The 140,464-nt window shown below is 51.1% G+C and overlaps 4 protein-coding genes across 48 annotated transcripts; 1 reads left to right on the top strand and 3 right to left on the bottom strand.

Annotated features, from left to right (window-relative positions):
- The first annotated feature begins 25,242 nt into the window (after window positions 1–25,242).
- DMBX1 (diencephalon/mesencephalon homeobox 1) lies at window positions 25,243–51,605 on the top strand. The gene is made up of 5 exons (XM_003812745.5): window positions 25,243–25,323; window positions 42,414–42,579; window positions 45,884–46,062; window positions 46,343–46,691; window positions 47,451–51,605. The coding sequence occupies exons 2-5, from the start codon at window positions 42,426–42,428 to the stop codon at window positions 47,900–47,902; spliced, it is 1,134 nt and encodes a 377-aa protein (XP_003812793.1). The 5' UTR covers window positions 25,243–25,323; window positions 42,414–42,425; the 3' UTR covers window positions 47,903–51,605.
- A 15,903-nt stretch (window positions 51,606–67,508) lies between these two features.
- On the bottom strand, window positions 67,509–79,771 carry TMEM275 (transmembrane protein 275). 2 transcript variants are annotated; one of them, XM_034964261.3, is made up of 3 exons: window positions 79,536–79,771; window positions 69,352–69,454; window positions 67,509–69,063 (listed from the first exon to the last, which is right to left on the bottom strand). In XM_034964261.3, the coding sequence occupies exon 3, from the start codon at window positions 68,974–68,976 to the stop codon at window positions 68,443–68,445; it is 534 nt and encodes a 177-aa protein (XP_034820152.3). In that variant the 5' UTR covers window positions 68,977–69,063; window positions 69,352–69,454; window positions 79,536–79,771; the 3' UTR covers window positions 67,509–68,442. The 2 variants fall into 2 exon arrangements, with proteins under 2 accessions (XP_034820152.3, XP_034820147.3); XM_034964256.3 differs by lacking the exon at window positions 69,352–69,454 and adding an exon at window positions 79,029–79,273 and having other exon boundaries at window positions 67,510–69,063.
- A 2,846-nt stretch (window positions 79,772–82,617) lies between these two features.
- On the bottom strand, window positions 82,618–86,942 carry KNCN (kinocilin). 3 transcript variants are annotated; one of them, XM_024929174.5, is made up of 4 exons: window positions 86,274–86,885; window positions 85,153–85,221; window positions 84,414–84,488; window positions 82,618–83,029 (listed from the first exon to the last, which is right to left on the bottom strand). In XM_024929174.5, the coding sequence occupies exons 1-4, from the start codon at window positions 86,422–86,424 to the stop codon at window positions 82,950–82,952; spliced, it is 375 nt and encodes a 124-aa protein (XP_024784942.2). In that variant the 5' UTR covers window positions 86,425–86,885; the 3' UTR covers window positions 82,618–82,949. The 3 variants fall into 3 exon arrangements, with proteins under 3 accessions (XP_024784942.2, XP_003812792.2, XP_034820161.1); XM_034964270.3 differs by having other exon boundaries at window positions 82,810–83,029; window positions 84,414–84,461; window positions 86,274–86,942; XM_003812744.5 differs by lacking the exon at window positions 85,153–85,221 and having other exon boundaries at window positions 86,274–86,884.
- A 5,669-nt stretch (window positions 86,943–92,611) lies between these two features.
- Window positions 92,612–139,516, bottom strand: MKNK1 (MAPK interacting serine/threonine kinase 1). Of its 42 annotated transcripts, none has more exons than XM_063607768.1 (17): window positions 139,382–139,497; window positions 129,308–129,475; window positions 121,435–129,050; window positions 121,075–121,175; window positions 119,693–120,039; window positions 118,462–118,563; window positions 115,707–115,804; window positions 111,740–111,819; window positions 110,112–110,185; window positions 107,234–107,338; window positions 106,588–106,710; window positions 103,616–103,671; window positions 100,217–100,312; window positions 97,833–98,027; window positions 96,669–96,833; window positions 95,425–95,468; window positions 92,612–93,990 (listed from the first exon to the last, which is right to left on the bottom strand). In XM_063607768.1, exons 5-17 carry the CDS (start codon window positions 119,832–119,834, stop codon window positions 93,765–93,767), a joined length of 1,506 nt encoding a protein of 501 aa, XP_063463838.1. In that variant the 5' UTR covers window positions 119,835–120,039; window positions 121,075–121,175; window positions 121,435–129,050; window positions 129,308–129,475; window positions 139,382–139,497; the 3' UTR covers window positions 92,612–93,764. The 42 variants fall into 42 exon arrangements, with proteins under 42 accessions (XP_063463838.1, XP_063463848.1, XP_063463826.1 ...); XM_063607778.1 differs by having other exon boundaries at window positions 119,693–119,926; XM_063607756.1 differs by having other exon boundaries at window positions 119,693–119,824.
- Between the last annotated feature and the right edge of the window lie 948 nt (window positions 139,517–140,464).

The following is a 140,464-nucleotide window of genomic DNA, read 5'->3' as shown; positions in this document are numbered from 1 at the left end:
AGATTCTATTTTCTCTGGTTTCCTCTGTAAAAAGGAAAGTGACTTCCTCCCCTCCCTTCACTCAGGGGAGCCTCTGTGGACAGGGCCTCTAATGCCCTTCTCCCTCCCTTGCCACCACCCTGCTAGGAGAATCCTGCCCTCATCTCTCCCTGCCTCACCCCTTTGATCCTGTAAGTGGGAAAAGCCTCCAGGCTGCAAAGCCTATGTCTTCTGCTTCCCACCTTATAGAAATCCCGGTCTCCCCTCCCCTGTCCCAAATCCATCCCTCCAAAAGCTCAGTGAATTGGCATAAATTTAATTAAGGACAGCAGCAAATCTCTCGTCGTTTTAAAGACATTTAAGGTTTAAAATACATGCTGAGAGTGGAGGTCTCAAGAGAGGTGGGATGAGGGGGCCAGAACTAATTCCGGGGAGGAACAGTTGGGCCTCTGTTCTAGCCCTAGTGAGTGACCCTGGGTGCTCCCCTTGGTGTCTCTGAGCCTTGATTTCCTCATCAGCCCCCTAAAAGTTCCGCAAGGCCCAGCAGGACTACCTTGCTCTCGCCTGGAAGTGTTCTTGCTGTGCTAATTTAATTACATGGCCTAACTGGGCCCAGGCTGAGGAGACAGTTAATGGCAGCTGCAGAGACAGTGAGTAATCAAGAATTAATTAAGCGTTTCTGGGGATTCCCAAGTCTAGGCTAGGGATTCCTGGGAGCCTGGCTATGGCTGGGCAGGAGTGGGGCCCCTCTAGCTACCCCCTACCCTTTCCTGGCTCCTCAGGAGTTGGGGAAACAGCAGGCCCTAGGTGCAGGAAGGTTCTGAGTAAAGGGCTGTCCATCCACTAAGGCAACCTCAGATCAATGGGATATGGAACCACACAGTGGGGGCCAGGCACAGTGGCTCCTGCCTGTAATCCTACCACTTTGGGGGGTTGAGGCAGGAGGATTGCTTGAGCTCAGTAGTTAAGACCGGCCTGAGCAACATGTTGAGGCCTCATTTCTACAAAAAATCAAAAGCAAAAAATTACCTGGGCATGGTGGCAGCTGCCTGTACTCCCAGTTACTCAGGAGGCTGAGGTGGGAGGACTGCTTCAGCCTGGGAGGTTGAGGCTGCAGCGAGCCATGATTACACCACTACTGCACTCCAGCCTGGGTGACAGAATGAGATCCTGTCTCAAAAATAAATAAATAAATAAAATAAACCCTCACAAGGGCCAGCAGTGGGGTGGGCTGTGTGGAACTGAACAGGTGCCTGTGCCTGTGGGTCTGGGACATTTTTGTGAAGGGCTTAGCCTGTGTCGAGGCTGGGATCAGTCCACGCTGGGTGAGTGAAAAAAAAAATGTGGCATTTCAGCCTCTGGGCTTTGGAGTCAGGCAGCCCTGAGTTTCAGTCGCTGCATTACTATTTGCTAATAGTGTGCCCTTGGCTGAGGGCTCCCCCCAAAATGCTTTACCCTCTGCCCCAATGCTTGTCCTCTAGACATTCCCAGAGCAGGTTCCTTCATGCCATGCAGATTTCAGCCAAAACGCACCTCCTTAAGAAGCCATCTTTGACCACTCAGTCTCATTTACCTCCCCTTCCCCTACAGTCACTGCCACATCACCTTGCTTTATTTTCCGTTCATTTATTTCTTGTTTCCTGTGTGTCGCCTGCCTCCTTCACTAGAGTCAAGTTCCACGGAGGCAGAGACGGGGTCGGTGTGGCTCACAGGGGTATCTGCCGAACCCCAAACAGTGCTGGGCACACAGAAGGCGCTGGGAGAAGGAAGAGGCCTCTCTCAACCTGTTCCCTCACCTGGAAAGTGGGGCTAATCACATACCCTGCAGGCTCTGAGGTGGTTGTGAGGGGGATTCAGAGAGGGGACCCGGGGAGCTCTGAGCGCAGTGCCAGGCCCGGACGTGGTCACCGCTTCGTCACTTGCGCATTTCATGCTCTGGCCTCCCAGGCCGGGCGATGCGGCCGCGGGGCTGCAGCTCCCGGCCAGGCCCGCCAGGCCCCCGCCCCGCCCTCCTCGGGCCCCCCTCCTTCCCAGGCGCCCCCGCGCCGGCGGCGCTTTGAAGTCCCAATCCGGCAAATAGAGTCAATCAATTATGAAGGGAACAATCTGGCGGCCCCTCGGGGAGCGGCGGCCGAGCGATCCCGGGGGATTAGGCCGCAAATCGCGCTGAGCCTCCCTAAGTGACAGCGAGAGAATCGCGCGCGGCGGCGACGGCGGCGGCGGGAGCGGGAGGGAGCGCGGCCGCTAACCCGATTATGCAGATCCGCGGGGGGCGCGGATTAGGCCTCGGGGGCGGCTTCGCCCTAAGCGGCTCTCGGATTTGGGAAAAGTTTACTCGGGCGGAGGGGGCGGAGACTCCCCCGGGCGGGCGGCCGGGACTTCTCCCAGCCGGGTGAATGGAGGACCCGCCTGCAGGAGCAGCCGCGAAAGAGTGGAGCGGGCGCGCCTGCTGAGCCACAGCCACAGCAACACTTTGCAGGCGCGCACACTCACACGCACACCCAGGCCACAACAGCCGTGTCTGCACCAGCCCACGGGCGCACGCGCGCTGCCCACGATCACCCTCCCAAGCCACAAAACACTCGCCAACGTGCGAGGCCGCACCAGCCCACATAGCCAGACCCACGCCGGCTCACACGCGCACGCAGCACTGCCTCGTGCTCACACAAGCATGCACGTACTCACAGACACGCAATTTGATGTTCGGATACCTGCCTCCTGTGGTTCCAGCAGAATCCCTCAGTGACATAAGGTGTCCCTGCCAGCCTATGTAGACGTAGGACTGGTGCACGGCCCTGCACCTGTGCTCTCCCACGGACCTCCCTGCAGCTCCTCTCCTCTGAAGGACCTTGAGGACAAGTGTGTGTTAGTGTCTGTGAGTGTGTGTGTGTGTTTGAGTGTGGCCTGTCTCTGGAGTCTGGGCCCAGTTTTGGCTTCTGCAACTGGGGCCTTCTCAGGGTAGGTGGAAAAGACTGAGGCAGGACGCTGGGATGGAAACAGGCCGAGTCCTCTTGGTGACTCTGGCTAAGGGGTCCTCTCCGCAGGGCTGGGGATCCAAGACATTCCTCACCAGGCCCCTCAGGGCCAGCCCCTTCTCTGAGGTGCTATCAGGGAGGAGGCGGGGGAGAGGGAGAGTGGCTTCCTTTTACCCATCTAGGAAAAGGACACAGAACCCAGCTCCAAGCCTACCCAATGCAGGATGTGGGAAAGGCTCAGTCAGACTCGTTTCATTTGTAAAACGCCCATTGTGTGTGATCAGTGTGTGTCCATGGTCCATACATGTGTTCATGCTCAGTGTGTGTCCACAGTCTTCGTGTATGTCCATGGTAATATATATGTTTTTATACAGCATGTGTTTGTGGTCAGTGGAATGTGTATCTCTAGCCTCACACCCCTTGCACAAACATCACATCACACACAATGACTGTGGACACACACTGACCACAGACAGGCACTCATCATGGACACATACAATGGCGATGGACACACTGTTCTCTCTCTGACACACACACACATGCACACACACACACACACACACAAAACTCCTGATAGAGACCAATCCTTTGAATGGACAGATGGTGGACATTGAATTGTTGCCATAGTGGCACAGGGCCTTGGGTGTGGTGGCTTACACCTATAATCCCAGCATTTTGGGAGGCTGATCAGGTGGATCACTTGAGGCTAGGAATTCGAGACCAGCCTGGGCAACATAGTGTGACCCTGTCTCTATAAAAAAAAAAAAAAAAAAATTTAAAAATAAAAAACCCAGAGTGGCAGAGGGTAATTGCTGTGGCATGGAGGGCACCCCACCCCATGCCCTAGGCAGTGATGGAGTGACCCTGTGGCTGACTGGATCAATGAGGAAAGAGGGGTCAGGGTCAATAAGTCTTTAGCAAGCAGGGCACCGGCTGTTGCCTCCAGCCCCCATGCTGCGTGCATGTGTATGCCTGTGTGTCCATCACACCCACCACTCTTGTCACACACACAGAGGGTGTGTGTGTGAGTGTGTGTGTGTGTGAGTTATCTCCAGAATCTGGGATCCACCTCGAGGTGGCCTGGGCTGGCCCCTGGGATCCCAGTCATGGTGAGATGGGGTGCTCTATGGCAGGGTGAGGATGTGCGCTGGGTAGTTTAGTCTACTGGGGTCAGTGAGAGTGATGGGGGAGACAGGCATGTGCCCCTCCCTGTGTAGCCATAGCTAAGCCCTGGCCTTGTCTGGGCCTGGTTCTCTCACTGGCTTTTCCTCCTCTAGCCTTTCTGGTTCGGAGTCCCTGGGAGGAGAAGCCAGAAGAGTCAGACCCTTGAGAAGAAATCCCATCAAACCCTCTTCTCTGGGGCATCCCTGACCCACTGGACAGGACCCACCAGGCAGCCTCACCCCCCCATTAAGGTGTCTAGCCCCCTATGGGGCAATCAGGCCCAATTTCACGCTTAGGAAGGCTTCCTCTGGCCACCAATGGGGCAGATCTGATTAGGCGGCTGCAGAGAGTGCTTGGTCACAATTAATCAGCAGCCAGGGGTGGGCAGAGGCCCACCCACGCAGGAGCCCCATCCCAGGGGTGCACAAGTCAGGCCTATGGAGCTAGAGGGAGTGAGGATGGGAAAAAGCAGGCCCCCACACACCCAGGGAACCTCCAGGTGGGGGCTGGGCCATGACCTCCTTCCCCAGAGCCCTGCCCTGGTCCAGATCCTGCTGCACCCCTTAGTGGATGTATATCCTTGGGCAAGGTACTTAGCCTCTCTATGCCTCAGGCCTCATCTTTAAAATAAGGATGAAAACAATACCTTCCTCATAGGACCTATAAAAGAAAATGTAAAGCAGGTAGCAGAGTGGCTGGCACCTAGTAGGTGCTCAAGCTGTAGGAACTTCTATTATTGTTACTATAGTTTTTAGTTCAGAATAGGCAGACAGGCAGACTGCAGAAAGAATCTAACAGCCAATGAGCTCTTGAAACCCCCTCCCGCAAAGGAGGATGGCTGGGGAAAAGGGAGACTTTTGGGAACCACTGCAATTTTCCCCACCCCATTCAGGCTCATCACTTAGGAGAGCACAGAGGGGATGGGGAGCCAGTCTGGGGCAGCCTGCCCTGTGGGGAGGGGAGCCTGAACTCCCTCCTCTCCCTCCAGTCTCCAAGTGTGTGTGTAGGGGTGGGTGAGAAGAGGAGAGGCTGAATCTGAAGTGGCTCAGTGGCTCAGTTGTTTCAGGCCAGAAGCCATTACCTTCCCGGAGAGAGAAGCCCACAGCCCATCTGAGGCTGGGGCAGGGGCAAGCGGGGGTACAGATCGGAGTGAGACTCCGGGCCCGCCCTGGGGCCTCCTTGCCTTCCCCGTTCCCCTTGTCTGCCCAGGTGAAGAGGCAAAGTCCCTGCTCTTCTCCAGTTTGGGTCTGCTTGGCACTGGCCCAGGGGGTGGGGTGAGAAGGGGACCAGGAGGAGAGAGGGGTCCCTGCCTGCAGTGCCTTCTGTGATTGTCATTGATTGTGCCTACTGTGTGCTAGGGGCCAGGCATCTCCTGTTTACTTTGTACCCTTGACACAGCTGGAAACCAGCAGGGACCTTTTCAAGAAAGTCATCCGATTATCTAGCCTGGGGGCGTGACTGGACAGTGGGAATGGGAAGATTTCCATATGAGGGACGTTGGAGTGTGGACTGGAGGGATGGGGGCTTGAGACTCTGCCTGCTGGCTTTGCATAGCAAACGTGCTGTCTTATGAAGATTGCCTGCCTATTTAGGACTGCTCAGGACTGCTGGTAATTGAGGGAAGGGCTAGTGCCGCCTAAATCACCCGGACACCACTGGGGTTAAGCTCAGGGAAAGCACTGGCCTACAAAAGTCCAGGCCCAGAAGTCATTTGAGCTCAAGATTGCAGTCTGTTGGGTCATCCCAAAGGTGGGTAAAGGGCGTCAGGGATGGGCTGAACCCCCAGGCGTGGGCTGTGTGCATGTTCTTACCCAGGAGTGGGACTGTAGGTTTGTGTGCAGCCCACATGCAGGGCATCCTGGAAAGGGCTTATTTTGCCTCTTCAGCAAGCACCTCCCCCATCTCTGCTGGGTGCTTGGACCCTCTGAGTGCGACGGATGCCACTGGGTCCTCTTCTGCCTCATGCCCTCCTGGCTTCTATCCTCTTGGCCTCTCTACTTTTGGCTGCTCCATGTCCCTGTTTCTACCTCTTAGTGTCTTGTCAAAGGCCTGTGAATCTGTGTCCCTGTCTCTGTCTGGCTGTATCTCTCTCTGTCTCTGTGATGATCTCCGGCTCTTCCTTGTCTGTCTCTAAATCTTGGTGTCTCTCCATGTGTACCTCTCTGCTTCACGGCTCATCTTGCCCTCGGCAAGCCTCTGTGTGGCTCAATGTGGTCTCTGTGCTCAGGTTTTGTTTTTTGTTTTTTGTTTTTTTTGAGACAGAGTCTTGCTCTGTCACCCAGGCTGGAGTGCAGCGACATGATCTTGGCTCACTGCAACCTCTGCCTCCCAGGTTCAAGCAATTCTCGTGCCTCAGCCTCCCGAGTAGCTGGGATTACAAGCATGTGCCACCACACCTGACTGATTTTTGTATTTTTAGTAGAGATGGGGTTACACCATGTTGGCCAGGCTGGTTTTGAACTCCTGGCCTCAAGCAATCCATCCGCCTCTGCCTCTCAAAGTGCTGTGATTACAGGCATGAGCCACTGAGCCTGGCCTATGCTCAAGTTCTAAGGATGCTGTAGGTCAGGAGCTGAATGGAGAGAAGAGGCTGGGAGACAGGGTGTCCTGGATGCCTAGTGTCCCCTCTGAGGGGATTTATTCTTCAGAATCTGCACTTGGACTCAGTCTAGGTCAGTCCAGGAACACTCTGAAGGCTCCAAAGACTTAGCTTCCCACTTTATACTGTGTTTCAAGGGAAGAGCCTTGCCTCCATTCAGACAGGCAGCCAATTTCTCTGCAATTTCCTCCTTTCTCCATTTTTTTTTTCCCAAAATGAGAAGGAATAGAGAAATGATTTTTGGAGTCAAACAAACTCAAGTTCAAGTTCTGGACTTGCTAGTAGTAAGCTCTGTGATAAGGAGTACGGTATTTGATCTCTCTCAGCCAGGGACACCTCATCATCTATAAAATGGCGATAGGAACAGTCCCTATCTCTCTGGATTGTGGTGAAGTAAAATGTGTAAAGCACTTAACACAGAGCCTGACTCAAGAACTGGAAGCCATTTTTATTGCATTTCCTTGATTTTTTGTTTACAGAGCCCAACACATGCGCAGACCCATAGGAATCTTATTGAATGAATGCAGAGTTCTCTGTTGTTCGTTTCCTTATTTTCCTTCTGGCTCCCTTTCCTTCTATGGATGAATGGGCCAGGAGAACCTTTTGAGCATCCCGTATGCACCCAGCCTTGAGCCTGGTTCTGCAAATGGTGACAGGCTCTGTAAACAATAATGAGATCTATATGTGGGGTTTGGCTCTGCAAATAGGGTCTTTGTAAAGTCTAGGGTTCTGAAAATGGTAACATGTTCTGCAAATTATCATTGGATCTGTGACAGTGACAGATTCAGAAATCAGTGATGGGATGTGCTCTGCAGATGGTAGTAGGCTCTGCAAATACTGATGAGCTTTGCATATGATTTCAGGCTCTGCAAACAATGGCAGGCTGCAAACTTTAAGGCTCTGCAAACAATGATGAGCCTTATAAATAGGGAGAGACTCTGTGAAGGGTAATGGGCTTTGCAAATAGTGATGGCAAGCCGCGATAGGCTCTGCAAAAACTGAATAATCATTCTTAAAGGACAAGAGATCCCTCCTGTGGGTCCCTAAAGAATAAAGCTCTGTCTCAGTACCATGGACAGCAAGCCCCCCCCCACCCCCCGGCCCGCCTGCCCCCCGCCAACACACACACACATCCCATTCCCTTCCAGGCCTAACTAGAGCGCCTCTGTCCACTTATTCACTGATGTTGGGTATGTGTTGTGGGGTGGAGGATGTAAGTGAGAAGTAGGACAAGGAGAAGAACAAGGCCATGTTCCCACTCTCAAGGCTTTCAGTTGGTCGAGAAGACAGACTTCTAAGTAGCCAAATAGAAGGATTGTGTCTGTGTTGACAAATCTGTTCTCAGCGTAGCTATTTGTGAGGTAGAAGGTATCTTATCACATCAGAGGCTCTCAGAATGCTAAAAGGGTGTTTAAACCACATTGGGCCTCCTAGGGGCACTGAGAAGTCAGCTTTGCAAAGCATGTCTTGCAGGCTCCAGCCGACCTTAAATTCTAGCTGGCACCTGAATAGCTTTGTAGCAATTTAAATTTCTTTGCCTGTCCTTTCCAGATCTGGCCACATTAACAGCTCTGTATCACAGGGCACATGCATACCTCTCAGAGTACAGGGCCTAGGGAGGGTAAAACAAGAATCTGTTTTAGATGGGCTGTGAGTAAGGAGCAACGGTGCTGAGGGTCTGATGGTTGTTGAGAGTGGGATGGAGATGATGACATCATCGAGGTGGAGATAGTTGGATAGCCATGGAGGTGGTGGTGGTGCTAACAGGCTGATGGAGGTCGGGGAAGAGCTGGAATGTTGACAATGATGAAGGTGACAGGGAAGTGATGGATATAGTCAAAGTACTGTGGGCAAAGTAGGCCCTAATGGGAGATAGGTTGACTTCTGGTTCTGACATTAGCCGTGTGACCCCAGGCAACTTATTTAACTTTTCTCTGCCTCAGTTTCCTCTCCCATAAAATAGGGATGCTAATAATGCCTACCTCATAGAGTTCTTGTGAGGATTAAATGAGTTAATAAAATCTACACAATACTTAGACTAGTGCCTGGCCCATAATAAATACTATGTAAGTGATAGCTGCTATTACTTGTTTTTTGTTTGTTTGTTTGTTTGTTTTTGTTTTTTTTGTTTTTTTTAGATGGAGTCTCAGTTTGTCGCCCAGGCTGGCATGCAGTGGCGAGATCTCGGCTCACTGCAACCTCACCTCCTAAGTTCAAGTGATTCTCTTGCCTCAGCCTCCCTTAGTAGCTGGGATTACAGGCGCATGCCACCACACCCAGCTAATTTTTGTATTTTTAGTAGAGACAGGGTTTCATCATGTTGGCCAGGCTGGTCTCGAACTCCTGACCTCAGGTTATCCACCCACCTCCTGATCTCAGGTGATCTGCCCACCTCAGCCTCCCAAAGTGCTGGGATTACAGGCATGAGCCACTGCGCCTGGCCTGCTATTTCTGTTAAGGAGGGCAGTGGAGGTGGTGATGATGAAGGTGGGAGTGGTGGCAATGAAGTTGATAATGGTGAGAATAGGGATAATAATAATGAGGATAAGATTTATTGAGTACTAACTATGTACCCTGCACTATTCTAAGTACTTTATATGTAATAACTTGTTTAATCATGACAGCCCTCTGAGGTGGCTAATATTACCCTCATTTAAAGACTATGAAACTTAGACACCGAGGGGTTAAAATATGTGATCCAAGGCGACACAGCTAGTAAATGGAGGTGCTCCAGAGCCTGTGCTCATAACCATTGCTAAGTGGGGATGAGGATGGAGTTGGTGATAGCAGTAGTGATTATGGTGTCCTTGTGGAAGCAGGGTTGGGGGTGGAGACCCTGGTCGAGGTGGCCTGGGCAGCAGTGGCTGTGGTGATGACAGGAGGAGGCGGCAGTGAAGTGCTGATGGAGGAGGTGAAGGTGATGGGGTCTGCGGGGGCAGTGAAGGCCGGCTACAAGAACACCCACTGCCCAGCTCCCAGCAGGGCTTTGCAGCTGCTGCTATGAGGCTGTGCTCTGAGAGCAGGGAGGACAGCAAGGAGCTCACTTTCTGTTCAGCAGCTGGGGGTTGTAGGTCCCAGATAGTGAAGTGGAATGGAAACAGGCAGACTCAGGGTAGAGGGGTAGAGGGGTAGAGGGATGTGCAGGGTTTTCCATTGGCTCTCCACCCTTTCCCTGCGATTTGGCATTCTCTGACCCCATAACTACCAAGTCTGCACGCTCCATGCCAGGGCCTGATCTGCACTAATGGAGCAGACAGCAGCAGAGGTAAGCTGCCCACCCCATCTGAGAACCTCCCTGCCTCGCGCCCGCCCAGTGCCGACTCTGGCCTGCTTCTCGCTTGCTGCTGCGCTGAGGGGAAGCCTTAATAGAGAATCCGCCTCTGTGCTGCCGCCCCCCACCCACCAGCCCATCCCTATTATCAACACCATCAACGGCAGCAAATGACACTCTCAGAATCTTGACTCCAATCTGATGCCTGGTCCCCGGAGCCGCAGAGAGGCGCAGGCCAGCCAGGCTGGGGGGGCTGGGGAGGGTATGTGCAGTAATAGGATGTGGCCGAGGATGGTCTATTAGCAGCAGCGCAACTGCTGATGAGCCCCCTCCCTAGCCCCTTGGCGTCCCCATCCCCGCTCAGCCAGGCACAGCAAGAGGCCTGGGGGCTGCTGGGGTGGGGAGCAGGAAGGAAGGCAGCTGCGGGGGTGGGGCTAGGCTAAGCCATCCTCAAGTCCAGACATCAGGCTCTCTTGGGGGGACATGGGGATAGGAGGGGGAATCTGAAGAAATGAGGCCACTCAGACACTTCCTTCTGACCATGTGTCTGGGGAGGAAGAGGAGTAGGGGAGCAAGTGGTCTGTCTGAAGGTGGGTGATTTTTCCTGTTGCTCCCTGGGAGCAGCCTGGGGTTTCAGGTCTAAGGAGCCTCAAGGAACATGCCATCCAGCCTTCCTTCTCTGGCCTCACCTGGAACTCTCTCTGGCATGGGAAGCTCAGCACCTCCCTGGGCTGCCTCTCTCATTGCTAAGTGCCTCCTCATTTGGAGTACTGATTGGTCTTTCAAGACTTACTTTAGATCAAGATTTACCTTAGACCAAGACCCCTCCGAGGCCCTCACCCCACAACCAAGACAACCTTCCAGGGTTTTGGAGCCAGAAGGTAGGTCTCATTTGCTCACCTGGGCCCTCATCCCTCCTCCTGGCCACAGATCTTCTGATTGATGTATAGTATGTGTGTGGAAATGTTATAAGAGTCTGGGGGTGGATGGCTGGACCCACTACAGGGCCCTAGAGAGGCAGGGGAGATAGTGGAAGGAGCCCTGGGTGAGTGCAGGACACCCGGGTTCCAACCCAGATCATCTGCTGGTGACCATGGGTGAGTTACCCACATGGCTCACCCTAGTCTGCCTCCCCACAACAACCCCTCAACAAAGGCCTGCCAGGCATGGTGGCTCACGCCTGTAATCCTAGCACTTTGGGAGGCCGAGGTGGGTGGATCCCTTGAGGACAGGAGATCGAGATTAGCCTGGACAACACAGTGAAACCCCATCTCTACTAAAAATACAAAAATTAGGTGGGTGTGGTGGTGGATGTCTGTAATCTCAGCCACTCAGGAGGCTGAGGCAGGAGAGTTGCTTGAACTTGGGAGGCAGAGGTTGGCCACTGCACTTCAGCCTGGGCAACAGAGCGAGACTCCATCTCAAAAAAACAAAACAACAATGCAAAAAAAAAAAAAAAAAAAAAAAGGCCATGGCTGAGAAAAGGGGATGATGAAGTCAGCTTCTCTCCCTCAGGGGACTGGGTAGATCAATGCTTTAGGGGGTAAAAGTTATGAATTTGGGGCTGGACAGTCTATAAGCATAGTCTAATTAATACTCCTTCCACCCATGCATACACAGCACCACGTGGATAGAAGAAAATGAGGCAGAGTAGAAAGTGGGATTGGAGCCGGGCACAGTGGCTCATACCTGGAATCCCAACACTTTGGGAGGCCAAGGCGGGAAGATTGCTTTAGCCTAGGAGTTCGAGACCAGCCTGGGCAACATGGTGAAACCCTGTCTCTACTAAAAATACAAAAAATTAGCCAGTAGCTGGGACTATAGATGGTACACACTTACAGTCCCAGCTACTTGGGAGGCTGAGGTGGGAGAATCACTTGAGCCGGAAAAGGGTAGGTAGGTGGGGTTTGAGGCTGCCAGTGAGCTGTGGCTGATTGCACCACTGCACACCAGCCTGGGCAATAGAGGGACATCCTGTCTTAAAAAAAAAAAAAAAGAAAGAAAGAAAGAAAGAAAAGAAAAAGAAAAAAAGAAAGAGGGCTCTTGGGCCTGACTGTGTGTGCTGGGGTACACCATGGAGGGGCTGGAAGGCAGGGTTCTGTCCTGTCCTGAAGGGTGCCTGGTAGGCTAGGAGCCTCAGCACTTGGGCCAGCTGGACAAAGCTCCCTTCTGGGCTTCACAACAGGAGAGAAAGGCTGGGCCTGCCTTAGAGAGGACCTTTGGGACAGGCCAGAGAGGGAGGGAGAGGAGCCAAGCCTGGCTCACAAACCTCCCCTGACCCCTGCCAGGTCTGGGCCTCAGACCACGGCACTGAACTCAATCTGTTCTGCCCACTGCCCCCACCATGTCTCATAGTCCAGAGGCTACAGATGTCCAAGCTGTTTGCCTCTGCTGAGTGGCCACCCTCAGTGCCCCCAGCAGGGGCCTAGCCATCAGTCACAAGGCTGCCAGTCCTCAGGGCTGGACATGCAGAGCTGGATGTGGACCAGTGGATGGCAGGCAGCAGGGGGCACTGACTGCTACGCATGGGCTGCCTTGGAGGCCTCCCTATGCCTTCCCTGCCCCCTTTTCTCTCCCCCAGCCCACCTGTGCCCTCACCTGTGCCCATATCTCCATTCCCCTGTCACCTGGGTCTACTTTACCTGCCATGTCTCTGGGCCCTTCTCACCTGTGCCCCTCTGATTTGTCCCCTCTCTCTTCCTTCATCAGATCCCTCTCCCTTGCCCCTCCTCTCCAGTCTCAGGGCCACTTCACCCCAGACTGACTTCTCCTGTTTCCTGTGTCGGTCTCTCCCTCCCGCTCCGTACCTTAGGGGTGGAAAAGTCAAGATTCAGCCTTTGAAACTCCATCTTTCCAACCTTGCTGCCCTTACCTCAGCCTGGCCCTCTCCTTTTCGAGGCAGCTGCCAGTGGGGGAATTGGAACATCAAGGCAGAATGGGTTTTTTGACCCAACCACAGGCATGTGGAGGTGAGAGGTGAAGGCCTTGTGTGATTACGGGACTACATAAAGAGCCTGGGAGGGGCACCCAGGGGAGAGGGTGCAGTTCTGAGAGTCAGACAGCAGGGGGCGGCCGATCCTTGGTGACGTCTGGTTTGTTCCTGTTCTTCAACCCCCTGGCTGGAATTACCCAAAGGGGTAAGTGTTGAGTACATTGTGGGTGGAACCCTAGGGCCCTCAGAAGGGGCAAGCTTTCTCCCAGTCTGAAGTTGGTCCTGGATTGTTAGCTTTTTAAAGAAACCCTTATCTGTTACCCCAAAAACCCCTCTCTATTTGAAATCCTGCAAGGGATGAGTGAGCTTGGGGTTTAGACCCTTGGAGGAAAGGGAGGGGAAAAACGCATTTTGGTTTTCCTGGGGAGCGCTATCTCCTCTGTCCTCAATCCTCAGGGAGGCTGCCATCTTGCCTCTTAAATGGTCCTATTTTGGGTTACAGAAGGAGTAAGAGTCTCCCTCCCAGCCCCCAAAGAATCCCCCTCTCTCATCTACAGGCAGCGTCCTCGCTCCACGGAACTCTCATACCTACACCAGCTCTGGAAGGGAGCAAGCCCAGGGCGTTCCCTATAGACCTCCTGTCCTGTGCTAATTGGCACAGAGGAGGGAGAAGGGTCTGGGAGGAGTGGGCCCTCCGTATGTGACAGTGTGACAGCAGGTGCATTCACCGTGTGTGCACAGGTGTGTGTGTATGAGAGAACCACAGTCCGGTCTGTTCTGTCGGTGAGTCCTGACATGAGTGTTTCAGTGCTCCCCTACCCTACTTTTGAGGAAGGAGCTGAGCCTGAGTGTGAGGTCACAGCAACTGTGTGTGACACTGATGCCAATTAGGTGGAGTAGCCCTCTGGGGCCTGCGTCACCACCCTCTTTGTCCTCAGTGCCTGCAAACTCACTATTAAAGTTTTTATCCTCGGGAAGGAAGGCACTGCCTCAGATTTTGAATAATATAATTATTATATTACATTAATAATGTGATGGGACAGCATGAGAACCCAATGTACTGGAGGGGACCCAGGAAACTGGACACAGAGGGTGGCAAGGGAGACTTCCTGAAGAAGGCTAGACTTGATGGGGAGGGGTCTTTCAGATATCCCTGTGACTGCAGACAGGAGGAACGGCCTGGTGCAGTCATTTTAGGTCCCATAAACACCTTTCTGGGCCTCCCATGATGCTGGGAACTGGAACTGAGATCCTCAGCGTAACACGCCACCCCTCCCAAGCAAGCCATGGGAGGTTGGTAAATATTGTAATCAGATTAGTGGAGTGGAGACAGCAGAAACTATGGTGGGAAAATGCTCTGGGCTGGCCTGGCCCCCACCTCTCTCCTGGGAATCCACCCTCTTGCCCTGCCCACCTCCTCCCCTGTGGGCCCCAAGGCCATCCTGGCTCCTCAGTGACCCCTGCCAGCCTGGGTGACCCACCTGGCACCTGGCCCTCTCTGAGCCTAGTGGAGGTTTCTGCACCCTGGGTCTCCTCAGCTTAGGAGAGCGATGGGGCAGCAGAATGCCCAGCCCTGTTAACACCCTCTTCCCTAAGAAACTAGCCCTTTGGGCTGCTTTTCTCAAGCCATGGAGCCCAGGAGAGACCCCTGCCCCTTCCTCTGGCCATGATGCTGCTCACCTGTGAGACCGGCATGAAGCATCAGGAGTTCAAAGTGGTCATGGGTGGAGAGAGTGTCTGGTACACGACACAGGTTTAATCAGGGTCGAGTCAGAATCACTTCCCTCTTCCGTCTTCTCATGGCCAAACTGAGCACAGGTCTGAGTCCCTGGGGTACCGGGAAGCCTGGTCAGGTGGAATGGCATAGGGCAGAGTGAGGCAGATGCATCCCACGGAAAGGTAGGGGTGTCTGCCCAGCTCAGGAGGGGAAGGGCTGGGAGAACAGGGCTGGCATTCTGTGGAGCCTGGGGTGGGGAACTGGGGGAGAAAAGCTGAAAGGTTGTGAGATGGAGAGTTAAGGATTGTGGGCTGAGAATCAGGAGAGGTGGATATTGGGTGGCTGAGGGGCTGGGAGTCTGGGTTACTAAGGAATGGGATGATATTGGGAGGGGCTGAGGATTTTGGATATTGGGAAACTTAGGGGCTGAGAATTAAGAACTGGGGTCCTGGTGGGGGCTAGGGTGGTAGGGCCTGAGGAGACCAGGTTAAGGTGTTTGGAGGCTGAGGAACTAGCAGGCCAGTGTAGCTGACACGGGGGGAAAGGAAGTGGAGAAACATGCTCATGGACAGAGAAGGGTGTCCATGGGTGGATGGCAGGATGTGCCCAACAGTCCTAGGCCAGGCCTCCCTCAGCCCCTGTGGCCGTGCTGGGGCCATGGGGGCGGGCAGCGGGCCTCTCCTTGTCGGGCTGTCAGAGCGGGTTAGGCTCGGGGAATTGGTTCTCTGGATCATCTCCCGGGAGCCAGCCCCTCCTGGCAGCTTTGTTTGGCAAAAGCGCAGGGATTAGCAGGGCTGCCCCCACACCACCTCCCGGCTGCTAGCTCCTGGCGCTTTCATCCCTGAAGGTCGCTAAAGCCGAAGTGCTTTGAGATTAGGCCCCACAAAGGGGCCCCTTGTGCTCCAGCCAAGCCTTAGGGGCAGGGAGGGGAGGGGGTCCCGAGAGCTCAGTGCAGGCCAAGCCCCTGAGATAAATCCTTTTCTCTGTCCCTGTCGCATCCCAAAGGGTCCCCCAGGCCAAAGGCCAAAGACCCCTCTGACCCCCCTAGCCCCAGCTCAGAGACTGTGTGCCCAGTGGAACCTGGTAAGGGAGCATCCCAGGCCCAGCCAGCCTGGCCCAGAATATCAGCATCCACCTGTGGTCATTTCAGGGTGGAGGTGGATGAGGGAGTAGAGCAAGAAGGGCTGCAGGGCTCAGGGTAGCAGTTGGAGTGGGTCTAGATCACAGAGTGAGAAGGAACATCAGTCTGCACTGCTCACTGAGCAGATGGGGAGACCAACCAGGGCTCAGGATAAGAAGGGGCTTGCCTCAGGTCACACCAAGTTGCTGGCCAAGCTGAGGCAGGAATGTAGTGAGCTCCCCCTTTTCACCAGGTGTTTGAACCCAGGCTAGAGGTCAGCAGGTGTTCTTGATGGGGAAGGGGCAGTTTTGTGCTTTCTATGTAGAAGAGGATGGTGTTTCACATGTTTGCATTTCATGGGCCAGCAAAAAATGTTTTAAATATGAGTTCCAGAATAAAATTGCCAGCTATTAATTTTGCCATATAAGGGCACAGATGGAAAACTACTAACTGCTGTCAGCATCATTTTATAAAAAAGAGGATATTTTAGAATCAAAAAAGTAAAAAAGACATAATCCCGGAATAGAGAGGATAGATCTTCAAATTGAATAGATGTAGCTTTATGAAAATTTTCCTATAAAAACCTTATTTTTCTTATTTATTGGTATTTGGATGAAAATGTTTTGGGGATCCTAGACCGAGCAATCTTGGAGAGGTTCCCTGCCCCAGAGGGCTAAGGCTCCTAGGCCCTATGCACTCAGGTCTCCTAGATTAGAGCTCTGCCTACTCCTCTGTGTCAGGGGTGGAGTTGGGGAGGGGGTAGTTGTTTCAGGTCTAGTGCTGGGAAGACTGGGCTGCTGCTTTGGGGGCTCTGCTGAGAGGACAGCCTTGGCCTTGGCCCTCTCATTGGCAAGGAGACTTATGGAGAGGAGGGGGAGGGAGCAACCCTGACTGTGGGTCGATAGAGGAAAATTTCTCCCTGTCCTCTTGCTCGTAAAATGTTTGTGGCCAACATATTGCACAACATTCCCAGAGAGGCCACAAAAGGCAGTGCTGGGCTGGCAGGGTCAAATGGTGCTCACGGAGCCCAGCCCCTCTTCTTGGCCCCCTGGCTGGGTCAAACTGTGGGGCTGGTCATAGGGAGGGGTCCACAGTAATTGGGGAGGTGGTGGTGGGTATATGGGATTAGCCTGAGGAACATCAAAGGTGCTCAAGAAATCCCTTGTGAGAAAGTGTTCACAGGGAGGGGGTTGCCAATGACAGTGAAGAACTGATAGTATTAGCTGATACTTATGTGGCATTTCCCACATACCAGGCATGGTGCTAAGTGGTAACTCATTTAGCACAATCTTTATAACAAACTGAGGGGGTAAACATGATTATTTCCCCCATTTTCCAAATAAGAAAACTGAGGCACAGAGGTTGACTTGCCCAAGGTCACAGCTAGTAAGTAGCAGAGCCTGGTGAGGAAGCATCCCTCCCTCATCCCCCTGAATTTGAACCCAGGCAGTCTGGCTCCAGAGTCCATGCATTTAATTACCATGCACGCTATAATGCTGTATTGTGGTTCTAAGCAAGGGATACTTCAGAGTTCCCACCATCCCTTGGCCCTACCCTTCCAACTTCAAGATAGCTCCACGGTTTTCCTGGGATTTGGAGACATCAAGAGGTGCTCATCATCTTGCAGACACTGGGTAAAATGGTAATGTCTCCTTGCCTAGTTGTGGCAGTTTAAATAAAACACGCCCACAAATTCTTTGATAACTTCTTCCTTTGAGAGGTGGAGCTTAATTCTCTTCTCCTTGAATATGGGATGGACTTGGTGACTTGCTTATAATGAATAGAATATGACAAAGTGGCAGGATGTCACTTTTGAGATTAGCCTATAAAAGACTACAGCTTCTGTCCCCCCCGCCTCTGTCCCTCTCTCTCTCTCTCACTCTCTCTCTGTCTCTTTCTCTCTGATCCATCTCAGCCACCATATAAAGAAGTCCAGGCTATACTCCTAGAGGCCACATGCAAGAGAACTGAGGCATCCCAGCTGACAGCCAGCACCAACTGCCAGGCATGTGAGTGGACTTTCCTAGAATACGACCCTCCAGCTCCCGTCAATCAAGACTGAAGATGATATAGCCCTGGACAGCGCGGCTTGACTGCAACCTCATGAGACACCCAGAGTCAGACCACCCAGCTAAGCTGCTCCTGGATTTCTGACCCTCAGAAACTATGATACAATAAATATTTGTTGCAAGCCACTAAGTTTGGGGGTAATTTGTTATGCAGCAATGGATAACTGATAAACCTCACCAGTCTCACTATTGGGAATCTCATCATTAGAGTTTCACCCTGTGAGTGGGTTAAGTCACAATCTCCCCCATGACTCTCCCAACCCTGAGGTAAATAACAACTGGGCTAATGCAGATTATCTGAATCAGATAATGGCTAGAGGACACCTCCAATCCAGTTAGGAGATGCCATGCTGAGGATGGCATGTTGCTGCTTAATCATTCTTAATTCTTAATCTTGATCATTCTCAACTCACCCAGGGCTGGGCCAGGTGTCACAAGCAGGTGTACAAGCAGCTTTGATAGAGTCACACTTCATAGCTTTCCTATATGGCTGGTTCCTTCCAGGAAAAACCATCCCTTGCTTTAGTTGACAGTGAGAGGGGCAGGGCTGTCTTGGGGATGAGGAATTGAGGAGCACTGGGCTTTGGCCATAGTAGGGCCCAGGCTCCACAGATCCCATCTTTTGGGCTCTCTCCATTCTCTGCTTGTAGTGGCCACAGCTGCATTTGTGGGACTCCTCAGCATCTTCCAACCTCCTTTCAGAGTCCCAACCCCTGGTTGCTCAGTGACCCAGTGTTGGAAGTTAGCACAGTGTGACCGTGCACATCTCAGTGTCCCAGTGTGTATGTGTGAGTGTGTGCAGACATGGAATGGGAGGTATCTGTGTGTAGTGTGTGCTGGGGGCCTTCAAGTAGCATGCATTTGTGTGCAGGTGCATCTGATTTGTGGGTTTCTGGGTTGGAAGGAGTATGTGTGCAGCTATATTTCTATGTGTATCTGGAAGAGCGTGTACATGTATGAAATATGTGTATCTGCATGATGGCTTTATCAGGGTGGGGGCCCCATGCACTTTGTGTTTGCGTCTGTGTTTGCTGCGTTTGGGATGTGTATCTGTGTGTCCGTGTTTCCATGGCCAGGCACCAGCCTGAGGTGTGCCTGAGCTGTGGTCCTCAAAGGGTTAAGGGAAACCAGCGCCACCATAACTCTTAATCATAGCTTTGCAAGCTTAGCCAGTGCCCCTGTTGAAAAATGTTTCAAAAAGCAAAATAAATGATCTTTTAGTTACAGAAGTATTGATTTTGCCCACATCTAGTAATAAAGAGCAAGTCACCTGTAGCTAAAACTCTTGTAAAATATATTTTATACTCTAATAGTCTGCAGATAGAGTCACCCGCTGAGCACAGATGACAAATCTCCCCAGCGCGGCCTGCGCCCCCATATTTCACGTCAGGGACGTGGTGGTGGCGCAGGCAGCGATAGAGCTGGGCCTCGCCTCAGGTGAAGACGTGGCCTGGTTGGCTGGAAGAAAAGAAAAAAGCCAGACTCCTGGCACATGGTACATCCCCCTGCCTCTACCCTGGGCCCACAGCACCAACCTGGGTGGAGATTTAAGACCAGCCGCCCTGAAGATAGAGTGGGCCTCCTCTGTCTGGACCCCTCAGGAGCTCCCCCCAGGTTCTCAGAGGGCCATGCCTCTCCCCAGCACTCTGTGGAGGCTGACAGTTTGGGAATGCTGAGGCTGGATTTGAGAGAAGAGTGAACAAGGAGGTGGGGGCTCTTTCCTGGTTTGAAGGCCAGTTACCCCAGGTGTACACAGGCATGTTCACACATGTGCCACACTCAGGCCTTTCCCAGGCCTCCTTGTACACACAAGGGGCACACTTAGTCCTCAGTGCACACAAACATAAGGCAATCTCTCGGCACATGTATGTAGGGGGACACACTTGACCCCCCTACCATGTGTGAATGTACACAAACGTATGACACTTGGCTTTATGCAGTCAGACACACACTTGGGTGTTCCCCAAGTGAAGGGGTGCACATCCAGTCCCTTCACACAGACCTGTGTAGTACATCTAAAGCACCAGGCCACATCCTCTCTACCCAGAGAATTCCTTCAAAAAATTGACTTCTGTCTGAGACCATCAAATAGTCACTCTGCCTTTGGGGATGAGAATGTGTACCATACTCATATTACATATACAGATTCAGGCCGGGCACGGTGGCTCATGCCTGTAATCCCAGCACTTTGGGAGGCTGAGGCGGGTGGATCACTTGAGGTCATGAGTTCAAGACCAGCTTGGCCAATATGGTGAAACCCCATCTCTACTAAAAATACAAAAATAAATTAGCTGGGCGTGGTGGCAGACACCTGTAATCCCAGCTACTCAGGAGGCTGAGGAGGGAGAATCACTTGATCCCGGGAGGTGGAGGTTGCAGTGAGCCAAGATCGTGCCATTGCGCTCCAGCCTGGGTGACAGAGTGAGACTCCATCTCAAAAAAAGAGAGAGAGAGACAGAGATCCAGATCCAGCCAAAAGCCCTCTTACACATCTGCCTCTCCAGGTGGGAGGAGCATTGCTTAGTGGGAACTCCTTATCTCTTGGTCTCCTTTACTTCCCAGAGCAAGTGCAACCGGAGAGGAAGCCCAGGCCTTGGCCTTCCTGCAGTCAGCCTGCCTAGACGTGGGTTGGGGGGCTGGAACTATGCTCAGGAGCGCCTGAGCCATTGCCCCCTAGCTGGCACGGGGTGAGTGGGGTTGAAGGCCACCTTACCTGCCCTTCACAGTACAGTTACTTGTGGGCAAGAGTGGTCAGAAGAAACTCAGCATGCTCAAAGGCACTACAGGAGACCCCCCACTCCAAAGCTGCGAATAAATAGGGTTTTCCAATCTCTGCTGGGGGTGGCTGGCGGGAGGAGGGTGGAGAGGGCAGAAATGAGGAGGTCCTCTGGGTGTCAGCAAGTTCTCGAGGTGAGAAGGAGATGGGTCAGGTAGCATTGGGGGAAAGGCTGGGAGTATTGGGGGAAAGGCTGGGAGCACGTGGGGTATTTGAAGAACCGGGGTTGGAGGGTGGGAGTGGAGCAGGTAGCGGCTGGAGTAAGGGAAGGAAGGAACGTGCATGCAACTAACAGGGTGTGTGTGTGTGGTGGGGGCGGGGGTGACTTTTGGGTGGTCGGAGAGGGTCAGGAACAAGCGGGGGTATCTCTGAGCGGTGAGGGGGAGTAGCCGTCGGAGGGCGGGGACAGAGCGGTAGCTGCCTTGCGCTGGGATTGGGGGTGGGGGTGGGAGTGGGGAGGGCTCTTTAAGCGGCGGCCGCGCTAATAACCTGTCCAGGAGATGGCTCGTGGCAAATTGCTTTGTTAGTCTTGTCAGCGCGGCCGGGGCCGCCGTCAGCGCGCGCCATGGATCAAGATGATGAATCGCTGCGGACGGCGCAGATGCGGGCGGCCCGCGGCCGGGCCCCCGGGTAGGGGTGGGAGGTGGAGGGGGCCGCGGGGGGCCCGGCCGCCGCCATTAACTCCGGAATTAGGTCTAAGCCGCCCACCACCCAGCCACTGCCCCGGGGAGCGCCAGCCGTTGGGGCGGGAGCGGGCCCAGGATGGGGACTGAGACCCGCGTCCCCCACCCGAACCTGGACCTAGCCTCCTCTGAACGCAGAGGGCAGTGGGCCGCCCGGAAGGGGCGGGGAGGGGCCCCGGCCCTCAAGCCGCACAGCCCGGTGTTCCCGCTCTTCGAGGACATCCCCTGCCCGCCTGGAGGTTGAGAGGGCGGCCGCATGGGGCATTCGCCAACCCCTCTCACCCGCCCCAAACCCTCGCTGTGAGCTGCTAGGGAGCCTCCGTGGGGGTGGAGGGGGAAGCTAAGGAGAAACAGAGAGAGAGGGACAGACGGACAGACAGACAGAGTTGGGGTGTGAATAGGGTGGTTGGGTTTGACATTGCTACTCTAAACTGAGCTCAGAGACCAGCGATGGTGGGGCTGGAGCCTGCCCTGGGACTTCAAGGGGACCTAGGCCCCTAAAGTGGTTCCGGGCAGACAGCTGGGACCCTGTGTTCTTTGCATTTCCAGACCAGTTGGAAACGGTGAACACCTAGTTTTCCCAAGTTCCTAAATTAACTCACCCCTTACCCACTTCCCCCTTGGTCCAACTTAGAAACATCTCCCCCAAAACACACACACACCACACGCACACCTAGGAATTTACAAACTCACACAATCCACATAAGCACAGTCTACATTCACATGTAAACGTGTATACGCATATATTACACACAAATATAGGAGTATATACTTAAATGTATTCATATACTCATAGCACAGGAAAATGAATTCGAACAAATATAAAACCACATCCAGAAATGCACCACTGCCTGCACTCCTAGTCCCAGCAGCCCAGGAAAGTCTACTGGGGACAGGTCCCCAGTTCCTCAGGGGATGCCTTTCTTTTAAGCCCTTTGAAGGCGTCAGCAACAGCCCTGGGCAGGCAGGCGGGGAGACTCCAGGAGGAAGGCCCTGAACTATTTCCACTTCTTAATTCCTGTCTAGACGGTGGCACTTTCAAAATGGTTTTGTGAAATCACTAAAACCCACCCACATCGTGGCACATCAAGCTTCCCATCACTCAGGCCTCCCTAAAGGACGTGTTCCCTTTCCCTGTTCGGTCCTGTTTCCCTCCGGACTTTCCATCTCAGCAAGAGAGCTTGCTAGGGATTTTTGTTTTTCCCTCAAACTTTGTCCCCACACCCAGAAATCTACAACCAGCCCTGAATGCAGCCCTTGGGCTGCAATGTCTGTGAAAGTGTGTGGGGGTAGGAAGTGAGTGAGTGACCGCAGCTCTTTCTGTCCATGGTGTCCCCCTATATGGAGGTCTGTGTGTCTCTGTGAAGGTGGGTCTGGCCTGGTAGCGTGGGCTTCTCCAGGTATCTGGGGATCTGAGTCTGTGGAGGCCTGGTTGTATCATGAGGCTCAGGGCATACCGCCCACCCAGCCACACACCACCTCCAGACCTTGGGGACGGGGACAGCTGGCACAGGTGGGGGCCTTGGTAGCCTGGGATAGGAGGCAAGCAAGGATTCCCCCAGCTGGACTCAGAATCTGTGTGGCAGACAAGTTCCTTCCAAGAGTGGGTGCCTGGTTGAGCCTGATGCCCTGCTGCCTCAGTAGTCCTCAGCCAACGAACAGAACTTGTGCTGTTCTCAAGCCCCCTTCCCCCAGCCCGGGCAGGTCTGGCCCACTCAGGCCCGGGCTGAGTTGAGGTCATCATTCCTCCAGCCTGCCCAGCAGCTCCTGCGCTATCTGAGGTGGGGACCTAGGGAGGAGGTAAGTTGGAGTTGAGTCCCTGGGCAAAGAAACATGATGCCCCCTCCTACTGGAAGGGGAGCCCCAGTTGGGGATGGGGGGCAGAGAGGATAAGGCCTACCTGAGCAAGCCTTCTCCATTCTACCAGTCGGGATGGCAGGGAGGGACTTTGGTGCCCCCTCATTTGTTTCTCCGTATGTGACCCTTCCACATGTGCACCTGGCCCCATGTCTGTGTGTGTGACTGAATGATGCTATGTGTGTGCAGGGGGTTATAGCTTTCTCCAGAATCATCTGTGTGCCTGTTTGTGTGTGGAGGGCAGCCAGATGGGGGCGCATTGTCCTTCCCACCATCTCCTCAGCTTGTGTGGAGCTCTAGCGGCAGTCTCAATTATCTAAGCCAAAGAAACAGCCTTGGCTCCCCTTCCCTCCCCTCCTCTCCACTCCCCTCCCGCACAGGGCCAGGATCCCTGAAGAGAAATTAAAAGGTTATTTAAAGCCCCCGCCTCCGCCTTTCTTGTCCCTTTAAATCGAGCCTAAACGGTTTTGCTTTGGCAGAAGAAATCTTTTCTGGAGCTTTGGGGTGGGGGTGGGGGATCCTGGTGGGAGAGAAGGGTCTAAGCGGCCTAATCCTCTTACCGCCCCCTCCTCTCCTCTCCTCTCCCTTCTGAGGCCCACGGCTCCCCCCAACCCCCCGAGGCACCCAGCCCCTAACTCTGACTGAAGATCGACCCGGACCCTCAACTCTGCCTGTGGCCCCTTCTGCCCCACCCAGCACAAAATTCCTGACGCCCTCAACCCAGGCTGGGGCTCTAAAATCTACTGGCAGTATTGGCCAGCCAGCACCAGCTCCTCCCGGTGCCTGAGCCCCTAAGCAAGCAGCCCAGCTCCCAGGAGGTAGACCTGAGAGCTTCGCTTATAGACCAGAGGGACTGCCAGAAGCAGGGTCCTGCTGCTCTGGTCCCAAGACTCTGTGCCCATCCTGTGCGCAGCCACCTGGATTTGCAGCTACGTTTGAGCTGAAAATTGCACAAGGGCTCGCTACACACACACAAAGGAGTCACCACCATATGAAACCCCACAGCTGCACATGGATTCGTGGTCACGGGAGCACCAGTCACAAGGGCACACTCAACATGTGAGTCACAGTTGCAGCCACTGAGGCCAAAGGCTGGTTGCACAGTGTCCCCTCCCCACCTACCCCACACCCCCCGCACACACTTGGCCAAGGCCTCTCCAGCCACCTCCACACAGCCACATCCACAGAGCCTCCCAGAATCTCTATAGAGCAACTTGCCACCCCTGCATCCACTGGCAGTGTGGGCGTACACCTGCCCCCTGGCACACAGCTCAGACACACACCTTTTGGGAAGCCGAGCCTCTGCCTGATTGAGAGCCGGCCCCAGAACGTCCTCTTCCTATGAGCCGGTTCCCGCCTGGAGGGAGCAGAGCGCTGGTAAGAGCAGGACCATCTCAGGCCCAGGATTTTCCCAAAGTGGACCGGTCGTCGAGTGTGTTTGTTCCCCCAGTCCCGGCGACAGGTGCCTGTGCTGTGTGTGAAGCCGCGAGTTCCAGCCTGCGGCCTCCCGGCCCAGAGGCCAACATCCAGGTGCTAGACAGGTGAGCGGCTGCTAGGAGCGCCAACCAGCGCATCCGCGGGGTGTGTGGGCGGCGAGTTCAGAGTACTGGCTGTGGCGCTGCATGGTGGCGCGGGGGTGGCAGTGTTGTTGCAGGTGGTGTGGAACTGATGGGAAGAGGTATGTGTGCGCGCGTGTGTGTGCGCGCGCAGCTCGAGACCAACCTTGAAGGGACAGTGGGGACGGGAGTCCGTCGGGGCTCCCCCAGGTCACCTCTACGGACTCCAGGTGCCAAGCGTCGGGGTGGGACCGGCGAGGGGGAGGTTTCTCAAGACCTTTCAACACCCCAGGGATCGGCCTGCGGCTTCCGCGGACCCGAGAGAGGCAGAGATCCCTGGACCGGGAGCCAGAGCTCGAGGAGCAGAGATTCGGGAGAGGTGACGGACGCGAGCCCGGCGCACAGACCCACCGAGTGTCGGGCCACCTTGGTCGGGAGCTGGGCTGCGGCACCGGCGGGGCGGGGCAGGGAGGGGCGGGAGCGAGGCGTGATTGGCAGCCACCAGGGCCATTAGGAAGCGCCCGGGCCCGCGCCGGGCGCCCGGGAAACGCAGTTTAAAACTCCAGCCCAGGCCCCGTCGCGCGTAGATGGCAGCGGAGGCGGCGGCGCGGGCCGGGGTGACCAGGTACGAGCGGGCGGGGCTGGCGGGCCGAGCCGGGAGTGGTGCGGGACAGTCGCTGCAGGGAGGACGCGGGCCGTGAGAACCCGAGGACAGCCTCCCCTCTTGCGGTCCTGCAGTCCCGGACCCACTGGGCGGATCAGAAAGTTTGCAGGGAGCCAGGGACTAGGAGACAGACAGACAGCGCAGGGACAGAGAAAGCGGAGGGATGCCAGAAAGACCGAGTCGGGGACAGACAGAGAGACCCAGGGTGAGACAGAGGAAGAGATACCCGGGGCTGAAAACGGTGGCAGAAAGTGAGCAACTTAGGGAGACAGAAAGAGCGCAGAACTCGAAATTCCGAGGCAGAGAGAGCGGAGGGCAAGCCGTGGGTAGAAACGCGCCGAGGCGAGGAAGAAGGCCTTGGCCCGCGGAGACGCAGGCACCCGCGGAGAACGCTTCGGATCCGTCACGGTTTTGCCTCATTTGGAAGATATTACTTCGCCCCTGAAAAAAAAAATACAAAAAAGGTTTGGATATTAAGCGGAGACAAATCCTTCTCAGTTTGGAAGGGGGCGGCGCGGGGAGGGAGGTGGCCGGCGTAATGCGGACCAGATGCGGCCTGGGGAGTTGCGGAGCCCTGGGCGGGGGCTGGGGAGGGGGCGCGGCCGGCAGCCCAGTTTCCAGCCTGCGGAGCGCAGAGGCCGCCCACACCCTCCCAGCTTCCTGGTCCACGCGAACCCCGCAGTGCTCCGGGCATTGCCCGGGTCTGGCTTTGGTCTCGCCCGCGCAGATCCCGTTCAAACTCAGCTGCCACCAAGTGCGCCTTTTCTCTCTGGATTGCGATTCTGCACGAATTTTCCAGTTGAGGGTGGTTCGGCGCTCAGCCAGCCTCTGCCCTCGAAGACGCGGCCTTGGGCTAGGAACCTCCAGGTGGGTGTTTGGGGCGCAGTGGCCCTAGTTCCCTGGAATTCGTTTTGCCTCCCGCGGCCTCAGCCGGCGTGGGTCAGGCGAGCTCCGGCGAGGAACGGCAGGCTGGGGCCAGTCCCCGGAGCGGCTCTCGGGGCGCTTCTAGGGGAGCAGCCAAAGGGTTGCGAGGACTGCCAGGGTCTTTCCTCCCTAGGCTTCCCACACTGGATGGCCGTAACTCAGTCGTTGACGGCGACAGGCCAGGGGCCCTGATGGACTGTGCAGGGTCCCGGGCACCACCGGCTGAACTTTCTGGCGGTCACAAATTCCCGGAACCTGCGCAGGGGCTTCGTTGGCACTGGTGGTGCACTTAAGGAGCTTGAGGGAAACCTCCTCTTCCCCAAATTCGCACCAAATCTGGGGCCCCGACTTTTCCTGGATTCCAGCCACACTCGGTTTGGGAGGCAGTGGGCTCCTCAGGCTTGTGATTTGCGGCAGGAAGGAGTCCCGGAATGGAAGAACGGGGAGGACGAGATCCGAGGCCGTTTCACCCTCTTTGCAAGCATGCAGTTCACCAAAGCCGAGAACCCACCGGGCCTGGAGCGCAGCCTCAGCGCTGGTTCCGACCTGGGCCCCAGAAGGTCTTTTTCGTTTGAGAAAACTCCTTGGAGGCCGGGGCAGGGTGCGCCGATATTGGTTTACTAAGGGCGCCTCCAGTTTGAGGGCGTTGGGGAAAGAGGAGGGCTTTATTGACTTGATGGACCTTGGAGGAAAGGGGCTGTCTGTGCCGCAAGGGTTGTGTGCTCCACAGCCGAGGAAATTGTGCAAGTTCCTACCTGGCTGTGGCGATGGCAGGGCGACCAGAGTCCTTTCCCCTCTCTAGTGCTAGGGATTCTGTGCGCTGCAGGCGGGTCAGCTCTGTCCAACCCCTTTCTAGAAAGTTCTATGGTCTGTTAGTTTTAGGTGGGTGTAGTAGGGGTTGTTTTCAATTTTTCGGGGATTTGTGTTTCACTTACCCACATCCCTGGTTCTCCCCTCGAATGGAAAGGCACTCTGGCCTAAGGACCAATGAATTTAGTTCCTACCTCCCCTTTCTGCAAACCAGCTGTGTTTATGTGTGTCTAGGTGTTCAGAAAAAAATCGAATTTGCTGCCTAGTGAGAGCAAATTCTCTGGATAATTGGCTCAAATCTCTCACCTGTATGGCTGGGGTAGACACACTCTTGGGAAAAGAAGCAGGGCATTGCTACTCAGGAGGGGGGTAAACACCTTACCCCACCCCTGCAGTCTTTGGGGGCGCCTACTCCTGCAAGGAGGCGGGAATCTGTCAGCCCAGACCCCGAATGGAATGCAGAACAGAAAGGCAGAGGTGCAGAGGAGTGGAAACCCGCCCCAGGCGAAGACCACGGCGAAGGACAAGCACTCGGGCCTCGGGATGGGCTCTGCCAGATAGTGGGCTTACGGGTCAGCTTCACGGGCATCGGGTGAGTGTCTGGAGGATCCCTGCACCCCTGTCCTAGCCACTTTCACATGCACAACCCCAAGTGGTCAGGAAATTTGAGCTGTTTCTCTGTTCTCAAACATAACTTGCACTTGACACCCTGTGGACACACACCCACGCACACACTGTGGATTTTGAGCAGGAAATAAAGTTTCCACCCTCTCCTGGGCGTCAGTGCTCTGGGAGTGTACAGCCTAAAATGATGAGTCCACCATAGCCCTTAGTGCCAGCCTCTTGGAAGCCAGGGTTCTTCTGAGGAGCAACCAATCTGGTTTGACGATTGGAGCAAGGGGACATTGTCGGTGGTTTTTGAGGGAAAGGGAGAAGCAGACCCAGAGGCGCAGTCCCCTATGTCTGAACGAATTCTGTGTGCGCACACATATTTGCCAGCTGTCTAGATTGACGGTCACACACAGACACACATACAGAGGCTGATAGGCACACAGAGTGGGACTCCTGGGTTAGAGTCACCTGGGCTATGGGTATCACACTCAGACACACTTTGAGAAGTCACACAAGAGGCATGGGCAGATCCACTAATCACGTAAAACCCCTCTGATCGACACAGTTCCATACTCACAGGTTAAACTCACGCAGACACTCATGCTCAACACATGCAGACACCCCGTAGGACAACAGTCCCAAGTGTCACAGCCCCACCTTGCGCAGAAGCCCCAGGCAGCCCTAGGGAGGGTGCGTCTACATTTTTGCTTGGCCTCTGCGCTCCCTATTCCCGCCACTCTCTCCAGGCCTCGAAGTTACTCCTCCTCCTCCGGCCAGTCCTAGGTCCTCAAGGAGCCAGTCTTCACCTCCCCCACCCCTGCCTTCCCATTTCGCCCCCCGCCCCACCCCTTCCTCACAGTCCCGCTCGGCCGCCCCGCAGTGCCCATGTAAATGACAGCAATAAATATCTAATCAAGGCCCCGGGCGACGCCACTGCTGCCCGCCAAAGCCCATTACCGAACGAGTAGGGAGGGGCGCTGGGGTGGGTTGGTGAGCTTTCGGCGGGGTGTGTGTTCTGGTCTCCACATTCATCCTGCACTGAGTGCCTCTCCTGTCTGACCTTGAGCGAGTCTCAGTTTCCCTTTCTGTAAGAAGGGCACCGAGCTGGGCTCTCCATTGTCCAGCCCTCCCGCCGTTCAGTGGCCTCTCTTTCTATTTAGTCACCTGTCCGTTCTTCCAAGCTTATTTGACTCTGCCCCAGTGTTGCCTGATGGGTGGACATCCCAGATTGGACAGACCACAGATCCCAGCTCTGGTGGCTCTGGCCCCAACTGTTCTTCGGACTTTAGCCAGGTTTTTGCTGGCAAAGGGGAGTTCCCTGGATATGACAGTGGCAGGAGGGAGCACATTTCCCAGATGGGGTCACTCCTTCCCTCTGGTCTACAGCCACTGTGGGCGCTGCTTCCATGAGCCCCGAGGCCACTGGAGCCCACTGGGTTTCCCGGCCTGTTCCAGCCTCCACAGCTCTATCTCCAGGGTTGCTTGTGCCCCGGATGAGTTGTACATCTGTCAGTGTGCAGAGCAGGAACCGCAACCGCGCTTTCTGCGCCCGCAGGACAGACCCTCCTCCGAGTCCCTCCAGCCGTTTGGAGGCCCTAACTTGGGCCTAGAGCAGCCCTGCTCCTCAGGGGACTCTGTAGTCCCTGTTTCCCAGCCCCGGCCTGGATCTGGATGGCCAAAAGTGGACCAGGTCGTCCCTGACAGACTTTGGGCCAAGGCTAACTGAGCAGGCAGGGCCACCACTTCTGTACCCTGGAGAGGCCAGGAACATCCTGCGGTCTTAACCTATGCCCTGCTCCATCTCGGCTCCGCCCAAGTCTCCTCGATCTCCAGTGTGCTAGCTGTATCTCTGCCAGAAAGGAAGCAGAGAATCAAGCAATTACCCAGACAATTCTACTCTCAAGACTTGCAGTCAGGTCCCTTGGCCTACCCCCCCACCTGCCTGCTCTCAAAAGCTGATGGATGCTGGGCCAGATTCGAGAAAAAGCAACAAAAAAGTGGCCTCTCCCATCTTCTTTCCCTTTCCTGGCTGCATTTTGCTGCCTTAAAAGAACAAAAAATTAACTCCAGCCGCCTGATTTCTCTGCACCCCCAACATTAAGGACCTCGGAAAACTGGAGGACTGTAGGCGGAGGGGCCTCCCTCAGTCTCGGCCCATTAGCCTGCGGGGGGCTAATTACCCCAATTAGTGGCTGATTTATAATTAATGGCTCGGACCAAGGGATAATTGGATGTTAATGGATAACAGTTTGTATAGGGAACTAAGAGCCCCGACTCCTTCAAAGGGCCGCTGGCCGGTGGTTGGCCCTGAGACCCACCAGGACCCTGGAACTCTCCCAGTGGGTTCTTCTCCTATCCACTGGGCCCCCATCCCTGAGCCAAGAGGGGAGGTGAGAATCTCCTTTGAGAAATTTATGAGCTCTGTGTGCCCGTTATGAAGTCCAGCACCTCTTCCAATCTGACCCTTGCAAAGCCACATACTTCCAAGCCCACCTGCCTGCCACGCATAGCTCCAACTCCAGGTTTACTTTGGGGGCCCTCAGTGGAGATGAAAGGAGGATGAGCAGATTCTTTGACCCCCACAGCTTGTCCCCTTCCCATATGGATCAGGCAATGCGGGGTTAATGGTGGCGATGTGGGGGTCATGATACCTATGCCACTGGCTGGGGGAGGGAACATGGCCAAGGTGAGGGCAGTGACCAGGGCTCATGTAGGATGAGGTTAGAGCTTAGTCTGTGACAAGGTCAGGGTCACAGCTGTGGCCAAAAGGTGGCTTGGCTTCTGGTGAGGACATTGGATTTTCCCTGCTGGGGCAGGGCAGAGCAGGCAGGGTGAAGAGGAAACTTTGGACATTGGCCCACTCTCATCTCCCAGAGCTGGTTTCCTCTGCCCTAGGGCATGTGACCATCTGCAATTCCCCTAGAATCTGAGCCCTTCAAGCTGGAATTCATGACACTACCCCCAAAGTCTATCGCTCAACAGGCAGTGGCTCCATCTTTATTTGTGGAATGAATGTCTGATGTCCCTTGCTCTGGGCACTGGGTCCTGAGTACTAGCTGGGGAAGCAGACCCCGCCCTGGATCAAGGTTAAGAGCTCTAGTGGGCACTGATTTCACAATTTGGAGTTAGACTCCCTCGATTCCATCCCGGCTGAGCTGCTTAGCTGTGTAGCTTTGGACAAGTGATTTTACTTCTCTGGGTCTCAGCTTCCTTATCAGTCAAATGGGGATTATGAGGTTGTGAAGATTAAATGAGATGCTGCCAGTCAGGTCTCTATGAGGATAGCTGGTAATAATAGTTATTTATTATAAAACTCTGGCAAAAGGTAGGCAAATGGGCAACTACAATTTGGTAAGGATAGGAATTTAAAGAAGTCACCGGACCCAACTGGTGACTTCTGGACCGAACCACTGCTAAAATTGGATGATTTTAGAAAATTATCCAATCTTTCTCACCTTCCATTTCTGAATCTGTAAGATGGGGATGGCAGGAGAGGCTTCCTGGAGAAAGGCGTGTGCAAGCTTAATGCAAGTCAGGAGTTCTCCAGGTCATGCTGGTGGAGGGACAACATTCCCGGAGTGGGAGGCAGCCACATAGTAGCTTTGGAGAGCCATGGCTCAGTGGTGGGTGGGAGTGTACAGGAGGGAAGGAAGGGGAGATGACAGATTTGGATATGGCTCTTAAGAAATATGGCTTTGAAGGTATCAGAGAGAACTGGTCTGAGAGATGGGTTCATTTGTTTCAAATGAGGCCTGGCCCACCCCACCCTCTGGTGGAGAGCCCTTGTTGGGAAGAATCTGGCCCCTGGCAGGGGGAGGAAGAGGCTGAACCCTGGGCTTTCTGCACCTTTGAGTGCCTGATACTGACAGGAGATTTGGGGAGCATGGAGGGTTCAGCGTAACCCAGGAATGGATCTGGGGCTCTTGGAGGAGCCCCTGTAAAATAAGCAGCATCTGAGAGGTAGTAGCTGGGGATGTCCTCATGTCAAGCTTGCTCTCAAACTGTGTGCCTGCAGGGTCCTTGGTCAGGGTAGGACCGGGATCTCCACAGCCCTCACATCCTATTCTCCCACTGCAGATTCCTGGCAACTCAGAACTAAGAACAGATGTGGGAACAGGGTACTTACTGGGATGGGGGCTTAGCCTTCCCCATTCCCAAGCAGGCCAGCCAAAGGGACTCACCTTCCTCGAGCCTCAACTCCTCATCTGCAATGTGGAGAGCGCCTCCCTCATAGACTTGGGGTAAGAAATTAATGAGGTGCTGAAGTTGAGGATCTGGCATGTGCCAGGGACAAAGCTTCTTTTAAAATCTTGGACCCAAAAGCTCAGAGTTGAAGGCTTCTAGGTCATCTTGTTCAGCCAGCCCCACAACACCCACTCACTCATGCACACACACATGCATACACATGAACGAATCCCTCCTTTTCGGCCTCCTTCACACGTGGCTGGCCAGCCCTGGGTTACACACTTCTCATGACAAGGTCTCTTTCCCTCCTGGTTAGTGTCATATCAGAAGAGGTCAGAGATGGTAGGACGCTAGCCAAGGTCACAAAGCAGCCTGGAGTTGGGGCAGGAGCCCTGGCTTGCTGCTCCCGGGTTCGTGTATTCATGATCTTCTACCTGCATGAGTAAAAGTCCTTTTGGACTTCAAACTGCAAAGCAGGATGGACGGTTGCAGTGGCCTCTCCCCTCAGAGTGTCACTGGAGAACCTCCAGAGATAAAGGGGCAGCAGCCTTTCTCAGGGAAGAGAGTCCATGGCAACAGGCTACTCTCGATCTCTCCCTCTGCCATTGACACCCAGGGTTAGTCCTCACCAGGGCCTATCTCTTGGTCACACTGTGAAAATAAATACCAGATAGCTCTTCAGAGACTCAGAGACCTGGATTCCCATCCTGCCTCCACCACTTAGTAGCTGTGGGACCTTGGGCAGGAGACTTTATCTCCCTGAGTCTTAGTTTTCTCATCCATATAATGGGGATAATTATACCTATCTGGAAGGGTTGTGTTGAAGTTTATTAGGTGATATACCTAGAATGAGTGAAACAAGACTTGGCACGTGGTAGATATTCAAAGACAGGTAGCTGTTGTTATTGTTGTTGATGAGATGATGTGTCTCACCGTGCCTCACCGTGCCATTCTCTCAGAGAATGTTTGTTTCCTCTGCTTCTCCTTCTCTTTCCTTTCCTCTAAGTAAAGTTTTTCTGCCTTGTTTCCATTGTGAATGGGAATGAGAAGAAACAGAGGGAAAATTAAAAGTTCAGAGAAGGAAAGGGAGAGGCAAAGAGTGGTGGGGTAGGCCTGTGGGGTGGCTGAGCAGGGTGTGACCCAAGGAAAGGTCCACTTTCTTTTTAATCAAAGACGTCTTGCATGCATTTTCATGGCACTGCTGCTGTTAATTTATAAAAAATGCCCCCTAATAAAATTCTGCTTGATTCTTCGATTGGCTAGGCATTAGGCCGCAGCCAGCAGCGACGCGGGGACATAACGGATGCATTTGCAGATTTGGAAAATTAAAGCCATCTATATGGCGCCTGTGGCGGGAGATCCGCCGATCTGCTTGCTTAATGAAATATAAAGATTCTTTTAACCAATGTAAGCACAATTCGACAGCTTGTGAAACGCGGCCGCGCCGTGATGGATGGCTCTCCTGGCTCGCCAGGAATTGCGGGGCGACACCTTTTAAATATATAATTGATTCTGTTTGGAGTGTGCAGTGGACTGAGCCCATGCAGGGCCCGGCCTGGGGCCAGGAGTGCAGGGCCTCTGTTTAGAGGCTCCTGCAGGCCTTGTAGGGTTCCAGCCTGGGGGGGCCTCCCTATAGGGGCCACCAGGACTCAGAACTGGATGTGGAAGGGGTTCCTGCAGCTGGGCCTGGCTGAAGACCTCAGTAGTGCAGGTCCTGGCTGCCCCTATTGCTGGGAAAGGGCCCACTGGGCAGGGGTCACCCTCTTGAGGCCTACGTCCTGGGACAGAGGAGGTAGTGGGCTAGGACTCTGGGTCTCCATTTCCTCCCGTGGACCATCCTGGGCTGTGGTGGTCCTGCCTCCCTCACAATCTCTTGGTCTAAAATTCCTTCCCATTCATTCAACATTTACTATTTACTAAGCACCAACTGTATGCCAGGCTCTGTGCTAAATGTTGCAGAAACTAAAATGGCTAAGACAAATTATTTATTTTCTGTGTTGATCTCTCTCCTTGCTTTTTTTTTCTTTCTCTGTATTTTTCTCTTGTTCTCTCTCACACCTTGTTCAGGGGTGGAAGAGCCACAATACACTGACCTAGCAGCAGGGGACAGGGCCACATGACTTTCTAGGGTACCATTTAGTGTACCGTCCCCTGGTCACACACTTACAGACACATCATTTGCACACATGGGCTCACAGGCATGTACACCCACCAAGACACATAAAATAGCCAGATACACACATAAACAGAGACAGATGCACATGCAATCATGTGGCCGATCCCAGTTGGGTTGTGTACACACATGGCCGCACATGGACACTGAGGTGAGCTTCAGACCTATGGCTGTGTGGTACCACATGTGTACAGCTCAGATGGTAAGTAGCATCCACTGACAAGGGTCCCTCTATGGCCTCAGAGGAGAGCAGGGGCCTTGATGTCCAGCTGTAGTGAGGAAGAGGAGTATGAGCTGGAGGGAGAGGAGCTTAGCAGGGAAGATTTAGGCTTCCACACAGCTTCATCTCACAGCACACATACATGCACACAGTGTGCACACGAACATGCATACCAGAGGGAATGTGTTTTTTCTTTTCTTTCTTTTTTCTTTTCTTTTTTTTTTTTTTTTTTTTGAGACCGAGTCTCACTCTGTCACCCAGGCTGCAGTGGCGTGATCTCTGCTCACTGCAACCTCTGCCTCCCCGGTTCAAGTGATTCTCCTGCCTCAGCCTCCCGAGTAACTGGGATTACAGGTGCCTGCCACCACGCCTGGCTAATTTTTGTATTTTTAACAGAGTTGGGGTTTCACCATGTTGGCCAGGCTGGTCTCAAACTCTTGATCTCAGGTGATCTGCCCACTTTGGCCTCCCAAAGTGCTGGGATTACAGGCGTAAGCCCCGCGCCCAGCAGAATGTGCTTTTTCTTGCTGTCCTCCTATTGCCTTGGACCAAATCAGAGAAGATAGAAATCAGGGAATGGAATATGCTGGGGAAAGATCCTGTGCGACTGGGGTTGGGAAATACTAGCTAGTGGGAAGAACTTCACCTGTTGACACCTGTTTCACCACTCTCTACCTCCATGGCCTTTAGCAAATTATCCAATCTTTCTTGCCTTCCATTTCTGAATCTGTAAGATGGGGATAACATTTTCTACCTCCTACGGTGTTGGGAGAATTGATGGAGATGTCTGATATATCAGAGGCATTTAATAAATAGTTGTGATTATTAATTCATCATCTGATCCTTATTTCCTAATCCTGCTTCTGTGCTAGACCCTGTGATCTGGGCTGGGGGTGGGGTGGGTGTCCAGAAATGCATGATATAGTTTCTGCCCTCAAGGAGCTCAGTCTAGTCTAGTTGGGGAGATAGAAGTGTCATCACAGCACTCTGCTGCAGGCACTAGAATTAAGAAAATACATGGAAGGTGCTGAGTGTGGTGTCTGGCACAGAGTGTGTTCAGTACATTATAGCTAGTATTGTTGTTGTTGTCATCATTGTGATCATCCTCATTTCTATGATCTGAGCATGCTTATCACAGCCTGGAGTGGGGAGAGATGCCTTGTCAGAGGCGAGTTGGGGAAGGCCCCATTTCTGAAGAGGGCTCAGTTGAGCTAGGCCTTATGGAGAGGGAAGAATTTGTTAGGGGAAGGGAAAGAAGAGGAATGGTGTTTCAGGTAGAGGGCCCAGCAAGAGTAAAGGCGTGGAGATGAGAAGGAGTGGTAGGTAGTCTGGTAGTGCTTGGTGCTGGGGAGGGGGAGGGCATCAGGCCATACTGGGAAGATCTCAGAGACCTTCCGAGGGCCAGGGGGTTGGGGCAATTGTGGGGCCCAGAGAGGGATCTCTCTGGCTTCAGTTAATAAAGCTGCATTGTGCATCAAAAACTGAGATCAGCGATAATTAAGTCAATTAAAATGTCACTTACCACATCAATAGCAGTGAGTTCTAAAGCAACAAAGCCCCTGAGTTTGGTGGGGGAGGGGCATTCCAAAAGCGGGAGTTGGGATGGATGAAATTGCTTCTAAACTCTGTTCCCCCTTCCCCACCTGGAGCTTGTGACACTCCAGAGCCTGGTTTCATCCTCATATCCAGCGAAAGACGTGGATACCTCCCCCCAGCCCCTACCCCCCTCCCCCCAAAAAAGAAAGAAAGAAATAATATAAATGTGAAAATAACGTGTAATCCCATTTGCTATCTCCCAGAGATAACCTCTGTTGACATTTCAGGGTATAACCTTCCAGACTTTTTTCAATGCATATTTATACATACATTACAAAAATGGATCATATCATGCATACTGCTTTGTTACCTATTTCCCCCACTCAACAGTATATTGTGAACATCAGCACATACAGATACACATCATTGTTTTAAATTGCGGTGCTGTAGTCCACTGGGAATACCTGTCCCCTCATTTGCTAAACTAATCCTCTCTCGATGGACAGTTAGGTTTTCAATTGTTTGCCATCACAGGCAGTCCTGTGATAAATATTCGCATACACATATCTCTGCATACTTGAAGGGTACATTTCTAGAAATGGAATCATTGGGTCAAAGACGATGTACTCTCTAAAGGCTTTTGATGTAAGGAATAAATAGCTCTTCTGCCATCAAGGTAGGAGAATGACCATCTCCCACTCCCCTAGATAACCCTGTGTAATAATTTTTCTTTATATTTGCTAATCTGATTGGTAAACAATGACGTTTCTTTTCTTTTCCCTCCCCCTTCCCTCTCTCTCTCTGTCTCTTTCTTTCTGTTTCTTTCTTTCTTTCTTTTCTTTCTTTCCTTCTCTCTTTTTTCTTTCTTTCTTTCCTTCTCTCTTTTTTTCTTTCTTTCTCTCTGTTGCCAAGGCTGGAGTGCAGTAACATGATCTCAGGTCACTGCAACCTCCACCTTCCGGGTTCAAGTGATTCTCTTGCCCCAGCCTCCCGAGTAGCTGGGATTACAGGTGTGGGTCACCACACCCAGCTAATTTTTTGTATTTATTAGTAGAGGTGGGGTTTCACCATGTTGGCCAGGCTGGTCTCGAACACTGACCTTAAGTGATCCCAAAGTGCTGGGATTACAAGCGTGAGCCACCCATGCCTAGCCTTTTTCTTTCTTTGGTTATAAGTAAGGCTGAGCTTTTTGTCATGTCAGTTGGCTATTTGTATTTCTTCTTTAATGAGTTGTTTCTTCATTTACTTAGCCTATCTTTTACTAAGGTGACTATCTTTTTATTTATTTAGAGATGGGGTCTTGCTATGTTGCCCAGGCTGAATTCAAACTTCTGGGCTCAAGTGATCCCCTCACTTTAGCCTCCTGAGTAGCTGGGACTACAGGTATGTGCCACCGCACCCAGCTTTATTTTTTTATTCCTAAGTAAGAGTTCTTTGTATATCATGGATATTCCCTTTTATTTGATTTGTGCTATTTATTTTTTATGAATTCCTCTATGTCATATACAGTATATAACAGATATTTTTCCAAATTTATTGTTTGCCTTTTAGCTTTGTTTATGGTATATTCTGTTATACTGAGGTGTAAATTCTTCATCTCACCATGTCTATCACTCTTTTCTCTTAGCTTTCTGCCTTGAGGTTATGGTTATGGTGTATGGAGTGGGCTTCTGCAAGTGAATGTTGTTGGAGGAAGTTAATGTGTGAATGCTGACTCCGAAATCTGTAAATCTAGCCCTCAGCTCCAGACTTCTATATCCAACAGCCAATTCAACATATGCTTACTTGGAAGTTGGATTCACATGTCAGTCATTCTTGCCATGTCCCCCAAAACCTTGGTTTCCATTCTCTCCCTCCTCAGATCTGCTTCTCCAACTCAATGCTCTTCATTCAGGAAAAGACCCATCTTCACTCAGCTGTTCAGGATGGAAACCTGAGTTATCCTTTTTTTTTTTCCCCTCTTTTCCTCACATCTTATAACTAAGCTATCAGCAATCATGCTGATTCTACCTTCAAACTACCAGAATCTGACCATTTTCGGCACCTCCTCCCACTCTAGTGAAGGCAGCATGGTCACTAGCCTGGACTTCTGCAGTGTCCTAGTGGCCTGGTCTCTCCACTTTTCTTCTTGCGTCTCTGCAGTTTGTTCTCTGTATAGCAGCCAAAATGAGCTTTTAAAAACAAATCATAGGCCAGGTGTGGTGGTTCACGCCTGTAATTCCAGCACTTTGGGAGGCCAAGGCAGGAGGACTGCTTGAGCCCAGGAGTTTGAGACCAGCCTGGACAACATAGTGAGACCCTATCTCTACAAAAAAAATAAATAAATTATCCCAGCATGATGGTAGTCCCAGCACACCCAGGAGGCTGAGGTGGGAGGACTGCCTGAGCCCTAGGGATTGAGGCTGCGGTGAGTCAAGATTGCACCACTGCACTTCAGCCTGGGAGACACAGCGAGACCCTGTCTCAGAAATAAAAAAAACAAAACAAAACAAAAAAACCCAGATCATATTATGTTACTTCCCTCAAGACCCTCCAGGGGCTTCCCATCACATTCGGGATAAAATCCAGCTGGGATTTCCATTGCCGTGGGATTAGTGGGATTACAATGGGCCGTGGAGCCCTCTGGCTAGCGGCCCCTCTCCCTCTAACCTTACCTGCTTCACCTGCTCCCTCCATCTGTGCTCCAGCCACCCTGGTTTTCTTGCTGTTCTACACACACAAGCTTGTCTATGCCTCAGGGCCTTTGTCCTTGCTGTTACTTCTGCCTGGAAAGCCTTTCCTGAGAGCTCCACATGGCTGACTTCAAGTTTCTGCTCAAATGTCGGAGAGCCCTTTCCTGACCACATGTTCTAAAACAATCTCTCCTTTCCCTCTTGTCATTCTCCTCCTCTGCCTTATTTTTCTTCAGAGCCCGTATTCCAGTCCGACATTAGTACATGTATTTTTATTCATTGTTATACATCCCTCTATCCAGGAATGTAAATTCCATGAAGTTAGGGACTTTGCTATTTAGTAAGTGGGTGCTTAATAAATATGTGTTGGATGAATATGTATAATATACAAATGGATGTGTGTGAGTGTAATGTTTGTGTGTAGATGTCTCTGCTGCATGAGTAGATATCTGTGAGCATGTCTGTGTGTGAACTGTGGGAAATGACATTCAGTTTGTGTCTGTGATTAAGGAGGCTTCTGTGAATGCCTTGCCAAGAATGTCTGCGTACGTGTATTTTTGCACGAAACGTTCATGTGCTTGCCTGCAACTGTGTGTGTTTGTGTGTAAGCTGTGGTTGTTTGATTATATATAGCCTGTGTCTGTTTCATTGAGGAGCTGAGATACCTGCATATGTCTTCCTTTTATCAAATGGACCTGCCATTGCCCCAGCCTTCCCTTTTCACCTCCCACACTTGGGAAATAGGAAACACCTTTGTGTTTTGGGGAGACTCCAGATGCGGAGTCAATTCCAAAAATGACATTTCACACTGCTGCAGACTGGGTGAGGGTCCGGATGGGACCTTGGCAGCCTCTTGTTGAGGCTGGAGCCGTCTCAGTAGGATGGATGTCTTCTCTGATGAATGGAATATTTCCTTGGAACAATTGGCCGTGAAAGAATAAGGCCCATGTCCTTCGCCCACTTTTTGATGGGGTTGTTTGTTTTTTTCTTGTAAATTTGTTTGAGTTCATTGTAGATTCTGGATATTAGCCCTTTGTCAGATGAGTAGGTTGCAAAAATTTTCTCCCATTTTGTAGGTTGCCTGTTCACTCTGATGGTAGTTTCTTTTGCTGTGCAGAAGCTCTTTAGTTTAATTAGATCCCATTTGTCAATTTTGGCTTTTGTTGCCATTGCTTTTGGTGTTTTAGATATGAAGTCCTTGCCCACGCCTATGTCCTGAATGGTAATGCCTAGGTTTCCTTCTAGGGTTTTTATGGTTTTAGGTCTAACGTTTAAGTCTTTAATCCATCTTGAATTGATTTTTGTATAAGGTGTAAGGAAGGGATCCAGTTTCAGCTTTCTACGTATGGCTAGCCAGTTTTCCCAGCACCATTTATTAAATAGAGATCCTTTCCCCATTTCTTGTTTTTCTCAGGTTTGTCAAAGATCAGATAGTTGTAGATATGCAGCATTATTTCTGAGGGCCTTGTTCTGTTCCATTGATCTATATCTCTGTTTTGGTACCAGTACCATGCTGTTTTGGTTACTGTAGCCTTGTAGTATAGTTTGAAGTCAGGTAGTGTGATGCCTCCAGCATTGTTCTTTTGGCTTAGGATTGACTTGGCGATGCGGGCTCTTTTTTGGTTCCATATGAACTTTAAAATAGTTTTTTCCAATTCTGTGAAGAAAGTCATTGGTAGCTTGATGGGGATGGCATTGAATCTGTAAATTACCTTGGGCAGTATGGCCATTTTCACGATATTGATTCTTCCTACCCATGAGCATGGGATGTTCTTCCATTTGTTTGTATCCTCTTTTATTTCCTTGAGCAGTGGTTTGTAGTTCTCCTTGAAGAGGTCCTTCACATCCCTTGTAAGTTGAACAGACACTTCTCAAAAGAAGACATTTATGCAGCCAAAAAACACATGAAAAAATGCTCATCATCACTGGCCATCAGAGAAATGCAAATCAAAACCACAGTGAGATACCATCTCACACCAGTTAGAATGGCAATCATTAAAAAGTCAGGAAACAACAGGTGCTGGAGAGGATGTGGAGAAATAGGAACACTTTTACACTGTTGGTGGGACTGTAAACTAGTTCAACCATTGTGGAAGTCAGTGTGGCGATTCCTCAGGGATCTAGAACTAGAAATACCATTTGACCCAGCCATCCCATTACTGGGTATATACCCAAAGGACTATAAATCGTGCTGCTATAAAGACACATGCACACGTATGCTTATTGCGGCTTTATTCACAATAGCAAAGACTTGGAACCAACCCAAATGTCCAACAATGATAGACTGGATTAAGAAAATGTGGCACATATACACCATGGAATACTATGCAGCCATAAAAAATGATGAGTTCATGTCCTTTGTAGGGACATGGATGAAATTGGAAATCATCATTCTCAGTAAACTATCGCAAGAACAAAAAACCAAACACTGCATATTCTCACTCATAGGTCGGAATTGAACAATGAGATCACATGGACACAGGAAGGGGAATATCACACTCTGGGGACTGTTGTGGGGTGGGGGGAGGGGGGAGGGATAGCATTGGGAGATATACCTAATGCTAGATGACGAGTTAGTGGGTGCAGCACACCAGCATGGCACATGTATACGTATGTAACTAACCTGCACAATGTGCACATGTACCCTAAAACTTAAAGTATAATAATAATAAAAAAAATAAAACATTAACTTCTATTTAAAAAAAAAAAAAAAGAAAGAATAAGCCTGCAGGAATGTGGAGTGGGGCAGGCCCTGGACTGGCTGTGTGGCCTCAACTTGTCACTCTTCTTTCTCTGAGCCTCAGTAGACTCAACTGCAAGTGGGGCTTGTCATTCTTGGCCTGCTTGCTTCTTGGAGATATGGTGAGAATAAAGGGAGGTAATGGCGGTGAATGTATGACAGTCATAACAACAGTATTCTTATCAGTATTCTTATGTTTGTGCAGGACCTTAGGGTTTATCTCATTTCTTTTTTTTTTTTTAAATTTTTATTTTTGGAGACAGGGTCTCGCTCTGTCGCCCAGGCTGGAGTGCAGTGGTGCAATCTCGGCTCACTGCAACCTCCGCCTCCCAGGTTCAAGCAATTCTCCTGCCTCAGCCTCCCAAGTAGCTGGAATTACAGGCATGCGCCACCATGCCCAGCTAATTTTTGTATTTTTAGTAGAAACGAGGTTTCACTATGTTGGCCAGGCTGGTCTCAAACTCCTGACCTCAGGTGATCCGCCTGCCTTGGCCTCCCAAAGTGCTGGGATTACAGGCATGAGCCACCGTGCCCAGCCCTGGGTTTATCTCATTTCAAAGCAAATGCCTCAGTGGGCAGTCTAGCTCTGGTCTTGGCTCCAAGTGGGCCTCAATGGATATTGGTTGAATAAGTAATAAGTGTGTGAGTGAATCAATGAAGGTAAAAATGAGTAAGTGCCTGAGTAATTGAACGAAGAGATGATTGCATAAAGCAGCAAATGAATTTGTAAATCACAATGACTAACACTTTTGAGCACATGCTATGATCTAGTCCTCTGTAAAGGTTTCTCTTAATCCTTGCAGCAACCCTATGAGATAGGTACTATCATGAACCCCATGTTGCAGATAGAGAAACTATGGGTCAGATAAGTTAAAGCCACAAAGCTCCTGAGTGGTGGACTTGAGGTTTCAGCCTGCCCTGGGCAGTCTGACTCTAGAGCCCAGAGCCCTAAACGCACACTGGCCCTGCTGAGTGAATCGATGAATGAGTGGGTGAATGAAGGAGTGAATGCAGGAACCCCCACATGGTAAGCCACGGGCAAGACAGGCTCCCTTCCGATGGAGGGAGCTTCTGACCCATCAGAAGGTGGGCATCCAGGGTCTGGACTGGGGGTGGGTCTCCCTGAGGGCAGAGTCTGATAGGCCTGCCTCACAGCCCCTCTCCCTTTTCCGTCTGTAGGCGGATGCCGCCATGCAGCACTACGGGGTGAACGGCTACTCACTGCACGCCATGAACTCACTCAACGCCATGTACAACCTGCACCAGCAGGCAGCCCAGCAGGCCCAGCATGCCCCCGACTACCGGCCTTCAGTGCATGCGCTTACATTGGCTGAGCGCCTGGCTGGTAAGGGCCCTGGGGATGGGACCATGGGGACAGGACTGTGGGGGTTGGGGGAGAAGGCTCTGGAAGGCAAAGAGGAGAGGGAGCACTGGCCAAGCTTGTTCTAGGCAGCTCAAAAAGACTCAGGTCACTTAGCAACACAGAGAGATGTCAATTCAAAACTATGCATGTATATCCAGAGTGCCTTTTGTTTGCCAGCACTGTCCAGGGCGCTGGAGCTGCCCTATGCTTTCAAATTCTCGTAACAAGCCTGTGAGGGAGGCATTCATTAGCCCTATCTCACAGATGAAGAAATGAGGTAGGAGGGTAAGGGACTAGTCCAGAGTATTATGGCTGGGAAGTAGCTGGAGGAGCGTGGAATGCCCAGGCAAGGAGAGTTCAGGCACAGGGAATTGTAAATAACAGCTTCTATGTTCTGACACCAACTGTGAGTTAGGCACTGTGGGAGTCTCTCTCTTTCTGTGTGCCTCAAATCATCCAATCCCCATGTGGAGAGGTTATTATTTCCATTTTATGGACAAGGAAACGGAGGCTCAGAGAGGCTAAATCTGGGCCAAGTGGGGTTGGAACGTAACATGGCTAAAAATATGAGCTTTGGAGTCCTAGACTTGAAATCAGCATGGGCTTTCCCACTCAGCTCTCTTCTCTGAGCCTCAGTTTCTCCTTTTATAAAAAGGAGACAATAGCCATGCCCATCCCCTAGGGTGGTTGGGAGGTGATTTGTGATGACATATGCAAAGCATTCAGCAGAGCCTGGTAGGTGCTCAGAGGTCATTATTACCCAAAGCCCAAGGTAAGTACCCATATATGCCTATGAGGGACCGGCAGTCTGGTGCCCCACACCTGGTTCTACTGACTGTTGCCCTGCCCTGCCAGCCTCTCGGTGGGTGAGAAAAGGATTCAGTGGCATGGATGGGGAGTTTGATGTCCTGGGAGGTGGTGCCACCCACCCCATCCTGTCCCAGGTCCAGCCTTGAGCAGCTGGTAAACCCACATGGGCTCAGCCCTGTGCCAGGCAGGCCTCAGAAAACTTCAGGGAACTCCTAGGGAGAACAGGTGCCCATGACCCATGAGAGGGCACAACAGGAGGGTGTCCAAGGTCAAATGCTGGGGCAGCTCAGAGCAGCAGGATCAGCTGGGGTAGTCAGGAAGAGCTTTCTGAAATCCACAGGGGCAGGAACCAGGCCTCAAAAAGGCCAACATGAGCAAAGGCACAGAAATGGGATGGGATCTCCACCTGGGTAGCAGCACTGGCCTGGCAGGGAGGGCATGGCCAGTCTCACTCCTTTAGACCCTGCCAGGCCTCTGGGCAGAACTCAGTGGATAAAGGTTCTCTGGACCAGTGTGGAGGCATTAGTTTCTAGTGTGGGGATGTTGGATACAGTCCTATGCACAACCTGGTGGTGACATCAGCTCCTGACAGTATTCCAGGACCCAAGGACCAGAGCACAGAGAGGAGTCAGGGACAGGGGCTCATGTCCACTGGTGGGGGCAGAGGAACTGGAGTGTTCAGCCCACCCCCAACTCTCTAATTCTTAGGAAGGAAGGACATGAACTCCAAGTGAGCCTTTGTATGGAGGCCTTGCCTTCCAGCAGAGGCTCTGCCGGTGGTTTAGAGAGCCTGGCTTCCCTGTGACACCTACACGCCCCCCACCCCCCACCACCCCTGCAGTCCCTGGAGCCAGCAGTAGGATGCTGAGCTGTTGCTCCTTCCCCAACCAGAGTGGGGCTGACAGAGCGGTCCCCACTCCTTCCCCTGCCCCAGGATGACTCAGCTCAGGGCTGAGTCAGGCCTAGGATTAAGGTCAGTCTGTGACGGGTTCAGGACTCTCTTTTTAAACTGAAGAAGAAGTATCTCAAAGTCTGGGGCTTCCTGGATACCCAGTTGCCTCTTCCTATTCTTTTTTTTTTTTGCGGAGGGGGGATGGAGTTTTGCTCTTGTTGCCCAGGCTGGAGTGCAATGGTGCCATCTTGGCTCACTGCAACCTCCGCCTCCTGGGTTCAAGCGGTTCTCCTGCCTCAGCCTCCCGAGTAGCTGGGATTACAGGGGCCCACCACCACGCTCAGCTAATTTTTTGTATTTTTAGTAGTGACAGTGTTTCATAATGTTGGCCAGGCTGGTCTCGAACTCCTGACCTCAGGTAATCCACCCACCCAAAGTGCTGGGATTACAGGCGTGAGCCACTGTGCCAGGCCTCCTCTTCCTATTTAGGGTGCTGTGGATGACTTCCCATTCTCTGGAGGGTGGGGGAAGGACTCTGGCACCCCTTTGCAGAGGCTGAGATGACTCAAGTTCCCTTCAGCACAAACAGGGCAGGATCCACTTATGACATGATGGGAGGCAGTGAGGAGAGCGGTTACTGTCTATCCTTCAGGGGCTAGTCAAGTGAAAGGGCTGAAGGCTATACCCCAGGATGGAGGCTAGACCTCGGCCCTAGGTAGACACCTATCCTGGGTGGTTATCATGTTACCAGACATGTGGACAGGACTGTGGAATCAATGGTCCATAGTCCTGTCTCCCCTACAAACCCACAGTGGTTGGAACCAGGTCTCTTTGTCCTTCTGTTCTTGGGGAGGCAGCCACAAGGGTCAAGACTGAGTGCAACAAGCCTTACCTGAGACGTGAGCCCTGCCACCCCCACCCTCCCCGCTCCACTCTTACCCCTTAGCCAGGCTCTCTGTTCAGGAAACAGAAGAGTAGGAGCCTGAGGCCCTGCCATCAGAGACTCTAGGCCAGCTGGGATGAGGGGGTTTACATGCAGAGGACAGAGAATCAAGTGCTGGTGAATTCTGTCTGCTTAGTCAGTCCTCCCTTGACTAGACCTTGAGATGGGTACCAGCCCAGCCTGGCTTCTCATGGGCAGGGACCAGTACTCTGATGCTAAAGAAGTCTTAGTATTCAGAATCTAAGGGCTATAGGGTCTTAGAACTCTTGTGATATGGACTTACAGATTATTAGCATCATGGAGTCTCAAAGTATACTCATAGTATCCATCTTAGGGTAATACCCACCTACCCAATCCCAATGCCAAATAACGAAGACCCCCCTCAATCATATGCCTGACAGTCATTTTTGGAGTTGAGTTAGACCTCTGTGGTCCTGATAGTGCATAATGGGGTGGAGAGACCTTGAAAGCCCACAGCCACATGGAGAGGGGATGGCTGATTTCTAAGGGTAAGGGACCAGGGCCAGCTCTGGCAGCAGCCTGGGTGTCCACAGTGGGTCAGAGCAGGATAAGATTCAAAGCTATTTCCCATAATTAAATGGGCCCCCTCTCCTTGCCCTCCAACGGCTGTACATTTCAAGACATCATCTTGGAGGCCCGTTATGGTTCCCAGCACCGCAAACAACGTCGCAGCCGCACGGCGTTCACGGCTCAGCAGCTCGAGGCCCTGGAAAAGACCTTCCAGAAGACTCACTACCCAGATGTGGTGATGCGTGAGAGGCTGGCCATGTGCACCAACCTGCCTGAGGCCCGGGTGCAGGTAGGGCCCAACTCTCCTAACTAGGCCTTGCAGACAAACACCAGCCCATCAGTCTGCCCGCTTGTCCAGGAGCCAGCATGTCATCCCTGTGCCAAGGTGCAACTGATCTCTCCATCAAAGCCTTCAGTGATAGGAGGGGAGTTTGGGAAGGGACAGAGGGTGTGCATTCCCTAGAGGGGTGGGGGGATGTTATCACATACATCCTCTCCCAGAGCACCCTGCTCCACACCAACCCCACTTCTTTCTTGCCCACCTCGGACTGCTCCTTTCCTGTCCCCAGGTGTGGTTCAAGAACCGCCGGGCCAAGTTCCGGAAGAAGCAGCGTAGCCTGCAGAAGGAACAGCTCCAGAAGCAGAAGGAGGCTGAGGGCTCCCATGGGGAAGGCAAGGCCGAGGCCCCCACTCCAGATACCCAGCTGGACACTGACCAGCCCCCACGTCTGCCTGGCAGCGACCCCCCTGCTGAGCTTCACCTGAGTCTGTCTGAGCAGTCAGCCAGTGAGTCAGCCCCCGAGGATCAGCCGGACCGTGAGGAGGACCCCAGGGCAGGGGCTGAGGACCCCAAAGCTGAGAAGAGCCCTGGGGCTGACAGCAAGGGGCTGGGCTGCAAGAGGGGCAGCCCCAAGGCAGGTGAGGTCTGCGGGGTACCATGGGAGGGCTGGGGTCTGGGGGCCCTGAGCGTGTGAAGCAAGTCAGAGGCGAGTAATCAACTGCTCCTCAGGGGCATGGCGCATCAGAAAGGACTGACCACAGCAGGCCTGGGCCAGGTTTTCACCCTTTAGTTGCAGAGCCGTGGGAAGGTCCAGGGGGTCCTGAGGGACGGGCTGGGTAGCAGGGGTGGGATACTGCAGGAGCTCGGGGCAAAAATTATTTATCAACCACTTGGAAGTATTCCAATATTTTAACAACCAGTTGGATGTCCCAGTGCATACTGGGCGAATACTGCATTAGTACCAGAGATTCCCACGTGCAGCAGAGACTCTGAGCACATTTCTGAAGGAACAGAGCTCTGGCATGAGGCATATCTCAGATACAAACCCTAAGCCCAGCAGGGAGGGGACAGGGGCTGTGAGCTGAAGGTTGGAGTGAAGGAATGGGAGCTCTGGGCAGGGTGGGGGAGGGGGAAGTTTACAGCCCTTGAAAAGAAAAAGAGACAGACGTGGGGGCCTTGGCAGGGTCCCTGGAGCTTTCCCAAGAAGCCTGGGTCCCTTTCTCCTAGGATTCTGAGCCTTGCTTCAGGGGATGCTCTGGCTGAGATGGGATGGATGTGGTTTCAGCCGAAGCCTGTCTTGTCTATAGTGCCAAGGAGGTGAGAAGGCTGAGTGCACCTCTCCCGGCAGACCAATGCCCTTGTCCTGAGGGCTTTGTTCTTGGGTTCTCTGCTTGCAGATTCCCCAGGCAGCCTGACCATCACTCCTGTGGCCCCAGGGGGTGGCCTCCTGGGCCCCTCCCACTCCTATTCCTCGTCCCCGCTGAGCCTCTTCCGTCTGCAGGAGCAATTCCGCCAGCACATGGCGGCCACCAACAACCTGGTGCACTACTCGTCCTTCGAAGTAGGGGGTCCGGCCCCTGCTGCTGCAGCGGCGGCTGCTGCTGTGCCCTACCTGGGCGTCAACATGGCCCCGCTGGGCTCACTGCACTGCCAGTCCTACTACCAGTCCCTGTCAGCAGCCGCTGCTGCCCACCAGGGTGTGTGGGGGTCTCCTCTGCTGCCTGCACCCCCAGCAGGCCTGGCTCCTGCATCAGCTACCCTGAACAGTAAAACCACAAGCATCGAGAACCTGCGGCTCCGGGCCAAGCAGCACGCGGCCTCCCTGGGACTCGATACGCTGCCCAACTGACTGTCTGGCTTCCAACCCAGCCAGGGGTCTTAGGTGTCCCCTCCTAGCCCTGTGGTTATCCCTAGGTGGCTCTCAAGGAGTTAACTCCATGAGCCCAGGGATCCTAGGGCCTGGGGTCCTGTTCCCTGCTCCGCTTCCCCATACCCCAGCCCGAGGTGAAGCCCACACCTACACACCCTCTGCATGGCCCTGCCTGGACCCCATGGAGGCCGAATAGGGAGGAGGTGAGAGGCTGGGGTGCCCCAAGCTTCCCTCGGGGAAGTGAGAGGCTCTCCCTGGCTAGATCCTCATCTCAATAGCACCTCCTCCCTTTTCTCCCTATCCTTCTGCCCCCTAGTAAGTCTACGTGTGGAATGTGAGATATAAATATAAATATATAAAGCTATATTTTCAGGCTCCTGCCTGCCCCAGGCCCCCTGCCCCACTCCCATCTCTTCTTCCCTGCCACCCCTCCCTGCAGCCTCCGCGGCTCACTCCAGCCATCCCTTCTGTTTCTCCTTCTCTCTCCTTCCTTCTTCCCTTGATCTCCCTCTTCCTGTCTCTGTCCTGGTCCCTGCCCCCGTCTCGGCCCAGCCTCTGTATTCTCCACCCTTGATCTTTCTCCCGGTCTCTCCCGCTGCCCCTGGTTTCTTCCTTTGGTGTTGGCTGTGTTGGTATCATCAGTTCTTGAGCTATATTTTGTTTGGGGTTGTGGCTGGTTTTGGTTTTAGTAATTTTGCGACTTCCCGTTGCTCTCCTTCTATTCCCTTCCTTCTGCCCTGCCTGCCTCCCTGCACCTGCGGCCTCTCTAGGAAGCTGTTCCTTTCTATGCCCAATAGAAGCAACAAGGCCCTAGCTGGAGACTCTGGGGATCTGGAGCTGCAGGCAGGAGGTGGCACTGGCTCCCACTCCCACCCCTGCCCAGGCTGGCATCTAGAAGGCGTCATGAATTACTTTCTCTTCTCTCTTCTCAATTTTGAGGTCCTCATTCCCAAGATTGAGGAGGCAGTAGTTAAGCTGGGAAGGCAGTAGAATGGCCAGCATTTCTGCCTGTAAGTCTTCCCAAGACAGAGGCCTGGTGACACAGTTCAGCCAGGACTGACCACAGGGTTCTAGAGCTCTCTTTGGTGAGACTTCCCTGGATGGAGAGCAGCAGCAGGGGAAGAGGTGCTCTCAGAGACAGCAGGGCTGGTGCTCCTCTGCCACAAGCTGAGCCTCCACATTCAGCAGATACTGTCCAAGGCAGGGGTACGGCTGACCAGGAATGAAGGTTGAACTCTGCTCCTGAGCACGGTGCGTGCAAAGCATATAGCAGCACATAGGCTCAGGCTTCTGTAGGCTTCCTGTCCCAGAGCCAATTATGGAAGTAAGGGCTTCCCTCCAGCTAGTCACTGGAATGGAAAAGTGTGTTCCTGTTCATAGCCAGGAAACCCAGCTCAGCAAACTCCCTTTCAAAGCTGTGTGACCGGCTGGGCATGGTGGCTCACACCTGTAATCCCAGCACTTTGGGAGGCCAAGGCAGGCAATCACCTGAGGTCAGGAGTTCAAGACCAGCCTGGCTAACATGTGAAACTAATAATAATACAAAAATTAGCCGGGCGTGGTGGCACATGCCTGTAATCCCAGCTACTTGGGAGGCTGAGTTGGGAGGATTGCTGCAATCTGGGAGGTGGAAGTTGCAGTGAGCCGAGATCATGCCACTGCACTCCAGCCTGGGCGACGGAGTGAGACTCCATCTCAAAAAAAAAAAAAAAAAAAAAAAAGCTGTGTGACCTTGGGCAAGCCTGTAGCCTCTCTGGGTCTGTTTCCCTGTCTGGGTTAGATGGCCTGTAAGGTCCTAGCCAGCTCTACATTCTGCATTTTTGCTCGCAACCTTGTAACAGAGAAGTTTTTAGTTAAATTGACAACAACAGAAGGTTCTCAAAAGCACAATATATGAAGTAGGAAATTACTATTGCCTTTCTGTGGAGCAAGGGGTGTTGTACACACAAGCCTCACTGTAGACACTGCCTCAGTTTCCCCATAAGCATAATGGGTCCCTTCTAGTTCAGGCAATCTGGATTTGATCTTGAGTTCCAGTGCCAGCCTCTGGGGTCACTCCATTTTCATACCTTTTCATGATCTCAGGGGCTCTGGGCAGTGGGAAGTGATGGCTTGGACAGATTCTTGGTCATGCTCCCCAACTGTTGGTGGCTCACCACTGAACACTCCAAACCCTGCTTAAAGAAGTTGATCTATCTGAAAGCCAGGGTAAAGATTGCTAAGGCTTGTCTCCTCTCCCAGTGGGAAGAGAGAGGTTCTGTTGGTGTCCTGGTTGAATTGCTTTGCAGAGAAGTCAATGCCCATCACCCTTGATGGGGGTCAGCCTAGGCTGGGGCAGATGGAGAAGGCTTTGGACAGGAAAAAAGTGAGCGGGATGGTAGTCTAGGCCAGGAGAAGTGTTTGAACAAAGCAGCAGAGATGAGACTCAGTAGACCATGGGAAGGGGGTGGCTGGCTTCACGAGAGGTGGGGCTAAGGGGCCTGGAATCCAGGCTAAAGACCGCACCTACATGTGGCAAGCACCAAGACAGGCATTTGAGGGTTTCCAAATCCTCAGGTCTCTTGCTGGGGTCTGGAATTTGGAAGGGGAATCCACCAGCCATGGGGGCATCAGAGGAGAGACTTAGGCAGCGCTGTGGGAGGTTGGCAGATTCCAGGAGTGACAGAGGAGGTTTTTGGTTTGGGAGGGATTTTGTGGCCAATAGCCCATCAACTGTCCTCTGGGATTAGCCCCAGGAAGTTCTGTTTCTAAAACAAAAAATAATCATCTGGATAGGTATGGGAAGCTTCCTAGCTGCTTTTAGGCTGAAGCTTTTTGTCAGTTCCTGGGTACAAGTGACTGTCACTAGGCCTTGGAATCCAACAGCCTTAGATATCACTACCTCCTCCAGGAAGCCTCCCCTGAACTCCTAAGGGGCAATGTTCTGTCATGGCTGGAGGCAGGCCCACCTTAGGAGCAGCCCAACTTCCCTCAGATGTTTGTTAACACTTGTCCCATTCAATTGACCCAAATCTGCCAGAGAAGGCAGGGAAGGTACATGTGGTCCCTGCCCTCGGAGGGCTCTCAAGTTTAGGGCACCAGCCTTGGGTACTGAAAGCAGCTGGAGAGCAAGAGGAGAGCACACCTGTGTCTCCTCCAAGCACACTGGTAAGCGGCACCGTGCATCTCCTCTGAGCACGCTTGTAAGCAGCACCGCGCTTCCCTTCTTGTGGGCAGAGGGTACAGGCCCACCACACCTGATGCTGGAGCCCCTCCCAGGCCTGCTGGGCCAACCTGGGCCTGAAAGCCAGAGGCTCAAGCTCTGACTGTCCCTTCCAGGAATGCCTCATGCCTGGCCTCTCCCTGCTGTCTGAGTCTCCATTTCTCTGTTTCCTCACTCCCTCAGAGCATGGTCCAGGGGCCCGGATCCCCACCCCAACTCCAAGGCTGGTGGGCTCTACAGACTGCTTTCCAAACCAGCTGTTTTGTGACCATTTGTGCTTAGAGGTCGTGCCAGCCCATGGCAAAGACACTGTGTACTGTATTTATTTATTCTGTTAGTGGAAAAAAACAAGACTTAATTCACCCCTGCCTGTCCCCTCGCCTGCCCCCTGTGTAGTGCAGCATGACACTCTGTGTATCTGTCCTTCTGTCAGTCTCATTCCCTGTGATGCTGTGACCTGTTCTTTGTCTTACTTGGCGAATAAAAGAGAACCCAGCAGCCCAGACCTCAGTCCATGTTCATTCCCAGAGATGCCCGCAGTGGCCTGAGCAGGCAGTGTCTCCAGGTCTGTTCACTGCCCCTCTGATGCCGTGGCCAGTGGGGAGGGAGGCGGACCTACTGCACTATTGGCCATTGTCACACTGACTGTGTAGCTCTGTCTGTGGCCCTTACTAATCTGCAGCCGAGATGCCACTCTGGAGTGGCTGCAGGGGAGCAGATAATGGGAGACAGTTCCATCTTCTCTAGGCTGTTTGGACCTCACCCAAACACAAGTGGCAGAGTAGCCTGGGACATGGGACGCCTGAGACAAGCAATGCCTGGGAGTATTCAGTGTAGCTTGGGAGACGGATGGGTCTGCAGGACAGAGAGAGGCAGGGGACTCTGTGGAAAACTGCAAGTAAGCCAGGGCCAAAGGGGAGTGGTAAGAAGAGACATTTGGATCTACAGCCAGAGCTATTTTCCAGTGGAAAGGGAGGCCTTCAGAGGCTGTGAGCTCTGTCCTCAGAGGTGAGCAAGCAGAGGATGAAGGAGGGCTTTCTGCCATGGTGCGCTGTGGTATGTCTGTGTTATTATAAGTCTATCTGCAGGTCTGAGAACCTGTGCTATGAATTCCTAAGTGTCTGCTTGCATCTGTGTGTGTACGAGCACATTCACGATGAGCAGGAGAGACAGCGCGAGATAGACGGCAAGACCGTACATACAGGCAATAAGTGCAGCAAAAATGCACAGCCAGGAAGTTCTTGCTGTGAAACCCTGGTCCCTCCAGCTGCATTTCAAGAAAAAGAAGACAAGAGATCTCTGCTCAGTCCTGGCTGCTTTGGCTCCACCTTCTTCCCCGGTGCTCCAGAGTGCCGGCGCAGGGCCAAGAGCCAGAAGAGGTGGTGCATGCACCTGGCTGAGGTTTGGGGGAGGTGACAGTCTCCTCTGTCTGCGGATTTCCTGGTAGGAGAACCCAGCAGACCTGAATGTATGCAGGGAGCTGTCTGCTAGGCTTCCCAGGGGCGGGCCCTGACCTCCCCACTTCCCAGGTCCACCCCAGGAGACGCATTCCTCTCTCCCCAGCGGGCTGAGGATTAGGGCGGGGAGCGTCTCCCTTTCACCTTGTCCCCTGCCTCCCTGGGAGGGGCTGAGAGATCAAATATCTGCCTCAAATCTCCCACTGCTCCCTCCCCTGGCCTGAGCCATTGACTGCCTCCTACGTACTTCAGCCCCAAGGGACACACCTTCCCTGGCATAAAGGGTACCCTGGTAACACTGCAGTTCAAATCACTCATGCACTCAGCATATACAGAGCACCTGCTGTATGCCTATGCCTGTGCTGGGAGCCGGCTACATAGAAACAAGTAAGGAAAACAATACAACACAGGGTGATATGGTGTTCAAAAAATGGAGACCTTGGGATGGGCACAGTGGCTCACGCCTGTAATCCCAGCATTTTGGGAGGCCAAGGTGGGCAGATCACCTGAGGTCAGGAGTTCGAGACCAGCCTGGCCAACATGGCAAAACCCTGTCTTTACTAAAAATAACAAACATTAGCCAGGTGTGGTGGCGTGTGCCTGTAATCCCAGCTATTCAGCTACTTGGGAGGCTGAGGCACAAGAACTGCTTGAACCTGGGAGGCGGAGGTTGCAATGAGCCGCGGCACTACTGCACTCCAGCCTGGGCGACAGAGCGAGCCTCTGTCTCAAAACAAAACAAAACAAAACAAAACAAAACAAAACAAAACAAAACAAAAAAAAGGATACCTGTGGGAGCACAGAAGAGGACCCCTAGCTCAGTCTAGGGAGATCAGAAAGGCCCCTTGGGAGGGAGACTTTTGACCTGAGTCTCATGGGTCCAGTGTTCACCAGGAAGTCAAAGAGAAGGGTGCCCTGGGAGAGGCATAGCTCATAGAAAGCTGCAGGATTGAGCCAGCTTGCCAAAGCCCTGAGCCCTGAAAGAACAAGGGACTTGTTTGGGTGGGGCTTGAGGATGGTGGGGGTGGTGCCAGCCAGTGAGGATGAGGAGGGAAACAAGGACCTTGGACTGAAGCCCAAGGGCCAAGGGTGTGGGAGGCACTGGAAGCTATTCCCAGTGAGGGAGTGGGGCGATCTATGCATATTTTAGTAACCCCCACTTCCGCTGCATGGTGGCTCATGAGAAGGAGCTGGGGGCAGGAGATCAGAGAGGGGGCCAGTATCTGTCACGTCCTGGTGAGAGGAGGGTGGCATCCATCTGGACTGGGGGAGGGAGTGCAGAGCAGGGGTCTGATTGATGAGAGATTTCGGAAGGAAAATTGTTGTGGTGATTTTAAGCAGGATGGGGAGGGTCAAGGGTACTTTCAAGCCTCTGGCCAGGCAATAGGGTAGATGGAGACCCCTACTCTGTTGGAGTGGAGTGAGTGTCCGAAAATGATCCTGAGCTCAGGGTAGTCTTGTTTGCTGCATTTGAGGAGACTTCTATTTATTCAAGGGAAGATGTAGGGTCTGTCTCTGCTGCTGACACAGACTTTCTCTGTGCCTGGCACCTTACACATAAGAAGTCACTTGGCTGGGCATGGTGGCCCACTCCTGTAATCCCAGCACTTTGGGAGGCCAAGGTGGGCAGATCATGAGGTCAGGAGTTCGAGATCAGCCTGGCCAATATGGTGAAACCCTGACTGTACTAAAAATACAAAAATGAGCCGGGCGTGGTGGTAGGCACCTGTATTCACAGCTACTCAGGAGGCTGAGGCAGAAGAATTGCTTGAACCCGGGAGGCAGAGATTGCAGTGAGCCGAGATTGCCGCACTGCACTCCAGCCTGGGCAACAGAGTGAGACTCTGTCTCAAAAAATAATTAATAATAATAATAATAAATAAAAGAAGTCACTTAATCCCTACACAACTCTATGAGGTAGGTACTATTACTATCCTCATTTACAGATGGGAAAACTGAGGTACAGAGTGGTTAAATAACTTGCCGAGGGGCCACATAGCTAGTCATGGGCCAACCAAGGGATGAACCTGGCTGGCCTCAGAATCCATGCTCTTAGCCTTGATCGTTGTCACAGGGAGATGGTGAATGAAGCCACGTTGCTAAATGAGATTACAGAGGGAGAAGCAGAGGATGGGACCTCAGGGAAACGCTGACCACGAAGAGAAGAGGAAGCTACTGGCGGAGCCAGGATGAGCTAAGCCTGGCTTGCTGTTTACTGAGGGCAAATAACTACCGCTCTCTGGTCTGCAGTTTCCTCTTCTGTTGAATAGGAATCTTTAACCAGGTCCAGCCTGCTTCCTGGGTGACTCAGAGGAGGTAAAAAGGAGAAGGCACTGGGGAGGCTGAGAAGCTGAGCAGTTCTGGGCCCAGCGTGCCGTTGGTGCTCAGATAGCCCATGGTGGGGGAAATGGGAAAGGTAGGGGGCTCCCCGAAGCTTCTCTCCAAATTCCCCATGTTCTCTCTTTCTTTTTTTTGAGATGGAGTTTTGCTCTTGTTGCCCAGGCTGGAGTGCAATGGTGCGGTCTTGGCTCACTGCAACCTCCACCTCCCGGGTTCAAGGGATTCTCCTGCCTCAGCCTCCCCAGTTGCTGGGACTACAGGCGCTGACCACCACTCCTGGCTAATTTTTTGTATTTTTAGTAGAGACGGGTTTTACCATGTTGGCCAGGCTGGTCTCAGACTCTTGACCTCAGGTGATCCACCTGCCTTTGCTTCCCAAAGTGCTGGGATTACAGGCGTGAGCCACCGCCTGGCTGAGCCATGGCGCCCGGTAGTTCCCCCTTCTCTTAGGCCTTGGCCAGTGTTCTTACAGCTCAGGGGTCTGGTTCCTTAGGGGCCCTCAGGGAAGGGGCCCCTGCTGAGAGGGTCTGGGGAATGGACCCCTTTAGGGCTGGGCGCTTCCCTCATCTCTTTCCCACAGAGCTGCTCTGGGCTGGAGCCCTCCACCCCCATCACTCATTCTCCTTTAGCTTCTGGGAAAGCCGATTAGGAGGTGGCCTTCTGCCCGCCCCCCTGACAAGTGTGTCTGAACTTCCAACAAAGGCCCTCAGAGGGTTGCAGAGGGAGGGCTCAGCACTGGGAACCTGACACCACTGGCCTGGGATCACCCCAGCAGCCTAGGAGGCAGCTCTGTGGGGCTGCCCACCCCACGGCAGGCAGGAATGTCGCTCTGAGAGGGGACCTGGTCCCACAAAGGCCTGGGGGCTGGGCTGGGGCAGGCTGGAGAGGTCTTCACCTGGGAGGCCTCACAATAAGGAAGACAGCAAGGGCCAGCACCCAGGAAGGCACGTGGGAATAGGCATACACGCCCCCACACACTGACAGCCTCTCACACACATTCCCCATACATTCACAGCACACACGCACACACACATCCTCTCACACCCCTGGGACATGTTGACTTCTGCACTGGACCACACAATCCCAGGGTGTCTGTCTCCCTGTCTCTCATGCCTGTGTACACAGCCCCACTGCAAACCGGCAGACACACAGCCACGCTCTGTCGCCTGATGCTCCACACACCCGCTCCACCCCTAGACATGCATTCTTCCCAGCTTGCTCACACTCCAGACAGCCCCTGAATGCTCAGTGGCACCAGCTCCCCTGTACAGATGGCATCTCGAGCCAAACTGCTGGCCTGGTGCCCACAGAGACTTGGTGGCGGCTGCCCTGTGATTGTGGAAGATGCCACCCAAATGCCCACATAAGAGTCAGACACTGGTCCCAGCTGCCATGTGAACACCCATGTGCACCAACCCATACATCCACCCCAAGGAGCTGCCTTGAGCCCACCTCTTCACAGCATGCTCCCTCCTGCAGCGGCCTCATGGGCGTGTGACCCATGCAGTCACACAGGGCCCTGGGCTCAGAGGGCCCGCAATGTCCTGAAGTCACCATCTTGAAATCTTTACATTTTAAGCAAGGGGCCCTGCATTTTCATTTTGCCCTGGACCCCATAAAATATATAGCTGGTCTCACTCCCACCCCATTTCTATTTATGTATGTATGTATGTATTTATTTATTTATTTGAGACAGAGTTTTGCATTTGTTGCCCAGGCTGGAATGAAATGGTGTGATCTTAGCTCACTGCAACCTCTGCCTCCTAGGTTCAAGCAATTCTCCTGCCTCAGCCTCCCAAGTAGCTGGGATTACAGGTGCCTGCCACCACACCTGGCTAATTTTTTTGTATTTTTAGTGGAGACAGGGGGTTTCACTATGTTGGCCAGGCTGGTCTCGAACTCCTAACCTCAGGTGATCCGCCTGCCTCAGCCTCCCCAAGTGCTGGGATTACAGGTGTAAGCCACAGTGCCCAGCCCACCCCATCACTTTCAGCTAAGTCACTGGCCCTTCTGTGGCTTTAGAAACCCAAGGCCTCCAGAAAGCCCTCTGCTTCTCCCACCTGCCCAAGGGCCACCACTTCCTCTTCCAGCCACGGTTTCCTTCTCCACCCCATTCCTCATCAGGCAACTGAGTGTGAGGGGTGGAGGGAACTACCAAGAGCATCCTATACATGCCTCCTCCTAGTGTCACCTTGGGGCTCATTATTCTCCTTGGTAAAGTGGGGCGAATGATAATGCCTACTTCAGGGTTCTTTGTTAGGAATAAAAGATAACATCTGTAAAACACTTAGCACAATTTTGGCATTTAGTAAATGCTCAATACTCGCTTGTTTTTTTAAAAAAAATTTGTTTTTATTTTTATTATTTGAGATGAGGTCTCACTGTTATGCCCAAGCTGGTCTCTAGCTCCTGAGCTCAAGTGATCCACCCACCTTGGCCTCCCAAAGTGCTGCGATTACAGGCATGAGCCACGACGCCCGGCCAATACTTGCTTGTTATTATTGCACTTATTACATTATGATAAGTGCCACTAAACAAAAGTAGACTCAGTTCCCGGCCCTATATATAGTCTAGTGGATAAAATGGAGATTACTCAAATAATCACACATATATCCACGTAAAGGAGCAGGGGTGAATGAGAAGTGCACACATCTCTGACCTCGAAGGGCTTACGGCTAACAGGAGGGGCAATCTGAGGCTAGATTCAGGATCAATCTAGGGCAAGACACAGCTCGATTAGAGGTCAGAGTTGGAGCTCAGAATGGGCCATGGCAGGACTCAGTTTGGGGCAGGGCCGGCTCAGCCTGTGACTGGTGCCAAGTCAGTCACAGTTTCATTTCTAGCACTGACTCACTGTGGACTATTTAATAAGCTGCTAGGTTTCTGGGAACCTCTGTTTCATCATCTGTAAGATGGGGAGGTCTCTGTCTACCCCCAGGCTTGTGGGAATTGAGTCGGTAATAATGGAAGTGAAGGATTAAGCTTCTGTTGCCACCACTAATGACTCCAAGCCCGGCCCCCTGGGTCTCTCCTCCCCCAACTCCTTCCAGGCCAGGGAGGCTGCGTGGCCCTCACCCATGTCTCCCGCTGTGGGAAACTGCCACCTCAGCCTGGGATCCTTTCCAAGAAGAGTCTGGAGATTTCACAAAGCCCTCTGAACAACAAAAGTTGCAGAAGCGATATTTCCTCCTGGGGTTGACCGCCCCGTGGCTCCTTTATCTTGGCAGCCAGGCTTGAAGAGCTGTTCTTGGAAAGAGCCTGTGTGGGCGTGTGTGGGTGCACGTGGGTGTGAGTGTGTGTACAAGCTGCTCTTTGTTGTTGGTCTCATCTAAGCGGGACGATAGACCCGCAGGCCTGGGTCCTTCCCAGGTCACCCTGCCCATCTCCTGGCCTCTGCACAGCATGTGCTGGGCAGCCAGGAGGGAGGGAACACATTCTTTTTTACCTTAGGATTCTCCTGAAGAGAACTCCAGAACACAGGAGCCCCAGTGCTTCAGGAAGAATCCAGGTTACCTGAGGCAGAAGCTTCACGACAGGGGGCTGAGGCGGAAACTTGACGACATGACACGGGAGATTAAGGGGAAGTAAAGGCAGGTGCTCATCGGCCCGCCCCTCGCTGTCTCCTTAGCATGCACAGCCCCTGTGGAGGCAGGGCCCGCGAGACGTCTGAAAGGTTCACCTCCTTCAGGTTTACCTTCAGTCTGCCCTCGGTAAGCTGCCTAGAAAGGACCACGCAGCCTGCAAGCCCCAACCTGCCTCTCGGACTGTGGGCTATTGGAAAAGCCCTTCTCTGGGCCTCAGTCCCTATTCGTTTTTTTAAAGACAGGGTCTCACTCTGTCACCCAGGCTGAAATGCAGTGGTATGATCACAGCTCACTGCAGCCTCACCTTCCTGGGCTCAAGCCATCCTTCCACTTCAGCCTCCCAAGCAGCTGGGACTACAGGTACACATCACCATGCCCAGCTAATTTTTGTATTTTTTGACAGAGGTGGGGTTTCACCATGTTGCCCAGGCTGGCCTTGAACTCCTGAGCTCAAGTGATCAGCCAGCCTTGGTCTCCCAAAGTGCTGGGATTACAGGTGTGAGCCACCATGCCCAGCCCTCTGTCCCTATTTTTTTTTTAAGTGGGGCTTTGGACAACTTCTGAGCCTGATTTAAGCGCCCCACCCTGCTGGGTTGGGTGGAAGCCATAGACACATAGAAGAATAACTGAAAAAGCAGTCATTCTTCTGTCTGCCTTGTTACCTCCCTCTCCCACACTCCAGCCACCAGGGGCCTGCAGAGCCCAGGAGGATGGACAAGGTGTGGGGGCAGAGGTCGCCTACTAAAGAGCCAGGCCTGTTGAAGTCTGGCCATTTCTGCTTCAGGTTCTCAGAATAGACATTCTCACGGGTCTCTAGTTCGGCTTCCATCCGGGGAGGAATCACTGATACCCAGCTCCTATCCACAAGCCTGAAGGGGTGGGCAGCTCACTACCTTCCAGGGCAGCCTACGCCAGGGCTGTTGGAAAGTTCTTCTTCATGTTGTCTGAAATCTGCCACCCAGTAGCCTCCTTATCAGGCCTGGCTTGGCCTGGGAGCCACACAGAACATGTCTATTCACGCTGTTGTGGAGTGTGTCACCCAGCTGGCGTGGCACCTCACACACTCACTGTGCCCTCTCCCCGGATACCTCTGCTCTGCCGGTCCCTCCTCCTGGGGACAGGCTTCACTCTTCAGAGCCCAGCCACATGCCACCTGCTCCAGGAAGACTTGCCAGATTATCACAGGGGAGGGAGATGCCCCTCCTCCTCTTGATGCCTCTGACCACTATATACAGTTCTCAACCACTGCCAGATGGAGCTCCCTGGGCAGAAGCTGGCATGGCATACAGCCTGGAATGGAGTTTGTGTTCAACCAATACTGAACTTGTTAAATTAACTGGGAAGAGCATGTGAGGGACAAGCTCTGCTGAGGACCTCAGGGAACCAGGCTTCTGTCTGGGCCCTGCCATGGCTTTGCAGTACACTTGGGCAAGCCCTGGCTTTTTCTGGGCCTCTGTCTCCTGTGTAGAGGTTGGTCAGGGTGGTCCATACAGGTGCCTTTCTCAGGCAGCCTTGGTTTCCAAGAGTCTTGCTGGGTTTTGTCTTCCATGTGATATCATCCTGTGTCCTCAATTGTTCCATTCAGAGCTTCTTCCCATGCTGGGTCCTCCTGGCTGGGGGTGCAGATGGGGCTTAGAGGTCATCAGAGGGCAAAGGCACAGCAGCCTGGGGCAGTGGAGTGAGTGGATCTCCTGGGACAGCACCCAAGGACAGGTGGACCCTCTGTCCTTGCAGGCCCTCGCACTTTTCCTGCCTGCCTCCCTCATGCCATCTTTAAGAGATGAGGCTAGGTCCAAGGCAGCGGCCATGCCACAGCCTCCTCTCTCTTCCAGAGGACATGGCTCTGTCCTGGCACAGTCTCCTAGTTCTCGGCATCAACATCCAGAGTTTAGGGACCACGTCCCAGTCTTTGTGAGGTGGATGGGAAGTCAACATTAGTTGACTGAGCACCACCTGCGTGGAAGATGCAGCCCCCGCCGCCCCATCACTGGGAATACAGTGCTGAGCAGGACAGCACCTGATGTGCGAGGGGGAAGACAGACAACAAATACATAAGCAATGGAATGTACCTTTGGCGGCCGATTAAAGGTTATGAAGACACTGTGACCAGGAGTGAGGTGGGGGCTCAATGCATGGCTGGAGGAGACAGATGGAATGACTAGACCAAGAGTGAGGCCAAGATGACCAGGCAGTGCAACTGCCAGGTGGACAGATGTGAGGAAAGAGGCTGGCCCATGCCCGGAGGCAGGACTGAAGGCTCCTGGGGGAAGGGATGGGGTGGGGAGGTGCGATCTATTACGCTGATGACTCTGGGCCCTAATCCTGTGCCAGGCCCTGCGGGTAATGTGTGTGTAGGGGGAGGGGAGCACCCCCGCTGGGGTGTAATTTCACGCTGAAGGGCCTGATGGGGCGTCCCAGGGACTGATCCTTTCTGGATCAGAAAACCCACGTCCCTTTGTCGCATGCATGGCGATTAGCACCTTAACCCTTTGTGGGCTGGCCCTGCCCCATCTCACCTCCAGCCCCTTGGGATCTTAGCCCAGAGCCCTTTGCCTTCAATCCAGCCAACTCCCCAACCTGGTCTTGTCTGCAGGGTGCAGGGAGGGAGAAGCTGTTGACTGAGGAAAGCCAGGGGCTGGATTCTCAACTCCTGTCTGTGTCCCTGTTCCCTGGCACCTAGCACCCTGAGGCCCTTGTGCCTCCAGAGAAGTGAGCTCACCATGCCATCTTTTCAGGTTCCTGTTACAGCTTGGATCAAGTCCAGTTGCCTTCAGCAAGCCTGGGATCTAGTCTAATCCACTGCCTTGTTTGGGGATACCCCAACTCACAGCCTTCCCACATCCGCTGTGATGGGGAGCTCACTACCTGCTGGCAACACAGCCAGTACCTTCCATTCCCACTGACCTCTCATGGGGAATGAACATTGACCCCAGGAGGCCAGGACCATGCTTCCAGCAACATCTCAGAGACATCCCTGGCCACTTTGTCCGACAGCAGCATTCCAGGACTGGGTAGGTCGTCACAGTCCCCTGCATCCATCCCCTCTTTTGCTCACATACACTGATTCTTTTCAAAGATTCACCAGGAAGTTGTCTCAGCTTCTTTGGCTCCAATGATGTTGTCCCCTTCCCTTGGGGAAGTCCCCTTGGTCCTCCCAAGGCTAACTGCAATGCATCCCTGGGGCGGCTCCGGCAAGTTCTCCCCTCGGGAGCTCCCCTAGGGTGGGGGAGAAGGCAGGGACCAGGCTGGGCCTCCCCTAAGCTCCCTGGGTCTCTAAAACCCTAGCCCGATTAAAAGAAAGCCCCTAAATGTTATTTACACTTTGGAGTCTTAAAAACCATTAACAAAAGCCACTTAATTCAATTATCTTCCCGGCTGGCTCAGTTCTCAGCTCTGAGCGCCAGCCTCCCCTTGTTGCACCCCCACCCTGCCTGTCCCCCCACCACTGTCATTGTGTCGGGCTAATGAGGTAAACTGAAGCGAGCCCTGTCCCCCCTGACAGGTTTATGAGAATTTAATAAAGCGTGGCCGGGACCAAATGAGTTGCCTCAGCCTCGGAGAGCTCATTGTCTTTGGCGTCAGCGTTTTTTGACTCGAGCTGCCCCCCTCCTCCGCCCCAGCTCCTCCCTGGCTCGGCCCCCACCCCCGCCCTTGGTGCCTCCCTAGGTGAGCCTGGAGGCCAGTGGGCCCTGCAGCGGGAGGGCACCCAGGCTGAACCCTGGGGATGGCAGAAATTAAGTTGGTCAGTGTGCCCTGGGGAGGGACTATGCTGTCCTTTGCCCTCACCTACCACACCTTCACACGCTGCAGACTCCAGGAACATACTGGGGCCTCGGGGACTTCCCACACAACTGCCTCATGCTCCTATGTCTTGGCCGCTGTCAACCTGAGGCCCTGCTGGAGCCGCCTTGAGCCTGATTCACCTTTTCTCGCCTGTTTGGAGCAAGCAGCCAAAGTGAGCTCCCAGAGGGAGGGGCTTCTCTTCCGGCCAGGGCACAGGTTGGGGGCATGGGGCCTTCAGTCTGGCCTGGTTCCACCCCTTGCATGGAATGTCCCTCCTTATTTTCCTGGAAAGCTAGCAAGGGATGGAGCACAGACCGTGGAGCAGAAGGGAGTCGGAAGTGCAGATGAAGAGGCTGCCAGTCGGGAGGCTCCCCAGATGGACAGGCAGGAAGAAGAGGCCCCGCCCCCACGGCTGTGGGGATACCTTGAGAAGGTACCCAGCTGCCCTTCTTCCCTCATGTCCTGGGCAGCCTAGAACCGGCCTTTCTCTGCCTGGCCTCTCAGGGGTCCAAGGCCGAGGAGTTTCTGGACCATTTGGAGACCCAGAATTCCTTCTCTCCCCAACAAAAGTGTTTCCAGGAATTACTTCCTTCTGAGACTAAAGCTTGGCCTGACACAAGAGCCTCTTCTGGAAGGTCCTTAACTCATTGGGGTGTTGGAAGGCAAGTCTTAGGGATCAAGGCCAGTTTGTGACCATGATAAAAGCTCAGTTGTTGTCCAGGGTCAGGATTCAATGCATATGGATCAGGGTCAGAGTTCAGGTTGGCACCAGATTCAGGGTCAGGCTCAGTGATCAGAGTTAGAGTTCAGTGTATGGACCAGGGTCAGCGCTATCTGTTCCCAGGGTCAGGGCTCAGTCTATGGCCTGAATAAGGGCTAATGTGTGTCCATGATCAGTCTGCATGCAAGTCAGGTTCACTATATGGTAATGGTCAGGGTTTAGTCTATGGACTGGGGTCAGAGCTCAGTCTGGGATCAAGGTCAGTGTTTGATGAATGGACAGGCAGGGTCAGAGCTCAGAGTGTGACTAGGGTCAAGTTCAGTCTATGATTAAGGTCAGGACACAGTATGGACTGGGGTGAGGGCTCAGTCTAACATCAAGGTCAGGGTTTAGTCTATAAGCAGTCTCAGGACTTATCTGTGACCTTGATAAAGGCTAAGTTTCTGTCCAGGATCCAGGCTCTCTCTGTAATAAGGTCAGGTTCCAGGGTTGGATGAGTCACTTAGTAAATCTGAGTGACCTAACTCCCCCTCTTCCCCCATTTCTTAGGGCCTTGGACCTCAGAAGAGGAAAAGGCAAAATTGTGCAGTCTGGTTGGGCTGAGTGGTGTCTATCTTCTGCCATGTGCCCGGGGTGCCCTCTGGTGGCCGTCCCCAACAGTGCCGATTTCCTCAGGCTTGGTCCCTCCATCTGGCCATCTCCTGCTTTGGGGAGCCTGGCCCTCAGGCTGGTCCTTTGGCGCTGATCTAGTCAACCCTTCCTTCCCATGCCATCCCACCTCCCCACAGAGAAACAGAAAACTGTGCAATTGGTTAGGGGAACTCTCAGACATATGAAATCTTCTCCCTTCCTGCCCAGAGTTAGGCATCTTGACAAACCCGTATTACTCGGGACCTGGAATCTCAGCTGTGCGATGAGATCCACACCTTTTCCTTCCTCCTTCAGTCCACAGGTGCTTATTGAGCACCTACCTTGTGCCAGGTGGGCATCGAAGGTACAGCTGTGAACAAGTCAGAATCTGGCCTCTTCGTGCTCACATTCCACTTCTCCCTAATCCCCCACTCCTAGTCCACAGTTCTCATCGGAAGGCTCCTGGCATCACAGAAGGCCGAGTGGGATTCAGAAGTCAGCAGCATGGGCTCCCTGCTCCCCGTGGAGTCTGCAGTTAGACTATTCTATCTTCCGGGTTCTCTGTCTTCCTGTCTCCTTGGAGTTTCACCACCACCCACATGCCAACAGCTTCTACGTCTCCATCCCAGCGCCTCCTCTTCCAGAACTCAGAGCTGTGGCTCCAGTTTCTGTGGGACAGTCCCTCTGGGCTAACAGGTCTTTTGCCTTACCAGGATGTCCCTTTTTTCCCAAATCCAGATCCTCCACCATACACCCTGGTGCTCAAACCAAAATTTTAGAACTCCCTCAGGATTCTTCTCTTTCATGCCCCCAAAACTCCCCCAAGAGGTGCAGAATCTGTCCACTCCAAGCAACCACCCTAGTCCCAGTGCCCATATGTCTCACTGCTGTGACCTCCTAGCCTGCCCCTCCTAGCCTTGCTTTCCCTCTTGCCCCTCGCCACTCTATTACTTCCACACAGCAGGTGGAGCAGTCTTTACCATCATAAATCAGATCATGTCACTTCCCTGCTTAAAACCCTCCAGTGGGTCCCATCTCACCAAGAATCAAATCCCAACTCCTCACCTGGGCTTACTAAGCCCTCCATGAGCTAAGCAATACCCCCTCCCCGCCTCTCCAGCTTCATCTTCCATCTGTGTCTCAACAGCCTTTCTTTCTTGTTCTGACACACAGAGGCCAGTTCATTCTCACCTTAGGGCTTTGCACTGGCTGTTTCCTGAGCTTGAAATGTTCCTGCTCTAGACCTTTGCATGGCTGACTCACCATTCGGAGCCCAGCTTAAATGCCACCTCTCAGAGAAGAACCCCCAACCGTCCGACAAGTGCCTCTATCTATCACAACATCCTATTGTAATTTTCTGTGTAGTGCTGTTCACTAGCTAAGCTTTTTTGGTCTCATTTGCTCACTTATTTAATTCTTTATTGTCTGTCTCCTCCAAATAGAATGTGAGCTCCCTGAGAGCTTGTTCATCATTATATTCCCTCATAGCAGGGAACATAGCAGGGCTCAGGAATTCTTAAATTAATTAGTAAAAAAAACGATTCTAAGGCTGGGCACAGTGGCTCACACTTATAATCCCAGCACTTTGGGAGGCCCAGGTGAGAGGACTGCTTGAGCCCAGGGGTTCAATATCAGCCTGGGCAACATAGTGAGACCCTGTCTCTACAAAAAATACAAAAAATTAGCCGGGCATGGTGGGGTGTGCCGGTAGTCCCAGCTACTTGGGAGGCTGAGGTGGGAAGATCACTTGAGCCTGGGAGGTTGAGGCTGCAGTGAGCTGTGATTGTGCCACTGCACACCAGCCTCGGCAACAGAGAGAGATCCTATCTCAAGATAATAATAAAAAGAGGTTCTAAGTGGCTGCCCTCATTTCTCCTAGAGGGAGAAGCATGGGGGAAACCTCATTTCCCTTAATGAGCTGCCTTGTCCGGGCCAGCAGTAGTTTCCTTGGGGAGGCAGGGGCCACTCACCACGTGTAGCACCCTAGAGCCCCCCCCGCCTCCAGGCCCTGGGGAGTACCCCTCTTTAGAAGGACCAGCTCTGTGTCCTCTACCACAGTCCCTGTGCCTCTGAGGATAGGCCCTACTGCCTCAATTCTGAGGCTTTCAGGGCCTAGGGTGGGAGTGGAAGGTTTCACCCTCCTTCCAGGGCCGGTCTGCAGCATCCCTGCAGAAACTACTGGTCCCTGCTCAAATTTCCCCAAGGTCAGGGAGCTTGATGCTTCTGTGCTGTCAGAATCATGTCCTCTCCTCAACAGAAACCTGCCTCCCAGAGGCCCTTTCAGGGCCTGAAGCCTGCCTGGGAGGGGCCTGCAGAGGTGTGAGACAGAGCACACCCTCCAGCCTCACCATGTGTAGGAGAGTGGGGCTTCCCTAGGGCCTCGCTGGCCATATTGCCCTAGAGGGGCCTGTCCCTGGGTGTCACCCAGGGAAGGGGTGTGAAGTGAGGAGTCCCCACGGTGGCAGACTGGAGCTGTTGGGAAGGTGAGCCCTGGGGCACTGGATGTGGAAAATCTCTTCTGGTGTGCCCGTGGAGGAAGCGGGGCAGAGAAAAGACAAATGATGACCTTCAGCTGGGGGTGTAAGTGGAAGGGACTCCAGGGAGCCAATGTCCCACCTTCCCTGATCCATTCTACCCACACCATTGATCCATGTCCCACTGCCCTGAGTTTTTATCGTAGGCTCACTCTTCCTCTGCAGCAGCCAGGCTTGCAGAACAGGATCTGGAAGTCTTGTGGGGGAACAGGAAAGAGAATGTAATTCCAGGCATCTAACAGCAGGTGGGAGAGGGGTTCGGCTGAGCCTAGCATTGCAGGGCTAGAATCCTAAGGTGGTAGGAGAAGGGTGGTTCTGACCACACCCCAAGGCTGCATCAGCGGTGGCCCCTCTCACCTACTGCTCTACCACAGCAGCAGGTGGCATCTAAAGCTGCAGACCAATGCACCAGAAGAGACAGGACTGGAGCCTGGGGAAGTGGCCTTCCTTACACACATACAGGGTGGGGTTGGGGAGCTCAGAGAATAGGTCATCAGCTGTAGGTACTGGGAGCTTCAAAGGTTAAGGCCCATTGACATGTGCAAATTAATAGAGATGGCCTGCTCAGCACCTGCTCAGGCAGACTTGCTCTTCTCTAGGTCAGTGGGAGAGGGAGACAGCAGGAGAGACAGAGATGGAGATGGTGCCAGAGGAAGGAAGAGCCCAGGGCTGGTGGGAAGTGTCTGGGTCATGGCAGAGTAGTAGCAAAGCCTGTCTTGGAAAGAGAAAGGGAGGCTGGTGATGAAGCCAGGAGTGGATGGGCAGGGAGTCATAGCCAGCCGGGGGCAGTGGGTCAGCATGTGCCCCAGTCACTGCTTGCCTAGGTACCTGCATGGAGACGAAGGGCTGGCCCAGAGTTGCAGTGTCTCCTCCTCAGTCCCCTGACCCCTTTTCTTTTTTGCAAGGCAGCCCCTATTCCTCTACTTGGCCCCCTCACCTACCCCCTCACCTGGACGAACCACAGGCTGGGCCCAAACTCGGCAAGTCCAGCTAGCTTGGGCAGTGTCTGGGCTTTGCACAGCCCCGTGGAGCACTTCTCCCCTCACCCTGCTCAGTGACCATGCCCTCAACCACTACTGCTGCCCTCACACCTCCACATGCATGTGTGATGTCAGACTGTTACCCAAACGCTGCCACTCCCCACCTCTTACAGGAGCCAGGCAATCACACCCACAGTCACACTCCTGTGTTCATCCAGTCCCCCAATCTGACCCATCTATTCCCACATTCATGGGCACACAGTCTTACATACAGTCTTTTACTCATAGTCACACACTCCTCTCCCTTGAAGCCACCTTCTAGGTCTCCAGGAGGGGCTGGTACCAGGATGCTCAGGCACTCAGCCACAGGCTGGGAGGGCCCCAGAACCCAGGGTGCTTAGCCAGAGGCCCCACAGCCACCCCTCCCTCCCGGCCTGCACTGTAACAGAGGACTGACCCCAAAGGTGCTTTATTGAGGAGTAAGGCACTGCAGGAATGCATGGTGTGGCACAGTCAGGGTGGGTGGGGGCCAGCATTGCTGGCAGTGAAAGTCACACTAGGACTTTCAGGGCTGCAGAAGCTCCCTCACCACTCACCTCTGTCAGGGCCCCAGTCTCAGCTACTCCTGCTCCTAGTCAGACAGAAAGGGTGGGGAGTGCTCACCCCGGCCCTAATTCTAGGGACCATCCTGGCTCAAGTCAGAGCCACGGCTTCTCAGCCAAATGAATCCCAAAGGTCATGTTGGGGTAGAAACAAGGAAGGTGGGGAGGGGCAGAAGAGGGGGCTGGAAGCCTTTCACGGTGTGTGCAAGGACAGAGACAGCCCAGGCTGACATTCAACCCTTCTCCCTCTCTTCCTCCCACCTCACTGGGGGGACTGGCACTGCTGGTGGTTAGCCCCTTCAGGGTGGGTGCTCCTTGGTTCACAGTGCCCAAATGCCAGGGGGAGGTGGCAGTGTCAGGGTTCCAGGGTCCAGGGGCCTACTTTCAGCAAGCTGGATGGGTAAGGTTTACTAGAGACCAGAGACCCCATCTAAGGGGCCAAGGCTCTGCTGCTCCCTTCTTTGGGGTGTGACCCCTGACACCATCACCACATTCTACCCAGGAGTTTGGGAGATGGAAAAGATGAGGCCACCTGCGCCCAGCACCAGACCCTTGTAAAAAAGAAAGGAAGGAAGGAAGAAAAGGTTTTCTTTTTTCTTTTTCTTTTCTTTCTTTTCCCCCCTTAAATGGCACTGAAGGAAGGGGAATGAACCCGGACAGCGGAGTCACGGCGGGGCCCTGGTCCGCTAGGGGGCGACCCGCTCCCGGGGTGGGTTGAGCTGGACTCCTTCCGAGCGTAGCGCGCAGACGGCCGCGGGCGCCGGGGCCTCCAGGGCGAGGGGGCTGGGGCCGGGGCTGGAGCAGCCGGAGGACGCGGCGGAGACGGCAGGGCTGAGCTGCACGGCCGTGGTGTCCTGTGCCGTGGGCTCGCTGCTCTCCATCTCCAGCGCCACGGGCCCGGCGCGGCCGCCACCCTGGCCCGGGCCCGCCGCGGCCGCCGAGCGCCCACGGGGCGCGAGGCCCCGGCGGCTACACACGCAGCAGGCCGCGAAGAAGCCGAGCGCCAGCACCAGCAGCGCCGGCCCCACGACGAGCAGCGCATTGTGCTCAGGCAAGAAGGAGGCGAAGGCGCCTGCCAGCGTCACGTTCACGCCCGCCAGCAGCGCGCACAGACCGCAGGCGCAGCACAGCGCCGGCGACGGCAGGCCGGGCACCCGGCCCCGGGCGCGTTCCGCGGGCGCCGGGACCGGTGGCCCCTCGCTCTTTTCTGCCGGCGGCATCGGCCTGCGCACGCCAGGCACGCATCAAGCTCCCTCCTGCCGCCGGCCCGGAACAGCCCAACTGCCAGGAGCCTCCTCACGCTGGTCCTGTGGGCACACAGCAAGAGGGCGGCGTCAGCAGGGTATCTTGACCTCCAATCCTAGGCTCCGTCTGTAGCTACACTGAGTGCCTGGGTGGGCAGAGGTCATCTTGGCCAGCCCCCTGCCTCTGCCTCTGGGAAGCAACAAACCATCCCATATGTGAATAATCGACTTGTTTCCCCACCTAGTTCCGGGGGTCCCTCGTGGCCAATCTTGCCATCCTCCCTCTCTCCTCACTTTTTTGTCCTCCAAACAGACGCTGCCCCTCCAACCCCTCTCCTCCAGGAAGCCTACCTGAACTCATTTGAGTGAGATAGTGGCTGGAAAGTGCTCAGCACAGTGTCCAGTTCAGCTTAGGTGCTCATCACATGATAATCATCGTCTTCAGTAGTCCTAACTAGTAAGGCAAATGGCAGCTCTTGGGATTTAGGCAACTCACTCCCTCAAGTGGAAGAGGACTTGGAAATCATCTGACCTTGCCCCCCACCCCCACCCCCTTATTCAGATGAAGAAACCGAGGCTCCCAGAGTTCTAGCAGTTTATCCAAGATCCAGAACCAGGACCCAAATGACCATGCCACTTGGCCTCAGCATCCCCACCCTAGACTCCGGTAGGCATAGCAATGACACTGACTCTCCTGAACATCAGATGAGGCCCTGGAGTGAGTGGCCACGTGAGAGTGAGGAGCTCCTGATGGTTCAGACGGTCAGTGAGAGGGCACAGTCCCCACATTGGCTGGCTTGGGCTGGAGCAGATCTAAAGCACCAGGGCCCTTTCTAGACTGGGCATTCTATTAAATTCCAATCCTACCTCCATTCCACTCCCCATTGTTCTACTGTTGAACCTGGATTCAAAAGCCTAATTGCTGGATGCTAGAATTCCTTTCTAGGATTCTCTAGATGTCTCTGGTTCTGGGATCTATCACTGGATTCTAGAATTCTGGAAATGCATGCAGAAACAAGAGTAATAAAATTAGAGTCTAGGGATTTATGATTTGTATTTGAGAATTCTGTTCTATAACGCATAAGATCATAGTTGGTACAAAGGCCCTCAAAGGACGAGATCTTAGCTAGTGAGCTGTGTTAGAATTGTGGGGGAAAAATGCCAGAAAAGGGTCCTGGATGGGGATGAAAGGGAAGTAATCAGATGGTACCGCGGGTCTGAGGGGAGCATGCAGGGTGAGGAGCAGTGAGTGAGTGCGACCTTCACAGGGGGGCTGACTCTCCTGCTTCCGTCTTCTCTCCTGTAACGTGGGGCTAATCATAGAACCCACCTCATAGGGTACAGTGATAATTAAATACTTTAAGCTAAATAAAGCGCTTAGAACAGTGAGTATTTAATAAATGTTAACCATGCCCTTGTGGTGCTGAATGACAGAGAAGGGAGTCATGAAGTCTCAAATCTGGGAGGTTGGTCATGTTGGTTCTGGAAACAGAAAAGTTGGGCTGTCTCCCAGGTGGAGGTACCTTTCTGAGTGTCCAAACCCTATACCCGGTGGAGTTGGAGAAAGCTTGATGACTGAGTGAAAATGAAGGCTAGTGTCAGATCCTTCACTTGCGACACACAGGATGCGCAGGTCAGAGGACTTGAAAGGCCACCTCCAGGCCTGTCCAGAGCTGATGACTCCAGGGCTCCCTCTCCTGGCACCATGCTGAGAGGTGGCAGCCCTACTGAGACTCCAGCCAGAATCACCTTGTTGCCGTACCAAGCTGGCAGGAAGTCAGAAATCCCCAAATCTTAGCAAAGAAAGCACATGTTGACCCTTGAGGGCATCTACAGACCACAGATTCCTGAGGAAGCTCCTCATCTGCATGAACATTTGCTCTCTAACCTGCTGCTGATGGTCCTGCCAGGCAGGGATAGCAACCACTAAAAGGGTACAGCAGTTTACAGTTTGCAAAGCACTTTTACATCTATGATATCACAATCTACTACTGCTTGATGCCTATTAATAGCCATATTTTGGCTGGGCGTGGTGGCTCACACCTGTAATCCCAGCACTTTGGGAGGCTGAGGCAGGCAGATCGCTTGAGCTTGGGAGTTTGTGACCAGCCTGGGCAACATGGCAAAACCCTGCATCTATTTTTTTTTAATGAATAAAAAGAATTAAAAAAAATTTTTTTAATAGCCACATTTTGCAACTGAGGAGACTGAGGCTCAGAGAGGGAAGTGGATTGGGGCTCTGGTGACTGGACTAAAAGGAAGAATAGACATTCTGAGACCAGAGTCAGAAAACAGATGAGCTGGCTCACACCCCACACAATCTTGCTTAATTTTAAAGAGAAGGATTTGATCCTCGGAGGGGCTGTGAGATTCCCAAATCTTCCCCTTTCAAGCCTCTACCCAACCTCATTCATCAACATCTGACATAATCTGAAAAAGGCAGGGGTTCCCTTCCTGTGGGGAGGGCTCAGTATGAGGGTGCCCCGATGGAGAGGAGGGAGTCTGGTTCACCTCACTTCACATCAGCCTCCTGGAAGCTGACACTGGATGAGGGTCAGGAAGGCCCTGCGGGCTGGAGAGTCCAGGGATCTTGCTTCTCCTTTTTTTTTTTTTTTGAGATAGAGTCTTGCACTGTCACTTGGGCTGGAGTGCAGTGGCGCAGTCACAGCTTACTGCAACCTCCGACTCCTGGGTTCAAGTGATTCTCTTGCCTCAGCCTACTGAGTAGCTGGGATTACAGGCACCCAACACCATGCCCAGATAATTTTTTTTTTTTTTTAGTAGAGACGGGGTTTCACCATGTTAGCCAGGCTGATCTCGAACTCCTGACCTCGTGATCTGCCACCTACCTCAGCCTCCCAAAGTGCTGGGATGACAGGTGTGAGCCACTGCGCCCCGCCAAGATCTTGCTTCTTTTCCCATACGGGGAAGACTCTCCTTTGCCTTTAGGTTTTAGCAGTTTTACTGTGATGTGCCTAAGTGAGTTTTTCTTTGTATTTATCCTTCTTTGTAGATATTTGCTTTGTATGTATCCTTCCTTGTGCTTCTACAATCTGTGGCTGCATCATATCACCCCACAGTTCAGGAAACATGTCAGCTCTTATCTTTTCCCCGTTCTCTTTCTCCTCTCCTTCTGGGACCTTCATTGCTTGTATGTTCAGCCATTTGCTATTGCCCCACATGTCTCTTTTACACTTTATTCTATATTTTCTAGGCTTTTCCTTCCTTCCTTCTGTTTCAGTCTGGATATTTTTCTACTATCTAGTTTACTAATCCTATTTTCACATGTGTCTTTTCTGCTGCTAAATCCATCAACGGAGTTATTGATTTCATTTGTTATAACTTCTCAGTTCTGGAATTTCCACTAGATCCTTTTTCATAGATTCCAGTTTTCTATTGAAAAATTCCCTTGTTGTTAATTTTCTTGAACATATTAAACCTTCTAGAGTCCATATCTGAAAACTCCAACATCTGGATCTCCAGTGGGCTTGTTTCTATTGTCTGTTTTATTGCTCTTGTCTGTTTTATTGCTTTTGTTCATTTGGTCTTATCTCCTGAAATGCCAGATAATTTTTTATTGAATGTCCAACATTGTGTATAAAAAATTATAGAGCTAGCATGAGGCTCTGAATGATACCATCTTTCTACAGAGGGGATTTGCTTTTGCTTCTGACAGGCACTTAAAGGAGGACAGGCCACTTTAACCCAATCGAGGATTATACTGATTGGAAACTTTGTTCCAGTCTTTCTGAGTCTAGTCTATATCTGGTTAGCCATTATTCCTAGAGTGTTTCTTTGGTCTTCCCAATAAAAACTGTTCCCTTTTTAGTCCCCAAATTCAAATTTGACTCTCCAGTCTCATGACCACTGCCTCCTACAAACTGGAAAATGCCTTTAGGGAAAAATCAAAATCTAGTATTACTTCTCTCCACAATCTTGGCCCCCTCAAGTCCTCACTGCCTTCATAGCTCTCCCATGCCTTTAAACAGATTTCTTAAACGCTTAATCCAGCTTTTAAAGTTATCCTCAGCTGGTAAATTGGTCTGATAGAAGCTAGTCTACTTTAGCCAGAAACAGAAGTCTAGATGATAATCTGAAATTAGCACAATTAGATCTACAACTAAGTTATGCTATGCTAAGCACTTATAATATCCAATTTAATTTTTACAACATAAGATTAAGTATTACTTTTACATCTCCATTTTACAGATGAGGAAACTGAGACAGAAAAAGATTAAGTAAACTCACCCCAAACCACTCAATTGCAGTGTGGTGCCAGGATTTGAAATCTGGTGTACTGATCCAAAGCCTGAGCTCTCAACCTAGCACAGTGCTAGATTTGCTAAATGTTTGTTGAATGACTGAGGCACAGGGCACAGGCTCTTCTGAGGCCCTGTAGATAAGCTCCTGTAATTAGAACTTACACTGCTCAAACGTCAACCACAGAGGAAGACAGGTTTTCTCTGGTTCAAGGAAAGTAAAAATCACTTTGCTTCTTCCTTGGTTTAGCAAACTAGATTCAACAGAAAATAATTCCAGCCCAGGGGCTGAGCTTCTAAGTGCTAATTGCTAATGAATGATTGATTCTTATCTGCTCCTGGGAGGCAGAGCAGATTCAATTTGCACCACCATTTCATCTGGTGGACTGTGGCCTCGGGCGGCTGCTGTTGCAGTGTTGGCTCTGTTTTGTTGTGGGTGTTCTGGCTAGCTCTGTTGTGGGGTGTCCTTGGCACTGTTCACTAAATCTTTCTGGTTTTCCACTCCACTGAGCACAGGTTAAGATTGTACTTTCTGGCTGATTTGTGATTAGGTGGCACCATGTGATGTTCTGGCCAGGGAATTGTGACACGTGCCACTTCCAGGCTGGCCTATTGGATTATGGAAGCAGGACTCTGAGTTGATGCTATTGCTCTCCCCAGTCCTCTAAGCCCCTTCTGTTTCATTCCAAGTCCAGCTTTCAACCCCAGTGCCTGAGCAGGAGGGAGGGACATTGCTCTGACTCTTGAGTTGCGAGGACTGGAAGACCTTCACTTTAGTGAGTACTCCAAGCTGCTGAGCCCATGGAGATCGTCTAGTTCAATCCCTAAATCTTCAGAAGCAGGAAACTGAAGCTTGGAGTAGAGGAGGTCTGCGGCCAAGCCAGACCAGAACCAGGCCCTTTCCCAACCAGCCAGGGCTCTGAACGCTGCCATTCAGCTGCCCATGGCCCTGGCCAAGCAATTCACCCTCCCTGCTGCCCTGCCTCTGGCTAGGGAGGCCTCATGGTCTCTACATGGGGAGTCCAGTCCACAAGCAGTTTGGGGGAGGAGCAGACACTGGTTGGGCAGCCTGGGAGAGCCGGGGTCCCTCTCTGGGCCTTTGTTGTCTGAATGTGAAGGGAGGGGTATAATGAGGTTATTGTCCCCAAACTGAGGTCCCTCATCAATCAACCTGCTGCCCCACCCTCAACTACTTGAGGTTTGTAAAGGTGGAAATGAGGACCTGTTTAGAAATTACTGTCAGTGTATCAAAAGGTCTCATAAAATGGCACATTTACATATATGTATACATATATGTATATATGGCACATTTATGTATAGGTATACATATAAATGTATATGGCTGTACCTGCTCATTGTACCAGATTATTTGCTTTAGGCTGGGATTCCGTTATTTCCCTGGGAAATCAGCTGCTGCACAGCGGTTCTGGTTGAGGGGGAGGGGCACTCATATTGAGCAGCAACTCTCTGCTAGGCACCTTCCCTACATTAGCACATTTAACCTTCACTACAACCCTGTGAGCTGTTGCAGTCCTGCCCCCAGTTCACAGTGAGGACACCGAGGCTAAAGAGGTGAAGGGACTTACTCTGGTTTACTTAGCTGCAATAGGGAAAGCTGGGATTCAAACCCAGTTTTGTCAGATTGAAAAGCTCATGTTTTTGGCTCATTAGAATTGCTGTTTACTGAAAGGTACAGAGATGTTTGCTTATTTAAAAAATTTGGGCTCAAGGGGGTGGTCCTCAGTAGGTGAAGGCAAGAGCTCCTGGAGAGGGAGTCTCTGTCTGAAGTCCCTTCAGGTCAGCAGGTCAGCCTGCGCCCCCCTCTGCCCCCAACCCATGGTTCTGGGATGTTTGTGTTGCACAAGAGCAGTTGCTTGACTAGAGGTAGCTGCCAGGCCTCTTGGCTCCAGATTCCTGGTCCAAAGGCCCAAGAACCTCTGGGCATGGGGGCTTCAGTCCAGACATCAGCCAGGGGCCCCAGCCCCCTGTCCTCCATGGGAGGCTGAGCCCCTCACTTGCTCAGTCTGAGCTCTTTACCGCTCACTATGAACTCCTCTGTTCCTTTTAGTCTTAGCCCTTCTGTTCCCTCTCAGTTCCTGGAAATCTGGGCCAGCCCTCTTCCCAGCACCCGCATCCTCAGGAACCTCCCACATCACTCTTACTCATCGCCGGCTGGGGCTTGTTCACTACCTTGGGAGCTCTCAGCTTCTGCCAACTGAATTCTGCATACCCAGAGCCCAAAGAGCTACCATCACCCTCACCCTAGCCAATCCATGGGCCTGTCCTCACCATAGACACAGGCATATATACATGCATACTCACACATGTGTCCATGTGCGTGTGCACGCATGCACGCACACACACACACACACACACACACAGTCTCCAAGCTGGAAACAAGGTTTGAGGATGAAGCCTGAAGGCGTGGCTTTCCAGCTCCTGTGTCTGATTCCTGGGATCTATCATCTTCCTCTCTGAGCCCATGTGCATGCACGAACACACACACACAGACACACACGCAGTGACCGGACATATCCAGAAATACAAACACAGATGCATAGATGCATTACACACAGACAGTTGCAGACACAGGCCAACATATCACACACTGTCAGTTGCCTGCCTATCTGGTGGAGATGAGTTGCTGCCCTGGAGACTTCTCCTTGCCTGGAATTGTGATGGTGGAGGGAAGGTGCTTGAGAGCAGGAGCCCCTGGGAGAGGTGATGGGTGAACAGGAATTCCATTCTGGCTGCTCTGATGGTGCCTCCCCATTCACAATCGGTCTCCATGCTGGCAAAAGGCAAGCACTCACCATTCCTGTCACTGGGGCTCAGCTTTGCCATTGGTAAAGTGTGAGATTGATCTAGATGGTCTTTGCAGGCCCTGCAAGCTCTGGCTTCCAGCACAGCTGAGAGGCCCCAGTGGCACAAGACTCCGAAGGCTTCTTTGAGCGATCACAGGTCTGTGTTGGTTAGACCAAGCCTTTGTAACAATCCAGGCAAAGATGCTCCCTTCCAGTCCTTCCTGGTGCTCTCGCACTTCCCCAACAGAATCCTCAGGCCACAGTCCCCAGCAGGGGTTATATAGGTGGCCAGACTGGGATCTCTAACCTCAATCTGGGCCTCTGCCTCTACCCTAAGCAACTCAGCTGCCTGGATCCAGCCGGAGGGGTGGAGAGAGAGGACTTCAGACTGGCAGGAGTGGAACTGCCCTTCCTGTCTCCTTCCCTCCAAGGCTCTGGAACTAGCTCCACTTTCCTCTCCAGCCTGAGGAACTTCAGCATCTTTTGCCCAACGACCCAACCCCTCTGCCCTCTTAGTTTCTTGACTTCTCATCTCCAATGCTCAATTCCTTCATTCCACCTCAGCTACACTTCCTCATACCTCATCACCTTCAGGACTTTACCACCCTTGTCATCACCCTGAGCCATTCCACCTCTGAGAAACCCTGACACCCTACTCTCGACTGTAACTCCACTGCTACCTCTATACAAACACGGGTACAGCACAAACACTGTTCTAAGCCATATATGTATACTTTTTTTTTTTTTGAGATGGAGTCTTGCTCTGTTGCCAAGACTGGAGTGCAGTGGTGCAATCGGCCCACTGCAACCTCCACCTCCGGGTTCAAGCGATTCTCCTGCCTCAGCCTCCTGAGTACCTGGGACTACAGGTGCACACCTGGCTAATTTTTGTATTTTTAATAGAGACGGGGTTTCACCATGTTGGCCAGGATGGTCTCAATCTCCTGACCTCATGATCCACTGGCCTCAGCCTCCCAAAGTGCTGGGATTACAAGCATGAGCCACTGCGCCCGGCCGCCTTTTATACATATTAACGCATTTAAGTGCCATGACAACCCTTAGGTAGCACTACTGCTGTTGCTAATTTATGGATTGGAAAACAGAGGACTGAGAGGTTAGAAGAATTGCCTAAGGTCACAGACATCATGGTAATACAGGGCAGAGCTGTGATTCAAACCTAGGCTGTGTGTCTCCTAAATCTGTGCCCTTCATAACTCCACACTGCCTCTGGCTGTAACTGTTCTTTGATCTCATGCAAACCCTGAAACTCTACAGTTTTCTCCACGATACTCTTGCTTCCACTTCTGTCTGCATCTATCCAAGAACCCAAACTGCCTTATTTCCATTACTCTCTTGTAACTTCACTTGTCCCTTTGTCCTTCTGCCAAAGCTGCCAGCAAAGCCTCAATTGCAACAGTCTGGCTTTCTGCCACCTCAAGTCTATGCCTAAACTGCTAAGCCTTGTAGGTGAAAAAACCACAGTGGGGCGGCACGGGCCCTTTGTACATCCACATCCCTGGCATCACTGTGGTCCTTAAGGATCCCGGGAAAACTCCCACTTCCTAGTCTGAGCTCACCAACCCGTCACTGGACTGTACCTCCCACTGGATGCACCTAAGAAGGCCTCTCCCATCTTGAAACAAAACCCTTCTTCAACCCCACATCTGCCTCCAGCTAACACTCTGTCCCTTTCTTGAAAGCACTGTCTGCAGTATATATCTCATCTCCTTGTCAAGAGCCAATCCACTCCAGTCTGGTTTCTGCCCCATCACACCACAGACTCTGCTTTCACCAAGGCCACCAGCTGACTCCTTTTTGCTGAATTCCATGAACACTGTTCAACCCTTAGCTAACTTGACCTCTCCAGAGCTTGGGACCTACTGAAGCCTCCCTCCTGGAAACATACTCTTCCCCTGGGATACAGTTTCCTCAATTTCATCTTCGCCCACAGAGCCCACAGACCCAGCCAGAAAATCTGGGCTTCATCCTCAGCTCCTGTCTCCCGAGGCATCCCTCCACACATTTGCCATCTATCACAAAGCCCTGCAGACTCTCCCTGCCAAGCATCCCAGAATCCATCCCTTCCTCTCTAGTCTCACCACTGCACCATCTCTCCTCCTAGGATCCTCATGGCTGCTGCCCAGCCCTGCCCCGCTCCCCACCCCCGCCTTGATTTTGCTCTTGCAGGGCTGACCTCACCAGGTGTGTGAGCTCCCTGTGCCTGAGCCCTGAGCCTACTTTCTCTTCCCCTGGCTGACCCCAGCTCTACCTTCAGAGTGCAGCTGGGATGCTGCTTCCTTCCTTCCTTCTTTCAGATTTCCAAAACTCTACAAATCAGGGCTCTTAAACTCCCGATCCCCTCATGGTGCCATGACTCCTGTGTCCAGGTCTGCAGGCCCCAGCCATCTTCCTTGAGGGCCAAGATTATGTCCACCTTGTTTGTTGCAGTATCCCCAGCGGGGGACGGGGGGAGGAGCGGTGCCTGCCACTCCCCAGGTGAATATTGGTTAAATAAATGGCCCAGTGAATACTGGTTAAATAAATGGTGGGGGAGGCATTGGTCAGAGAGGCGTTTTCTGCCCTCCTGGCTTCCCCTGTCTCTTGGATTTGAAGTTGCTCTGTGCTCTCTTCTCTCCCATCCCCTCCTCACTTTGGGCCTTGGGGAGGATGTGGAGGGGACAGGTGAGATTCTAGGGCAGAGTCCTACCCAGCTCAGAGCAGGGCGGGGTCAGAGTGGAGCAGAGGAACCCCCGAGCCAGCGGCCAGTGCCTGCGGAGTGTCTCCCCTTCTCCTGCTCCCTCTCTATCTTTCTCACCCCTGTCCTCTCACGGCTACAGGTTCTTGACCACTTGTCTGGGCACTGCTCCTGTCTCCTGGAGCTCAGGCTGGATGGAGTCTCTCCCCCAGTTCAGGTAAGCGTCCCCTCAGCCCCCTCCCGCCAGCGTCCCCCAGCTCCTTCACTTGCCTGAGCCCGTCCGTGGACACTCCCCTGCGGGTCCGACCCGGCTGACCCTTGAGCACCTTGGGTCAGCAGGAAGGAAGGACCCCGAGAGCGCAGGACCACCAAGAGAGAGGCCGGGCCACCTCCTCCGCCGTCCGCTGACTTCTAGGGGCTGGGCCGGCGCACAGCAAGGGGGTTGGAAGTGGGGTCTCCCTCTCCCACGCGGCTGGGTTTCCAGGCGGTGTCCTGGGCCGAGCCGCTTGGAGATCCTAGATCAGCAGGTGGGTGGGAAAGGGCGCCCCGTCCTGGGCCCCCCCGCCCCTGCGCGCAGGGCAGAGACGCGCAGACCCGCTCCCACTCCGCTTGGCTCCCTTGGAGCAGCCCCGGCGGCGGCAGCGATGGGTTGGGAGGGGCCGGCGCGCTGGCCTGCGCGGGTCCCCAGCCGCCTCCCGCCACCCGGAACCCCTCTCCTTCAAGCGTTGACCGCCGACCCACAGCTCCCCTTCAACCCGGGGCGAGCGGGGTTCTTACCATACACCTCCCCTCTCCGCTCGGTTCCGTCCTTCTCCCGTTCTCCTCTAGGCTTCGCGGTTTGCAAGCACCCTTGCAAATAACTCCTAGCCCACCCACACCGTCTCGTCCGCACTTTCCGAGAGCCAGGCACGGATATATTGCAACTCACTCTAGGGCAGGGGGCAGGGGTACAAGTCGAACTGGCTCTGCCTTCAACTTCAAATGGATTCTTCTTTCTGGAGCGGGGCTGGAGCTGTGGGGCGGGGGAGGGGGGATTTTTCCAGGGATGGACTTGTTTTCAGCACCCCTTTCCCAATCAACCACCAATCCTGCACCCTAGAAAGGGGTGTGGACATGAGCCTGTCTAGGGAGTGACTCTATCTCCTGGTGGTGTGTGTAGGAACTTTTTGGGATGAGGGCTGGGGAGGAAGTGCTGGGCAGTAGGCCCACCTCAAGGCTGGGCTGTGTGGGAGGGAGGACAGAGATGTGCTGACTTTTCAGACCCTGGAAGAGTTCAGCTGAAAGAGCATCTCTCCAACCTCTGCCTTCATTCGTTTACTCATCCATTCATAAACCCTACCCGATGTGACTGTGTGCCAGGCAGCCTTCATGCTGACAGTGGCCCTGTGGGGGAGGGCTACCATATCCTCCCTTTGCATCTGGGGAAAGCCAGGCTCAAGGCCCCACGGCCTCTTGCCCCAGCCCCTGGGAACCAGGATGTGAGTTTTATCTCCAGACTCCAGCCCCAGCCTGTGCAGTCCTCCTCCAGGTTGGCCCAGCAGGCATGTGACTTCAAGGAATCTGCTTGGACCAAGTACTCCCCACCTTTAGATCACTTGTGTGTTCTCAGCACCCAGCCTAGGGCCGGGCACAGTCGCAGTCACAGTCCTGGTGTGAGAATGGCTATTGGAAAGAACCAATTTCATTTCTTGAACAGACCACCGGAAGAGCTTGGTTCAAGGACCTGTCCCTGTCTACGCCCCTGTCCCATGCTGAAATATTGGAGGGTTCTACTCCCTAACGCTACCTACCATACCACCCATGCCAGCTAGGCCTGACCTCACCTTTTCTCGAAGTGTGAAGGGGAGAAGCCACATGTCTCCACATTGACTACTCCTGTGACCACGGGGAGGGAGTGGGGAGGTTGAGGTTGGGGATGTACTTGAGCAAGATGTATTGGGATATTCACCTGGGCTGGAGGGAAGATGTTTCAGGAAGCCCACTGCAGGGAAAAAGAGGAACTAGAGTCCCAGGCTCAAGAATTTCCACTCAGTTTAAGGGTCTTTTGAAGCCTTACCCAGTTCTTCCCCAGTGGACATAGCTCTTGCCGTTGTATGCTTTCATTCCTTGATTTATTCCACCTGGTCCCCAGCATCTCTCTCTGCCTGGCCCCGCCAGGCATGGGGGATTCCATAGCCCTACCCTGGGGAGAGCATGGCTGAGAGGGGTTGATGGGCAGGGGGGAGGGAACCACACTCTCCACAGCTCAGTCTCCACATCCCCCATTCCCACCCCCTCCACCCTGGGGCATCTCTGGGGCACTGAGGTGAGGATCGAAAATGGATAGGAGGAAGGGTCTCCTCATTGATTGAGGAGGGACCAGCAGCCTGAGATATTGTTGATGATAATGAAGGAAAGGAGAAGGGGCAGGGAATAGGCAGCAGCTGGGTGGAGAGGAGGGCAATTCAAAGAGAGGAAGTTGCTTCTCTCAGCTGAAGGAACCGAAGTCTCTACACCTGGCCAGCATTTGTGGAAGGCAGCCCCTTCATGGAGGTCTGTCGCGCTGTTGTCAGAGAACTGATCCCTGCCACTTGTGCAGAGGACAGCAGAAGATAGGGCCTTGGATAGGGAGAGATAGGAGACCTGGCTGCAGGCCTGGCCCCGTGATCTTTCACCATGGGACTCGATGAGTCCTTTTTCCAGTGGGGCCTCAGCTTTCCCATCTGAGATGGACTCTGCTGCTTCAGAAAACTTTGGTTTTTCCAACATCCACTGGGGTGTCATCTGAGTGCCTGGCCCTCTGCTCCCACTCTCAAGAGGGGAAATAGACAAAGGCCACTCAGATTGGTCTGTGAAGGAGGGAAACCCTGGGGCTGGGAAGCACAGTGAAGTCAGGGGAGGCTTCTAAGAGGAAGTGCCGTCTCCATTGATCCTGGAAGAAGGAAGTGATTTCTAGCTTGTCTTCTGCTCACTAAACCAGGCCAGAGGCCGTATGGAGAGGGTATCTCTGTAGAGGTCAAACAACTCTGCCTGGAGGGTGCAGGTGTGGAGGGAGGAGCAATGTTTTCTGTGAGGCCACACCTGGGCCTCCTTGCTCCAAACTTGCTCTACCCACGGTAGATGGGACTTTGAAGTGGCTTCCCAGGGAAAGCCTAGGGAATTGTTTTTACATTAAATTGTAATCCATTAACATTTATTAAGCACCTACTGGTCTGGTGCTAGACACTAGAGCAGGGGCAACGTTCAGTAGACTTAAGATGGTTTAATAATTGTTTTGTGAAAAGGAAGACTTCAGCCCTGCCTGAAAGGTGGCAAGACAGAGGTTGGCGGAAGAGAATGAGGAGACCACGTGGGTAGATTTTTTGAACGGGGACTTTAAAAGTGGGGTGTTTGATAGGCAGACAGAAGCAGGGAGGGTGCTGGAGAACACAGGGCAAAGCTTGGAGACAGGAATGTGTTTTGCTTGTTCAGGGAGCAGTGAGAAGATGGGGGGAAGAGAGAAGTCAGATCACAAAAAGCCTTGAGTGGTGGAGTTAAGACACCAAGGGTCTCAGGACTGGGCTCGGCTGAGAAATTGCCTCCTCTGACCCCCAGGCAAGGTTGTTTGTACCTGTCCCTTTGTGAGCCCCCCAAATTCCCCCATCTGATTCACTGCTGCTCAGAGCCTGTCCCTGAGGAACTGCCAGGAGTTTTGATATTTGGAAAAGAATCTTGTCTAGCCCCTCTATTGGGCTAGTGAGCTCTAGAGCCCCTGGGCTAGACCGTGGGGGTGGAGGGTCCCTGTCTATGGTTCTTGTGGGCCTGTGGTTCACTTCTGTACCCGGGTTAGAGCAAGGGACTGGGGCATCCTGGTCATAGTCAGGGCCTTGGACCCCAAATTCCAGAGAAACAAATCAGTAGATTGAACAGGCAACAAAGCTGAGCTGCAGTCCAGAAAGAAAGGCCAGGGCAGGAGCCTGAAACATGGGAACCCTGTGGGGGCGTCCGGCGACACCTTGCTCCAGGCCCCAGCCCACACCAGTGGAATCCATTTTGGAGAGGCTTGGCCGGGCGCGTGCAAAAGGCCCCATTCCAGACACTGTTCCCAGCCGCTCTGGGGTCTGCAGGGCCTGGCTTGTCTCCGGTCCGGGTCTTCTAACCCAGGAGGGCACTGAGATAGGGGCAGCAGGCAGGACGGGAGGGCAGGGCATGGGCAGCCGCTCAGACTTTGCCTCAGCATTCCTCAGCCCCCCGGGTCCCCGGCTTCAGCTTCTCCAGGGTTCTGCTCACGGTGGACAGGCTGCTGCGGGCTCCTGGGGGAGAGAACAGGGACGAGGACTGCCTCAGTAGACAGGTCCCCATGGAGTTGTCAGGGTCAGAGGAACTCAAAGGGACCCAAGGCCGGGGTGCCTGGTTGACCCCGGGGCAGAGCTGGGATAGAATGGGGAGAGGGGAGCATCCCAGGGGACAGTTTCAGCCCAGTTTAAAGAGGTACCTCCAGTCAGGATGGCTTTCAAGAGGGCAGCAGCATAGGCTGGGGGTAGAGGCGGGACCCCGGAGCCCACTGCCTGGTTTGAGCTTTGACTGCCGCACTTCCTGGCTGTGTGGTCTTGGGCATGTCACTAAATCTCCCTGTGCCTCGGTTGCCCCTTATGTAAAATGAAACTAATGATAGTACTGCCCTCATGTGGTTGTTGTGAGACTTAAAAGAGTGAATAATAGATGAACAGGGCTCGGAACAGTGTCTGGAATGGGGCCTTTCACTGAGTATTAGGCATCCAACCCCTGGTGGCAGAGACTGGGCTGGGACCATCTTGGAGAAACTCCTGCCCTGGAATTTTCCAGGTGTGGGGTGGAAGAACAAGGAGATGCCCAGTTTGGGGTATGAACTTTAAACTGGGGTGGTTAAAGCTAGTACCCAAAGCTGGTACCCATGGGTGCCTCTTTAAACTGGGCTGAAACTGTTCCCTGGCATGTCCCCCCCCCTCCCCATTCTATCCCAGCTCTGCCCTGGGCACTGGGAACCCCAGCCTTGGGTCCCTTTGAGTTCCTCTGACCCTGGGGGAGATGGGAGAGGGGAGTGGGAAAATAAACTGAGGCATAGGACCTGGGGGAGGGGAAGGGGCAGGGAGGTGCCCTCATTCCAGTGTCCATGCTGGGCAAGACAGAAGCCCTCAGAATAAGCAAGAGGAGATCAGTTCAGCTTGGAGCAGCAAGGGTCTGACTGTGCACATGGGGGAACTGCCAGCAGTACCATCTCCCTGCACTGGGGAAGCCCCTTCGGCATGCCGCTCAAGGCTCCCGGGCCCCATGGAGCTGCTCAGTCAGGGAGGGGAGATGAAAGATGGATTCAGGCTGGGCACGGTGGCTTATGCCTATAATCCCAGCACTTTGGGAGGCCGAGGCGGGTGGATCACCTGAGGTTGGGAGTTCGAGACCAGCCTGACCAACATGAAGTAACCCCGTCTCTACTAAAAATACAAAAATTAGCCAGGTGTGGTGGCACATGTCTGTAATCCCAGCTGCTCGGGAGGCTGAGGCAGGAGAATTGCTTGAACCCGGGAGGTGGAGGTTGCAGTGAGCCGAGATCATGCCATTGCACTCCAGCCTGGGCAACACGAGCAAAACTCTGTCTCAAAAAAAAAAAAAAAAAAAAGAAAGAAAAGAAAGATGGACTCGGGAATTTCTGGAACTTACCTTCCTTGTTGCCATTGGTGCTGGATCTTCCTTCCCCGTGGTCTGGCCCTGGATGGGGATGGATTCTTAGGCTCCCTGCAGGATGAGACCACCCCAAGCCCCCTGATTACTGAGCCATTCCCCAAATCAAGCCCAGGTTGGGAAGGGAAGTCCTTCTTGCTGTCTAGTCTCCATCCCTGATGCTGTCTTTGCTCCGCTGCATTCCTTTAGGTCTCACATGATCTGGGCTGATTTGGGCAGGAGAAAAAGAACTGGGCCCTTGAAGGAGAAAATGGCAGATCTTTTAGGGAGGTGAGGTCCCGGGGAGAACTGGGGCCATGGGAAGCCCCATAGGATTGGTGGAGATGGCAGCCTGTATGTGGGGAGCTGAGATGAGGTGGGAGCTGTGCAGAGGCCGTGGGGTCTTAGGGGAAATAGAGGGTCTTTCATGGGGGCTCAGGGATGGCGAGGGAGTTATTTAGAGATGTTGGAGGCTTTGGGGAGTCATAAAATCTCTCAAGGGAGATGAACTTCCCAGCTCTGAGCTGGTTCAGGCACCTTTGCTGCAGGCTGGATTCTGCCGTTCTGTAGTCATGGCAACGCCTGCACAACACACACACACAGCAGCTCTAACACAGACAGCTAGCGCGGTCTCACACATGGGCTCATCCCAGCCACACAGTGGGTCGCAGACGAGCACACAAAGGGTCTGGAACCGTCCTTGGCAGAGGGGTCTGCTGGGGTCAGGGAGAGGCCTCACCTATGGTAGGCAGGATGTGGTCCAGGTTGAACCGAGCCTTCAGGAAGGGGTAGGCCAAGATGAGGAACCCTGAGAAGAGACACAGGGGGTTCTGTGATGGGGAGGAGCCTGGTGAGTGTTGAGGCTGTGGGTGGGCTGGGAGCCTGAGGGGTGGTTTGTGAGATATGGGTGTGCATGGGAGGAGCACAGTGTGCAGACTTGGGACTGTGAGTGTGTAAATGTGAGCCTGTGGGTGTGTGCATCTGGGTTGGTGGGGGCAGTGCCTGTTTGGGGAAGAGGCTACAGACTGTGAAGGCCCCAGCTGCCTGGCTCCACCGTTCCTAAGTGAAGAGCAGGTTGCTGGAATGAGCCTGGCTGACACCACTGCTGCGTCTCTGCTGTCCCCACGCTTCCCCAGGGCCCCCAGGGCCGGACTGGGCGCTTGTCCTCAGCATGTTCCTCCCCATCCAGACCTGGGGAGCAGGAGCAGCGGAGCCAGTCCTGCCTTGCCCGCCCCCGCTCCATCCCCCGATGAGCATCTGTGCCAGAACCCGCAGGTGTAGATACCTAACGCCCCCTAGCCTGATGCTTCTGGTCCTGCCTTTGGCCCGGGCGGGGGCGGGGGGTGGGGTGAGGTGAGGGATGGCATTCAGCGTCACTGCGGGGCAATCAGTGGGCCTGGCCCACACAGATAGATGGACACAGCTGCTGTGGAGGCAAACAGGGAAAGAAGACGAAACCCTTTTTTCTGAGCTGGAGCCTGTCTTGGCTCAGAGAGTCCTCAGGAGCTCTGTCCTTTTACCTGCCACCATCAACCCCCTGTTCCGCCCAGATAGGCTGATGAATCCCACCACAAATCCAAGAGCCTAGAGCTTGGGGCTGGAGAGCCAGTGGGAGTAGCCAGAAAAGAGTGTGACAGCCAGCTCCCCTTCTTTTCTCCTCCCCGTGGCTGGAAGGAGCCCCAGCGCATCGCTCCTCTCCCGCCTGTGCCCCTGATGGCGGCCTTGCTCACACCTCTAGCTTCCATTCTCCCCAGCTGATTCCTGCTGACCCAGCCCTTCCCTGTTCCTTGTTCACCTGACCATGCCCCTGCCCCCACCTCCAGAATCTCCCTTCCCTATCCCAGCCCAGCCCCTGCTCACCCAGAACAGCAGCGCCAATAAAGACACCGCCCATGGCAGCTGCAGCCTTGGATACGGAGATGCCGATAATGATGCTGCCAGCCACCAGCCCGAGAGCCACGCAGGCCAGCTGCAGGCAGCGGAAGTCTCTGCTGCTGATGGGGATGTCCATGCAGGCCCACCCGGGGCACTGCCTCCAGCCGGTGCAGTCTGGCCCCAGAAAAGTCCTGGAAGTTTCTGGGCTCTTGGATGTCTCCTTGTTGGCGCTCCAACTTCAGGGTAGGAGTTTCTGGGCAGTAAGATTATAGGTGGGGAACCCTGGGATTTATCTGCAGTCCTATTCCACTGCTCCACTAGGGGCCCCCTAGTCCCACCTTGACCAGGGATCTGTACGAGGTCACCCAGCTTACTCTTCCTCTCTCAAAGCCCTCTGAAGCTGAAGCCCACCCTTGGGACTCCTGTCTGTCTACATTTCTGCTTTGGCTGCCAGAGTTCTAGGGAGCTAGGCCTGTTCCATAGGATCCTTCCCTGCCAGCCTCCACCCAGGAGAGTTCAAGCTCCCCCTGCCCAGGACATCCTGCCCCAGCTTCCTAGAGCCACTTACTTGCCACTGAACCTCAGCCTATGAAAATTTGAAGCAATGAGAGGCAGGGTGAGGGGGGAGTTGGTCCAGCGGCCACAGGCTCCTCAGAGATGTAGGCAGCAGGGAGGTGCTGAGTTATTCATGAGGTTGCAATGTGAGTGGCTGTCTGGGTCCCGGGGCCCAGCGGGCAGTCAGCCCAGGTTCCACTGCTGGTTCCTGAGGAGGAAGAATGAGCTGGTGGCTTTGCATGTCGTTCAGAAGCCAGGGATGTGAGGAGACTCCTGATCACATGCTCAGGGCCCGCTGTGCTATGCTCTGCCCTTTGGCCTGGAGGTGCACCTGGGGTCTCTGCTTGGAGTCTGAGATAGACACACGGCAGGAGGCTCAAGAGACAGGAACTGCACCTGGGATGGAAAGCGGACAGGGAGAGGCATCCCTCCAAGTCTGCTCCCTACCCCTGCCCATCCCATCCCCATCCTGTCCACCTCTGGGCTCCCAGGTAGGGCTGAGGGCATCCTAGTTTGAGGCTTGATCTCAGGGGACTCCCTTGTCCTCAGGTGGGCTTGGTACCCACCCCCCTTTTAGTGGCCAGTGGAATGGAGAGTGAACCCTTCTAGCCACCTTGGGGATCCCGACTGGGAGTGACAGGGAAGAGCAGTGGTGGTGCTGGTGTGGGCAGGAGGAAAACACCTAAGGGGTAGGGTAGGGAAGAGGACTTGCTAGGGGCTGGGTGCCGGGAGTGGGAGGCTGGGTCATGGTTGGTGCCTTCCCATCCGCTGAACTGAGCACCTGCACCCAGCCTGTCTGAGTTACTTGCAGGATGCCCCACCCCAAGGCTGGGCAGTGGTCACCAATGCAGCCTAGCCCTGAGCCCTGTCCCGGCCCCCAGTTCCAGCCTTTATCATTCATTGCATTATTTGGCCCTTTATGGATTGGGGACCCCCCAGTCCCAGAATATGGCCCCGGCCTGGTCCTGCACCTGGGCACAATTCCTAGGGTCCCATAATCCTGCTCGGAGTCCCGTCGCCAGCCTCCCTGGCCTCTCTTTGGATGCCCCCTCTCTGCACCGCATCTGCAGTCTCATATTGCCAGGCTCAACTTCTTGTTCCTCCACCTGCCTCCATGGCTGCCCTGTTCTTGTTCTATCTCTTCTGTAGACTGAGAGCCCCTTGAGGGCAGGTTCCAGGAGTGAGCTCCCCAGAATGCTGTGGCTGGGAGGGACCTGAGCTAGGCTTCTGGACATGAGGACAGAGTTCAGGGAGAGGGCTTGGACTGCACAACCACCTCCAGTCATCAAAGAGGAGGGGTGTGGACAAAAGGGAACCTCTGTCTCTAACAAGAGGCATTCCTTGTGTGTGGAGAAGGGGGCCTGAGAAGGCCCAGGGTCACCTGAGTGCAGCTTCGGCTCATGATGAGTCTGTAGAGAGGGGTGACTGCAGCACACAGATGGGCCCTGGACTGTGTTCCTGTTCCCCACAGAGGGAACACCCCCGGAGCTGGGCATTCCCCAGCCACGGTGCTGCTGCCAGCATCCGCTGTGCCTCCTGCCTGGATGAGATCTGATTATTCCTCTAATTAGGCATCAAATCATAGCCCATGTCTCTGTCACACATAATTGATCCCCCACTGACTTAGTTTTAGAAGGAGCCACCAAAATAATTGTCCATGAAACGTGTTCCTTGCTCCTCTCAAAGTCTAAGGCTGAGGGCGACTCTCTCACACCCTCACCAAGATAGAAGCTCTTGGGGCCGCGTTTTCCACCTCGCACTATGGGGCTCGGGCCAGCCATTCCACCTCCCTGAGCCCACTGCCTTGTCTGGTGATGGGGATGGGGGTGGCAGAGGCACCTGTGCACTGCTTCAGATCTCAGAAAACACTGTGATCTCAAAGGAGAGGCACGTTAAGCCTTTTTCAGTTCCAAGATCACAGAACCAGGGCTGTCCCAGCTCTTCATACAGGTGGGGAATCCAAGACATGGGGAGACAGAGGAATTGCCCCAGAGTCCTCATGGATTCTGCCCCTCTGGGAAGTACTCTGGCCTATCTGCCCCTGAATTTCAACACTGTCTTAGTTGAGGTGGGAGGAACTGGCAGCCCCACCTTCAGAGGGAGACACTGAGTTAAAAAATTAGTCAAGGGACCAGGCACTGTGGGATTACAATCCCAGCACTTTGGGAGGCTGAGGCGGGAGAATTGCTTGAGGCCAGGAGTTCAAGACCAGCCTGGGAAACATGGTGAAACCCTGTCTCTACAAAAACAAAAATTATCCAGGCACAGTGGTGTGTGCTTGTAGTCCCAGCTACTTGGGAGGCTGAGGTGGGAGGATCGCTTGAGGAGGAGGTTGCAGTGAGCTGAGATCACACCACTGCACTCCAGCCTGGGTGATGGGTGTGGAATCCTGGCTCAAAAAAACAAACAAAACAAAACAATGAAAATCAGTCAAGGCCTGCCTCTTTCCCTCAGGACCAGGAGTGCATCATTAAAGGTTCCCAAAACAGTTGTGATGTAGAGAGGGAGGCCTGCCAATTCTTTCCTCAGTTTGGGCTATATCATCTCTGAAAAAGAAAATGTATGTGTGTCCTTGAGTGACATGCTCAGAGCAATAGGTAAATGAGTTCAGGAACCTCTCTGTGAGCCATGCTGAGAGGGAGGCCCAAGGCACTAGGGCTCCATCGCCCCACCAACCCTCCACCCCTCCCAAGGATTGGAGCCTCCCCGCTGAACCTGGGTGCTCTTGGAGGCCACAGTTCTCAGGCATGGCAAGGCCACGGGCACATTGCTGGATTCCATCACCCAGTCTCTCCTCTCTGTCTCCTGCTGAGGCAAGGGCTGTAGAGCGTCTGCCCATGCTCCTTCCTTCTCAGTGCACCAAGTCCAAGTGTGGCGTGGGGGTGGGGAGGAACAGTGGGCGAAAAGGCCCCAGTTTGGTTTGGTTCTGTTTATTTTCCTTGAGGGGTGAGAACCCTGGAAAAGAGCGTGATTAATTCACCAATCCACCGGGGGACGGGTAGCTTTCTTGGACCATTTGGAAGCTGAAGTCAGGGAAGTGGCTTCCAAGGCAACTGCTACCATGGCAACAAGAGTGCCAGCCTTTGGGGGACCTTGCTCCTCGGCCCCCTCCAGACCTGAAGCGGCTGGAGTGCTGGCATGGGACCAAGGCACCACTATTCATGGGGCTGGGTGTGGGAGGGCTGTCGGCCAGGAGGGAGGAGGCGCCCCCAGAGCCCAGGCAGGTAGACATACAGAGGGACAAAAACTGGACAGTCCTTGTGCCCAGAGGCCGTCAGACTGGAGTCCTCAGGATCCAGCTGAATCAGGGCTGGGGCTGGGGCCAAGGCCTGATCACTAGGTTTGAGAAGAGAGACCTGAGGTTTGAGACACTCCAACCGGCTGGGACCAGTGCTCTCCTTCTAGGCCCCGCCGACGCGTGAGCTCTGGAGCTGGGGAGCTGCCTTCCATTATCGCAGATCCTATGTCTGGAAGGGGCTCTGTGGTCTCAGAGCCTCCTCAGTGCGTCTGCTGGATCTGCCTCTGTCCAGCAGAGCCAGGACTTCCAAGGTCACCAGTGAATAGTGGCAGAGGCAGTACTGGAGCCCAGGGCTCCGGTCCCAACTTCAGGCTCTTCCTGTTGTGCCACAGCTGCCCCTCTGGGCCAGGGACTGCATCCTGGAGGGGTGGAGCAGCCTGTCCGCCGGAGGATCCCACAGAGGGACAGAGGCCTGGCTCATCTTAAGAGGCCCAGACCTATCTCCACAGCACACAGTGCTTCTGTAGAGTGCTCCCGGAGCCAAGGACCAGGGAGGGCTCGTCTCTAGCACTGGGACTATGAGTTGTGTAATTCTGCCCTGGTAGATAACAGTAAATACAGGAGTCCCCCATTATCCCTCGCGGACACGTTCTAAGGCCCTTGGTGGATGTCTCAAACCGTGGACAGTACCAAACTCTATATATACTATGATTTTTCCTATACATACATATCTGTGATAAAGTTTAATTTATAAATTAGGTATAGTAAGAGATAAAATAGAACAATTGTAACAATATATTGTAATAAAAATTATATGGATGTGGTCTCTCAAAATATCCTATTGTGTTGTACTCACCTATTTTGACCACAGGTAACTGAAATTATGGAATTAAGCGAAACTGTGGATCAACGGGGACTACTCGATTAGCTAAAACTATAATAGCTAACATTTATGGAGCACTTACTATGTGGGCCTGGAACTGCTCTCAACACTTTGCATTTATTAATTTGTAACTTTCACAACAGTACCATGAAGTAAGCACTATCATCCCCATTTAGAGTTGAAGAAACTGACTCTCAGAGATTAAGTAACTGGCCCAAGCCCCAGAGCTAGTAAGTGGCAGAGCTGGGATTTGAATGCAGGCAGCACAGCGCGGGGTCCCAAGCCTTCCTGGAGGGAATTCCAGTTCCACCATTGCTAGCTGTATAGCCCTGGGCAAGCTATTTTTCCTTTCTCTACTTGGTTTTTCATGTCAAGTGGGATAAAATAATAGTACCTACCTCAGAGGACTGCTGAGAATTAAATGCTAATGCCCTTAAACTTCTTAGAAAGTACCTGTTACTTAGTAAGTGCATGACAATGCTGGCAAAACCAAGGTCAGCCAAAATCAAGGTCATGGAGTTTAAGCAGAGCCATGCAGGATGAGAGGGACCTTGCCAGGTGGGCCAGGCTGGGGAGGTGGGCTGAGAAAGGGCACAGCTTGAGCCAAGGCACAGATGGGGAGTTGCAGCTGGGCAGGGTGTGGGCCAGGGGTGGAGAGTGCCTGACCCAGGAAGCCCCCTTGAAGACACGTTCCTGTTGGGCCTCCCACTAGGCCGGGCTGGAGTTCAGGAATAGAACTCACATCCTGGTTCTGGGTCTCCAGGGGCTGGGAGTCTGTGGGCCAAAAGGATCAGATTTTGCAGGTCTGTTTTCCTCACCAAGCCCACTCCAGGTAGATGAAAAAGGGATGTGAGGGTGTCAGGGTTACTGTCAAGGGAAGACTGTCAACAAACAGTATGTATCATCAACGGGGAGGCATTCATGGCGTAGGACAGCTGGGGGCCTGGCCCGTCACCTGTCCCAAGTGAAGAGCCCCTAATCCCATCTCCCCTCTCTGCCATCCCGAGGGAGGGCAGCTGTCATCAGCACCCAGTCCACTGCCCACTCAGACCTCCCTTGCCACCTCCTTGGGAACTTATAAAGGTCCTTTCCACCCCAGTCCTCTCCTGTCTGGCTCTGATGATCGCCTAGGACAATGAGCACTAAAGTCCTTTGCATGATGTACATGAGGGCTGTGGATAGGAGGTGCCATTTTTCTTTGTTGCATAGTCCCGGGCACATGACACACCCTTGATAAAGGCTTAGTAATGCTTTAGACAGAGGAGAAATTTGTTTCCTGCTTGTGGGCTGCTGGGCACAGAGGACATCTATTAAAGTACATTCTGGTCTCCTGTGTCATGGTTGCTGACACCACCTCTACCACTTGATGGGGAGATCCTAGAAAGCAGAGGCTGTTTCTTACTCATTTCTGGGTCCTGGCTCAGAAGAAGCAATTGATAAAAGTTTGATGAATTTCATTTCCTCACCTAGGGAAAAAAAAAGCAATTTCTCCTTCACTTTGTTTTTTTGGGTCAAATATGGTTTTTATTCAGGGGTCCCAATAAGAGATACCTTCTGCCCACCTGGCTGGACTTAGCCCCAGTTTAGAAGGCCAGTCTCCTCCTCAGGTCTGCAGGTAAAAAAAAGGACCACCAAATAGGCCACACATAGCATTTCAGTTTTATTAAAATAAGCACAATGTATAAAAGCACCGTGGTGTTGTATAAACGTCTGCCTGACAAATGCAAATCTATTTTCTTTATGTAACTCAATAGTTCCACTTATCTGAATGGCTGTACCTTCATGCACACGGGCAGCAGGCACTGCATTGCTCAAACAGGGAAGTGAGGCTTCACCCTAGTGTGGCTTCACCTTAGGCACAGAGCTCTATCTAACTGCCCAGATCTGTGCCACCCACACAAGACCTGGGGACACAGCAGCAGACACCGATGCTGTCTCTAAGTTCATCACAGGAACAGCTTAAAATCAGAATAATAGAGAACTGCTGATTAAAACACAAGTGCATGGACATTCCAGAAAGGAGAGCAAGCCGTTCCACTCTGGGAAGTTCATGGGCTTGCAGTGGAAGTTTAAGGTATCATCTTTGCTGGAACAGCATGGTTAAAAACACCAAACTTTTTTTTTAAAAAAACGATACTACTGACTTTAGCAGCAATCACAAACAAAGGGGATGATAAACGAGGGATACATTTCGGTCACAGCAAAGAAAGATTATGTGCTTTTCCGTGCTGCAGACCGGAAGACTGATTTGATTTCCTGAATGAGGAAGGCTCCTTGCCCTTCCCTGAATTGAGGGGATGGCTTTGCTCAGCCAAGGGAGAAGACGGGCAAAGAGGACATCCGGAGGACAGAGGAAGGTGGAAGGACCGCCAGAGGAGGGTGACAGAGCAGAGAGGGAAGAGGCACGTGTCGGCAGCCTCTGTCAACTGATGCTTCTTGCTTCTCCCTGCAGGCTGCAATCCCAGCCGCCACAGCTACAGCGGTGAGAGCAGGCCGGATCCCAGATCTGCAGGCGGGTGAGCAGGTGGAGCCCAGCGAAGAGATGTTCCTGCTGCAGGCAATTATGCAAAGTGAGAAGTGATTGCTTTCCTTTTCAAAGACAACCCCTTTGGAAAAAGCTTTTTCCTCCAGGACCCTAGGGAAATGGGGGTTGATGGGAACTTCAGGGCCTTCGTAGATGAAAAAGCCTGAATGGAGCCACAGAGCAGAGGCTGCTGCCTGCTCAGCAGACTTTAGCCACACAGGTTTCCAGAGGACAATGCCTGGCCAGGCCTAGGGCCTATAAGGTGTGACAAGCATTTCAGAGTGCTGTGGGCGGGCTCCTGTCTTCACCACGGCCTGCCTGGGCCAGGGCCCGTCTCCGGGCCAGGCGTGACTTGCAGGGAGGGGAAAGCTTCATGGAGCAGAGGCCATCAGCTAGTGCCTCTGGCTCCTCTGCTAGTTCGTTCTCTTCGTGCTGAGATAGCTGGCGGTTAAGGGCGATGGCCTCAGCTGCGAAGAGTGTCAGGTCCATTGTGCTGCTGTTCCTGCAGGGCCAGGGGAAAGCACAGAAAAGAGGGTCAGGACTCTAGGGTCAGCCAGGCCAGCTCCAGGACACTCCCACTTGCTGCTGTGGCTCTACGCTCCCACCAGATTTCCCAGAGTCGGGACGGGCTGCTCTCTCCAAAGTAGTTCTTGCCTAGGTTTGGAATCTTTCTTGACTGAGGGATTTTAATTTGAGCCCCAAGTACCATCCCTGGACTTGATGGTAGGGGCAAGCTCCCCCTTCTCCTCAGAGCACCCTCCTCTGAGCTCCCACAACTCTACATACAGGTCTACCAGAGGCAGAGACTGGGCACATGAAACATACCTGTCCCTCCCTCTCCCAGCCCGCGTGGGGAAAAAGCTCCCAGAGCAAGGCCTGCGCCGCTTATGCCACGTCCCCAGCACCTAGCTCAGGGCTAGCGTGGACAGGCACTTTGGGTTTGCAGAATAAATCTTCTAAGGCGGATCTGAGGTTTGGCATCTAAAGGCATCTGGAGGCTGCTCTAGAGAGTCAGGTAGGAACCCAAATTGGGCAATAGCAACTGGGTCACACGAATTGCGATTATGGAGGTGTAAGACTTCCTTGTGTAGCTCCTAAAAGCTGGCCATGAGGCTGGTGCCAAAAAGGTTTCCCACACTGCTTAGCCCTGGCTTTTTGGGAACAGGGCAGTCCAGCTGTAAAAGGGCTCCAGAGTCAAACAGCCCAGGGCTGCTGTGTGGCCTTAAGCAAGTTAACTTGATTGCCACTCCTCACCTCTCTCATCTAGAACACCTCTCTTAAATTCATCGTGAAGATTATGGATATAATTATATCCAGCCCTTAGCACCACGTCTGACATGTGGTAAGGACTTACTATTTTTTTTGAGACAGATGCTTGCTCTGTTGCCCAGGATGGAGTGCAGTGGCGCGATCGCAGCTCACTGCAACCTCCGCCTCCTGGATTCAAGCGATTCTCCTGCCTCAGCCTCCCAAGTAGCTGGCATTACAGCACCTGCCACCATGCCTGGCCATGGTAAGGACTTAATCCTGGTGGCCACTATTATCACTGTCCGTCTAGTACCGTACGTGCTCCTCACTTCTGCTCCTTTCATTAAATACAAGGGTAGAGGGAAGCCTTGTGTGAATAACCCATGGGTAAGGTCTGTCTTTGGGCTGTAAGTTACAGTTCAATGGGCAAAACAGGTTTTTTTTTCCTGCCAACAGTGCTAGGAGGGGCCTTAAGGTGCCGGAGGGCAGAGGAACCAATCTAGGTGAAGGAAGGGAAGGGTGGGAGATAGATCCAGAGTAGAGGAAAAGAGAGTGAGGAGGGGAAATGGGCAGGGAGCCCCTTTGGAGAAAGCTACCTGAGCCTAGAGATGGGCTCCCCCGGCCCCCACCCCCATGGTGGCTGAGAGCTTGAGGAAGAGCATGGCATGGGGGTGGTCAGAGCATTTACCTCTGGAGGACTTGCGGCGTGGGGAGTCCCTTTTCTGGAGCTTGCTAGAATGGGAAGGACAGATGTGTAGGTAAAGCACTGCTCCCTCCTTTCAAGAACTGCCCCACCCAAGCCAGCAGTGGGTAGGTTACTATAGGCTGCTGGCGCAGCACAGGGAAATGGCTATGCTTGCTTGCAGGGTCAGGCCTCCCAAGCAGAGAGCAAGAAAGGTACAATCTGCAGCCGCAGCCCCCAACATAGCTGCTTCTGCATGGAGAGCCCCTCTTTCCCTTTGCCTGGCAAAGTCCTAATCATCCCCCAGGACCCAGCTCAAGGGTCACTTCCCCTGTGACACACATTTCCCCTTCCTTGCCACTTTCCTGCCTCAGTCTCAGGCCCAGGGTGGGGAGTGGGGTCCTGATCCCTTTGTGCCCCTAGCACTTTTCAGAAGCCTTTATCATGCTGTAACTTATCCCCTTGTCTACTTCTCTCCACTAGAGCACAGAGACAGGGACTGGGTCTCACTTGTCCCTCTGGCATGTGGCAGGTGCTCACTTATGGGTCTGGGAATGAGCCAGTTAGACACTCAAACTGGGTCCCCATCTGTAACATAGGATGGCAATGCTTGCCTCCTTCCACTGGTAGGGTCACTGAGGCTGGCCAGGGCCTGGCACACCAAGGAGACCAGTAAGTCATGGGAGCATCTGGCAGACCCCTTGGAGGGCAGAGGTCAGGTATTGTGAGTAGCCAAGGAGGATTTTTAAAAATGTTTTCTAGTGAAGACATGAATTCTAAGCTTAGGGAAAAAATACGATCATTTGCCTTTCAGGCCAGCTGTACCCAGACTCCCAGACCATGAGGAGAACCTATGTGCCCCAACTCGGCCACACAACAATCAGCGCAGCACGGCCTTGCTCACTTCTGGGTGCTCTCAGCGAATGATGCTTCTATATAAGAGGAGGATGCTACAGACTTCAAATGACAATAGGATGCTTGCGGGGCTGGGTGCATGTACCAAATCCCCAGAGGACTCTGTTGGGGCTTAGTCTGTGGCCAAGTTTACAGCCAACTCTATGGCCTATAAGGGGCTCAGTCTGGGGTAACAGGAGTCGTCGATTCACTCTACACACTCAGGGATAGACGCTGTCCTCTTCAGCTGCACCAGCCACAAGGCTGGTGCTCAGCACTCACTGGCATGACAGCTTCCTTGTGGCCATGCCACAGGCCTGAAGTGGTGGAAAACACCCCTCCCTGGAGTCACTCACCCCCTGCACCCATGGGTGCTGCAGAACTTGGGCGGCGCTAAGTCTCTGCTTTGCATCTCGCACCAGGAGCTTGGAGATGAGGTCTTTGGCCTCACTGGAGATGTGTGCCCAGTCCTTGTCAGGAAACTCATACTTGCCTTCCTGGATGCTTTCAAACAGCTTGTTCTAGGTACAAAAGATTCCTCCTGAGGCCACACTGCCAGGGATGGGCAGGATGTGCCTGTCATTGTTTTGATCAACCGGCTTCAATTGATCTCAGCTGTAGTTGCAGCTCATGGCTTGGGGATGCCACAGACTGGGGCCTCTTCCCAGACTCACCCCGCACTGTCCCCTAGATGATCAAACTATATAGAATGCCCTTGGCAGGCCAGGATGGCTATGCCCTTGGTGGGCTGGATGGGTGATGAGTGGAGATCGCCCATAGAACAAAGCCCAAATTCCTTGGCTCTTCCTAGAGGACTCTCTGTGAACCTCTCAGGCCTTATCTCCCACTACCACCAACCTACTACTCCACTCTTCCTTCCTAGACACTCCAGCTATTTCATGTGCCCACATCTATGCCCGTGCTGTTCCTTCTACTTGTGATTCTTGTCCCTCTTCCCCAGGGCAGGATGCACCCTTTAAGAGTCAGTTCAGGGCTGGGCGTGGTGGGTCACACCTGTAATCCCAGCACTTTGGGAGGCCGAGGCGGGAGGATCACAAGGTCAGGAGATGGAGACCATCCTGGCTAACATGATGAAACCCCGTCTCTACTGAAAATATAAAAAATTAGCCAGACGTGGTGGCCGGCGCCTGTAGTCCCAGCTACTCGGGAAGCCTAAGGCAGGAGAATCGCTTGAACCCAGGAGGCAGAGGTTGCAGTGAGTCGAGATCGTGCCATTGCACTCCAGCCTGGGCGACAGAGCGAGACTCCATCTCAAAAAAAAAAAAAAAAAAAAGTCAGTTCAGGCATGATCTTCTAACAATCCTGCCCTGAACTCCCAGCTGGGCGGAGTGTCTGATTATCTCTATTTTACCTTGTGGCCACCGTGACAGGAGGGGGAGAGGGCACTACGAGCCCCCATCCCGATCAGGAACGCTCTCCCAGCCCAGTCCTGCTTGGCATCCCCCAACCACACTGACCCCTAGCAGGGTCTACGCAGTGCTCCCTGGGGCCGCACTCACCTGGCACACCCTGCAGACCTCGCCCCGGTCCCAGCCACAGTCGGCCCCGCAGTGACCCACGAAGGGCGGGTAGCCACTCAGCATGATGTAGAGGACCACGCCCAGGCTCCACAGGTCACAGCGCTTGTCGTAGAATGTGGCCTGGTCCGTGAAGACCTCCACTACCTCAGGGGCCATGTATTCTGCAGAGCCACACTGTGGGGGCCAGGGTTGGGGGAGGGGGAGATGGCAGAGAACAGAGAGGCTTAGTTACAGCAGAGGGGATGGCAGAGAGCAGACTGTGATGGGACTGGAGCAGGAGGCTGGAAGGATGGGATACAGATCAGGAAGGCCAGCCAGTGAGCCGCCTGATGCCACCAAGGCATCTGCAGACTGAGCTCCATCATTCTCCATCATCCAGAGGAGCAGCTCAGGTCACCTTATCCTTCCAGTTCCTCCTCCAGTAGGCAAAGACCCTTGGCCAAGAAGTTCCAGGAATCTCCCCCTGCTTCAGCTTCCTATAAACAGATATTTCATGTACAGGTACTTAAATGCACCAAGAATATGGCTCTGGGAAGGAGATCCAGTTCCACACAGCAAGATTTCTTAAAGTGAATCCTGTCATGCTCCCCTGCTAGCTCAGAGCAGGAAGTGTAACAATTAAGAGACCGTCAAAACTACAAAGCTCTTAGAACAAATCCAACCTTCCCACCCCTCCCATTTATAGATGGCAAGGGCAAGGCCAAGAACGGGACAGGGATCTGTTTGAGCACATCAATGGCAGCCCTAGGACCAGAATCCAATATTCCTTTCTCTCACCCTTGTGTAGAAAGCGGCTGATAGGAATAAAACACGTTCTTTTTGCTCCACTCTTCATTATTTCAGGCTCACCAAGAAACAACCACCTCCCGCCTCCACACACCCTGCAAAACTAATTTGACTGAAAGATGGTAAGTGTTCTCAAGAGAGGATATTTTCTTTGTTATTGTCAATTAGAATTAATGACTTTGAAAACAAGGTAGTCCAGTGTGTTAGAAGCTAAGAAAGAAACATTCCTGATAATGTTGTTTAGAATAAGATACAACACAGGCATATTAAATATGCCCTTAAAGGGCATGTCTTAAAAGGGTTATTAGGGGCCGGGCGTGGTGGCTCACGCCTGTAATCCCAGCACTTTGGGAGGCCGAGGCGGGTGGATCACAAGGTCAGGAGATCGAGACCATCCTGGCTAACATGGTGAAAACCCGTCTCTACTAAAAATACAAAAAATTAGCCAGGCGTGGTGGCGGGCGCCTGTAGTCCCAGCTACTCGGGAGGCTGAGGCAGGAGGATGGCATGAACCCAGGAGGCGGAGCTTGCAGTGAGCCGAGATCACGCCACTGCACTCCAGCCTGGGCAACAGAGCAAGACTCTGTCTCAAAAAAAAAAAAAAAAAAAAAAGGGTTATTAGGAAAATTTACTTGTGAAGCATACAAATCTCAAAAGAATCATAATTATACTCTATTAGTTATACAAGAGATGTTTTAGGAAGAAGTAGCTCCAAGCAGCACCATCTGGTCATGAAATGTGAAATCAGAGAAGCAAACAGGCTAACTTGGCCAAGCGATCCCATGTGCATATAGCCTGAGACCTCACAGTTCCCACCACAGAGAGACTATCCTGTCCAGTCAGGGAGAACAGCTCTCCATCCCCCATCACAAGGGGGCTGCGCTGTGCCTTCAGCAGTGGGAATAGGACTTACAGAACTACCCAAATGCTCATATGCAAAAGGGCTGGCCTGGGAGTAGGGTCCATTTTCACCTGGGTCAGGAGTCAGGGTTCAGCCTGTGGTTTTTTTTTTTTTTTTTTTTTTTTTTTGAGACAGAGTTTCGCTCTTGTTGCCCAGGCTGGAGTGCAATGGTGCTATCTCGGCTCACCGCAACCTCCGCCCCTCGGGTTCAAGCGATTCTCCTGCCTCAGCCTCCCAAGTAGCTGGGATTACAGGTGTGCGCCACCATGCCTGGCTAATTTTATATTTTCAGTACAATGGGGTTTCTCCATGTTGGTCAGGCTGGTCTCAAACTCCTGACCTCAGGTGATCTGCCTGCCTCAGCCTCCTAAAGTGCTAGGATTACAGGCATGAGCCACTGCAAACGGCCAGCCTGTGCTTATAGATATAATTTGTCTCTTCATCAGCAGAGAGGACCCACCCCAAACTAACAGTCCAAGTGTCAGTTTCGTTAGCAACTAAGGGGTCAGGGGAGGCTTGAGAGCCACGAACACAGAGCAGCAAGCAAAATGATCACTCAGGCAGCAGGAAGATAGGTCCACTTGGTTTTCCATCCTTAACCCTCTGTTCTGGACCTCCCAGCTCTGGATCAGGGAAACACTCCAAATACTTAGGAGCCCAGAGGAAGCATACGTACTGGGGTGGTCAGCTCTGGTGTGGTTATGGGGGTACAGGAGTTGTTCAGTTTCATCCCACTGCCCAAGTCAAAGTCACAGATTTTCACTGGAGACACCTGAAGAGGAAAACAGAAGACAGGGTCACAGATATAAGAAACTACGGGGCAAGAGGAGCCAGGCATGGCTGTACGGGTGCATGGCTCCGTGGCTGTCACACTGCAGCTGGTTTTATCAGGTCATGTTTGCTCTCCGGAGGTTAACAAGAAGTCCCCTGAGGATTTCTTCCCAAGTGTCTTATTCCCTGAGCTCTCTTATTTCCCAACTAAGGGAAAAATGGGTGGACTATTTGGTGTCAGATTATTGTGAACTCAGACTGAAGGAAGTATGGAACTCTTGCTGGCAAATGATGGTACAGGTTGCAGCACAGCAGCTAGGGAAGTTACTGCGTACTCCTGAGAAGACAGACTTCTTGCAGCCCATTCAGTGGAGTGTAAAGGAGCTTTCAGTAAAACCTCTGACCGCCTCAGGTGGCTTAGGGTGACCAACTTGTCTTGGGTGGCTTGCTTGGGACTTGATCAGTTTAAACACGGAAACTCCTGCGTTCCAGGAAACCCCTCAAGCCTGGGAAAACTGGGATGGTTGGTCACCGTAGGTGGCATCAACACAGTAACCAAGTCCACCAGAACTGGATGCTGTGCCTGAGACCACAGAGAGGTGCCTCATCTCTGGAGCCAACCAGGAGGGCAGTTTGGGCGCACACATGAGAATGGATGAGAATGGCCTACATGGCATGTAAGCAGCACAGCGAGTGAACTAAATGCTGGTTCTCTGAGACCCATGTCCTCGCCGGGAAGCCTGGGCAAGTCCCTCGACTTCTTTCTCTCCTTCCTTCCTCCCTCCCCTTTTCTCTATTTTTTCTTCTTTTCTTTTTCATTTAGCCTCTTATTAGTGGTAAAATATAAAGCATAAAATATGAGATTTTAGCCATTTTTAAGTAGACAGTTTAGTGGCATTAATTAAGTACATTCACAGGGTTGTGCAACCATCACCACGATCTGTTTCTAAAACTTTTCCATCACTCCAAACAGAAACTCTATACGCATTAAGCAGTAACTCCCATTCTTTCTTCCCCTAGCCCTGGGTAACTTCCAATCTGACTTTATTAATTAAGACTTTCTGTCTTTATTAATTTGCCCATTCCAGATATTTCATATAAGTAGATTTACACAATATTTGTCCTGTTATGTTTGGCTTATTTCACTTAGCATAATGTTTTCAAGGTTCATTCATGTTGCAGAATGTATCAAAACCTCATTCCATTTTATGGCTGACTAGTATTCCACTGAATGTATGTACCACATTTTGTTTATCTGTTCAGCTGCTGATGACCACTTGAGTTGTCTCTACCTTTTTGGCTGTTGTGAACAATGCTGTAATGAATACTGCTATACAAGTATCTGTTTTCAATTGTTTTGGGTAATACCTAGGAGTGGAATTGCTGGGTCATATGGTAATTCTGTGTTTAGCCTTTGAGGAACCGCCAAACTTTTCCACAGAAGCTGCACCATTATATAATCTCACCAGCAATGTATGAGGGTTACGATTTCTCCATAACCGTAACAACACTATTTTCCATTTTTTAAATTACAGCCTACCTAGTAGTATGTGGTGGTATCTCATTGTGGTTTTGACTTGCATTTCCCTAATGACTAAGGATGTTGAGCATCTTTTCATGTACTTGTTGGACATTTGTGTACCTTATTTGGAGAAATGTCTGTTCAAGTCCCGTGTCCATTTTTAAATTGGTTTGTCTTTTTGTTGTAGAGTTTTAGGAATCCTTTATATATTTTGGATATTAAACCTTGACCAGATATATGATCTGCAAATATTTTCTCACATTCTGTAGATTGTCTTTTCACTTTCTTGATAGATAATGTCCTTTGAAACTTAACCTCTCTTTTTCTTAAGAGACGGGGTCTCACTATATCATCCAGGCTGGCCTCAAACTCCAGGCTCAAGCAATTCTCCTACCTCAGCCTCCTGAGTAGCTGGGACTACAGGCATGCAACCGCTGTGACCAGCTAATTTTTAAATTTTTTGTGGAGATGGGGTCTCACTTTGTTGCCCAGGCTGTTCTTAAGCTCCTGGCCTCAAGGGATCCCCCCGCCTCAGCCTCCCAAAGTGTCGGGATTATAGGCGTGAGCCACTGCCTGGTCCCAATTATTCCTCTCTTTCACCTTGCCTTTCCTCACGTTCTTGTTTTGAGACAGAGTCTCTGCTGCCCAGGCTGGAGTGCAGTGGTGCGATCATGGCTCACTGGCTATACATGTTTCCTAACTTGAGTTTCAGTTTCCTCGTCCATAAAATGAAGGTAATAATAGTATCTACCTCATGATATTTCATAAACACGAAATAAATATAAGTGCCTGGCACAATGTAAGCACTCAAGAAGTGTTCACTGTAATTATTAGTAGTAATCATCATAATAATGATAAATTATAAAGGTCTACGACAGAACCAGTGACAGAAGTCACAAGATCTTATTTGAGTGAATCCATTATTATTCCCCATAAAAGAGTTGTGAGTAGCAGACTGACTCATTCATTCAAGGCCACCCCTTATTTATGAGCCACGGCTTCATCCAGACCACAATATATATGCTCTTGAATACACACATGTATATACACGCAGAGCTGTGAACGTGGGCCCCAACACCACCAGGGCCTAAATCTCTCCTAATAAACACAGAATTTGTCAAATTCATACACTTCCGTTTACTTAAAGAGATCTGCTTCACATAAGATTAAGTTGTTTGGCTGGGCGTGGTGGCTCACGTTTGTAATCCCAGTACTTTGGAAAGCCAAGGCAGGTGGATTGCTTGAGCTCAGGAGTTCAAGACCAGCCTGGCCAACATGGTGAAACCCTTGTCTCTACTAAAAATACAAAAATTAGCCAGGTGTGGTGGCACATGCCTGTTGTCTCAGCTACTTGGGGAGCTGAGGTGGGAGGACCACTTGAGCCTGGGAAGTCGAGGCTGCAGTGAGCTGTGATCATGCCACTGCATTCCAGCTTGGGTGGCAAAGTGAGACCCCGTCTCAAAAAAAAAAAAAAAAGTATTTACGACTTCCATCAACTGATATAAAGATAGGTGCATTAGACTAGAAAATATTAATTTTGTGCAGGTCTCATATATTTTCCAAACTCTCAGGCTTACATCAATCACACTGATGATCAAGAGCGAAGAAAGGACGAGGATGGGCAGAAACATCACACAGTAAGTGTAACATTCTCACATGTCCAAGACGATCAGTTCAAGTTGGTGTCTGAGGCCAACGGAACTGCTAACAATCCATCCTGAAAGCAAGGGTGGCTTCCTCGGTAAGTATAAACTATAACATTCCAAATCAGGCCCAAAGTACCTTTTCTGGAGATTCACACAATATATTTTCTGGTTTCAGATCACGATGAGCAATGCCTGACATGACAAAGAGCAAAAAAATGGTTAACATATGCACATAATTATCAAACATTCCACACACAATTAATTTTTTCCAAATGCTGTAGTTCGCAGATTAATTCCCAATTATGGTACATTAAAAAATCAACGAGCTGCAGGAGGCAGAAGTAACCAGCGACACAAACCAAAAGCACAGTTGATTCTGCGGGTTCTTTTGAAGAGGAGGCTTTAGAAGTCTGGCAGGGATAAGAAGAGCTAAATGAATCCCAGCCAGCCTACCCCTCAGTACCACAGTGACCACCAAGAAGAAGGCCTAATGCAGAGCAGAGCAGAGAGCTCTGCAAACGGCAATGCTTGGAACAGCAATGCAGAAATAATTAGTGCCTTGTTTAAGAGCATCTCAGGGGGCTTAACTGCTCTACCTCATTTCTTCTTGTGTGGCCGATTTAAAAAAAAAAATTCCTTCAGTGCAACTGTCTGAATGTTCAGAGGAGCAAGTGTTAGTTACCAAATCTCCCAAAGTGACCTATTCCCTTCTCACCTGCTTTGCATGTCCAAGGCAGCCCTGCCAGCAGCAGAGCAAAGACTGCTTTGGCACCAGGATGCTGTTATTTTTGTTTTTTAAAATAGAGATGGAGTCTCGCTATAGCCAGGCTGTTCTTGAAATCCTGGCCTTAAGCAATCCTCCTCCCTTGGCCTCCCTAAGCATGGGGATTACAGGTGTGAGCCACCTCGCTAGGCCCACCGAGGGTTGCTGTTTTTAAGAGAAAACCTCTGCACTTTGGCCAGGCCTCCTGAAGGCGACTGGAGATAGCAGCTTAGCCCATGAGGGGTTAACCTGCTGACCTGGCCAAGAAGGCACCTCGGGGAGAGCCCTCTTCTAACCAAAGAAAGGGACAAAGAACTAACTCAGGGTCATGGTGTTTTGGTGGAGGACACAGAAACCTCCCTTTCGTCTTTCCTTCCACAGCACATGCAGCACAGAGACAGGGCTGGAAGGCTGAGCAAGAGTCAGAGCTACAGTTGGAAGTATTGGAAAGCGGCAGCGGATTCTCGCGGTGATGGGAAAAGCAAAATCTGCTTCACTAAAACTCCCTCGGTGATCAACTTTTTCAGCAGTCCTCCGATTCCCGACTAGAAGGCAAAAGCCTGGCCCAGGCCACGGGAGGCACTTCACTAAAGAAGAAAAGCCTGAGCTCCAGCAAGCTCAGTAACTTCATCAGTCACCTAATTGAACGAGAACCCAGAGCAACTCAGTCCAGGCTGCACAAATTGAGTAGCACTGCTCTGCAGCTCGCTGCACTAAAAGTGAAAGATATTTTCCATTACAGCAAGTGCTCCCACAGAAGGATCACGAGCCACACATGGAGCCTTACTCTCCAAATAGGCGCCCATGGCCCAGTCGTCCCTTAGCCTAAGAACTCAGAGAGCCAGGCTGTAATAATGGGGCTGCCGTGTGAGCACAGCAGCCATCGAGCTGCTCCGGTTCATTTCCCAGAGGTTGAGCTGCAGTGTGTCCAGTATTTAAAAGTATGGAACTTGTTTCAGGGCTGACCCATTCTTGCCCAATTCATCTTCCCCGTGTGAAGTTATTTAGCAAACAGCCAAGTTCAGCTGGAAATCGTTTTTCATCCCCTCCAACTTCTAGTCACACGGGCAGCTGGCCAGCTACATGTTAACAAGCGCCTCAGAACTCCTAAGACACCACCGGCCTCTGTTCCCTTCAGTGCATTCTTGTAAATAAATAAATAATAAAACCTGCCTTTACCACCCCCTCCAAGGTGTGGATCTTGTAAAAAGCGTGACCCAGTTTTGCAATCTACAGAGGCAGCTTGGGGAGCAGTTGTAAATCTTTGTCAGGCAGGTGTTACCTCTATGCATCCCAGCTTTCAGAAACAGAGCTGATGCTATTCATCATGCTGCGGAAGGTACAGACACCCCCTTCTAGTTTTCATCCTAGGTGCAAGTCAGGGCCCCAACATGGGCACTGTCAGTATGCAGACCTCTTTCAGCCACTGGAGGAGGGAGGTGGGGTCAATGAACCTGAACCTCCTGGATACGCGCCACACTGGTCTGCACCAGATTGTGGGCACCAGGTGGGATGTGTGAGGGGCATGCCTACCACTGGTCCCGGGCACCCACAACCAACATGGCTGGCCAACATCTGCAACAGCAGAGGGGGCAGACCTAAGTCACAAGTTATTCATTTCACTCCCACCCCCACCAGGCAGAATGCTTTAAGGGAATTAATGTTAGGAATAAAAATGCTTTCTTCCTGGTGGGAGGTGAGGATGGAGGAAATCGTTATTTATTGAAGAACTATGACATACCAGGAACTATGCTCCATCTATGCTGCACATATACAATACAAACACAAGATACACATTTTTCATCTATAAAAAGCTTAGAATAGTGCCTAGCACATACCAAGTGCTATAGTGTTAACTACAGTCGATGATGTTATTATCTCAAATTCTCACCATAGGGTAGGCGTTATTACTGAGAGAACACATAGCTAGAAGAAAAGTGAAACCAGAATTCATTTTTTCCAGGGTACTGCTGTCAGGCAAATTAAAAAAAAAGTATGTAATAGTCAAACAGATTTATGGAAATGTAAAAACAATTTGTGGAAAGATTTAATTCACTACAAAAGTTCCTGAATAATCAGTCATAGGAAAGGGGCTGTAACCTGAAGCGTAAATCAAATATTAGTAACCTGTGAGTTACCAATGTGCTTTTCAACAGATACCTCAAATGTACATGTTAATAGAAAAGTATAAGCTGGGCACAGTGACTCACACCTGTAATCCCAGCACTTTGGGAGGTTGAGGCAGGAGGATCGCTTGAGCCCAGGAGTTTGAGACCAGCCTGGGCAACAGAGGGAGACCCCATCTCTACAAAAAAATACAAAAATTTCCAGGTGGTGGCACACACCTGTAGTCCCAGCTACTTGGGAGGCTGAGGTGGGAGGATCACTGGAGCCCAGGGAGGTTGGGGCTGCAGTGAGCCCTGATGGCGCCATAGCACTCCAGCCTAGGTGACAGAGAGAGACTTTGTCTAAAAAGGAAAAAAAAAGGAAAAAGAAAAATAGATTTTTCATTTACTGTGAAAAAGATATATTAAACTACATATATCCTATCATGCCCATTTTGAAAAGAGACAGAGGTGGTGTATTTTAAGACTAGAAGGAATAACATCAAGATATTCACACTAAGAAGGTTGTATTGTGTATGAGCTTTATATTCCTCACACGATAAGAATCTAAGAAAAGAAACATCATCCACACACAGTCACACATACCCTGTTCAATGTGAAATTTATTCTTTCTCCTCCCTGCTCCTTCTCCTGTATCCCTGTGCTGCTCAACAGCTTCACCACCCACCCACCATCCGCAGCATAAGCCTAGGAGCCATCCCTGGACTGTTTCTCCCCCAGCTCCCATGGGTGAGCATGTTCACACCTCAAGCTGCCTTCCAGCCACACCATCTCCTGCACCAGCCCTCTGCCTGGCCTACCACCTCCCTTGGTACCCAGAGGCTGGCCAGCCCAACCCACCCACCAAGGCAAAGGCTGGGTTCACCTTTGGTATGCAGGAAGTCAAGGGCAGCAGCAACGTCCCGCACCACTCGGCTGGCTTCTCGCTCATTGAAGTGCTTTTGCTTCTGGATGTGGGCTAAGATGGAACCTGGGGAGCAGAGGGGACACAGAAGAATGCCTTTTTGGGCTCTAGTAAGTATAAGTTGGTTTTTTTTTAGACAAAGTCTCACTCTGTTACCCAGGCTGGAGAGTAGTGGCACGATCTCGGCTCACTGCAACCTCCGCCTCCCGGGTTCAAGCGATTCTCCTGTCTCAGTCTCCTGAGTAGCTGCGATTACAGGCAGGCACCACCATGTCCAGCTAATTTTTGTATTTTTTTTTTTTTTTTTTAGTAGAGATGGGGTTTCACCATGTTGGTCAGGCTGGTCTCGAACTCCCGACCAAGTGATCCGCCTGCCTCAGCCTCCCAAACTGTTGGGATTACAGGCGTGAGCCACTGCGCCTGGCCGTATAACTTCTTAGAGGCCAAGTTTTCCCAAGTTTGGAAAACTTGGGGCGGGGACATAGGGATTCATCACTGACTCATCACTACCTGTCCAGCTCCAAGTGTGGGGCCTGGCACGGAGGAGGTACCAGCCTGTATGTCTGTTAAACAAAACTGGACTGCTCTCTTCTGTACCTGTCTATGAGGAGCTCAGAAGCGAGAGAGAACAACTATAAATAGGGCCAAAAAACACTAATGACGCTGAGGCTGATTTGGCTTCTGCAATCAAAAGGAATAAAACTGAAGGCACTTGGAGCTGAGGGGGCCTTTCTGCAGCAACATTTTCTCCCCTGCATCTGATCTCTGATCCAAACAAGAGCACAAACTTTCAAATGGAAACGCCACACCCTTGCCAGACATGTAAAGGCCTGGGAAAAGAGGGGAAAAATGGGTTTTCCTCCTGAGCTTTCCCATTCATTGTTTTGTTGGCAATGGCTAACATTTACTGAGTAGTTACTAGTGCCATGTGCTATGGAATACTCTTGAAATAAACTGTCTTATTCTCACCACAATTGGACAAAATGGGTAGTACACTTATTCTCGTTTTACAGAGGGAGATCCTGAAGCCAAAAAGAAAAATGGTTGAGCAACTTGCCCAAGATTACGCACCAGTAAGGGGTGAGGCCAGGACTTAGGCCCAGGGCAGTTAGGCCTCCGAGTCTGTGCAGACATCCCCCAGCAGGACTTGTGGTCTGACTGCTGCAGGGATGGACTCTCTTGAGCCAACCACACTGGGTCTGGCCTCAATAAGCTACATTAAGTTTACTGATATGGCGACAGAGGAGCTCATCTGCATGTAGCATTTCAAACATGTAATTAACAGTCAGTCATGTGTTATTGGGTGGTGCAGGGGCAGACACAGGCAGGAACATGTGGCTTGGCTTCATGTGGTTTATGTTTACTACTAGAAGCCAGCGTTTCTGGGCTGAAGGTATTATCTCTCTGTCCTAAAAATGGCACATGTCTACTGTTTTTCAGGGGGGATTGGGAGGGCATGAGAGAAGGGGAAGAACTGCCAAAGATTGTTCGCTTGCCAGATTAAACAACGGATCCCAATGTGCTAGGGAACATTCCCAGAAAACTGGCTCATGACTAGGTCCTAGCTTGCTCTGCTGTAGTGAGCCTCGTTTCCAAATCTGTTAAAAGGAAAAGCAGAGAATAATGCTTTACATACTTTTTTTTTTTTTTTTTTTTTTGAGACAGAGTCTCACTCTGCTGCCCAGGCTGGAGTGCAGTGGTGTGATCTCGGCTCACTGCAACCTCTGCCTCCCAGGTTCAAGCGATTCTTCTGCCTCAGCCTCCTGAGTAGCTGGGATTACAGGCATGTGCCAGCACGCCCAGCTAATTTTTGTATTTTTAGTAGAGCCAGGTTTCACCATGTTGGCCAGGCTGGTCTTGAACTCCTGACCTCAAGTGATCTGCCCACCTTGGCATCCCAAAGTGCTGGGATTATAGGCGTGAGCCACTGTACCTGGTCTACTCTACATACTTCTAAGACATCCCCCAGCATACCAAATTGTTTTAATAATATTAGCAGCCAACATTTATTGGGCCCTTAGTGCCTACCAGACACTGTCCTAAGCATTTCATATGAATTATCTCATTTAATCTTCACAGCAACCCAGTGAGGTAGGTGCTATCAATATCTCTATTTTATAGAAGGGAATATTGTTTAGAAAAGGTTAAGTGACTTGCCCAAGATCACATGGCTAGTAAGTGATGGAACTAGACATAACATAAGCTTTAGCTGTGTTGGTTTCTAAAGCACGCTCCCTCAACCACCAAGCCCCTCCGTGTGGCCCTCCATGCAGCTCCAGACATCCTAAGATTGGGGGAGTGATGGGAAGGGAAAGGGTTTCTCTACCCTACCTCATTATGTCAGAAAAGCAACTTAAGTATACACCCCAGTGATTATGTGTGTGGGTGATGGCATCTTTCCATCTGAAGGATGGCACGTTCTCAGGCTTCCCCTTTATCCTGGGTCTGTGTCCCAAACAATAGGACCCTCCTCTCCACTGTTTTAGCCTTTCTAGACTTCACAATGTATTTGAGAGCTTCCACCCCATAATTAATGTAGTTAAACAGTGAACATGTCAAAACGGGATTGATAAATCGATGACTAAATGTATCTATATATGACTCCTATTATAATGAAAAGGCATTTATAAAATACCCACACAGGTGACATTCTAAGCTCTGCAAAATGCTAATTATCATCCTTCCCTCCGGCCTCCCTTCTCCCAAATCAAGGGCAGTTTTTAAGTCCTTCATCCTTTTTATTAGCTTGACTCGTTTTGGAAGTCTCTGGGATTCATGATGGATGATCACCACCCTGGGTCTTAATCAGAAGTCCACACACATACTCAACGGTAAGTACCTCCTTGCAATTTCTCAAAGACCAAGTAAAACCTTGTGTCATCTTCAAAGAACTCAATCAGCTCCAAAATGTTCCTTAAATAGGGAAAATAGGAGGAGAGGGAAAAGGGGGGAAATGGTATTATATATTAAAGTCTACTTACAAATATACAATGAAAAAAATATACAACACCTGGTAGTGGGGCAGAAACCAACTTGAAATCAGAATGCTTATTAAAGACCCGCGTATGGAAGCAGCCAATGGTGTTAGCAAGATTCAGGTCACCTTATCTTTCCATAATGTTTAGTCTCTGGTGTTTTCACCAAGTCTGTGCTGTCAAACCCCAGCCCTAAAACCCACTAGGTAGAGTTATAAAAAAGTCCCGGTCACATTAAACTGAATAAAATCTGCAGCCGACTGGAAGCAATTGCGGCTAATAACACTGAATAGTAGGTGTGTGTCCTGGAGGCAAGCAGCAAATAATTACTTGCCCTCCCTCTTGCCCATAAATCACGGGGCAGTATTTACATTGCCTGGAGAAAATGGAAACATCTGTCAAATAGACTTGGGGCCTAACGTGGGCACCGCTAGACCCTAACTGCTAAGCGCTGCTTAATGAAACGGCCGTGTTCCTGGCCACTGTAGCACTTGTGGCCTTCCCCGGTGAGCACTCTCTGTCTGCCCGAGTATTTCAGTGCTCCGCCAACAAGGTCGTCTTGTAACTCAGTAGGGAAGCCACCAGCCTGGATATTGGAGGTGTTGTGGGCTTTTTTTCTTTTACAGAATAAAATAAACCAAGTAGAGTCTCTAATGCTGAACTAAGAAGCTGCAGGGCTGAAAATAAAAATCTGTCCCTCATAAAAAAAATGCTGACTACTTTGGGAGATATGAGGCTTTTACTAGTGTGAAGGCATCCAAATAAGATGGGCAAAATGGCCTAATTTGAAAGAAGATTGTGGAGGCAGTGCCTGGAGTTAAATCAACAGCAGCCCCCGTCCTCCAATCCTCCAAGCTTAATGACAAAGCCATCAATACCAGGCCACTGGCTCCCCGCTGACCCTGCCGTGGAGGGAGAGAGGGGGAAGTGGAGTCTTACAGGTGCCCCTGATTTAAAGCCACAGTGGGAGAGCTGCTCATTTGGAGCTGGTGGTGGGCAGAATGAACTGGGGCTAGAGATGACCTGGACCCAGCTATCTAGAAGGTTCCAGGATCTTAGTGGTATCTGCACATATGTAAATATTCTAGGAGCAGAAACAGCAGCAAATATTCTTAACAGTTCTCCTCATCTTGGTATTAAGGCAAGTCCTTAAAGATTTCTACCAGGCAACACTCAGTCAACCTAGTTTCCACAGGTACTGAAAGAAATAAAACTCCATTTCCCCCCAACAACCACTGATTCAGATAGTTCATTCTTCTAACTTGCTTGAATTGATGATATTTACAGTATTTCAGAAGAGATAATAGCTCCTTTGCTGTTACTGCTGCTTTTCCTTTCTCTCCCTAACACTGAAAGGGGCGGAAGGAGGTACCTGCCTTGTGGGGACAGGAGTGAGAGCTAAATGCTGGAGTCAGGAGATGGTAAGAAATAGCCTCCTCTTCTGTGGCCAAGCGTCCCCCCAGAGAAGCAGCAAGAATCACGTGATACTCACTTGTTTCCCTGACACTGATACAGCGTCTCCACCTCTCGAAACACCCTACTCCGACTGTGCCCTGCTTGTTTCTCGATGATCTGTGGGAAGAATAAAATCTGTCATGTACACCCACCTGACTTCCAAACAGCCCCTTGGCAGGAGTCCTCTGGGAGAATGCAAGGCCACACTCAGTCCAAATCCAGTGTCCAGCAGAAGTCTGGCCTAGGCCTTGGTGACACCGGCACTGTGGCTCTGTTGGCAAAGCAGCAGACTGGCCTCAGGGCTTTCCAGCCCAGCTGAGCCCATTCCACTCTGGCCAAGCACAACACCAAGGAAGTGAATGAGGCTGCTGCCCCCAGCTGCCCAGGGGAGACTGAGGCAGCCGGCAAGACAAAGAGCTACCTTACTCAGCTCCTCCTCCCGTGGGCACCTCTTTCTGCCTTAAGGGTAAGCATTTACTGCATCTACTGAAGGATCTCATGCTGGAGGGAGAGGCTGATGCAGGACACCGTGGCGAGGAGCTAAAGCTTTGACACCCAGCTCAGAGGCTGCCTCCATGACCCCCTGGCAGAAGTAGGCTCTTCCTCTTCTGAGAACTTACTCTCTGGCAGATACTGTGTTAAATGATTTATTTACGGCCGGGTGTGGTGGCTCACACCTGTAATCCCAGCACTTCCGGAGGCTGAGGTGGGTGGATCACCTGAGGTCAGGAGTTCTAGACCAGCCTGGCCAACACGGCGAAACCCCGTCTCTACTGAAAATACAAAAAAATTAGCCAGGTGTGGTAGTGGGTGCTTGTAATCCCAGCTACTCAGGAGGCTGAGGCAGGATAGTCACTTGAACTGGGGAGGCGGAGGTTGCACTGAGCCGAGACTGTGCCATTGCACTCCAGCCTGAGTAACAGAGAGAGACTCCATCTCAAAAAATAAATAAATAAATAAATAAATAAACAATAATAAATTTACATAATCTCAGTTGACCTTTATGACAACATCAAAAGATAGGGAGGTATGAAACATTTGCCTGCAGTCCAGAGCTGACTCCTAAGCCCTTGCTATCCCACACCTGCTTAGATGCTCTAACTTCTTTGAGGACCTGGAGGCTTTGTCTCTCCTGTGATACGGTGGGCTGCTCCCCCTCCACACTTTTACCTGAGATGCTTGTCAAATGCTGACTGAAGGAACAGATAAGCCAACAGATGGGAGGGTGGTTTCCAAAGGGACTGGCTGCCTCTGCAAAGCTCTCTGGACCCATCTGGAGCCTCAAACCACTGCACACCGAGCCTGTGAGCAAATCTGCAGAGCCTAGCTCTGCCTTACAGCTCCAACGTGCACAGTGGGCAGCACAATGACATCCTCTTCCTTCATTGAGACTTCAGACTTCTCTGATATGATGTGGCACAGACATCTGTGACCAACTGTAATTTTCTAAATAAGTCTGTGTCTGTTTGTAAACCACGGTGGGCCCATTATCTGAATGGAGAGGTGTAGTGCTGGGGAACAGAAGTGATTCAACTTCATTCCCCAAGCATTTCAGATCAAAGTCATGAAGAACTTTCTAGCAGGCAAGATTTCCACAGCACAGTCTTCTCTGAGGAAGTAATGGGCTCTTGCTAATAGAGATGGGGGAGCAGAACATGGACAACTATCTGGGGAGTCATAGAGGAAATTCAGGGTTATCTTAAAATTCCATCCCAACCTTGAGAGTCTAGGATCAGCTGGGTGCCTATAGGAAAAGCTGTAATAAGCTAAGTATTGTGGGGCCATGTTGGGAGAAGTAGCCCATCTCTAGGGAGCTTTGAAAGAGTAGGGGAGAGAAGAAACATGGGCAGAACTGCTGAAACCAAGGAATTGCCAAGCCAGAGTCCAGTGTTTGCCTCAAAGATGCCAGGGGGGATGTGGAGGAAGGGCCAGGTTTTCCTCCCATTATCCAACCTTGAAGAAATATACCTCTCATCCATAAATGTATTGAAACCTTTGAAAATCAGTTTATGTTTGTGGTTTTTACCACATTTAGACAGATACATCAATTTTTTTTTTTTTTTTTTTTTTTTTTTTTTTTGGAGACAGAGTCTCCCTCTGTTGTCCAGGGTGGAGTGCAGTGGCACGATCCTGGCTCATTGCAACCTTTGCCTCCTGGGCTCAAGTGATCCTTCCACTTCAGCCTCCCAGGTAGCTGGAATTAGACGCACACGCCACCACACCAGGCTAACATTTTTTTTTCTTTTTGTGACGGAGTCTTGCTCTGTCGCCCAGGCTGGAGTGCAGTGGTGTGATCTCGGCTCACTGTGCAACCTCTACCTCCCGGGTTCATGGGATTCTCCTGCCTCAGCCTCCCAGGTAGCTGGGATTACAGGAATGCACCACGCCCGGCTAATTTTTTTGTATTTTTAGTAGAGATGGGTTTCACCATGTTGGCCAGGCTGGTCTTGAATTCCTGACCTCAGGTGATCAGCCCGCCTCAGCCTCCCAAAGTGCTGGGATTACAGGTGTGAGCCACCATGCCTGGCCTAATTTTTCTATTTACACTTAGGCGTATGTTTTAAAAATCACTTGTAATTTATACTGAGCTGTTTCCCAAAAGAAATTGAGACAGTGCTCTTGTTACCATGTGAAGCAATACTCCAGCTGAAAGGAACGTGGCTTAGCAGACTTGCTCAACCTTCTAACCTGCAGCTGGGACTGTGGAAAGTTGGTTCAAAGAAGAGAAAACATTTCCTTCAGGAGCCCATTGGGCTGGGATTGCCAATGTGAGGTGACATTTGACCTGGTGGCTCAGGTGGGTGATTTGAAATCAGCTTGGATTTAAAAAGACCCTTTCTCTAGGTCAGTAGTCCTCAAACTTTGGTGGCTATGAGACTCAAGTGGGGAATCTGGTCAAGCCACAGAGATCCAGACCCTATCCTACATCTGGAAACCTGCATCTGTGTGTGCTTTGTTAGAGCTCTAAGGGCTTCTAACACATAGTAGCATTCACAACTGCCCTTCCTACAACAGTAGTCCTCAAGGACTAGTGAGTGTCAGAGTCACCAGGAGAGTTTGTTAACATTTGTATTGCTGGGCCCACCCCTGTTTCTGAGTTGGTACTTCTCAGGTAGGGCCAGGTAGCTTCTATTTCTAACAAGTTCCCAAGCGATGCTGAGGCTGGTCCAGGGCACACATTTTGAGAACCACTGCTCAAGATCCAGCTCTTCTTCCATGTGGAGAGGGCAAGTGGAGGCACAGAGGGATGACATGAGCCACTCCAAGGCCTTACAGCTAATTAAAGGCAGCAATGAGGCCAGAAGCCACTTCTCCTGCCCCAAAACTGAGTGCTCAGTCACTTTAGTTTTGTTTTTTTCTTTTAATTTTTTTTTCTGAGACATCATTCAGATGTTACCAAATCAGTCACCTTAGTTTTTAATCCTCACTATCATGCTAACATCTAACACTTGGATAGCATTTTGTGACGTGTAAAGTGTTTCCACCTCTCCCAGGATATTTTAATTTTCGTCTTCATAACTGCCTCAGGAGACTGAAGGGCAGGTATCATCATTTAGAGATGTAGGAACTGAGGCTTACGGACATTTGATGACTTGCCCAAAGTCAAACAGTTATAGTTTGTCAAAATAGATATTCAGGTAGGCCTTCTAATTCCAAATCTGGTTGTCCACTCCCTGAAGCTGACTTCATTTGTCAGAATAATGAGAAACTTACTATGAGCCAGGCATTGTGCTAAGCACTTTACCTACATTAACTTATTTAATCCTCACAACAATTCTACATAGGTTCTAGTATTATACCCATTTTACAGATGAGAAAACTGAAGGACAGAGAAGTTAAGTAACTTGCCCGAGGTACACAGTAAGTAGAGAAACCAAGATTTGAATCCAGTGAATACAGCTTCAGAGTCCCCATTCTTATGGAATATAACATTTATTTGGTTCAAGATAAGCTAGGAATGACTATTTGCAAAGTAAAGCCTGGCATTCAGCTGAGACACTCACTTTGACGGCATACTCTTTGCCATTCTGTAGGCTCACGGCACCTTGAACTTTGGCATAGGCTCCCTCTCCAAGCAATTCAGAGGTCAGCTTGTACATATCTAGAGGTGAAATGGATGAGAGGAATAACAAGATGAGTCACCCTACTGCAAGCTCAGATGGGAAGAACTTTTGTGGCTCAGCTTCCCTGATCAGACGACACAGGCACCCGATGACTCTAGCACTCAGTGACAAGGAAGACAAGTAGCTTTCCCAGCCACCTGAGGACCCAGTTTCTCAACAAGACCACATACAAGGCATCCTGTTCCTCATTTTAGCGATGAGGTTAGCAAAAGGGTCTCAATTCGGCACATACTTCCTGAACATCTACTATGTGCCAGACAGCATAACAGAGTAAGGAATAAAATAAAGGCCAGGTGCAGGGGCTTACACCTGTAATCCTAGCACTTTGGGAGGCCAAGCCAGGAGGACTGCTTGAGGCCAGGAGTTCAGAACCAATCTGGCCAACATAGCAAGACCCCATCTCTAAAATATATATACGCATGATCCCTCTCCTCTAAGGGTCGCAGTCCAGTGGGGAAGACAGACACATACACAGGTGACCCCAGAATAAACCAGGCATTGGTAAATACTATCACAGAGGGACAAGGTACAGTTAAAAAAAAAAAGTTGGGGGAAGAAAGGGTTAAATCTGTTCAGAGAGGCTGGGCATGGTGGCTCACACCTGTAATCCCAGCACTTTGGGAGACTGAGGTGGGCAGATCAAGAGGTGAAGAAATCAAGACCATCCTGGCCAATGTGGGAAACCCCGTCTCTACTAAAAATACAAAAATTAGCTGGGTGTGGTGGCACATGCCTAAAGTCCCAGCTATTTCGGGGGCTGAGGCAGAAGAATCGCTTGAACCCGAGAGGCGGAGGTTGTAGTGAGCCAAGATCGTGCCACTGCACTCCAGCCTGGTGACAGAGTGAGACCCCATCTCAAAAAAAAAAAAAAAAAAAAAAAAAAAAAAAATTGGTCAGAGAATCTGGAGGATCATCGGAGGAGAAGTGGTATGATTTGAATGAATATTCATCTACTCATTTACTGAGCACCTATGATGTGCCAAGTTCTGTGTAAGCACTGGCTATACAAAGGAGAATAAAACACTGTTCTATTTTATACCCCATACATGGAAGTCATTGGAGGCTTCTGAGAAGTCTCCAGAAGTCACCCACAGGAAATAGAAGTAGGATGCAAAGGACGCCTTGAGGTTTTTAGGGTACTGAGTCATAGTTGTTCTAACAGAGTAATAGACCTGGGTTAAAGGAACATCTAGATGACCTGCCCAAGCTCACAAAGAGCACAGCTCTTTGAGCCCCTTCCAAAGGGGCTACATCTTTGGAATCCAAAGATGTACATCCAAAGAGGCTACATCTCCATCACAGCACTAGCTGCCTGACCTCATCCCCACTCGGCCTCCATTCTTCAGCCTTTTCCTCTTGAGGCACCTAGCATTGAAACCCACAGCCTGAACAGAAGACATTTCAACCATGAATTAGATTTTATCACTCTCAGTCAGGAGAAGTCCTGTCATTGCACAAGCTGTCCTTAAAAACAGGAAGTACTCTCTTGTGTTAACTGAAAGAGCAAAAGAGCTGTTGATTAGGAAACTATTTGAATACCTTGGGATCTTTGTCTCTCCCCCATCCCCATACCCTGACACACACACACACACACACACACACACACACACACACACACAGACACACACCCTTGCTGTTTGAGTTAAAGGCAAACAAAAAAACCCTGCTGAAAGTACCTTCTTGGTTCCATCACGGTTTGGTCTTTCAGTTGTTTATAAGAGCAGATGGCACACTGTTATTCGTAAGTGTTTTAAATGACATGCTTCTCACAATGGACACATTGGCATTAGCCCTTTACACACATCAGGATAGGTGGGTGGCTGGAGGTCCCATATTCCCAACCTATAAAGTGCTTGTTATTGGAACCACTTTACAGAACAGCCAATTCACTAGTGTGTCTGGAAGGCTGGAAGGAGGGACCAAGAGGCGAAGCTACTTCAGACCTCACAACGAAAGAAAACAAAACAGATGAAGTGGGGCACGTTACTCCTAGGAGTAGCTACTGATCCTCTTGGTGCTTTGCACAAGTGTCCAATCACCCCATCACATGCCCAGTGATAACAGGACCCACACTGAGCCTAGTGCCTCGCACACAGAGAGTGTCAAAAAATGTCTGATGACCCAACATCGTTTCTACTGAACACAACACGTACTCTTTAAAATGTAGTCAAACACATACAGCATAAGTAGCTACAATCTAAGAGACAAATTCTCTGCTTACAGGAGACTGAAGTTTCATTTGCGGCCATGGCCTTTGGTGTTTCTCTCTTCCTCTTATATAGTTCTATCTCTCAGCAGCCCCTCCAGGAATAGCTGAGGGAAGAATCACATCTGAAAAAAGGAAGACCCCGGGCAATGCCACTGATAGATGGGTCTTCCTGCTCCCTGAAAAGGAAGCAGTACCTGAGCCATTCACAGGAGGCCAGTGCATCATCTGGGAGCTTTTTCCATCCCCGCTCTCTTTCTGTAATGCCCTGTGTAAACTCCCTCATCCCCATCTTATCTCCCTACCACACAGATAACCACCATCTGGCTCTAACTTGACGCATTCTGTGATCGGACCTGTGGCTCCCAGGATGCTCCTCCCATGCTTGGTAAGCTGCAGGCCCAGATATAGGGAAGTTGTGTGACCAACCTTCAAACTTTCCTGGCAAGGAGTCAGTGGCCCGGGCCCTCCGCTTCTTCTTCCTCCTCCTGTCACCATCTGCGATGGGAAGGGGTTCGCTACTGCCCATCTCTAGGAGATAAGAGGAGATGTAAGGGAAACACCACTGTACTGATCAAGCTGTAAATTTACCCAGAAGGAAAAAAAAAAAGGTAGTGGGGGAGGACCCAGGAGGTTTACACTGATGGTTTTTAAATATCTGTGAAGACTATTGATTTGTTTTGACCTAGGAGGAAAAACTAAAGGCAAAGCCATTATGGGAGATCATTAACTGTGGAAAGGAGCTCAGACGGGCAGGCTAGATTAAAAGAGGCCAGCGGAAGCCTGCTTTAACCAAGCTCATTAGCGCATGGATTTAGATCTGCCACTGGTCAAACCATATTCCCCAAACAGAACAATGACTCCATAGGCAGAACCCCACCTGTGACATCCTCCAGCCTCAGCATCAGAAAGGCAAAACCGAGAGAGCTAGGCAAGAAGGGGGTTGGGAGTGGGGGACCATGCAGAGGAGTCATAGGCTCAGCAACATCGCTACGGATGCACACAGGGCACAAATGGCCTGGAGTGGAGACAGCCTCTGTGAAGGTAGCAATAGGGCTGGGGTTCAAAATAGCCCCAAATTACTTCACGTCCAAGAGCACGGACTTGAGTGCCCATGGAGCCTACGGCATCCTTTCCTCCCACAGCTCCTCCATCGGAAGGGCTGCAGGTAGTGCCCATTCAGAAGTCGGCAGTTGACAGGTCTGTGCCAGGCTGCTGGATGAGGTCACTTATTGCAAAAAACCTTATTATCTTTCATTGGCAAGCACCTGGCTCCCCATCTTAAAAGGAGGATTTGTGAGGCAGGCATTCAGACACTGCACAGATTGGGCAGAAAAAGGCCGGATGGAAAGAATAGGCAGGACACTGAGATAGGAAAGAGAAAAGGAGGAACAGTGAACCAGTGCCCAATCACAGTCCTGTTTCTAAGACACTCTAGTATGGGCCTTTCCCTGTTAAAGATAAATTACTTATAGAACATGTCATGCCCCTGATCCAGAGTGGAGCTTTAATACTCTTTGCCTGCAGTTAGAAATAATAAGATTTCTCTGAAGTCTCTGGGTCTAAATCCCCACCAGGGTGATTAAACCTTTACATCCTTCTAAAATAGAGGCACTCGAGTGCTGATGGGGCATACGACGTGAGAGACTTTTAGACCAACCTTCAATAAACACAGGCTCTTGGTTGTTGGTGTTTTTTTTTTTTTTTTCTTTCTTTCTTTTCTGAGAGCTTTTAAAATGGAAGCTGGTTCTTTGCCCATTGAGGGGAAAGGCCCACTCTCTTCTCAGAGGATCTGGCGGCATACGACCAGAGAAAGAGCAAGTCTGCTAGGAAGACTGATTAGTGCTCATGCAGGTCCATACACTGTTCTCAGACGCAAGTACATGACAGCCATCTGGAGAGAGCACACAGGATGGCACTTTCAACACCACAATCCAGAAAGCATGGTTACGCAGCCAAGTGCCTGACAGCTCAATTTAGGCGCATTCTTCCATCCATTTTGGGGATCTGATGACAGCACATTTTAAATTATAGTTTAGAATGGGGAACAGATAAACACAAGGATAAAAGAAATCCACAGAGCATCTCAAAATATAACTCTAGCCAAGAGCTTCAAACACAAGATATATCTGGGGACTGCAACACCCTATGAATTGAAAGAATTAAACATCTGGCTAGGCACCATGGCTCACGCCTGTAATCCCAGCGCTTTGCGATGCCGAGGTAGGCAGATCACTTGAGGTCAGAAGTTCGAGACCATCGTGGCCAACATGGTGAAACCTGTCTCTACTAAAAATACAAAAATTAGCTGGGTGTGGTGGCGGGTGCCTGTAGTGCCAGCTACTCGGGAGGCTGAGGCAGGAGAATCGCTTGAACCTGGGAGGCAGAGGTTGCAGTGAGCCGAGATCACGCCATTGCACTCCAGCCTGGGTGACAGAGCAAGATTCTGTCTCAAAAAAAAAAAAAAAAAAATCAGCACCTCAACACCCACCCTCACCAAGGTAAATTAAAAGGAAAAAAGCTGCCCAAATGTATAACATGGTGAGAAATTCAGCAGAAATAAAACACAGGGTCACTCATCTTCAGGAGCTCAGGGAGGGGGTGCTGGCCATCGGGGCAGCAGGCTGAGAAGGAGGAACCATTGTCTCTCTCTCTTGCGCTGACCTTGAATGCAGTCCAGTGGCAACCCGTGTCTGCATCTATTTTCTCATCGGCACCGCAGGCCCAGTGCAGAGGAAACAGATTTGGGTTTCAGCTCTTTCTCCTTCCCCTGTCCACACTTTGATGGAGGGCCCCAGGACAAGCAAAACAGCCAAAAGACAGGCAGAGCAGAGGAGCAGCAAGAGGGCTGGAGGCATTATAATTCACAGGGGACACTCAGGCGCATGACTCTAATGAGAAAACCCTGTTAGCGACAATTTATACTTGGTCTTTACCACAGCAGGGCTGAGGGAGCCGCTTGCACGAGAAGCATACCTCAGAGCACCACCGCACACGTAATATCAGATTTTATGGCTTCACACACACACAAAGACAGAGTACCTGGTATATTCTGCATGGATTTCAATGAAAGAGGGTACGCCAGAAGGGACAAATGGTTAAGACTTTCCTTGGAAATGGAACTTGGAGAGTTGTTGCTGAAACTAGGAAGGAAAAAATGTAGGAAGATGGGTGAAGTGAAAGAAACATGCTTAGCTTCCCTGGTTACACAGGGGGAGGCAAGAGGTGTCATAATCTCACCAAGGGGTCGCTAGTTGCCCATGTGGAGCCCGGCCACACACTATTTTCATCACAGAGTCCACAAGCAGGTCTGTGGGGCCTTAATTCATCATGCAAACACTCATGGGATAATTGCTGCCTCAGGGAGTGGGACCCCCGCAGTAAAGCTGCACCTTGGCTCACCTGCTTCCCTTGGCCTAGGAATTCTTCTTGGTCATCAAAAGCCGGCTCGATAGTCCCAACCCTTTTGCAGCTCCCTGATAACTCCAGATGAGTTAAGGTTTCTACAGAGACTCTGGAAGTCAGTTAGGTGCTATGCAAATGGAGGGTGTTACTGAGCATAACTAGTAGTTGGTGCTCCATCCTCTGCTCCCAAACACCCTGCAAGAAGCTCCATGAGGGCACTGATTTTATTTGGCCTTGAGTGCTCCCCTGTGTTCCTAAAGGCTGAGATTGTCCCCTGTTCACTTGTTTCTCCTACAGATCATGGCACAGTGTCAGACACATAGCAGCCATCAGAAATTGCACTGAAATAGAAATGATATGAAATGACATGCATTAGGTGTGGGGTATGTCACACTGGCCTTTTAGGTACCCAGTGCACATCCTGAAAGAAACATGGGTACAACTTTGCCCTGCAGACAATGCAGAGTAAGGCTACTTAGTTTTATGAATCCAGTTCAGGAATTCTACTAATTCCTGGATAAACTCCCTTTCGAAAAAGGGTCTAGGACACAAAACGTCCTTCACTTTCTTATCTTTTCTTTTCTTTTTGAGATGGAGTCTTGCTTTGTCACCCAAGCTGGAGTGCAGTGGAGTGCAGCTCAGTACAACCTCCGCCTCCCGGTTTCAAGCGATTCTCCTGCCTCAGCCTCCGGAGTAGCTGGGACTACAGGCACATGCCACCATGTCCGGCTAATTTTTTGTACTTTTTAGTAGAGACGGGATTTCGCCATGTTGGCCAGGCTGGTCTCAAACTCCTGACCTCAGGTGATCCGCCTGCCTTGGCCTCCCAAAGTGCTGGGATTACAGACGTGAGCCACTGCGCCCAGCCAGGTCCTTCACTTTCTAAACAGAAGCCTGGTTCTTGCTATAGGATTGGGCAATGTGTCTGTTATTACAGAGGAAGAAGTGAGCACTTCTTTTCAGTTTCAGGCAGATCCCAGCTGGTCTGGAGGCTCCCAGCACTTCCGCTGCCTCCAGCCCTTGCCTTCCTCTTGGGAACGGCTCGGCGGTCCACCACATGTGTCTATTAGTAGAGGTGGAAGTGGAACTGAAGAAGCAGCATGCTGCTTGCTGACAGGGAAGGCACACAGGCTTGGCATCAGGCGAGCAAGGCAGAAGCCCTGGTTCAGATATTATAACAGAACCAAGGCCAAGTTACTGTGCCTCTTAGAGTCTCAGTTTCCTCATCTATCAAATAGGTTTAAAAACACACCCGCCCTGTCTACCTCACAGGTTGTTGTAAAGACCCAATGATGGCCAGGTGTGGTGGCTCACACCTGTAATCCCAGCACTTTGGGAGGCCGAGGCAGGCAGATCACCTGAGGTTGGGAGTTTGAGACCAGCCTGACCAACATGGAGAAACCTCGTCTCTACTAAAAGTACAAAATTAGCCAGGCATGGTGGTGCATGCCTGTAATCCCAGCTACTCGGGAGGCTGAGGCAGGAGAATTGCTTGAACCCTGGAGGCGGAGGTTGCGGTGAACTGAGATCGCACCATTGCACTCCAGCCTGCGCAACAAGAGTGAAACTCCGTCTCAAAAAAAAAAAAAAAAAATACCCAATGATATACTTCACATAAATATGTTTCCAAAAACATATGCATATGCATAGGTATGTATGCACATATATGAACCCAACAGAGTAGAAAGACTAGACAGAAATACATAAAACTGCTAATACACTACAATTTTAAAAAGTGCCAACTACATGGATATTCTGTACACATTATCTCTAATTCTTATCATAATCTCAAAAGGTAAATATTTTTGCCATATTTCAGGTGAGGAAAGAAGCTCAGAGCAGGCAGCCAGTAGATTAAATAACCTACCCAATGCCAAACATCTAGTTAGTGGTTTAACTGGGATTCAAACTCAATGCTGCTCTTTCAAGTCCAGACCATTTCTAATCCATAAGAGTTTTCTCTATGTGATGGGGTGATTTTTATTTTCTTTTTTATATTTGCAGTATTCTCTAAATTGTATACAATGAAATTTATTTTTCCTGCTATTATTGTTTAACTCACGTTTTATTTTTAAATAAAGTACACCATAATCTTTCTCTAATACACATTGGAATTTGGTATCTGATTTTAGTTTTTAAAAATGTTTCTAGATTTCTCTGTATTAAAATTCAACATTCAGTGATGAAAGAAACATTTTAGGAATATTGGTGCCATGAAGATACTAATTTCGCAATCATTCAAAACAACCAATGTTATTTTTATTTTTTAAAAAATGCTACTTCTTGGCCGGGCGTGGTGGCTCACGCCTGTAATCCCAGCACTTTGGGAGGCCGAGGCGGGCGGATCACGAGGTCAGGAGATTGAGACCATCTTGGCTAACACGGTGAAACCCCGTCTCCACTAAAAATACAAAAAATTAGCCGGGCGAGGTGGCGGGCGCCTGTAGTCCCAGCTATTCGGGAGGCTGAGGCAGGAGAATGGCGTAAACCCCGGGGGGCGGAGCCTGCAGTGAGCCGAGATCGTGCCACTGCACTCCAGCCTGGGCGACAGAGCAAGACTCCGTCTCAAAAAAAAAAAAAAATGCTACTTCTTAAAAGTAAATATTTTATAAAAACAAATGAAAAAATGTGCTGAACATTGGAGCCTGAGAGCTATGGCTCTCCTCCACTGCACGAACTGCAGCAAGCTGCTTAGCTTCTCTGAGGATCAGTTTCCTTGTATATGAAATGAGGTAAGCAGAAGGCCTGGGCTGCCCATGCCACAAGGCTGCTGTGAGGATCAAATAAGAGACTAGAAGTGAAAGCACCACTGACTTACTCTTCAATAATGCTATATTTATTGGGCACCTACTGATCGTCTGGTGCTAGACAGTGAGAGTATAAGAGAAGACACAGTCTCTTCCCTGATGGCGTTTAAATCTGCTGCTGACGCTTAAAACAATTTCAACATAGTAGGACAAGTGCTGGGACAGGGAGGTACCACGTGCTGTGGAGCAGGAGAGAGGAAGCTAACCCAGTTGGGTAACTAGAGGAAGAGACAGCTAAGCCTCAATACCTGAGGGATGAGTGGACAGGGCTGAGGCCTGGAAGAGAGTGTCCCAGACCAAGGAAGGGCACAGGCTGAGGCCTGGAGGAGGGACACAGGGCCGGTGGGGGCCACTGGTGATCACTCAGGCTGGCAGGGGCACAGAGCACATGGGAGGAGGGATGACATTAGCTCACAAGCAGTCTCATCGTCATCGATGATAATAAATGTCTCCATTCCTAGGCATACGTTTATCTTGTTTTCTCCATTAAAATAGGAATGCATGTTTCGTCTCTTTGTAAAACCTGTGAGTGAACGAGCACTGATGGTACTGAAGGTATATTAAGTGTTAAGGATACAGATCCAGGAATCATCCTGGTTCCTGCAGGGGAGATTTACAGAGAACTCATAGAGCAGATGAGGAAGGGTTAGGGAGGCTCCCTAGAAGGACTACTGCAGCACAGAGATTCCTGACATGCAAGCATCCATCCACCATTCTGCTCCAGAAAGTGACCTCGAGGCCCACCCTCTGGAAGAACTGTGTTACTTCTCCATAGTCTTATGAGCCACATTGTCCCCAAAGGAACCAGATCTGTACTCCAAATTTTGAAGAGCCTGCAGAGAACTCATCAGCTTTCATATCTGTGCATGAAACCAGAGATGATCCTCTCCCCACTAAGAACCCGACTTTGCTGGCTAGCTCAGCTCTGCAAACTTAGCTCACACTCCTCTCCCAACCACTTCAGAATTCTTTTCAAGGTCTCCCCAACCTTTAAGAGCGATTTCCCTCAGCCACAAGAGCTTTCTTGAGAAGAAATAGTGGTGAGAGCAAGCAGAGAAGTGTAATTACCAACCCAGCTGCCTTCTCGGGCATCAGCTAGCTGAGCATTCCAAAACAAATGGAGAACGGAGAAAATGATCAGGAACTGAGGGACTGAAAGGAAGTGTCATGGGCACTCTTAAGGAAGTGGCCAAGACTAAGAAATGTGAGACAGAGGAGGCAATGAGGGGGTGCCTGGGGAGAATGACCCCAGAACATTTACATCTTTGAAGTAGTAGCCGGAGCAGTATTAGTTAGAGTCCACATGACTACTCCTAGTAGTGACATTACTCACACACACACATGCTGCTTACTGTAGGCCAGGCAGCATTCTAAGCACTTTACCAACGCTACACTTTACATATACTAACTTATTTAATCATCACTACTTTATGAGCTAAGTATCCAGATTTTACAGATGAAGAAACTGAAGTACAAAGAGATTAAATGATTTGCTCAAGGTCGCATAGCTCGTAAGTGGCAGAGCTGAGATCTACATCTAGATGGTCTGGCTCAGAATTCAAGCTTTTAACCATTACACTGTATTTAAACCTTAATGCTGAAAGGCAGAAGGGGTAGCTAGTAAAAGTAGCCAGGCACCAATGAGAACGCTTTTGTTTATAAACCTTAGCACAGAGCTTCCCTGCTGATGTGCTGTGAATGAGGTATTGATCCCCTCATCAGGCCTCCAGTCACTCACTGTTACTTAGGTGTGCAGAACAGTATCATTTTCAGCGTGTGCTATGATGTGAAAAGGTTGGGCAGCACTGCCCTAGCTTCTGGAAATATGAAGGCATTATTACCACATTATCATCGTCCTATTAATCAAAAGCTTCATTTATCAGAAGTTTCTTCTTCTTGCTCTGAGCTTGCCTTGTATTTTGTGTTTTGTCATCTAATGAAAGATGAGCTACCAACCAAAGTCCACCTACATTATTTCATGGCAGTTCTGGTGTCAGGGACAGGCTACGTTCTTCTGCCTGACCCATTAGTGGGAAGATTTGGTTTTGTGGCATCATGATTATGCTGGGACAAGGAAAGGGTACACTCAAACAGACACTAGTCAGATTTAACACATGATGGATGAAAGGAGCCACTTGTAAAGTCAGCTCAATCAAAGGACCATCTGTCCATAGCGATACTGCAAGGGGCTAAGGTATTCTTTCCCCAAGAGTCTGGTGTGAGGGGAGGCTGGGCTGCAGCATGCAGGTGGCAGCATCTCACTCCGCTGCAATGAAACTGGCAGGTGAGGCCTGCTAGGGTGCCAGCAAAGGATCCCCCACAGGCCTCAGACAGGACTGGGGGCCTGAGAGTCCTAGAGACAAAAGGTCACAACTCCAGTCCATCTTCTCCCTCTGTTCTGATTCTGGTATCACAGGCAGCCTTCAGAGCTGTCACTGCATCTCCTGGTGGAAGGAACAAGAGGAAGGACATGGAAAGGGAGAATGAAGTGTGTGCTGAAGAAAGAGCAAGCAGGAGGAAAGGGCTGGATGGGAGTGGGGAGCAGCGTGTAGAAAGCTGACAAAGGTGGGCTGCGCTCAAGGCCCCCAAGCACAAACGCAGCCCACGAGGCTCTCCAACCCCAAGCCCCTGTCTACCTTCCAGCCTCAGCACCCAACACAGCCATTGTTTCATGTAAAAATGAAACTAGTGGCTAGTTTCACTTGCCATTCAAGGGATCCCACACGTGCTTTTCCTTGCTTTTCCTTGAGTCAAGTGCTATACTTTGGTTTGCCGCAGAAGTACTTTATGAGCATTTCTATTTTGTTACACAGAATATTAAAGAGATCCGTACTCAGGGTTGGAATTCAATAAAACTGACAATTTTTGCTACTTCATCAAAGACATTCTTGTGTGAAAATGGCATTAAAAAAAAGCCGGGTGTGATGGCTCATGCCTGTAATCCCAGCACTTTGCGAGGCTGAGGTGGGCAGACCACCTGAGTTCAGGAGTTCGAGACCAGCCTGGCCAACATGGCAAAACTCTGTCTCTATTAAAAATACAAAAATTAGCTGGTTGTGGTGGCAGGTGTCTCTAATCTCAGTTACTCAGGAGACTGAAGCAGGAGAATCACTTGAACCCGGGAGGCGGAGGTTGCAGTGAGCCGAGGTCATGCTGTTGTAGTCCAGCCTGGGTGACAAAGTGAGACTCCATCTCAAAATAAAAACAAAAACAAAAACCTGGGAGTACATAGCAGTGGAGAATATAGTGGCTACTGGCACAGTTCAGCATCACCACCTTGACCAAGGCACCAACAGTCTTACTCATTGTTGCTTTCCAGCAACAGACAGCATCTTAGTACGATTACAAAAATCATTTTGACTGTGCAGATTCCTAAAGGAGTTTTGGGGACCCCCATGGTCTGCAGTGTATGCTGCGAACCACTGGCCTAGGTGATGGGGAGGGACTGGGTGTGACTGGAGCTGTGCCTGGGGGCCACGGAACTGACTGTGATGTGAAGAACAAACTGGAGGCTAGAGCAAGAGGGCTGAAAGAGGCTGCTGGAACAGCCCGGGGCAGGGCGAGAAAGGCCTACAACAGAGACAGGGAGAGCAGGGAGAGCAAGGAAGAGGAAGGAGGTGTGTAACAGAGTGAGGGAATGAAGTCATCGAGGCAGAACTGGTTCTAGTCCTACCAAATGACTGAAGAAGGTGGGGGCAAAGACCACAGCCCTCCTTGAAGGAAGGGACAGTGTTTAATTCCTCTGTATCCCCACTGCCTAGCATGCAGCCAGGAAGAGGCGGGCCTCATATACTTATGATTACATGTTTATTAACCAAAGTCAGGTCACCATAAGAACAGTAGGACCATCAAAGAGGAGGAGAATTCAGGAAGTGGAGCTGGCTGGGGATGGGGAGCAGGGAAAGACAATGGCACCACCGGGGACCTTCAGATGAAGAAGGGTGACACACAGCCACCAGGGACTATGAAAACTCACCGATCAGGCTAAAACCACTCTCACTCAGCCCTCATCTGACCCAAATCTGCAAATGAGGCATTATTCATAATCTCCCAGGCATGACAAAACCTCTGGTGACAGTGTAACACAGAACACTTCAAAATGTCATCATATATATCATATATACGTTAAAAAAAACCTGAAAAGAACATCTCAAATTATTATTATGTTTTGAGCTAGGGTCTTGCTCTGTCATCCAGGCTGGAGTGCAGTGGCACAATCTCGGCTCACTGCAGCCTCCGCCTCCCGGGTTCAAGCAATCCTCTTGCCTCAGCCTCCCAAGTAGCTGGCACTATAGGCGTGTACCACCATGCTTGGCCAGTTTTTAAATTCTTTGTAGAGACAGTCTTGCTATGTTGCCCAGGCTGGCCAAATTATTAGCAATGGTTATTTGGGGAGGGACAGTGTCTAATTCCTCTCTATCCCCACTGCCTAGTATGGAGCCAGGCAAAGAGGGGCTTCATATACTTCTGCTGTATTTTATCTTGTTTTGTTATGAAGTAGTTGTTTTAATTTCATAATTAAATAGATCTGGCCAGGCGCAGTGGCTCATGCCTGTAATCCCAGCACTTTGAGAGGCCAAGGCAGGCAGATCACTTGAGGTCAGGAGTTTGAGGCCAGCCTGGCTAACATGGTGAAACCCGTCTCTACTAAAAACAAAAATTAGCTGGGTGTGGTGGTGCACGCCTGTAATCCCAGCTACTCAGGAAGCTGAGGCAGGAGAATGGCTTGAACCTGGGAGGCAGAGGTTGCCGTGAGCCGAGATTGCACCACTGCACTCCAGCCTGGGCGACAGAGGGAGACTCTATCTGAAAAAAAAAAAAAAAAAGTAAATAAATATGTTTTAGTTACATGTTTTCCTTATGACCCTGCCATGTCATTCTGTAGAAATGTGTTCCTCCTACTAAGCGTTATCTGAGTCGTACCAGGGCAGCTCCGCTATTCCTAGCTAACTAACTAAGTGCTGAAAACAACGGTCTCTTACCCGCCCCTTCCTCTGGATGTGTCAGATCATTTCAATTTGAAGTAATCTAAAAGGATAACTAAAATGTACACCCAATCTTACCTATAGGTTTTTCCAACTTTTGAGAAGATACCGTGTGTAAACTTGAAATCCCAAATGAAATAAAGCTCCTGTCAGGAAGTTGGTGTCTTCCAGCTACACGAAGTGTCTCAATGGCCTTTGTGCGTAGCTGGCAATCTTCAGTTCTCCATCAGCCTCTGACATGGAAACCTTGAAAAAGCAGAAATAGAAAGGAAATCAAAATGCTGACTTCTTTAAAAGGACCAGAAAAGAGAAAGATCAATCTGAACGTGCCCCAGACCTATGAGTTACCCCACTAAGTAGATATACACACAGCAATCACAGGTTTCCCATCTTTAAAATCAGACATTTGAATTAAATTTTTTGTAGAGATAGAGTCTTGTTATGTTGCCCAGGCTGGCCAAATTATTAGCAATGATTATTTGGGAAGGGGTGGCTTCTAATTCCTCTCTATCCCCACTGCCATTAAGCACTGGAAGATTTAACAAAGGTCTGAGTGAAATTTTTCAGATTCTGTTTCCATTATGGGATTCCAGATCCAAAAAGATGTAACTGGACCTGGATGATAGAGATAAGACACCTCTGCTCTGAGGAGTCTCAGGCAAAAGATAAAAGTTGACAGGCCAGGTGTGGTGGCTCGTGCCTGTAATCTCAGCACTTTGGGAGGCTGAGGCAGGTGGATTGACTGAGCTCAGAAGTTCAAGACCAGCCTGGGCAACATGGTGAAACCCATCCCTACCAAAATACTAAAATTAGCCAGGCATGGTGGCACACACCTGTAGCTGCTTGGGAGGCTGAGGCGGGAGGATTGCTTGAGCCCAGGAGGTCGAGGCTGCAATGACCCAAGATCATGCCACTGCACTCCAACCTGGGTGACAGAGCGAGGCACTCCTCTGCTATCCACATTTTTAGAGAAATGAGCTGGGCTCTCTCTCTTAGTGGCCAAGTCCAAGTCTCACAGGCAAGAGGAAACAGAGCCCGAAAGATAAAGTAGATGCTGAGAGCAGGAGGTGGCATGAATGGGAACAAGGTTTTGTGTCGAATACATAATTATTGCTAGTTTTCAATCTGATGACTTCATTTTCTCTATGTTCACTGTTATTTTAATACCATGGCTCTAGCTATACAAGTCAAAGTTGCTTTGTCAACTTCCCTATGAAATAAATATGCATTTCCCCTTTTCTCGGTGGAAAAGCTCTGAAAATGCAGTTTAACTCTGAATTCTGAGCCAAAATTTCTAAAAAGGCTTTCTAACTGGAAGTTGGGTGTGTTTCACCATGACCTCAAACCACATGCCCCAAGTGGGACTTGTGCCCAACCCCCACCCACTGCCTCCTTCCTCTGACTTCTCTTCTTCCCTATCAGATCACGTCATCCTGCCAGTTATTCCTCAAAGGCAAGCACTTATCTTTTTCATCTTTGCATTACCAGCATCTAACATAGTATCTGGCAAAAATGGGCTCTAGTGAATCTGAATGAATTACTTAATACACGAAATATCTCTTTAACATCCAATAAAGATGTTAGCACATTGGACAGTCCTTCCTACTATGCTCTTTATTCCCAAACAAATCTGAAACCCAGTGAAACTGTTTCCAGGGCCTAAGGAAACTCAGGGTATGCTCTCTTTCTTCACTTCTACTACCACACTTCCAGGGACAGCCTTGAACACCATCCAACGACAGGATCTGGCTCCATTAGCCAGGCTGGAGTGCAGTGGCATGATCTTGGCTCACTGCAGCCTCCACCTGCCAGGCTCAAGTGATCCTCCCACCTCAGCCTCCCAAGTAGCTGAAACTACAGGCACGAGCCACCACGCCTAATTTTTGTATTTTTTGTAGACACAGGGTCTCACCATGTTGCCCAGGCTGGTATTGAGCTCCTGAGCTCAAGTGATTTGCCTGTCTCAGCCTCCCAAAGTGCTGGGATTATGGGCGTGAGCCACCACGCCTGGCCTTGAGCTTCCATTCTGTCTTTAGTCTTGTCATAGGTTTAGACCCCCACCTGGTCCCTTCTTGTTACCTATGGTAGGAGTTGGCAATTTTTTTTCTGTAAAGTACCAGATGGTAAATATTTTAAGCTTTGTGTGTCACATGATCTTTGTTATGACTCAATTTTGCATTTGTAGAGAGAAAGCAGTAGACAATATGTAAATCAATGATTGTAGCTATATGTCAATAAAACTTTATTTTTGGACACTGAAATTTAAATTTCATATGATTTTCACGTGTCATAAAATATTGATCTTTTCTTGATTTCTCCCCAACCACATAAAAATGTAAAAAGTACATTAGTTTGCATCCACACAAAAACAGGCGGTGAGTCAAATATGGCCTGTGGGCCATAGTTTGCCAACCCTTGGCCTACAGTAGAAAAAAAACCCCTCAGAATTCCTTATGGGCTTTGTGTTATTTTGCCACGTGGAGCCACCTTAGGCTGGGGAAGTAGAAAGCACAGGGCTTTTGGGCATTAGGTCCTAGGTTCCAGTTCTGGCCCTACCATCTACCAGCCGGGTAGCCTTGGACATAAAATTCAAACTCTCTGAGCTTTACTACCATCATCTATAAAATGGGGCAATAACACCTAGATCACAGAGTTGTCATGGCAATTAAGTGAGCTAATGTATATAGAGCTCATGGCACCAGTATCTGGCATACAGTAGGCACTCAATAGTAACTCTTATTCCAGCTTCTGACATGGCTTCTCCAGATCAACTGCAGCTCTGGAAAGCAACCCAGCCAATCTGTGAACCACAGTTGGCCACAGGAGGGAATAAACTGACAGCAAATACAAAGACAGAGAGAGAATGTGGAGGTTTTCAGATACATGCCACAGGATTCTAAGTGCCTGGTTAGCCCTAATTCCTTCTGGCACCATTTAAAATTCCTCTGGTCCCTTTTTCCTCCTCAAAAATTACTTCTGACTCTCACAGTTCTTAAAGATTCTTAGCATTCTTTACCAACTACCCAGATGGACCCTGGAGCCCTCTCCTCATTCCTGTACCTCCTGCTGGTATAGGGCTGGGGTGGGGAAGGGTGACCATGGCCAGACCAAACCTACACAGATCCATCGGCCTGCAGCTGGGGCTTAAGTAGACTGGGCCTGGCGAGGCACCCAATTCTCTCTCAATTGTTCATGAATTTCTTGCTGTACTGGGAATTAAATTTCTTCAGTGCTTAGGAACTAGACCTTCTACAGACGTTTTAGAGCAAAAAAAAAAAAAAAATCACCATGTATACAAACAAAAGATCCATCACATTACTTTCAAGACAGAAAACATCAGTGAGGCACAGGTAAGGCTAAGGTTTATGGCATCTCTACCCTTGGTCCAAAAAGCCAGATCTCGACCTGTCACCTCCTTGCTCTAAAACTTCTAATGGGTATCCACTGCCTCTGGAGTAACCAAGCTTCTGTGCTGTCACTCAGGGCCTCCATCAACTTGTCCCAGACCAACCCTCTATGGGAGTCTTAACCTGCAGTCTAGTCAAAAGGGACTGTATTTCCACCTGATTGCTCTAACCAATTCCCAGCTTCCCACACTTGTGCATAATTAAATTACCTGTAACATTTTATTACACATCTTCCCCTAGACTGTGAGCCAGGGACAGGGTAGAGACTATGTCTCCTTCATCTCTGGGTCCCCTACACCTAGCAGAGGCTCTGGCATGGGGCAACCACTTCATAATTGTTAATGAATGGATGGAAACAGCTGAAGTTATTTTTCCCTTAAGCTGTTTTAGCTGGACTCTTATTAGAAGACCAAGTACAGTCTGGGTCACTGCCACAAAGCAGAAAAACCGAAGAGAAAGAAAAGAGGCATGACCAATGTGATCCAAGCAATGGAAAATAGGTTTTAAGAGTGAGGTTAAAGAGACCAAGGCTGTTTAGCCGGGAGAAGAGAAGATGAGGTTTAACTGGATTCTGGCTTTAAGTACAGAAAAGGTTCTCATGAGAAAATCTTGATCTCATCCTCCCTTTAAAATCAGAAGAAACTTTTCCATATTCATGGAAAATGGAACAAGAAGAAATGGCTTAAGTTAAGTCCTGAAGGGTTTAAGCTGGACAGAAAGAAGAACCAAATTAGGCACCACTTTTCCAGAGATACTGTTATTGTACTTTTGGCAAGTGAATTGGAGGAGTCTTGCTTGGCACTCTTGTTGAAGGCTGTGAAAAAAGTAATACATGTGCTGCTCTGTTCCTGTTTACTGTGGAGAGAGGTGAAAACACAAGTCAGGTAAGATTTTCTAACGAGCCACTGATTTCTATTGACCCATTTCCTACAGGCACTTTCTGCCATGTTATGCATTGCAACCATGTGCTGGAACAATCTAGTATCTCAAAGGTTCCTGACAGGGCAATGGAAAGAAAGAGAAGGTAACAATGCGGGGGAAGGGAAAATGGCCCTAATAAATATACTTTCTATAAAAACAGTACCAAACTGGGCATTCATATATTTATTAATATTATTACTATTAAAGCTCACATTCATTGAGCACCTACTGTGTGCCAGGCACTGTGCTGTTGTATCTCAATTCTCATAACAACCCCATGAGGTAAGTAATATTTGTATTCTCATTTTACAGATGAAGGAATAGAAACTCAGGAAGATTAAATAACTTGCCCAAGTCACACAGGTAGCAAGTGACAGAGCCAGGACTCAAACCCAGGTAGCCTGACTCTAGAGTCCATATACCTAACCACTGTCTCTCTGTAAGGATGAGAGGCTGGAATATAAACTCTAGTCTCTCTGAATCCTGTTTATATTCTCAGTTCTTCCTCATACAGTCCCAAGCCAGGACATTAGCAAGAGTTGAGGCCTCAGAAGTGAACCAAAATACTCCTCTGATTATCAGCATCTATAAAATGGGGGCAATTACACCCACATCACAGAGTTGTCATGAGAATTAAGTGAGCTAATGTATATGGAGCTCATGGCATCAGTGCCTGGCATACAGTAGGCACCCAATAACTAGTAACTGTTATTCCCGCTTCTGATATGGCTTCCCCAGATCAGCTGTGGCTCTGGAAAGCAACCCAACGACTCTGTGAACCATAACTGGCTGCAGGAGGGAATAATCTGACAGCAAATACAAAGGAAAGAAACAGACTGAGGACTCTCAGATGATAATGCGCAGATGCAGGACTTGAATGCCAGCCTCTGCACTCCAAGTTAGTGCTCTGTCCTACTTACAGACTCTTGTTGAATTTGAGGGTGAGAAAATGAAGAGACAGGATGTGCCAAATGGGCTGCCTCCCCCGACAGACCCTTTTGTAACGTCAATCTCCCATCAGAACCCATGCCTGAAATACCAGGGTCCTGCGGCTTCTGTAAACTGGTTCTAAGATTCTACTAGCTAAGGATGGCAATGCACTGATTTATGGCACTGTGGGTGCTGCCAAAATGATCACCTATTAAACCTATCAAGCAGACCTAGTCCATGCAGCTTCCAAACTAGGCCAGTGATTCACCGTTTAAGCCTCTTCACTGATGTCCCCATTCTAGGACCATCTTTGCTCCAGTCTAACCTCCGTCCTGCTGCCAGAGAAAACAGAGCGCCAGTCAGGGCATTTGGAGCCTCGTACCATAAGGAAGATAACATGGGCCTTTGAACTCAGCACTGCTAGTTTTGAACCAAGCCGTGCCCTTACTATCTATCTAACCTTGGGGAAGTCACTTTAATCTTTCTGAGGTCTGGTTTCCTCATCTTTAGATTGGAGATAAATAGGCCTATATTACAGGATTAAATATAGTATGTAAAGCAACCAGCATACTGCAAGCCACAAAGCAAAGGAGACACTTGATAAATGCTAGTGTTCTGCTCCCTACTCCACTCTCTACATTTTAGCCAAAATCTGCCAATTCGGCTTATTTCTTCTCCTCACCAACTCCTCTCCCCTCCCACAACACACACACACACACACCCCTACACCTGAGCATTTCTGCCTCTCAACCGTTGCTCAAGCTGTTCCTTCTCCCAGGAATAAACTCCCTCCAAGGCCCAGCATAAATTCTCCACCTTCAGGAATCCTCTGGTCATGCTGGGATTGATTTCTCCTTCTCCCAAACTCCCACTTTGTTTACATTCCTTACTACATTTACCATAGTCAGTCTGATTTCAGTTATTTATGTACTTATCTATCTTCCCAACTACACTGGAGGGAGAAGGTTCTGAGAAGACAATTATTTATAGGAGGGCAGGAAATGTGTTGTTTTCCTCTGTGTATATTTCTCAATACCAGGGTCTTGTACATAGCAAGAGCTCAATATGTGCTTACGGAATTGAATCTTTCCATCCTATACTGGGAATCTTTACAGAAAGATCCCGGACTGAGTTCATTCTAAAGCTGCATTTACTGCCTAACTTGATAAATAGGCAATTTTTGAAGTACATGAATATTCCTAAACTAAGATCCGCTAATACTCATGAGGGCTTGTTTCATTCCTTCATCCATTCTTCCAATACACTCTGGACTCTTCTTGGGATCTCTCTCCAACATATAAGGAGACAGTGCTGGGACAACACTTCTCACTCACGGAGATCTGGGAGCAAGCTCTTTGGAGAACTGTTCCACCCCACTAGGTAGGAGGTGACTGCCATTAAAACCACACTAAAACCCAGAGTTGTGGAATTGGAAAATAGATCTGAATGATCTGCCTTAGTTTCCAAGCTATAACATAGAGTTAAAAACACTAAAAACAGTGTCTGGAACACAGCAAGTGTGCAATAAATGTTCGATGTTGTATTAACAACGTAGTAGACTGGAAAAAACAGAGTCATGACATTTCACTTCTAGAACTATCTCCACTACTGACTGATTCCTTGTGTAATCTTTTTTTTTTTTTTTGAGACAGAGTCTCACTCTGTCGCCCAGGCTGGAGCGCAATGGCACAATTTCAGCTCACTGCAACCTCTGCCTTCTGGGTTCAAGCGATTCTCCTGCCTCAGCCTCCCAAATAGTTGGGATTACAGGCACCCACCACCATGCACAGCTAATTTTTGTATTTTTAGTACAGACGGGGTTTCACCATGTTGGTCAGGCTGGTCTCGAACTTCTGACCTCAGGTGATCCACCTGCCTCGGCCTCCCAAAGTGCTGGGATTACAGGCGTGAGCCACACACCGGCCTCCTTGTGTAATCTCAATCAAGTCCTTTCCCCATCTATAAAATGAAAGTGGCAGAACCAGATGGTTGGTTTCCAAGCTCCTTCTACCTTCAACCATGTAAATTTTTCTATGATCAAGAAATAACTTTCTCTTCCACATGCTGAGGCTGTTGGCAAGGGAAAATGTGCATTTATAGCTGCTGGTCCCCAGATGGGAGGAACCACTGTTTCCCAAGGCCAAGGGCAGAGTAAACTGATTAGAAAACCACCTGTGAGCTTTCCCCTGTTTGAACTGTACTATTAATACACCCAGTGCAGGTCTCTGAACAGAGCATTACCTACCTTCCAACAAAACTCACGGTCAAGGCAAGACAAGAGCCTGAAAACAATGGCTGCAATGAAGAATCCTTGCTTGTGCAGAATTCTTGTACTTTCTTGTTTTTGATGCCTGTAATTAGGGCATCAGTCTAAACTGGGGCCCTCCTTAGGCACAAAGAGGAGGAAAAACACAAAGTCCCATTCTGAACCTGACAGCTCATAAAACAAGGGCCAAACCCAGTAAATAAAAAATGTCACTGACTCACTTAACCACAAACACTGAAGAGGCCTACTATGTGCTGGCCCTATGCTGGACAGAGGAGGAAGGAAAGAGACATGGTCCCTTGCCACCCACGTACTCAGAGTACATATGGAGTGTACATATCCCTAGGCAGACTATGATGAGAGCTATATTAGAGGGTCAGCCTTTGCTACAGAAGATGGAAAGGGGAACAACGAATCCAGCAGAAGGCTCAGAAAAGCTTCACCATGGAGGCCACATGAGATGTAAGAGATGTAAGCCTTGAAAGATGAGGAGGAGGAGGGAAATCCAGGAAGAGAGAATATAAGCAAAGGCTCGAGCAGGAACATGCAGGGAGTGTTTGAGAAACAGAGATTTGGCCGGGCACGTTGGCTCACACCTGTAATACCAGCACTTTGGGAGGCCCAGGCAGGCGGATCACCTGAGGTCAGAAGTTTGAATTCAGCCTGGCCAACATGGCGAAACCCCGTCTCTACTAAAAATACAAAAATTAGCCGGGTGTGGTGGCTCATGCCTGTAATTCCAGCTACTCAGGAGGCTGAGGCAGGAGAATCACTTGAACCTGGGAAGTGGAGGTTGCAGTGAGCCGAGATTGCGCCACTGCACTCCAGCCTGGGTGACAAAGTGAGACTCCATCTCAAAAAAAAAGAGAAACAGAGACAACTAGTTTATTTAGACTGAAGCACAGGTTGCAGGTTTGGGAAAACAAGGCAAACAGGGAGGGGAGAGGTGTGGGAACAAATTGTGCAGGAACTTGTCTGAGGCTGGAGTCCAAACTCTACATCCAGCTTGTCCAACCCGCGACCCTGGATGGCTCTGAATGTGGTCCAACACAAATTCATAAACGTTCTTAAAACACTGAGATTTTTTTGCAATTTTTTTTAAAGCTCATCAGCTATTGTTAGTGTTAGTGTATTTTATGTGTGGCCCAAGATGGTTCTTCTTCTTCCAATGTGGCCCAGGGAAGCCAAAAGATTGGACACCACTGCTCTATATAGTAGGCAATGATGCCCACCAAGGTTTCCGAGCAGTGTCTCAGGAAGAGCACAGGGGCACCCATGAAGAGGATGCAAAAGGAACCAAGTAATTCAATTACTCTGGGACCACATTACAGGAGACCACATGCACTTTCTAAGCATGTGCTGGGCTCTGACAGCTCCTGTTCACAGAGCTTCCCTCTCCCATGGCTTCGCTTCATGCAATCTGAGTTGCCATCCCCCACAACTGTCAATATCTGCAAAATACCAGAGTAACAGGACTCCTAACCAACTCTCTGGACTACAGAGAGAGAAGTGTTGAGGTGGGAGCAGATGGGCAGAGGGGGCACCAAAGCCTCTAGCTGGCTCAGTTCCATATAAAACCCAACCCTGGATTTCCTCTTCACATCACTTCCAGCCCAGCCCTCTAATGAAGGGCTGAAGCTAAGGAGAGTGGGCTGAAAGCACCTGGCTGATGGGTGGTGATCCAGTGAGACATTACACCTACTGTCCAGCATGTGCCTGGCGCATGGGCAGTGGTGCCCTTCCCATTCTGCAGGGTCAGTTCCATCTGTAAATCCCACTGAGGCTTCAAGGCCCAGGTCACATCAACTCTTCTCTCAGAGCCTTTCTAAAGTACCCCAATCCAAAATGACCAAGCTCCTAGAAATCACAGCTACCATGTATTCAGCACCCATTACATGACAGGCGCCATACTAGGTGACTTCCATATAATTCTATTCACCCTTCACAATGACCCTATTACGGCCATTTCCTAGGGAAGAAAGTGAAGCTCTGGGAGGGGAAGCAGACTTGCCCCAAGACACACAGCTAAGAGGTGGAAGAGATGAGATCTAAACCCAGGACTCCCTGACCCTGAAGTTGAGCACTTCTAACAACACTTCATTCCTGTGAGCCTGCCTGCCTCTGATCTGCCACTGTCAGGGAGCTTGGAGCTCTCTAGAAAACAGGGTGCACCTGACACTCTTATTACCTTTCCCTGTGGACAGCCACTCACACAGTCAGGAGCCTTTAAATACTGAAAATAAATGAAAACAATTAACTTAAAAATAACGCAGTACACAGATTTCACAAATTCCTCACGTGAAAAACTATTCACGATACTGGACTGCCTGAGCCCTGCGCCCAGCCACAGCCTCGGTCCTGATCCCTGGGAGAGACTGAGTCTCAAACGGGCCACAGAGTAAGCGCCATCTCGGACACCGGCCGCGCCCCGACCCCAGGCACAGAGGTCGTAGACAGCTCGGGACAGTCCTGAAAAGCGTCCCCTTAGGCTGTCCCTCCGCAGCTGAATCGGGTCGTGACCTCGGGCAGCCGTGAAGGCCCTGACTGCCCCCTTCCGGGCACACGAGCTCACTCACAGACCCCGGCCCCATTTAGCTCGGAGGAATACCTCGCAGGTCTCGCTTTTACCTTCGCTGGCTCCCGCCGGGGAGCGGTCGCGCGCACCCCTACCTGCAGATCGCTCCTCCGAGAACGCGGAAGAGGCGGTGCTAGATCCAGGGGGTGGGCCCGAACAGAGAGGAGGGTGGGGGGCGGAGCTGCGCCTGCGCCCTGATGGCTACCCAGGGCCGCCTGAGGGCGGGGGGGGAGGGGCTCGAGCTGAGCGAACTGCGCAGGCGTGACAGGGAAGAGGCGGGGAGAGGGGAGATTGCTGGCAAGCGGGTGGGGCTTAGCTCCTCCGGCGCTTTCTTTTCCGAATGGAGGGTGGAGAAGCCCGGGAAGGTAGGAGGCCGGGCGCGACAGGTGTAATTAACATGTACTGAGAGCTTCTGCAGGCCAGGAAGGAATTTTAAAATGCCTTTTATATGTGGAGAAATGCTGCTAGTCTTTTCTAAAACGGGGGCCAATTCTGTACAATTTCTTTAAAAGTCTGAGTGCCTAGAATTTCACCATAAGAGTTTCTCCTTGAGTACAACATTATCCCCAGTATTTCAAAATTTTTAAAACTTTTAAAAGTTCATTTCTTGGGGAAAAACAATTGTAAATAGGTTAATGCCTCAACCAGTCTCCCCACATCCCCTTCCCAAGTCTGCAGCTGCGATGAGAAAGGATGAGAGTGTGGACTGGGATTTAATTCAGGTGCTGACTCTGAGTGATGGAGGTAAACATCCCTTCCCTGCCTGTCTCAGGATTATCGTGAGGATTTGGTAAGCAAAGCTAGTTAAAGAGCCCCAGGGACTTGCTTCCCATCATCCACCTGACAAACATTTGTTCCCTGTCTTGTCGGGGCTGTCTTTTCATCTGTATGATGGAAGGAGATTGGGAATATTAGTGAACATTCAGGACTTTGCTAGATTTCCCAATCTGGGTGAAGGCTGGAGAGGCGGAAGATCAAGCTTCTGTGTTCATTCCCTTCTGGAATCCTGCGGTCCAACCTGAGGGCCCCGATGTATCCTAACTTCTCCCACTCATTACCTTCCGTGGAGGCCGATCCAAGCTTCAAGTCTTCAGAGGCCCTGCTGGCCTGTTCCCTTCCCTGTTCCCTGTGGCAAT

This window comes from Pan paniscus, chromosome 1 (genome assembly GCF_029289425.2).
Source record: "Pan paniscus chromosome 1, NHGRI_mPanPan1-v2.0_pri, whole genome shotgun sequence".
NCBI lineage: Eukaryota > Metazoa > Chordata > Mammalia > Primates > Hominidae > Pan > Pan paniscus.
Note: the sequence above shows the minus strand (reverse complement) of the source record. Positions and strands in the feature narration are given on the sequence as shown.

Coding starts and splice junctions, on each gene's coding strand:
- MKNK1 (XM_063607742.1), bottom strand. CDS start 121,264: ATGACACCTCTTGCCTCCCCCTGTGTAACCAGGGAAGCTAAGCATGTT. Junction 100,313..103,615: donor TGTGTGAATCTCCAGAAAAG/GTACTTTGGGCC, acceptor TTTCCTCTTCAG/GTGTCTCCAGTGAAAATCTG. Junction 98,028..100,216: donor CACCAGAGCTGACCACCCCA/GTACGTATGCTT, acceptor TGGCCCCCACAG/TGTGGCTCTGCAGAATACAT.
- DMBX1 (XM_003812745.5), top strand. CDS start 42,426: ATGCAGCACTACGGGGTGAACGGCTACTCACTGCACGCCATGAACTCA. Junction 42,580..45,883: donor ATTGGCTGAGCGCCTGGCTG/GTAAGGGCCCTG, acceptor GTACATTTCAAG/ACATCATCTTGGAGGCCCGT. Junction 46,063..46,342: donor TGCCTGAGGCCCGGGTGCAG/GTAGGGCCCAAC, acceptor TCCTGTCCCCAG/GTGTGGTTCAAGAACCGCCG.
- KNCN (XM_024929174.5), bottom strand. CDS start 86,424: ATGGACATCCCCATCAGCAGCAGAGACTTCCGCTGCCTGCAGCTGGCC. Junction 84,489..85,152: donor CCACATCCTGCCTACCATAG/GTGAGGCCTCTC, acceptor CTCATCCTGCAG/GGAGCCTAAGAATCCATCCC. Junction 83,030..84,413: donor CACCAATGGCAACAAGGAAG/GTAAGTTCCAGA, acceptor TCTCTCCCCCAG/GAGCCCGCAGCAGCCTGTCC.
- TMEM275 (XM_034964261.3), bottom strand. CDS start 68,976: ATGCCGCCGGCAGAAAAGAGCGAGGGGCCACCGGTCCCGGCGCCCGCG.